Source organism: Lacerta agilis, chromosome 9, assembly GCF_009819535.1.
Source record: "Lacerta agilis isolate rLacAgi1 chromosome 9, rLacAgi1.pri, whole genome shotgun sequence".
NCBI classification, from domain to species: domain Eukaryota; kingdom Metazoa; phylum Chordata; class Lepidosauria; order Squamata; family Lacertidae; genus Lacerta; species Lacerta agilis.
This window is the reverse complement of record NC_046320.1, coordinates 69,078,540-69,194,816: the sequence shown is the minus strand read 5'-3', so window position 1 is coordinate 69,194,816 and position 116,277 is coordinate 69,078,540. Positions and strand designations below refer to the sequence as shown.

At 47.2% G+C, this 116,277-nt stretch overlaps 2 protein-coding genes across 2 annotated transcripts; one reads left to right on the top strand and one right to left on the bottom strand.

Moving 5' to 3' along the window:
* The first annotated feature begins 8,573 nt into the window (after nucleotides 1-8,573).
* Nucleotides 8,574-88,705, top strand: C9H20orf194 (chromosome 9 C20orf194 homolog). The gene is made up of 37 exons (XM_033161021.1): nucleotides 8,574-8,705; nucleotides 17,684-17,763; nucleotides 26,761-26,880; nucleotides 27,869-27,993; nucleotides 36,450-36,546; nucleotides 37,746-37,852; nucleotides 39,178-39,255; nucleotides 41,928-42,026; nucleotides 43,843-43,898; nucleotides 45,112-45,247; nucleotides 46,352-46,433; nucleotides 46,836-46,872; nucleotides 47,293-47,380; nucleotides 49,290-49,366; nucleotides 51,741-51,785; nucleotides 54,144-54,189; nucleotides 55,094-55,205; nucleotides 56,578-56,648; nucleotides 57,970-58,020; nucleotides 58,938-59,025; nucleotides 61,128-61,231; nucleotides 62,821-62,967; nucleotides 65,131-65,219; nucleotides 67,966-68,064; nucleotides 68,582-68,699; nucleotides 69,036-69,124; nucleotides 70,296-70,454; nucleotides 72,500-72,625; nucleotides 72,980-73,017; nucleotides 73,494-73,629; nucleotides 74,247-74,333; nucleotides 76,862-76,968; nucleotides 78,540-78,614; nucleotides 79,999-80,207; nucleotides 85,216-85,281; nucleotides 86,088-86,181; nucleotides 87,963-88,705. The coding sequence occupies exons 1-37, from the start codon at nucleotides 8,611-8,613 to the stop codon at nucleotides 88,073-88,075; spliced, it is 3,546 nt and encodes a 1,181-aa protein (XP_033016912.1). The 5' UTR covers nucleotides 8,574-8,610; the 3' UTR covers nucleotides 88,076-88,705.
* A 10,802-nt stretch (nucleotides 88,706-99,507) lies between these two features.
* On the bottom strand, nucleotides 99,508-108,921 carry LOC117053503 (kyphoscoliosis peptidase-like). The gene is made up of 6 exons (XM_033161305.1): nucleotides 108,271-108,921; nucleotides 107,159-107,276; nucleotides 106,340-106,457; nucleotides 104,542-104,733; nucleotides 101,527-101,717; nucleotides 99,508-100,901 (listed from the first exon to the last, which is right to left on the bottom strand). Exons 1-6 carry the CDS (start codon nucleotides 108,913-108,915, stop codon nucleotides 99,580-99,582), a joined length of 2,586 nt encoding a protein of 861 aa, XP_033017196.1. The 5' UTR covers nucleotides 108,916-108,921; the 3' UTR covers nucleotides 99,508-99,579.
* Between the last annotated feature and the right edge of the window lie 7,356 nt (nucleotides 108,922-116,277).

The window sequence follows — 116,277 nt, the reverse complement described above, 5'->3', positions numbered from 1 at the left end:
GGAAGGAAAGATATCCTTTTGTCTGCTGTTCTATTTCTAACTGCTCTGCTTTGCACAGGAAAACAGAGGTTTCTGGGCCCATTTATTAATTTTTTTTAAAGTGTTGTCTCTTGCAAAACAATGCATGCTGAATACATTATTTAAATAAGAAGGACCACCCTTCACCTTGGAACAAATAGCATTCATCCCATCTGGGACACTCCAAGGAAGGATTGGCTCCCGAAGTCTGATTGTAGCCTGATTAAAAAAAGGAAGCGACTGTTATCTGGGATTCGCTGAATAGCCCAGCTGAAGGAATTATCTTGTCATTGATAACAAAGACAAAATTAGCTGCTTAAAATGGAGACGAGATAAAGGGCTGGCATTTAAATGTAACTTGTGTGTTTGTCAGAGAGTGAGCGCTGAAACAAACAGTTCCTTAAATATGCAGTCTGGGAGATTTCATTCTCTCTCTCAAATGAGCTACAATCCCATGCAAGGTAAAGGTAAAGGGACCCCTGATCTTTAGGTCTAGTCGTGTCTGACTCTGGGGTTGCAGCGCTCATCTCACTTTACTGGCCGAGGGAGCCGGCGTAGAGCTTCCGGGTCATGTGGCCAGCATGAATAAGCCGCTTCTGGCGAACCAGAGCAGCGCACAGAAACGCCGTTTACCTTCCCGCCAGAGCGGTACCTATTTATCTACTTGCACTTTGACGTGCTTTCGAACTGCTAGGTTGGCAGGAGTAGGGAATCGAGCAATGGGAGCTCAACCCGTCGCGGGGATTCGAACCGCCGACCTTCTGATCGGAAAGCCCTAGGCTCTGTGGTTTAGACGACAGCACCACCTCTCAAATTCTCTCTCTCAAATGAGCTAAAACCCCATGCAAAGTTCATTGCAAAAGAGCTCACCGTGGAGACAATCTTATTTATTTATTTTTCAAGGTCATACAAATGTGCATTTGCCACAAGTGCATTTCATTGGCCATGGCTGCCAAGGCAATCGGCGGATCAGAGGGATTTGCAGTTAGGTGTGGTCTTGGACGGCATTTTCCAAAATCTCCCTGCATGGATGAATGCTTGAAGCAAGCCTTATATTTCCCCAAAACAATGGGGCTTAATCCGCGGTGTGCGTCAGAACGATGTCAAATAATGTAGCAAGTTTCTGTGCAAGATCGATCGGCCCCTAGTGACTCAGTGAGCTGAGGCCGGATTTGAACCCTGCTCTCCCAGTTCCTGGCCTAGTGCTCTAACCACTATGCCACACTGGCTTTCCCTCCTCTCCCTTCCAGATGGCAACAGCCAACGACACACTCCCCTCCCTCCCAGCTCAGGACTTCCAGGAATCACTGCAAAAGCTGTTTGCAGAAAACATTCAGATGGCTAGAGCAGCTGCTGCCTGGAGCTCCGAGAGACTCCAGCTCTCGCCCCAATCTCAGGAATAAACAAAGCGATCACTTCTCGGGTGGGACTTGGCAAGACAAGAACATTTCTTTCTTTGCTTTCTTTCTTCCCGACGGAGCTTGAGTCATTTTTCTCCCCAGGATTTTTCTTTTTTCTTTTTGGACTAATGATGAAAATTGGCTGCAATCGCTTCCTCTTTGATATCTGTCCACACACACACGGACAAGAGCTCTGTGCATTTGTTAGTCCAGCCACGCAGATTCCAATGCTCTGTATATACAAAGGACAGCCCTAGTTTTCTGAGCTCTGTTCACGGCTAACATTTTATTGGTCTACCTACCTACATACATACAAACTACAGGTTAAGGTCTTTGGTGGAGGGTAGGCTTGCTGTTATAGGATTGGGAAGAATAGATTTGTAGGTTTGGATGCCCTTGCTGGGTCCCCCCCCCAAGCCCGTGATTTTACAGTTTTCTGAAGCTGGCTGGCATATCTCCTCAAAGTCTCCTCTGTCCTGTCTATCTTCCCACCCAGCTGCCTACCTAACAGTTGAATTAAACCATAGAAGTATAACAATATAATGACATAGTGCATCAACAGCAGAATAAAATAAAATAAAACTGGAGAGTAAAAGCAGCTGCTAATCCCAATTTCATTTCATTGGAAGAGCTAAAACATTTACTTCTCAAAGGTCTTCAGGGGCAGGTTTGGGGGCAATTTCAATCAGGAAGGGGGAATCAGACCCCTTCTCCTGAGCCTTACTGTTCCGGGATCGGTGGATGAGAGGACAGCTCCAATTTCTTGAAGAAGAAGAAGAAAACGAAGCCCAGCATCTGCTCCTACACGTCAAGCGGCTGCTTAAAAGCACAAGAGCAGTCCAGGTTGCGATTTTTGCGGTCAGTTGGCAACCTTATATGTTGGGTTTAAAAAAAAACAAAACACAGTCCTAATTAAGCATCAGTTAGGAGTGCCAGTGTTTTTACTGGCCCTGTGGCTGACACGATAAAATATTGCAGGGCTGTAAGCATACACACCTAAAAGATACCATCTGCTGGGAAGCCTCCAAATAAGGTTGGCGTAGATGAATTTAGATTACAAACCACTGTGTCAACAACAATTTGCCCCCGCCGTTTTATTTGCAGGCGCAACTGAGATTTTTATTAAACAAAGCAAAGAATCAATTTCCTTTTTGTTTTGTTTTTCCGGTGGGGGGGGGACCAAATTGCCCAGCTCCCAAGTGCTCAAGGTCCTTTGCAGCCTTCGCTGCTTGAGGTCAGACGTTCCCCAAGGATGTGTGCTTAACCTAGATTCCGTGGCTGCATGTCGGAGGAGAACTAGGTCAGGAAGCAGCGGGAAGAACCGGTAATAAGAATCTAGCTCCTTTCTTAGGTATAAATTTTACTGCTTGTAACAGTTTAAGAGAAAACATAATGAAAATGGTATACAGATGGTATCTGACACCAGTTAAGATAGCTAAGATGAATACTAAAATGTCAGATGTGTGTTGGAAATGTAAACATGCGAAAGGTACCTTTTTTCATATGTGGTGGTCGTGTCCAGGGGTAAATGCTTTCTGGGATAAGATTTATAATGAGCTTAAAAAGGTAATGAAAATTACCTTTAGTAAGAAACCAGAGGCATTTCTCTTGAGCATGACCAATGAAGAGATACCCAGTCAGGACAGAGTATTTTTTATGTATGCCACAACAGCGGCTAGAATCTTATTGGCAAGAACCTGGAAAGGTGAAGAGATCCCAACAGTGGAAGAATGGCAGATGAAGCTGATGGACTACATGGAACTCGCAGAACTGACCGCCAGAATCCGAGACCAGAGGGAGGAGAAGGTGTCGCAGGATTGGAAAAAATTTAAAGTCTATTTAGTTAAATCTGTAAAATTGAACATTTGAGCAGAATTAAGCAGAAGATTGGCTTTAGCAGGGTTATGTTAGTTAAAACTGTTTAGAAGAAATTTTTTGTATGAATGATTTAATGGCTAAAAAGTAATTTAAGATTTATATGTTTAAGTTATGATCTATATTTGATTAAGTAAAGCTAAGTGCATCAAGAAATATGGTAAATGATAATGGAATAAGACATAAAGCTACCTATAACATATATATGATTTGGAAGACAGTGGAGGGAACAGGGGAAGTCCCCTGAATAGAGAAGAATGCAACAAGTAAACTACAAAGATAAGTGTTGGTTAAGGTTAGTATATGTCTTTTTTCTTTACGTTCATTTATATTGTTATTGTTTTTATTGTGTTTATGTATTGTGTTTTTATGGTGTTTATGTTTATGTTTATGTTATGTTTTTCTTTGTTTTAATGGAAAATAATAAAATCTTTATAAAAAAAAAACAGAATCTAGCTCCTTTCTTGCCTTGCTCCCCTTCTCTTTGGGGGGGGGGGAAGCAGCTGTTGATGGAACACCTGCTCAAGATTCTGCGATTCTAGGGTTCCCCGCTCCCCAATATTTTTACTGGTTTTGTGCCAGAAAAGTTACATGCCCTCCAACATTCCTCAGATGAAAACAGGGACATTTCTCACTCACTGATCCTCCTTGACTCCCCATTTTTGTATGTCCCCCCCCCCCAGTGCAACACCCAAGGTTGGGATGAGATGGCACAGCGTCTCCTCCTACTCATCCGCTGTCCAGCAACCACTTCGAGCTGCCCAAAAGAAGAGGTTTGCAGCCGCAGCCATGGAGAGGCCCAGGGCCGGCGTGTCCATTTAGGCGAACTAGGCAATTGCCTAGGGCGCCAAAATGGAGGGGGCGCTGGCCAGGCTTGGGCGGGACGGGCTAGCAGCAGCTTCTCCGCTGTAGCGGAGAGGTGCTGCTTGCCCCCTACACCACCACCCCAGCTCCTGCTAAAGCAGGCTTTGGCGAGGGGGAGCGGCGCCAGAATGTGGTTCGCCTAGGGCACAAGAAGCCCTAGCACCGGTCCTGGAGAGGCCACGGGGAGGCAATGGGACGCTCTCTCGCTGGTGTTGCTGTAGCTGTCTTTGCTTGAGACAAACACCGGCTCATCCTCCTCCCCGAGCTCAGTGGCAGCGGCAAGGAAAATAGGGGCATTCCGGGATCAAATCAGAAGCTGGGATAGATGTCATCATTACGGGTCTGCCCCTGGAAAATTGGGACACCTGGAGGGTATGGTTAATATCAGCCAGACACACTAAAACTAACCAGAAGCGTTTTTCCTGTTATTGGGGATAAAGGAAGGGGTACTGCCAGACTCTCCATGTGACTCTACTTTCTAGGGACAGTCCCAGATTTACAGAAGCCATTCCGGTTTCTGAATCGATCCTAGAATGTCCCGCTTTTCCTTAGGACGTCCCTATTTTCATTGGAGAAATGTTGGAGGGTATGGAGTTATATGACCCCCAAAACAAGGAGATAAGTAACTATACAACCTTCAGAAGACATCTGGAAGCAACCCTCTATAGGTAAGGGTTTAATTTAATGTTTAATGTTTTATTAACGGCCTCGGTCCAGTATATCTGAAGGAGCGTCTCCACCTCCATCAATCTACCCGGACACCAGATGTCAAAGAGAACAACTACCAGACTTTTAGAAGACATCTGAAGGCAGCCCTGTTTAGGGAAGCTTTTAATGTTTGATGAATTATTGTATTTTAATATTTTGTTGGAAGCTGCCCAGAGTGGCTGGGGAAGCCCAGCCAGATGGGTGGGGTATAAATTATTATTATTATTATTATTATTATTATTATTATTATTATTATTATTATGTTTTTATATATGTTGGAAGCTGCCCAGAGTGGCTGGGGCAACCATGTCAGATGTGTGCGGTATAAATCATAAAATGATGATGATGATGGGATAGGACATCCCTATTTTCATCGGAGAAATGTTGGAGGGTATGCCCTGCTTATAGCCCAGCGTTCTTCTGTAGCGTCTGGACCAGCTGTAAGGGATGCCTCTCTTAGGACACATTACAGTGGTCTAAAATTAAGGTTACCCATAGATAACTCACAGCAGCCAAACCATCCTCATCCAGGAAAGGATGTACGGTAGTTGATGCACCAATGAAAGCTGTTGAGATCGCCACTTACCTAGGAGTAAGCCCCCTTGAATTCATGAGGACGTTGCCGAGTAGATTTGGGCAGGCCTGCAGCCTAAAGACATTTACTGGATGACACAGAGGCCTCTTTGTGAACCGAACACTCGCTCTGCGATTGCTGGGGTGATGCCAGGGCAAAACGCCTTTGTCCCTTGGCTGGTATAATGACAAGATCTGCAAGCTCACAGATTCAGCTCCGTTGAATAATTGGACAGAAAAGCAGACATGGGTCCTTCTGCGGTTAGTAGGTCAGATGCTGGGCCCGAGGTTACGAAGCAGGGTCTTTGGTAGCTAAAGGTAATGGCTCAGCCAAGCTTGCCAGCTTAGTTAGCATCAAGGAGATGGAAGTGTCATGGTATGGCAAATCTTGCACATTGCTGCCGCTGCTGCAGAATTTATTCTTCCCTGACTTGATGGAATGGCCTCTCCAAGGTAAATGGGCGCATAAATAAACCTGTGTGTGTGTGTGAATGTGTATGAGTTCCATGATCACTGCAGATGGTGACAGCAGTCACGAAATTAAAAGACGCCTGCTTCTTGGGAGGAAAAGCAATGACAAACCTAGACAGCATCTTAAAAAGCAGAGAGATCACCTTGCCGGCAAAGGTCCATATAGTTAAAACTATGGTTTTCCCCAGTAGTGATGTATGGAAGTGAGTGCTGGACCATAAAGAAGGCTGATTGCCAAAAAATTGATAATTTTGAATTCTGGTGCTGGAGGAGACTCTTGAGAGTCCCACGGACTGCAAGAAGATCAAACCTATTCATTCTGAAGGAAATCAGCCCTGAGTGCTCACTGGAAGGACAGATCCTGAAGCTGAGGCTCCAATACTTTGGCCACCTCATGAGAAGACTCCCTGGAAAAGACCCTGATGTTGGGAAAGATGGAGGGCTCAAGGAGAAGGGGACGACAGAGGACGAGATGGTTGGACAGTGTTCTCAAACCTACCAACATGAGTCTGACCAAACTGCGGGAGGCAGTGGAGGATAGGGGTGCCTGGCGTGCTCTGGTCCATGGGGTCATGCAGAGTCGGACACGACTGAACGACTAAACAACTAAACAACAACAATGTGTAGACTGCCTGTGCATGTCAGCCAACACACACTGCTTATTGCTAGAATAACACTTACATAAACTGAAAGGAACTGTAAAATCTAACCTGGTGGTGATGGTGTTTAGTTCCAGCCCATGATAACACTACTTTCTAAATTTAACTCTGCAATGGTTCAGATTAGGATGATCTTAATAACCACCTGTGGGTCTGATGCATCCTTACAGGAGTTTATGCCTCCAATAATTTAATTTCTTAGGAATTACATGTTATACACAGAGCTCTCTATTGCCAGGTTATTTAATGCATTAGCGACAGGTTAGCTAGCAGCAATATCGTATTAGCAAAGTCATAGCTAAGAGGGATATCATGCTTTCACACTCTCTCTGTGCATTATCAATTTAGCAGAAATTATTAAAAATAGAAAACCTGTAACCCTAAAGGTGGCCTACTTCAGATTGTCGTCCTTTGGACATATTATGGGTGAGGCATATTGTCCTGAGTCAAAGCCACAAAGAGTCCCATGGCACTCTGCAAAGTAACACAAAATTATTGTGGATTAAGCCCCCCCCCCCATATATATATACACAGTAAGATAATGATGGTAGGGATGTACTGTATTTTCCGGCGTATAAGACGACTGGGCGTATAAGACGACCCCCAACTTTTCCAGTTAAAATATAGAGTTTGAGATATACTCGACTGCAGTTTCTCCACCCAGCGTATAAGACAACCCTCGACTTTTGAGAAGATTTTCCTGGATTAAAAAGTAGTCTTATACACCACAATATACAGTAATAAAAATATGACATATTCAAGTGAGTGCCATGAGGGGTGTACACTTTTATATGGGTACATAGTGGGGGGGGGCTCATTAGGAAAGTGCTTGCATAATACCTCTCCCCCTCAGAAGTAAGTCAGAACCCCAGCACATTAAGGACTGCCTCTCCCCATATGAACCACCCTAGATCCCCTGATCATGATCTGAGGCCCTTCTTCATGTGCAAAAGTACTGGAGGGTCAAGGGCAGACTTTCATAATCTTTTGTAATATGGTGTCCCGTGCGAGGCCAACATTTGGCGTCTCCAAATGGATCTTCTCAGTTATGGGTCTTCTCAGTTTTGTGCCCTTTGGGCTTGGTGCCCTGTGCAGGGGAACCGCCTCGACTGCATTAAATCCAGTGCTAGAAGAGCGGCAACATGAAAACAGGGCCTTTTCAGTGGTGGCTCCGTTTGTGGAACAATCATATCTTTACAACATATCTTCAGCTGCCTCCCCTTCAAAGCAGGCAGGATGTTTTAATGTATTCCGCCACACACACACACCCGCCAGGTTTTAATGTATGCATGCATGTTTCTGTTTCTTTGTTAAGCCTTTTTGGCGAAAAGATAAAAAAGTGAATAAAATCAATGAAAAGTGTAAGTGGTTGATGGGGCTTCCTCCTCATCTGGGGCTCGCCCTGCGGGTATAGGGTGGTATACAAATTTAATAGCTAATAATAAGATAAGATTTATTTATTGTCATTGTACAACTACACCGTTGTACAAGTGCAACGAATAATAATAATAACAATAAAGAAAGCGAGGCAGGTTTTGGGCGCCCCCTTTCCCCCGAGGGAGGCCTAGCGCCAGCCTCGCAGCCCCTGTTGCTAAGGCGAGAACCTGACGACGAGGGCCGTTGCTAAGGGAGGCCCTTCTTCCGCGTCCGCGTTAAGGAGAGTGCGCGTTGCTAGGGGGCGGGGCGAGGCAGCGCGTTGCCCGGCAACGGTTGCCGCGGGGCGGGGCCGTTCCCCGCCTCCTCCTCCTCCTCCTCCTCCTCACTCCTCCTCCCTTAGAACAGCTGGTCCTGTCGGGACGTACCATTGCGAGCGAGCGAGGAGGGGGGCGCAGCGAGAAGAGCCGGCGGGCGGGGGGCCGCGGGGGCGGGGCGGAAGGGCAACGGCTCGCCTCTTTCTCCCTCCAGCTGAGGCGCAGTTGGTGCGTTCCCCGCTCCTCCCTCCCCCCCCCCCCCGCTCGGTGCTGCAGGGAAGGCGAAGCGGAGGAGGAGGAGGAGAGCAGGCGGCGGCGGAGGGAGGCGGCGGGTGCTGGGCTGACAGGACAATGGCGCTGCTCCCCTCGGCACGGAACCCCCTGCTGCTGCCCCCGGCCCGAAGGGGGCGCCCGAAGGCCCGAGGAGGGGCCCAGCCCAGCGTCAGGTGAGGGGTGGGGGGGGCGAGGGAAGGGGGGGGAGGTGACAGTGGGGCTGCCCTGGGTGGGGTCTGGAGGAAGGAGAGGACAGGGGCAACGGGAGGCGAGGAGGGGAGAGGGGAAATGAGAGGGGTGGGGGACAGGGGGAGGGGTAGGTGGGGGGAGACGAGGGGAGGAAGGGGAGGAGAGCAGGGGGGTGGGGTGGGGCTGCCCTGGGTGGGCTGTAGAGGGAGTGGAGGAGAGGGTTGTGCAAAGGTGGGGGGGGGGTGAACATGCACCATTTTATACATGCATACAGTGCACACACACACACACACACACACACACACGTATATGTATATATATATATATATTCTTTTCCACCATAAGGTCCTAAGGCAGGTTGCCACCGCACAAAATCAAAAATCCAATGAAACAAAGCCAGAACATGTGGCCTTAAGCAACAAAGGAGGTGGCCTTGCAAAAAATCACAACTGCCTGAACAACTGTCAAAAGGGTTAGGGTCGTGTGGGGTGCAAGGGGTGGGGAATGCCATGATGCAGATATTCGGGGGGGGGGTTTGCTTTGGTGCAGGTGTGGGGTGAGGGGTGCCTGGGGGAAGGGGTGCTTTGGTACAGAATTGGGAAGCATTCTGGTGCAGAATATATGGGGGTGTCAATAAGGGTGGGGGGTCGCTGGGAGTTAGGGAATAGGGGTGTCGTTGCACAGGCAAGAGCTGAGGGTGGGAAGGGTTAGGGGGCGCTGGCAGTAGGTGCTGCTTGAGGGAGGCATGGCAGGGAGTGGAGAAGGGCTAGAGGCAGATGGTGAGGGGCCTGGTGGGGTGGGGGGTGGACATGAGCATTGGGTTGAGCTGAGGTGGGTTCTGTTGGAGGGTCTGGCTTGCTGCAGAAATACTGTATGCAGAGGGTCAATGAAGGGGAGGGGCTGTTGGGTCTAGGTGGAGGTGAGTATGGCCAACATGGGGTCACCTCAGCGCAGAAAATGGGTGGGGTGGGGCAGGGCGGGGCGGTGAGTAACAGTTGTAAGGAGCCTGGAGGCTAGAGGGCAAGATGTGTAGGGAGTGGGTTATTGGGTGGTGGGTCCAGGAAGGGTAAGGGCTTTGTTGTATATGTTTACAGAATACAGGAAATTGTGGGGTAGGAAGAATAGGGGGCACCCAGAGGCAGGAAGGGTGTGGATGCAAGACTGGGGAGCTGGCTTACTAGTTTGCATTTGGCCCTCTCTGTAAAGGCTCACTTTGGTTTTGTGGCACCCTTTTTCAGGGACTAAATAATTCAAAAATTTTAAAGTCTCCTCGCTAGCTCACCTGAGCATACCCTTGGGAGCAGATCCTGTTGATTTGCGTTCCAGGCAAGTTTAGGGTCGTAGATCAAATCCCTAGTTATTCTTCCACCCCCACCCCCACCAAAGTGTATTCAGAGGGCTAAGAGTTTGCCCAGGGCCCAACCCCTATGTGGATGAGTAGTTAGGTTGATAACAGAGGTTGCAGATAAATGTGCATTGAGATACCAGTTACTGAAAGCAGCTAGTAGGATGAGTTGTGCGAGTGTTGCAGTGTCTGGGCCAGTGAGCAGTGCCCTGTGGATGCATTTGAGCTCTCCTGGCATCTTTTTCGAGTTGTAGGTTATCAATCTAGCAGGAAAGAATCATAGAATTCATGGGTTGAGGAGAGAAGAGTCTTGGCTGGATGCGTTGGGTCCAGTACAGTTTCAAGACGGAGGGTTCAGAGTCAAAGAGTGTGATGGAAAATGGCTGGGGAAAAAAGACTTGGGAACACATAGGCTCCTGGATTATTCCCCCATCCTTCATGCAGGAGGCTGATGGAGGGAGGTGGAGAAAGCTGTGGTGGTGGGTTCAGAATGTTTGGGGTATGTCAGATCGCCGGAGGCTCTAATAAGGAGGTGGCTTGTGGTGGTGGTGGGAGTGTAGGATGGGGCAGTTTGGGAGGGTGCGTGTTTGAAGTAGTTACTTTGGGGGAAAGGATGTAGAGAGGATATACTTTAGGGGAGAGATTGTAAGGACAGGATTCAGTGAAAGCAGGCGTCCCTTGGAACTGCTGCTTCTCCTCTTGTCATTTGGATGATCATTGAGTATGTTGGGAAACAATATTACGAACTGGAATATTGAACACAATGATATTTAAATATGCTTGCAGAGAGCTGGATGAGGTCCTGTGCCACTGTAAAGGCAGGGCAATGCGTCCTTGTAAAGCAGGGCAGGCTTTAATAAAAGCCAAGGCGTTTTGGTGAGACACCCCTTTGGAGTCTTGAAATATTTTCCGGCATCTTTCTTTTGTCCCCCTCTCCTTTCATAGCAAATCCACAAAGCAAGGATGAGATCAAATTCTTAAAAGTGTGTGCGCGCATGCCTCTTAAGCCCTCCCAGACAGGCACAAAGAATAGCAGCCTTTCTCTTTGCAATATGTTTACATGGCTGCCTGCGTGAAGGTTAAATTCCTCTTTCTTGTGGGGTGGCAAATTAAATTAGTCACAAGTGTGTGCGTAGGGGGTGGGGGGGAGATGCCTAAGGGGGGTGGTGGAATCTTTTGCAGGCCTGTGTTTTACAGTTGTTTGTGTGAGAAAAGCCCCGTCTCCAAATATTCCTGTTCAGTAATTGGAAAGAATGCAAGACTTAGCTTCTGATTTTCTTCTGAGTTCTGATTATTTAAGCTATTATATATATATATTTTTAAGAAGCAAGCAAGCAAATGGCTTCTAATGAAGCTCTATTAGCTTAGCAGAGCGAATGACCTTGGGAAAGGAGCTGCTGTTTCAGAGCTGCCTTGGGGATTTGTTCTTGAGAAACAGATGTAAGTAGTGAGCAGTGTACAACATTTGCCCGCCCCTTAGAATGTCATCTGTTCACATTCTCCTCCCAGATCGCAATGGCATTCCATTCCAATTCCAATTCTAACCCCCCCCCCTACCCTCCCATTCCTTGTTTAACTTAACGGTACTTTGCAAATCAAATGGTGCTAAGAGAGAAGCAGTTGCCTCGCTGCAGAAAATGTACTTCCTGGGTTGCTAAATGAGGCTTGCGAACTGCTTAGCAAAATATAGCAGTGTTTGCACAAAGACCGGTTGTGTTTCTCTGTGTCTGTCTTCCTATGCTACAACTGGAGAAATGTCACAGGACGATATTTCTTGTGTCTCTTTCAAGCACTTCAAAATGAGCGGGCTGGAGCTAGAGGTTGGCACGCAAACTTTCAAAACCCCTGGCTGCCTGTCAAAAGGGAAAGGGAAACATTTTCCATGTTCCTCAAATAAAATTCCGTTAAACCGCTGAACGCGCAGCTCCCATAAAGCATGAAAGCTTATTTAAATTTATAAATTCCCTCTTCAAATGACAGTAACCGTGAAGAAATTTGGAGCCCAGGAGAATATTACAGTGGCGTGTCTCCTTCCTTTCCTGCATACTGGGGGTCTCTCTAGCAAGCCCCCTCTGGTCTCCATGGCTGGCGTCCTTTCCTTAATGAGATCTTCCAGGCCTCAGTAAACCAGTCCTGCTCAGTTATACTAAATACCCTTGCATTCTTTGCATGCTCACTTTGCTGCTGGGAGTGGAGTGGGGCATTGAGTTTGGGCCTGGAGGTGGGAGAAGCATGTTCAGATCTCTGCTGAAGTTCAAATGTGTGTTCTCTTTCCCTAGACCACCTGTCAGGGACTGCCAGGCTCCTCGCTAGGAGAGGGCTAGGGGAGGTCCTACTCGGGAGGAGAGCCGGGGCAAAGGTATTCCTTGTGAGGAGCGAGGGGAGAGAGATCCTCCTCTTGAGGAGGAGGGGGACAGAAGGACTACTCAAGAGGAAGGGCTGGTTGGAGGTCCTGCTCAGGAGGAGGGCAGGGAAAGAAGTCCTCCTCGGGAGGAGGAGTGGGAGAGCAGCTCTTCCCGAGAGGAGGGCTCTCTATGTTACAGGGGACCCCAGGACGGACTGCTCCTCTTCCTCTAGCCTTTTCCCTGAGCTGTCTTTAAAGGAGGGGGAGGCGCAGGGGCTTGGAGACTCTGCACACAGACCCAACACCACCAGCCAGAGAGGATCTGATGAAGAACTGACACTTCCAGCACCTGCACAGCATCAGGGGGTCAGGAGGCGCAACAGACGTCGTTTTAGGGTGCCGAGACTGTGGTGTTGGGCGGGAACTAGGAGAGGGGCACTTCCGGATTCTGCAAGTGACTGAGCAGTCATGTTTTGAACTAGATCTACACTGTAAATAAGGGTCCGTGCTCAGTCCATGGTCAACTCATACCTCTTCCACTCAACCCATATGTTGGTTCGCTCCAATGTTGAACTGAATTGACACTCTGAGCATCTTGGGTGTTCATTCTCTTTGTCAAACATAGTCCTTTTCATCTCTCTTTGCTTTCCCTTCTTGCTGGTCTCCTAGGCCAGTGTTTTTCAACCTTTCTTGGGCAAAGGCGCACTTGTTTCATGAAAAAAATCACGAGGCACACCACCATTAGAAAATGTTAAAATTTTTTAACTCTGTGCCTATATTGACTATATATAAAGTAATTTTTCAATTTTTCCCACGGCACACCAGGCAACATCTAGTGTGCCGCGGAACAGTGGTTGAAAAACACTGTCCTAGGCTGCAACCCCACCATTGACCTAGGCAGTTCACCACCATACTTCTCCCTGTTCTTTTCTAGCATTGCTTTTCCTGCAGCTTGGCATCTGATCTTAGGGATAGAAGCTGCTATGTGGAAGCCCCTTGCTATAGGAGTCCTTCATTGCTATACCTACTGCAGCAGGGGAAGGGAGACTTTTGGCTTGCAGTGTCTGCTAAACACCCCGAGATTTGGGTGCAAAAACTAAAAAAACAAATAAACAAAAATCATTTCCTGATTACCCCGGGGGATGACTCAGTGCCTGAGGATCTTCTTTGTATGCAGAAGGTCCCAGGTTCAATCCCTGATCTACTACAAATCACCCAGTGATCCAGCAGTAGTAGATCTTGCCCTATCTTCTGCCCTTCCCCTTGCTACAGAGGGAAGAAGCACCCCGGTTTCTTTTGCACCCCTAGTACGCATACCTAAAGCACCCTTGCAAATAAGTCCACAACTGTTGCTAGCTCACTTGACCTCGTATACCCATAGGTGTGGTGTTATTTCCCCCAGGCAGTCTAGATAGCGCTTTGGCCATCCGTATCAAATGTAGCACAACCTGTTGGCTGACTTTATCCTCACAAAGACTTGAGATGAAAGTGAGACACACTTCTTGCTGGCTGGCTCTGTTGATATCTCCAAAAACATCTCTCTCCGCCCTTTTGTATATATCTCTGCCATGTGAAAACAACATTGAGTGCATCTGATGAAATGGACTCTATTCCATGGAAGCTTCAGCCGCAATAAATTGGTTAGGGCAGTATTCGGTGTTAGTCATACTCAGAGTAGACGTACTGAAAGTAGCTTAAGTCAGGGGTCAGCAAACCTTTTCAGCAGCGGGCTGGTCCACTGTCCCTCGGACCTTGTGGGGGGCTGGACTATATTTTGAAAAATATAAATACCCTGCAAGCCAGTCCCATAGCTGCCTCCAGACCTGGAGGAGGAACGCACTCTGCACACGCTCAGGAGTGTGTCTCAGCGCTGCCCGCTCACTGGCATTGTTGACAAGCAGCAGCCGCTCCATCAGCCCAACCCCGAGGAGCTCCCAGGTCTGCTCTGAGTGTGACTAACTTTAGCTATCGCCCTCAGTCTTTAATCTGGTCCAAGCTTCCTTGTTTGTTACCACAGACAAGCATAGCTATTATTATTATTTTATTAAATTTGTATACCACCCTGTGCCTGCAGCTACTCCTCTGAAAGGTTGTGTGAGGATTTGTCTAGCTTAGGCATTAAAGAATAACTGAAGAACATTACAAATTGGATGGCTTAATTTTACTACAGACACGCAACTGTAAAATTCCTAGTGAGTAGATGTGACCATGGAGAATAACTTCAGGCACTGGCCCCAGTGACTTTGCGGCTTCATCTGTGGCAGGTGAACGGGTTTCCGGAATGGTTTTCTGGCTTCCATGTGCATGCAGCTTCCAGCTACAATACAGAACTAGGAAATGATGGTGAACTGTTTCCCCCCACTAACCTCCAGTGCTAAGAGATCTGTGCAATACGTTTCTCATTTGCTTAAAGCATGGAACAAGTGAGCAGAAGAGACATGCTGGATCAGACCAAAGGCCTGCATCCTGTTGTCACAATAGCTGACCAGACAACCCCCAAGGGGAGGGCTCAAGCAGAACATGAAGGCAGTAGCCCTCTCCCATTGTTGTACCCTAGCAACTGGTATTCTCAGCCATGCAGCATCCGATTTTGCAGGCAGTGTGAAGCCATCAATCATAACTAGTAGCATGCCTTATCCTCCATGACTTGGCCCCCAATATAGCTTCAAAAGGGGATTAAGGAGCCACCACAGCTTGTGGTAGCGCATTCTAACTTTGCTATGTGAAGTACTTCTGTTTGTCCTGAGTCTTCCAGCGTTTAGCTTTGTGGCATTGTTGCATTGGGCGAAAAGCCCTTCTTCTGAGCCACAGGATGATACCATATTCCAGTACTAAATGAGAGGGAGAAAAACTTATTTCTATTCATTTCCCCCACACCATCCATAATCTTACACACCTGCTTATTGTTTCTCTCCTCCCCATTTTTTAAAAATAATAATAATAATGTGCAATCTATCTTCTCCTGCACCGTCAGACATTGAGCATGCACCTTCATCCCAGGATCTAGTGCAGGGCATAGGCAGACTCGGCCCTCCAGATGTTTTGAGACTACAATTCCCATCATCCCTGTTAGCTAGGGAGGATGGGAGTTGTAGTCCCAAAACATCTGGAGGGCCGAGTTTGCCTGTGCCTGATCTAGTGACTCCTTGCCGCCACTGTGCCGTTCGGCTTGTCAACTTTGCAAATTCTTTTGTGTGCAGGATGCTGTTTCTGCATAAACAGGAAGAGGCATGTCAGTTACTCCTTAACCAGGGCAGCAGCTCATCCAGCTGACTGGCTGTGAACTTTTCAGTTAGGGAAGTTCACAGGAAAACCCCTTCCTCTAAGCCTGCATACTGTATAACGTTGTTGCTCAGAATTACAGCGTTATTTTCCCCCTATGTGTTATTGTGATAACTGTTTCACCTACTGTTTCAGGTGAAATAAATGAATGGGAAGTACTTGCTTCTGATCCAATACACTCTGCCTTGGGGCATGCTTGGTTTATGGGCTGCATCTGCTCCCCAACACACTTGCTGAGATCGTTAAAGCAATAGATGTCGACCACGGTTATATCCATACCTTTAATGAGACAGTATGGACCTTCCAGAGAAGATAACTCATTTTGAAAATTACTATACTGTACTCGTAATTGCACAAAGGGTATACTGGGCAAATTTATATCATAGTCGTGAATTCATATAGTCTAAAGGGAACATTTATAAAGGAATGGGCGGAGTAACCTTGGGGTAAAAGGAGATGGATTTGGCTGAAAGTTCCAACAAGAACCATGCCCACAGGTCTAAAATAAATTTTATATAAGATCCAGGTTCAAAGGGAATAGTAATTTGGCTCCATTGTGCTCCCGCCTTGTAGATAATGGAACAATAGCAAATTGTATACATACTGATCAAACGATCAGGCTTTGCAAATGTTAGATGACGGTTGTCGTCCAGCGACCTCACAACTACCGGTAACTTTGGTTGTCTGTAGAAAGGATTGCTGGAGGAGACTCTTGAGAGTCCCATGGACTGCAAAAAGATCAAACTTATCCATCCTTAAAGAGATCAGCCCTGAGTGCTCACTGGAAGGACAGATCCTGAAGTTGAGGCTCCAGTACTTTGGCCACCTCATGAGAAGAGAAGACTCCCTAGAAAAGACCCTGATGTTGGGAAAGATGGGGGGCACAATGAGAAGGGGACGACAGAGGATGAGATGGTTGGACAGTGTTCTCGAAGCTACCAACATGAGTCTGACCAAACTGCGGGAGGCAGTGAAAGATAGGCATGCCTGGCGTGCTCTGGTCCATGGGGTCACGAAGAGTCAGACACGACTGAACGACTGAACAACAACAGAGATGATTGCAATTCAGCAATATATAAATGGTTGAAGTAGTAATGGCTTTTGACACTTTCCCATAACACTGGTCTCCCACATCGCAAACTGTCTGTTTCAAAAACCAATAATAGGGCAAGCATGGAGGGCCCCCTCTTTGCAGTGGGGAAAGTCCAGTTGGGCATGCCCATGCAGTTCTGAACTGTGTCCGATGAATGTGAGAGATGGATGATAGCCATAACTGTATGTTGCTAGTTTTATGGGCTGCTCTTGCATTATGTTTGTTAGCTCTTTGCATTCAGAACAAAGGTCAACTCTTTGCATGTCAAGGCTTGCCTGTTTGGCCACCCTGGCGTGGCTTGAGAGTAAAATCATGCACTGGTCTGCTGACAGGGTTACTTGGTATTTATGATCAAAGAGAATGTGTTGCAATTCAGATTAGGAAGGAAACCCCTTCTGGGAGTACTCAAAGAGAAAGCCAATCCTCAGCACCTCACAGGCCAGCACAAGGCACACCCTGACTTGCAGTGGGCTCGCAGCATGAGTGCACAAATGTGTCGGTGACCTCCTGGTGGCGAAAGGGTGTTTTGTGCCCACATGATATGCAACCCCTACTTTGCCAAGTGCCCTGAACTGAGCGAAAAATACTTTTGTTTTCAGCAGGCACAAAAGGTGGAAGATAAGTTCATCCAACTGGTAGAAATGCTTTAAAGTGATGATGCAGAAATCACAGAGGAAACGGGAGTGGGCTGATAACTGGAGACAGAGCATTTTGCAAAATGATGTGGAAAGAGCAAAGGCCTGCTTCTACTAAGTGTATATGAATACTGACAGTTTCAGAACTGCTGGCACAGTACTGCTTTGCCAGATGACAGATCTCTTTCAGCAAGCCTTGGCTCCCAACAGATTGAAGTCCTTTTGAAGCATCGCCTCTAACCGTCTCCCATTTTTCTTTGCAGTTGTAGCCGCCTTCGACAAATTCAGAACATCCTGACGCAGAGCAGCAAATCCCAGCCAGATGGAATACTGTGCATTTTGGGTAAGTTCTCCCTAGTCATTAAAGTGCATCAACAGCATTATTGAAATGTGCAGGCTAAAGCCAGAAGTTGTGTTTAAGGATGCTAGAGATATTCAAAGAGCTCAAGCATTTGAGGAATGTTACTTGCCCTTAGCGGGACGTGGGTGGCGCTGTGGGTTAAACCACAGAGCCTAGGGCTTGCCGATCAGAAGGTCGGTGGTTTGTGTAAAGTATGAAGTCATATTAGGACGCGGGTGGCGCTGTGGTCTAAACCACAGAGCCCAGGGCTTGCCGATCAGAAGGTCGGCGGTTCAAATCCCCGTGACGGAGTGAGCTCCCGTTGCTCAGTCCCTGCTCCTGCCCACCTAGCAGTTCGAAAGCACGTCAAAGTGCAAGTAGATAAATAGGTACCACTCTGGCGGGAAGAGAAATGGCGTTTCCGTGCGCTGCTTTGGTTCGCCAGAAGTGGCTTAGTCATGCTGGCTACATGACCCAGAAGCTGTACGCCGGCTCCCTCGGCCAGCAAAGCGAGATGAGCGCCGCAACCCCAGAGTCGTTCGCGACTGGACCTAATGGCCAGGGGTCCCTTTCCTTTTACCTTTACTTGCCCTTAGCAGCTGGAATGTGTTGATGAGTTGAATGCGGAGCCCCTTAGAAATGAATGGAATGAAGAGGTCACACAGTTTTAAATCTCTGGCTAATGCCAAAGACCCATGTGCTTTTTAGAATTTAGTGGTCTCCTAAGAAGCACATGGAGACAAGGCAAACGTTGAGAATGGGCCGTAGCTCTGTGATGGAGCACATGCTGTACATTGGAAGGCTCTGGGTTCGATCCTTGGCATCTCTTATTGAAAAGGTAAGGCAGGGAGATGCCTGGCCTTTTGTCCCTGGGCTTGAAACTGGCTCTTCCCATTTGCAGTTGCCCCAAAAGACCTGTGTGCGGAAATGGAAAGAAGTGTGTTTGCTGCTTCAAGGAGAGCAGAGCCCCAGATAAAAGAAATCAGATGTCAGGGACTGGCTAGATGGTGAAGAATGGTGGGGGGCTCTTGCCAGAGAACCCCATGCAGGCATGGCCAAACTTGGCCCTCCAGATGTTTTGGGACTACAACTCCCATCATCCCTAGCTAACAGGACCAGTGGTCAGGGATGATGGGAATTGTAGTCCCAAAACATCTGGAGGGCCAAGTTTGGCCATGCCTGCTAGGGAAACCTCAGGAGAGGAAGGCTCAGAGCCAGGGAAGTAGTGTTGGGACATGGAAGACAGGTCAGAGGATGAAAGCGGCAGGCAGAATGCTTGAATGCTGAACAAGCAACAGACTTGAGTGAGACAAGCCTTGCAGTCTGCATACCTGGAGCAGCCTTCGTTGTTGAAATACAGATACTACAAAAAAGAGTGAATCTCTCTTGAGTACTGGAGGCTGAATAATGTGACTGGCCTGAGAGATTTGTCTCTAAACATGGAGGCAGTGCTGGAAAACTTTCAAGCAATCTCGTCATGCTTCCTGGACGGTCGTGAGTAAGGCTGAGTGTGGAGTGAGTTGGGATGTGAGACACTTTCCTGCTTCCTTTCTCCCTCCCCATCCTCTGCCCAAAACGTATCATTAGAAGTAGGCTTGTTTTACGCTGTCTTCTTCTGTGTTTCAAGTTTGTAAAATTTATGTGCGAACTTGCGTTGCGTTTAATTGTGAACATGCACCAAGGACTGGCTAGCAGATGGGTTGGAAACAGGAGGGTTAAATGAGTTGCAGCTTGGAAGAAAAAATGCATGGTTTTGTCTGAGTAGTTAAACATTCTGGGCACTGTATATTGTCCATCCATGAGTCAGGGAGAAATCTCTGTGGTAAGGGAAACAGCTAAATGCAATTAAGCAGACTAAGGCTCAATTTCGGAATGCCTCGGAGGAAAACTTTGCAGTTTGCACGGTGTGCCACTTCTAGCTGGCCCTGGCTTTCTCGGTGAAATCTAAGCCATGCAGAAGGGCGCTTGCCTGGACCCCAACCAGAAAGTTGCGGTTAGGTGGCTTAACCCAAATTTTGATAACTCTTTGAAGAGTTGCCATTTGCAGGACACCAGGAATGTGACAAGAGGCTTTGTGGAGACTGAACTATTCGTTGTTGTTCAGTTGTTCAGTTGTATCCAACTCTTCGTGACCCCATGGACCAGAGCATGCCAGGCACCCCTATCTTCCACTGCCTCCCGCAGTTTGGCCAAACTCATGCTAGTCACTTCGAGAACACTGTCCAACCATCTCATCCTCTGTCGTCCCCTTCTCCTTGTGCCCTCCATCTTTCCCAACATCAGGGTCTTTTCTAGGGAGTTTTCTCTTCTCATGAGGTGGCCCAAGTACTGGAGCCTCAGCTTCAGGATCTGTTAAACCACAGAGTCTAGGGCTTGCTGATCAGAAGGTCGGCGGTTCGAATCCCTGCCACGGGGTGAGCTCCCGTTGCTCGGTCCCAGCTCCTGCCCACCCAGCAGTTCGAAAGCACGTCAAAGTACAAGTAGATAAATAGGGACCGCTCCAGCGGGAAGGTAAACGGCGTTCACCAGAAGCGGCTTTGTCATGCTGGCCACATGACCTGGAAACTGTCTGCGGACAAACGCTGGCTCCCTCGGCCTATAGAGCGAGATGAGCGCCGCAACCCCAGAGTTGGACACGACTGGACCTGATGGTCAGGGGTCCCTTTACCTTTACCTTACTGCAGGGTAGCTTTTAGGTATTTCCATGAGGAAAGGAGGTTGCACAGCCGACCAGAATTAATTTGCAAGGCTTGCGTCCGCAGATCTGTATATTATGAACGGTGCAAATGTTGCTTAGACCAGGAGTTAATAGAGGTGTATCAGGACTTGGGAGCCTTAGCTAGGAAACACTCAGCTGTATCTCTGGAGGCAAAGACCTGAAAATAAGTGGAACTGCTGCAGTATCAAGGTTGGAAGAACCTCCTGAACGTACAGCAGAATATAAACACTCCTAACTTGTATATAAAGATTCTAACTTCTGTGCCCTGTACAACTCTGAGAGGCACCTGAGTGCCCTAGATTTCTTGCCGTGGTCTCCCTGGGCTTTTGTCTGGCCCCTGCTTATAAGTCTGGATTTACTGGCGGCCCTTGAGTCGTATCCCAGCGTAACCCCGTGTGAAAGTCGAGACAGAACAGTGACACAGGAAGCCAGGCTGTTTAGAGAGCTTGCAGCTGGTTCCAGCCACGAAAGAGGCCGCCAGATATTAACTGTGATCAGATCCTGGACAGCTTTCATCCTTTCTCGGGTAGCGCAGGCTAGATGAGGCTAATTAAATGCTTACGGCACGGCGACATATCAAATTTTCCTGTGCTTGGTCCCATCTGAAACCCTTTTGTGAGCCGTTCTCCCCAAGAATCCCCTGCTAATACCGGACTGCTGCATTTCCAGCTAGGGGGTGGGGTGGGGGGAATGCCAACCCCAAGCCTGGGAATTTCTGTCCCCTTCTGTTGCTCTGCTGTAAGCTGGGTTTCATTTTTCTCTTCTTTTGTTTCACTGGGGGAGGATCTGCTGCAGTAGGCAGCCTTAGGGAAATGTTCCAACTCGAAGCTGGAAAATGCATTTTAAATGCATTGCGGTCAGTTATCAGAATTGTAGCACAGGCAGATTTAAGGGAGTGCGACAGGTTTAGTCGCACCGGGTTCAGAGCCTCGGGAGCGCTGCAACTATGATGTAGAATGGAAGGTGAGAGGTGGGAAGGGGCCACCAAATTTTGGCGTCACACAGGGCACCGCTGAAATTTGAGACCCCAAGGTTCTGCCGCTGATTTTAGGCTCCTGGGTAACCAGGTGTTCTGAAGGTATTTCCCCTAGTCATAATCAAAAATGATTTGCTCTAGCTGACTGGGCAAATAAGCCTTACACTAGCTGGTGGCTTTCTCTCTCTCTTTTTTGGGGGGTGGGGGGGACAGGACACAGATTTGCTTACTTAGATATGTGTACAGATTTGCTAACTGATATATGTGTACGAAATAAATAAAAAAATTAAAAAATTGTCCAGTAGCACCTTAAGAGACCAACTAAGTTTGTTCTGGGGTAGAAGCTTTTGTGTGCATGTACACTTCTTCAGATACCGATATGTGTAGTTATGTGTAGGTAGACTGACGAGTAGACCTACTGCCAAGGCCACCATATTTGATGCTGATGCTTCACTATCTGTGTGTCCATGCAGGAGTGCATTGTGTGGTTTGACGGGCTTGTTTGAACGGTTTAGACTTGATTTATCAAGTATTCTTTGCCTCGGTGTTACTAACATCTGTGCAAAAGCTGCAGTGAAATTCCTGTAAATATATTCTGTAAGCATGGATGGCTTTTTAATCAGTTGGGTCACTTCCTTGGCTGCCATCCTAAAGCTGTTGGTAGCCGGAATCCGTTATTTCCTCCCCCATATGTTGTTCAGTGCATTTCTGCAAGTGAAGATACGGTACCCTCCCTCCTACAAAAACAAAGAATGAAGCTCTAACCATGGAGTGAAATGCACCCCCTTTTTCTCCAGGCCCACCCTCCGCCTCCTGGTACCCCTTTGCTTTTGATTTCCCCCAGAAATATGGAGGTTGACATTAACCTAATGTTCTGGTTTTGTGACGCCACAATGGGAAATTTCTTCCATTCATGGGGGTGTGTCTGTGTGGTTCCCCCCCCCCTAAAATCAAAGCAGTTTTGGAACTGCATGTTTGAAAGGATAGGGAGAAGGTTCTACTGCATCAGAGCTACCATTAACCCCCCAATCTGCTTACTAAATTTTGTAAAAAGCTGATCCCTTTATTCATATAAGATGCAGATTCTGCATGTTATGATGACCACGCAGGGCTGTTACAGGCCAAAACGTGAGCAAGTTACATGTAAACCAATAGGGCAAGGATATCATCGGGGGGGGGGGGGAATGAGAACAACTGAACTTGATTAAATTGTCAGTGATGCTAAACAATACAAAACAATACAGTGATGTTAAGGAATGGGGTCAGTTATCTAGAAGAAATAAATAGTGGAGTCTGTTAAAAGCTTGTGTAAAAAGAGGTATTTCAGGTGGTGGTGTAGACTGCTTTTTGTTATAAAAACATTAGTTCAAGGAAGGATAGCTATGAATGAAAAATGCAGAGAACAAAATGTTATTGGCAGTTGAAATGTGTGTGTGATTCCATTATAAAAAGGATGTTTTTCTACTTTTTTGTTGTATACTATACAACAGGATAGGATGCGGGTGGCGCTATGGTCTAAACCACAGAGCCTAGGGCTTGCCGATCAGAAGGTCAGCAGTTCAAATCCCCATGACGGGGTGAGCTCCTGTTGTTCGGTCCCACCTCCTGCCAACCTAGCTGTTCGAAAGCACATCAAAGTGCAAGTACATAAATAGGTACCGCTCTGGCAGGAAGGTAAACGGCGTTTCCGTGCGCTGTTCTGGTTCGCCAGAAGCAGCTTAGTCATGCTGGCCACATGACTTGGAAGCTGTCTGTGTTCAAATATATATTTGTGTGTGTGTGTGTAATATTTGTTGTATGCTGTATTATTATTTTTGTGTGTGTGTGTGTGTGTGTGTGTGTATACACACACATATATATGAAGTTTGATTATTTAAGAGAAAAATCAGAAATTAACCTGAAGTGGCATGTTGCGAGTGGGACTAGATTCCCTTGGGGGTCTTTCTCCTGAGCCTTTGAATCTCACCTTGCCCCCTCAGCACAGCCAGCCCCTTGCGATGATCACTCTTAACATTTTCCTTCTGCAAAGCTGGAGGTTATTTCTTGGAAAGCTGTCAGCTCTCTCCTGCCGTGACTCAGGGATTTATTCCATAATTCTCATGGGCTCATGTTTTAATCATAAATCTTGCGTTGGAAGAATTAGGTCACCAGATTAGCTTAATAGGAAGCTTCAACCAGCAGCATATCAATTAAGGAGAAATGGTATTTTCAGAGGCAGATGTGGAACGATTAAGGAAGCTCTCCCAGTGCCCTGCTGCTTTGGACAGTCTGCAGCATCCTGCTGTTCTCCCCACCGTCTGGGGAATTCAGTCAGTGATAGGATGGGTAAGTTACAGGTAAGTAGCCGTGTTGGTCTGCCATAGTCGAAGTAAAAAATAAAAAAAATCCTTCCAGTAGGACCTTAAAGACCAACCAAGTTTGTTCTTGGTATGAGCTTTTGTGTGCATGCACACTTCTTCAGATGCACACGAAAGCTCATACCAAGAACAAACTTAGTTGGTCTCTAAGGTGCTACTGGAAGGATTTTTTTTATTTTTTATTTTGAGGATGGGTAAGGTAAAGGTAAAGGTACCCCTGACCATTAGGTCCAGTCGTGGACGACTCTGGGGTTGCGGCACTCATCTCGCTTTACTGACCAAGGGAGCTGGCGTACAGCTTCTGGCTCATGTGGCCAGCATGTCTAAGCCACTTCTGGCGAAATAGAGCAGCGCACGGAAACGCCGTTTACCGTCCCGCCGGAGCGGTACCTATTTATCTACTTGCGCTTTGACGTGCTTTTGAACTGCTAGGTTGGCAGGAGCAGGGACCAAACAACGGGAGCTCACCCCGTTGCGGGGATTTGAACTGCCGACCTTCTGGTCGGCAAGCCCTAGGCTCTGTTTAAAGCATATATTTAAAGCATCAGGATCATGCAGATAACACTAACAATGGGAAACGGGAGGATGTGCCGGGATGCATATTGCACCCTGTGTACCGCAGTAGCATTTGATCTGAGAGACGACTTAATGGACACAGCTGTGTGGAGTGTGATATACACAGAATCATAGAATTGTAGAGTTGGAAGGGACCCTAAGGATCATCCAGTCCAACCCTCTGCAATGCAGGAATATGCAGCTGTCCCATACGGGGATTGAACCTACAACCTTGGCGTTATCAGCACCATGCTCTAACCAACTATCCGTGAGATGTATGTCAGGAAACAGAGTGGAAACATATCAGATATCAGCCCCTGCAATTGATGGGCACTATGAGGATCCCATATTGGCCAAACCTTGATATAAAGCCTGGACTGAGCCTGGCCTTCTGACCTTCTCTGGCTTGCAGTGTATTATCTTCTGTTTCTCAGACGCCTCCAAAAACTAGTCTTTGGAGTCCTGGTTTTGGAAAGCAGAAAGCTCAGATCTGGATTTGTGTATGGCAATTCCCAACATGACCCAGATAGGTAATGGTTTTGTGTTGCCTTAATCCACGTGAGAGTGGAAGCCCAGGGTAGGCTGCCCACAGATCTCTAGTTACTGTTACCTGTCGGTGGCCAGCCAAACGTTGCGAGGAACTTCAGAAGCAGGGCACAATGGAAGCAGCCATCCTTTGTTCTCAGTGGCTCGTATCTAGCAATTAAGGGCTGGGGAGCAGGAGAAAGGAGAGGAAGAGAGACTGGGAAAATGGGCGTCACTCTCCTGGGTATTTTGGCCAGTAGCCACTGATGGACCTGGGGTGAAAAAAGCACGCAGCCCCACTTGAGCTGGATCCACCGTCAGAGAAGGTCCAAACACACAAGGGAACCAGATCTGTGCCTCAAAGGGCAACAGCAAATGTTGAAGCAAAGGCTGAAGTATTTTGGATTTGGGGACAGATTATTCGCACACAAGGAGAGGTGGGGCATGACCTTGACGGCACCGTTCAAAAATGCTTTTATCCTCCTCTTCATTTGTTCCTGACACCATCTGTTGCTCAGGAGCTCTTTCCCCTTCCAAACTGTCCTCCGGTGCTCCCTGGTTGACCTTGCTGTCCCAATTCCCAGCTCTGCACTTGCCGTTCTTCGGCTTAGTGTATCATAAAGGGATTTTTTGGGGGGAAATGATCCTCGATTGTTCCAAACTGGGCAGTGGCCTGAGGTCAGCCGGCGTTGCCAATCCCTTTCTGAAAGGGGCGGCTCTGGGCTGGATTTGCGGCTTAGTGTGGGGGAAATAAATATGAAGTGCTTCTACCTCTTAAATTGCTTCTGTAGCATTGTGGCACAAGGCTTTTCTACTCATTGTTTTTAAAGCGGCTTGCACCTGACTGTATCTCTGTTCCAGTGTCCCCTTTCAGCTGCTCTTCATTCTCTTTTTTTGGTCCACTGTCATCCGTTACGAGCATTTTGGGCTGGTGCAAGCATTATAGATATTTGGAGGCCTAATGCCACCACAAGAACCTTGGTTATACTCAGTGGTTTTCTAGCTTCTTGTCGGTCCTTGGCTTGCCCCCTTGATTTCAGGGGTTGCTCACTGTTGACTTGCCTCTCCTTATGCAATCAGCTGATTGGCTCTGGGAGCGTGCCTTCAAAGTTCATATGGAACAAGCAGTTTAGATCCGGCTTCCTCAACCTCGGCCCTCCAGATGTTTTTGGCCTACAACTCCCATGATTCCTAGCTAGCAGGACCAGTGGTCAGGGATGATGGGGATTGTAGTCTCAAAACATCTGGAGGGCCGAGGTTGAGGAAGCCTGGTTTAGATTCTGCAGAGGGGCGGGGCGAGCCACTCCATTCATAGGAAGCACATTGAATCCAAATTGATGGTTTGTTTGGAGCAAGCGGTTTTGGAGAAAGTGAAGCCCTTGGCTGTACTAGGGAGTCCCTCATAGGGAACACTCCCTATGGGAGCAGCTCCACGTGGGACTTCCCCGTCAGTGGCTGTTAGCTGACAAGGAGCCCTGATTTTGCAAAGCAACAGTTAGGAGCTCAGTTGAGGCTCCCGATGGTTCCTTGGTTGCTGCATCCATTCATGTCCCACTCCTGATGTGACAAATTGGGACCTGTGCCAGACCTGTATAGGCCCATGAGCTAGAGATCCCCCCTGCTGCTCTTCAGGACCAATTGCAATTTCAAAAAGGACTTGATTCCCACCCACCCCAACCCCTTTGTTTTAGTTGTCAGGGTATGTTGGAAGCTGCAGCCTGCTTCCAAAGCGTAGGAGACTTAGGAAGAAGGCAGAGGCTTCAAACATTTCCCTAGTTTTAGTTGGTTATTCTGTGATTTGGAATTGGAACTGTTGGTTCTTTCCACCCTATGACCTTACTGTGCGTTCCTTACGCTTCCTTCTGCAGGGATTGACAGCCGATACAACGAGGGATGCCGGGAACTGGCCAACTACCTTCTCTTTGGCTTGTACAACCAGAGCAACAACGAATTTGAAAGATCGGGGTTTCCTGAAGAGGTCCTTGACGGTAAGGGAAAGTGGCGCTGTGCGCTATTTTAAGATGAACACTCAAGGGGGCGAATAAGGCTGGTCTCCTTTCACTTCTTTTGATATCACCTCCTCTAAGTTTCTCCTGGTGTACTGTATTTAAGGAAGAGGCTAGACAGGTGCTCCTGTTTCTTTCCTAAAACGTCTTTGTGGACGTTGATACAACCCTCCCTCTTCCACTTGGCTCCCACGGGTATTCCATTTTAGTTAATTGTTTTTATTTGTGGTGTTTTCCGTGTTGTCCCTTAACCGAAGTTCTCTGGACAACATACATTAAAAATGGTTAAAATGGAATGGAGACAATTGAACGCAGGCAGGCCTTAAAATAGGGGGGGGGGGGAAATTGTCAAGACACCAGAATCCATTCAAAAGCCCAAAGACTACCCAAGAAAGCCTGGGAGCACTAACGTCCAGGCGGACATTGGGCTATCAGTGCAAAAAACGGAATACGGCTGCTTGGCCATGAACTGTTTGGGTGACCTTGGGCAAAGAGTTCCCTTGGGTTGTTTCCTACATTACTGCCTCCTCCACCTCCTTTGTAGGTGATTGTGCCAGCCTGGATACTACGTGTGATTTTTACACATGCCAGCACATACCTTTGAACATCATAAAAGGAAAATATTGAGTGCAAAGGAGTCCTCTAACTCCCCTCCCTGCGCCATATTTCGTCATTTAGAAGGGAGAGATCACAAGGACTTAAAACAAAAAACCCAAAGTCCCCGAGTTTGTTTTCCTTTACCCTCCCCATCTCTCTTTCCTTTTGTGTCATGTATTTCCAGTTACCATATGGAGGGCAGGCACTGCATCGTTTGTTAATGATCTCACATAAATTGCTGTGGGAGCCCCATTAGCTGAAGAGCGAGTAAAAATCTATTAAATAAGTAAGGGCTTGTCTGAGCGTTGCATCAGGAGGACAAACAGGTTAGTGACTTAAAAATAACATCAGGTTGATTTCTTGTTCCTTTTAGATGTCATCCTACTAATAAAGCCGGACAGCGTCCATCTCTATTGCAACCCTGTCAACTACAACTACCTTTTGCCATATGTAGCATTCTGGAGAAACTTGCATTTCCACTGCCTGACTGAAAACGAGGTGAGTGGGCGAGTAGAAAACATAGAAAGAAAAAGCATTTGTCTGAGGCCGTCCTGAGCTGCAGCAGTTCTGGCTTCCCACAGAGGCCTTTGGCGTTGCAGAAGGTCTCCTAATTCTGTGGAATTGATACGATCCAATGAGACGCTGTTGCAGTGGTCAGAGCCCGACTCCCTGCTCTTTCGTGGAATTTAAATTAAAAATGGTTAAGAAATCAAAACGGAAGGTTTGCCTGACTTGCAGCTTGATATTGTGCGAGTTCACGTGGAGGTGCCACTGGGTTCAGAGGGGCTTACTCTCGAGTAAGTGTGCACAGGATAGCAGCCTTGATCTCTGCTTCATATCACCGTTACGTCAAGATGGTGACTTTGAAAAAGGCACAGCGGACCCCTTGCTTGTTGCTGTTCCACAGTTCTTGCCATTTGGATCATTTTGTGAGAATACAAAAAAGGGAAGAAAGAGACCAAATAATTGAGTCTTGAGTCTTGATCCTATCTGGTGCTTTTGCTGCAGTTCTCAAGCTGGTCAACAGCTGGGGCACAGGACAAATGCATCCCATACATGTCAGCAGAACAATCCTTTCTTGCCTTGGTGGCTGCATCAAAACTCCATGGAAGGTGGCTTAAAACATCCCTTTACTGTCAAAATAACCCCAGGGCAGCAGTTAAGTGAGCACTCTCAACCTGGGGCTTAAATACTTGCATTTTGGCCAACACACCAGTAAGCTTTTCAGCTGCCAGACACACCCAGCTTCTAGGGCTCTGTGTGATCTGAAGTCTGAAGTGAAGGCCACGCTTAGGAGTTGATGCAGGTGAGTTGTGCATAAGCAAGCTGATTGCTAGCTCGGCAGAGGCTCTTTTTATTAGCAAGAATATGCACACACTTAGGAACAGTCTGGCCTTTAGCACTTTTGCATCATGAGCTGACACATACGCTTCCTCTGGTATTTGCGAGACCTGCTCCACCACGTCATGGTCCTGTGGGAATGTTTAGGAGTGTGGATGAGTATATATTATTTATATATCTCAATCCCAGCTTGTATGAGCAAGCTCCAAACTTAGCAGAGTTTACATTCCCTTTTAAAACACAGCAGAAAACGTTTGCATAGGCTTGCTTAAGCCAGCTATATTCCTGGTATATTCCCCTTGTTCCCTCTTAAAAGTAAAGATACAAAACAGCACTGATTATTAGATATAAAAGTGTTTACTCACGGACATCCAAGAGTCACAGTACAGGCTTCAAGGAGGCAGACAAACTTAGATAAATGTATTTACATGCAGTGAAGCTGCTTCCATAAGGGAACAGCCTTCACCCCTGCTTCTCTCAGCTGCAGGCTGAGAGAGCATCCTGCTTCTTCAAAGGACGAGGCAAAAAGGAGAGTGATTTTTGGGATGTGGTTCCCAGGTAAGACCACACCTACTTCTGGTTCCTGTAACTCAGTCCAGGTAAACAGGAAGTTAAGCCTGGAGGACTGAGTTACCTTCATGTCCTCTCTAGGAGTGTTGTGTTTGGCTGCTCTGTGTTTACATCCCACAGGTCCTACCAAGTGGAAAGTGAGCCATGCCTCTGCAAAGGAGGGCATAGGTCACAGACAGGGCACGGCAGACTACCGAGAGAGCAAGAGGTTAGATAAAGGACATGGCGTTCAGACAGCCGTGGGCGGGAGTGTGCTCCACACCCGGTGGTCAAGCTGTGGTTGGGGCGGAGGTGTGCCTCACGCCCAGTGGTCATTCCTTCAGAAGTCCAACCTGCTCATTCGTCATTTGGGATTTGTAAAAGAACCTTTCTGGGATAAAACTCCTGCAAAATGCCTTGGGTGCACGCACAGGGCTCCCCACTCTGCATATCCCACAGGAGAGAGTAAGGAAGCCTCCTGCACACCTAGGAGCTGGTGGGTTGTGGCACCAGTTGATCTCCTCCTTGGCAATTAGATTAAGTGAAGCACCTTTCTCATAGTTCACGATGCTTTTCCCTTTGAAGCCTGGTGGTTCTGGACCGAAAACCATTTCTTGGAGCCAGGCTCATTATGTTCTAGTGCTGCACCTGATGAAACCAAACAGCTCTCCAGGTTTGTTGGAATTTAAACGCCCACAGCCTTCAGGAGAGGCAGGATGAGATCCCTCCTTCATCTGCATATATATTCCGTCGCTATCTGGATTATCCAGCCCCTGACAGCATCTCCCTTGAAACTCAACGGTTCTGTTCGTTCCTTTGTCCTGTGATCTGGCTCTGCCGCTCAGAGTGAGAACAGAACGTTATCTGCTTAGGCGTGTTGTACGTTCTGCTCATCTGAGCCAAGCGCACCTTGTCTGTCTGTTCCTGGTATGTTTCTGAGCACAATTCAAAGCGTTGGTGCTGGGCCTTAAATGGCCTCAGCCCTGTATACCTGAAGGAGCATCTCCACCCCCATCGTCCAGCCCGGACATTGAGGTCCAACTCCGAGGTTCCCTCGCTGCGAGAAGTAAAGTTACAGCAAAGCAGGCAGAGGCATAGCTGTCAACTTTTTCCTTTTTTAAAGGGAAATTCCCTTATTCCGAATAGGATTCCTCGCAAGAAAATGGAAAAGTTGACAGCTATGGGCAGAGGGCCTTCTCGGTGGTGGCACCCACCCTGTGGAATGCCCTCCCATCAGATGTCAAGGAGATGAATAACTATGTAACAACTTAGAAGACATCTGAAGACATCCCTGCATAGGGAAAGTTTTAATGTTAGATGATTTATTATGTTTTAAAAAATATTTTGTTGGAAGCCACCCAGAGTGGATGTTACAGTAACAAATGGTAAAAAAAATCATTAAAAAAAATCACAACCCTGAAAAACAATTTAAACAACACAGTTTAAAACTCAGCTGCCATCTCAGCGTTTCTTCCTTCTACCAAGCATACATTTTAATGTTCTGTAAAATAATTGGGTGGCATTCGGTGAAATTTTTACTAAGGGTAGACCCAGTGACTTGGTCATGTTCGTTAATTGCAGTGAGCGTACTCTGAGCAAAACTCAGCTGAACGGCACCCATTATTTATTGTAACCTAATAGTTGTAGTAGTAAGGTAGTGCAAGAGTTTTCTGCAGAGGGCTGTATTCTGTTGGCTGGTTCCGTCTGCTGTTCCAGGAGAGAGATGCCTAGAGTCTATCTGTGAGCTCCTCTTTCCCACTGAAGTTTCACACGTTAATGTTTTAGCTCACTTCTGTGCCATGTATTTAATACACTCTTATCACACTTGAACCATCATTGCTTCTCCCGTGGAATTCTGGGAACCGTAGTTTTTTTAAGGGTGCTACTTTGCTTCGAGGACCCTTAAATCAGCCTTTCCAAATTCAACAACGCCTCTCTGGTTGCTGGGCTTTGCTTTGCAAGCACTTTAGAGATTACTGGTGCAGTTACTGTGTTTTCTTTCTTGTATTTGGGTTTTTTCGTATGCCACAAAATAGGCACCCATGTTGGGTTGAACCAGTCGGCTTTTTGCAGTACGAATGTTTCTGCTGTGCTTCTTCTCCCCCACTCTGTAAGTGGGCCGACTGGATAATGATGTACTAACCACAATGAAAACGAGCTCTTTCATGGAGCTTTGGCACCCGCAGAATAGAGACCCAGCATATGATAGGCATATGATTTAACCGAAGAGACTCCCAGTGTTCCCCTAGAAATAGCAGGCAAGCTCTTTTTGTCTTTATCCATTTTCTTTAAAACAACACCACTAACAGCCTCAGTAAAATAATTCATTTTATACGGCAGTAGGCAATGTTCACAAGGCAGTTTCTGAGCTTTCGAGTTCCCCTGAACTCCTTGGTTGGGGGTTGGAGGGAAGAAAACAGAAAAAAACCCACACATGGTTGTGCATGAGAGAAGATTCTTGAGCCGTGCCTACAGCTTGGTCTGTTTCCCAGTCTTGAGAAAGAAGCTTCTTTCAGATTTAACTGTGACAGAATTAGTGCTCTGGACTGAGCTCATAACTGACGTGCATTTTGCATACGGCTGCCATGACTTTGAGTTGGTCTCTACTGACTTCAGGGAGAGCCAGTCCAGCACAGTGGTTAGAGTGTAGGACTAGGACCTGGGAGACCAGGGTTCTAATCCTCCCTTGGCCTTGACGCACACTGGGTGACCTTGGGCCAGTTGCTGCCTCTCAGCCTAACCTACCTCACAGGATAAAAAATAAAAAAATTCCTTCCACTAGCACCTCAGAGACCAACTAAGTTTGTTCTTGGTATGAGCTTTCGTGTGCATGCACACTTCTTCAGATACACTGAAACAGAAGTCACCAGACCCTTATATATAGTGAGGTGGTGGGGAGGGGTATTACTCAGAAGGGTGGTGGGAATGGGTGATCGGCTGATAGGTGTGGTAAACATCAGCAATCACAAGACAGAGAAACCAGTAGCAGAACACTTCAATCTCCCAGGACATTCTATACAAGATCTCAAAGTAGCTGTCTTATTACAAAAGAATTTCAGAAATAGACTGGAAAGAGAAATTGCTGAATTGCAACTTATTACCAAACTCAAAACCATGGAGAGACCTGGTCTGAATAGAGACATTGGATTCTTATCTCATTATACACGATAAAGCTATTTTTAGCCATCTCACCCCTTGCTTTTTCCTGTAAGCCCAATTGCAGTCATTAAGTCGTCAACAGGTTTTCCACACCTATCAGCCTATCACCCATTCCCACCATTCCCCACCCTCTCACTATATATAAGGGTCTGGTGACTTCTGTTTCAGTGTATCTGAAGAAGTGTGCATGCACACGAAAGCTCATACCAAGAACAAACTTAGTTGGTCTCTGAGGTGCTACTGGAAGGAATTTTTTTATTTTTTATTTTGTTGTGACTACGGCAGACCCAACACGGCTTGTTGTTGTTCAGTCGTTCAGTCGTGTCCGACTCTTCGTGACCCCATGGACCAGAGCACGCCAGGCACGCCTATCCTTCACTGCCTCCCGCAGTTTGGCCAAACTCATGTTAGTAGCTTCGAGAACACTGTCCAACCATCTCATCCTCTGTCGTCCCCTTCTCCTTGTGCCCTCCATCTTTCCCAACATCAGGGTCTTTTCTAGGGAGTCTTCTCTTCTCATGAGGTGGCCAAAGTACTGGAGCCTCAACTTCAGGATCTGTCCTTCTAGTGAGCACTCAGGGCTGATTTCTTTGAGAATGGATAGGTTTGATCTTCTTGCAGTCCATGGGACTCTCAAGAGTCTCCTCCAGCACCATAATTCAAAAGCATCAATTCTTCGGCGATCAGCCTTCTTTATGGTCCAGCTCTCACTTCCGTACATTACTACTGGGAAAACCATAGCTTTAACTATACGGACCTTTGTCGGCAAGGTGATGTCTTTGCTTTTTAAGATGTTGTCTAGGTTTGTCATTGCTTTTCTCCCAAGAAGCAGGCGTCTTCTAATTTCGTGACTGCTGTCACCATCTGCAGTGATCATGGAACCCAAGAAAGTGAAATCTCTCACTGCCTCCATTTCTTCCCCTTCTATTTGCCAGGAGGTGATGGGACCAGTGGCCATGATCTTAGTTTTTTTGATGTTGAGCTTCAGACCATATTTAGCGCTCTCCTCTTTCACCCTCATTAAAAGGTTCTTTAATTCCTCCTCACTTTCTGCCATCAGGGTAGTATCATCAGCATATCTGAGGTTGTTGATATTTTTTCCGGCAATCTTAATTCCGGTTTGGGATTCATCCAGTCCAGCCTTTCGCATGATGAATTCTGCATATAAGTTAAATAAGCAGGGAGACAATATACAGCCTTGTCGTACTCCTTTCCCAATTTTGAACCAATCAGTTGTTCCATATCCAGTTCTAACTGTAGCTTCTTGTCCCACATAGAGATTTCTCAGGAGACAAATGAGGTGATCCGGCACTCCCATTTCTTTAAGAACTTGCCATAGTTTGCTGTGGTCGACACAGTCAAATGCTTTTGCGTAGTCAATGAAGCAGAAGTAGATGTTTTTCTGGAACTCTCTAGCTTTCTCCATAATCCAGCGCATGTTTGCAATTTGGTCTCTGGTTCCTCTGCCCCTTCGAAATCCAGCTTGCACTTCTGGGAGTTCTCGGTCCACATACTGCTTAAGCCTGCCTTGTAGAATTTTAAGCATAACCTTGCTAGCGTGTGAAATGAGTGCAATTGTGCGGTAGTTGGAGCATTCTTTGGCACTGCCCTTCTTTGGGATTGGGATGTAGACTGATCTTCTCCAATCCTCTGGCCACTGCTGAGTTTTCCAAATTTGCTGGCATATTGAGTGTAGCACCTTAACAGCATCATCTTTTAAAATTTTAAATAGTTCCGCTGGAATATCATCACTTCCACTGGCCTTGTTGTTAGCGAGGCTTTCTAAGGCCCATTTGACTTCACTCTCCAGGATGTCTGGCTCAAGGTCAGCAACCACATTACCTGGGGTGTATGAGACCTCCATATCTTTCTGGTATAATTCCTCTGTGTATTCTTGCCACCTCTTCTTGATGTCTTCTGCTTCTGTTAGGTCCTTTCCACTTTTGTCCTTAATTGTGGTAATCTTTGTACGAAATGTTCCTTTCATATCTCCAATTTTCTTGAACAAATCTCTGGTTTTTCCCATTCTGTTATTTTCCTCTATTTCTTTGCATTGCTCGTTTAGAAAGGCCCTCTTGTCTCTTCTTGCTATTCTTTGGAAATCTGCATTCAATTTCCTGTATCTTTCACGATCTCCCTCGCATTTTGCTTGCCTTCTCTCCCCCGCTGTTTGTAAGGCCTCATTGGACAGCCACTTTGCTTTCTTGCATTTCTTTTTCATTGGGATGGTTTTCGTTGCTGTCTCCTGTATAATGTTACGAGCCTCCATCCACAGTTCTTCAGGCACTCTATCCACCAAATCTAAATCCTTAAACCTGTTCTTCACTTCAACTGTGTATTCATAAGGAATTTGATTTAGATTGTATCTTACTGGCCCAGTGATTTTTCCTACTTTCTTCAGTTTAAGCTGGAATTTTGCTATAAGAAGCTGATGATCTGAGCCACAGTCAGCTCCAGGTCTTGTTTTTGCTGAGTGTATAGAGCTTCTCCATCTTTGGCTGCAGAGAATATAATCAATCTGATTTCGATGTTGCCCATCTGGTGATGTCCATGTGTAGAGTCGTCTTTTGTGTTGTTGGAAAAGAGTGTTTGTGATGACCAGCTTGTTCTCTTGACAGAACTCTATTAGCCTTTGCCCTGCTTCATTTTGAACTCCAAGGCCAAACATGCCAGTTGTTCCTTTTATCTCTTGACTCCCTACTTTAGCATTCCAATCCCCTATAATGAGAAGAACATCCTTCTTTGGTGTCATTTCTATAAGGTGTTGTAAGTCTTCATAGAATTGATCAATTTCAGTTTCTTCAGCACTGGTAGTTGGTGCATAAACTTGGATTACTGTGATGTTAAAAGGTCTGCCTTGGATTCGTATCGAGATCATTCTATCATTTTTGAAATTGCATCCCAGTACAGCTTTCGCCACTCTTTTGTTGACTATGAGGGCCACTCCATTTCTTTTACGGGATTCCTGCCCACAGTAGTAGATATGATAGTCATCCGAACTGAATTCGCCCATTCCTGTCCATTTTAGTTCACTGATGCCTAGGATGTCAATGTTTATTCTTGCCATCTCATTTTTTACCACATCCAGCTTTCCAAGGTTCATGGTTCTTACATTCCAGGTTCCTATGCAATACTTTTCTTTACAGCATTGGACTTTCCTTTCGCTTCCAGGCATATCAGCAACTGTGCGTCCTTTCGGCTTTGGCCCAGCCGCTTCATCAGCTCTGGATCTACTTGTACTTGTCCTCCGCTCTTCCCCAGTAGCATGTTGGACGCCTTCCGACCTGAGGGGCTCATCTTCCAGCGTCATATCTTTTATATGCCTGTTGTCTTTGTCCATGGAGTTTTCTTGGCAGGGATACTGGAGTGGCTTGCCAGTTCCTACTCCAGGTGGATCACGTTTGGTCCAAACTCTCCACTATGACCTGTCCATCTTGACCTGTCCATAGCTTCCTGAGTACCTACCTGTAACTACCTCACAGGGTTGTTGTGGGGATTAAATGAGGAAAGGAAGAACAATACACCCTGAGCTCCTTGGAGAACAAGGTGGGATATTAATGCAATGAATAATAATATTATTTGCCGTGAGCTTGCAGGCACCATGTTCACGATGGCACGTGGGTCAGCTTTTCCTTGCACAGCGATTGCTCTTGCTTCACTTTATACAGAGTCATCCCCTGCTGGCTTCCGTGCTTGTTATCAGTGTGAACATGGTCTTTTCAGCCCAAGATAGCCGTGCTTGAAATATAGTGCGGATCGACTAAAGATGGCGACTGCTGTGAGCCGAGAGCATTACAGGCAGAATAAGAAAGGCATTGCGACATGGGCGTCGTTTTCCAAATCTTTGGGCAGCGGTTGGAGTATTGATCTGCAGAGTTTTCTTTCTCCCGGTCTGTTTCTTTTAGTACGAAGACGAAGAGGCTGCGGAGGAATTCAAAATTTCCAGCTTCGTAGACATGGTTCGTGACTGCAGTCGAATCGGCATTCCCTTCAGCTCACAAGGTAGGTTTGAAAAAGCTATGTGCACCTTGAACAGCAGTACCCGACGTGGCAACTCCACGGTTCTATTCTCCTATAATACTTTTAAATCAGGCACAGGGAAAAATAAGTAACTGGGGTCCGTTATTTATATTAAACATGGTATGTGTAGTTCAACAAACCAAGCTCTCTGTGTGCGCGCCACATGAGGAGTTCTTCCATGAAACTCCTCCTTTATGTGGGGAAAGAATAGGCACCCTTTTTAGAACAGGAAACAAACCTTCCTGTTAATTGTGTGAAGCTGGGATATAAAGCCACAGCACAGACTTGATTTTGTCTTGCTGGAAATAGCCAGCAAACATGCTGATGCAAGAAAGCTGCAACAAGCGTCTTGCTTGTAGTTCCATTAAAGAAAGAAAGAAAGAACTATGAACAGAGAGGAATGTATTTATAGTTGCATCAACTGTGGGTTTCCCAGCAACGGGCTTCTTCTGGTGACCATCCTAGCTATGGGGCTGAGCCACCGAGCCTGCACCGATGCCTCGCTCCTGTTTTTTCAAAACTAGGCATTCCACTGGTCTCAGTGAAAGGCTTTTTGGCACCCTTGAGGGAAGACAGATGCTTTTTGTAATGGTGCAGGGGAGCATTTGAGCAAATGCCTGGAAATACAGCGGTTGTGTTGGATGTTGTTCATTTTTCTTTTCAGTAGGGATTTGTACAGTCATTTTCTCTCTCGATGATTCTCATGCTGTACCAGTTGTGGGATAGGCTCCTCTTTGTCCTGCATTGGGCTTTGAGAAATACCTGTGAAGTTCATGGGAAATGTGAAGTTAAAAAAAATAATAAAGTTACAGAAAAAAAGTATTGGGAATCATCAACTTCAGAATTAAGCATCTTCTAGTTGAGTTGGCCTTAGACTGCAGACTTAAATTACTGAAGGTAATGCACACGAAAGCTCATACCAAGAACAAACTTAGTTGGTCTCTAAGGTGCCACGGGAAGGAATTTTCTATTTTGTTTTGACTATGGCAGACCAACACGACTACCCACCTGTAATTAGAGCATATGGCAGCCTAAAATCTTTACATAATAACCAACAGAACTGCATCAGCAAGGGAACCCTCTCCAGATAAGCAGAACCATTGCATTAATACATTGACAGTTGCTTAACAAAAGCTGAGGAATTGCACACCCACCCAAATAAAATTGCTTTGTCTCTTCAGGACATCTGCAGATATTCGACATGTTCATTGTTGAAAAGTGGCCGATCGTGCAGGCCTTTGCCCTGGAAGGAATTGGCGGCGATGGCTTCTTCACAATGAAATATGAGGTAAGAAGCTGGAGGGAGGTTTCCTAGCTGAATAACAAGCCCATCACAAGTCCCCCTAAGCCAGGACTTTTCTCCCTGCTGTGGTTCATTGGATATGCTGGAAAGATTGTGACTGGGGAGAGTTATTTCATCATCATTTACAGGTGGGTAGCCGTGTTGGTCTGCCATAGTCGAAACAAAATAAAAAATTCTTTCCAGTAGCACCTTAGAGACCAACTGAGTTTGTTCTTGGTATGAGCTTTCGTGTGCATGCTTCGCGCATGGTATCTGAAGAAGTGTGCATGCACACGAAAGCTCATACCAAGAACAAACTCAGTTGGTCTCTAAGGTGCTACTGGAAAGAATTTTTTATTTTGTTTCATCATCATTGTATCCTAGAGCACCCCAGACCTCTTCATTTTATTATGGAGTCCCTAGTTTCAGGCTCCACACTTCCACAGCATCTTCCTATTCCTGTTTTAGTGTATATATTATTTTGCTTTCTGTAAGCCAAAGAGAATTGCGCGGGGTAGGAATCTTGCGTTGCTATGTCTTGAGTGTTCCACCGTTCTCTGGAATGTCCGCCGAACAATTTTTGCAACATCTGTCTTGGAAGCCCCTGTGCTATGCTTTCCTTTTCCCAAACCGAGCAACTGAGAAAAATCCTAATGAAAGACTTCTGTTTCAGTGTATCTGAAGAAGTGTGCATGCACACGAAAGCTCATACCAAGAACAAACTCAGTTGGTCTCTAAGGTGCTACTGGAAAGAATTTTCTATTTTGTTTCTAATAAAAGAAATTAGCTTTTATTATTACTCTTCCAGACTGCACAGTTCCGCTTTCGTCTCTGTTGCGAGCTGCCGGGGCTGTTGTCTCCTGTGGCCCCAGGGGGAACATATCCGTGTAATAGTTACTTTGCAGAAACTGTCTGGTGCTGAGTGGCGCAACGGCGCTTCACGTTCATGGCACTATTCACCAGCCATAATGGCATATTGTGATCGTTCCCAGCTGAATGGAGTCTCTGTGGATGGGGATTGTGTCATACAGGGCAGCTTCTTTCCAAACGGAAAGGAAACCGAGCGCCTTCTCCTTAAGCACTTTTGGTGACTGCTGTGTGTTCTTAATGCCCCTTTCAATCAGCTGCTAGAGCATCCTAGCATTGTTGCCCGCTTGGCCTTGGGAAGAACTGTAACGCTTGAGCTACCTTCCCCAACCCGGTGCCCTCTAGATGTTTAGAAATATAATTCCCCATTCCCAACCCGTCTGTTGAGGAATGCTGTGTTTGAGAATAGAAGGGAGAAAAGCACAGCACGTTCATGCCCCTTTCAGAACTCTCTCTCTTTGCAGCTGATGGATGTCAGTGTGGACCTGTGGAAAACTTACAGCAAGATTGATCCTGTTTCTCTGGAGAGTTTACTTTACGAGGTAATGTGCCAGACTTTTCTTCCCCTCCACCACCACCACCCCCAAGGCAAATTTGTCAGAGAATAAGGCCATGGTTTAGTTATTTAGATATGATTGCATGGAGAGAGGGGTGCTGGTATTCTGATGGTTCACCATGCTGTGGTTTACGGTGGACGCTTGGGTTGCGAACGCGATCCGTGCGGAAGGCGCGTTCGCAACCCGCAGCATCCGTAACCTGCAGCGCTGCATCTGCGCATGCGTGGGTTGTGATTTGCTGCACTGAACCCAGAAAGTAACCCGGTACTTCTGGGTTCGGCGCATTCGTATCCAGTGATGAAAGCAAACACAACCCAAGGTATGACTGTATTCGATTTCCCTTTTAAACAAGTTTAGAACTAAAACGACTTTCAACAGAAAATGGCTTTTGTGTGAACCTTCAGAGAAGCCTGGGGCGCCCTGGGACATGCCGTGTGAACTGGCCCCACCCTACAGAGTTCCACAAAGTACTAGCCAGGCCCGTTAGGTATCAGTGTGAACTCAGTGTGAACCCGATGCTCACCTGTTACACACATGGCTGGGGAAGATCAGCGGTAGTAGGCAAGCGCTCTGTCGAGAAACTGTGTCCCCACTTGCGGATGAACTTGGTTGGTAAGATGCCAAACCTCCGTGGTTCCGAGAAATGCGGAGTCATTTCTGCATCCCATAAAATGACGTTGGGTCAGTTCAGATGTCATGAAAAACCATAGTTCTCTACCCCACCCCCAATGATCGCAGTGAGTTTGGAGCTTTGTGCTTCTCTCCTTCTGTTTCTTCACATCTGTTTTGATTAGCCTCGGTTTAGGGTTATTTCTGAACCAGTGTGCAAAACTCCCAATTTTCTAGGCGCATTTTCCAACAGGGAATTTCATCAGCGCAAGCAGTTTCTGAGCTCTGGGCACAATACTGCGCCTAAGATTTCAAGTTAAAACTGCAGAGTGGAAGGAAAGGAGGACGGTTTTCTGTCTCCCCACTTCCAGCTACACTCTGAAGACTGGAGAAGAGACCCTCTTAAGAATATTAGAAAGGTGGGCAGGGGAAGGACTAGACCATGTGAAAAAATGAACATAATATTTTAGCTGCGGTTCATTCATTTCCAGCTTTGTATTCATGTTATTCAAAAAGCGCGCCTGTACATTCTGTTGTTGCGCCCATAACTTCGGTTTAAGGTGCCATTTAGCTCCTAGCTTTGATATCTCAGTTTCTTACACTGTTCTGAACCCCACACTTTGGTTTGTTGAAACAAGCCATCTTAGTAATACATGGTAATAAATTGGCTTGTTTCAAACGAGTTTGTCATGTTCAGATACAGAGGGGGAAAGCTTCTCACCTCCTCATGACCGCATGGGAGGAAGAGTTGGGAGAGGAGGGGCATCTGAGCCTAAGGCCTCCCCCATCTCATTCCCGTTAGGATCGATCACGTTTTATTGCGATATCTGAATTGGCTCATTGTGTATGTACTCTGTGGCTCTGGCCTCATTACTCCCAGACAGCATGGGCAGAAGCCACTAGGAATGCCTTATGTGCAGACACACTTGGGAATGGATGAAATCCTGTGCAGAACCACAGAAGGAGACATCACCAGTGATCTGTCTTCTTGCTTTCAAAGGCTGATTGTGTGACTAAGCCAGGGGTCAGCACCAACCACCAGAAGGCAGGGGAGGCGCGCTTCCGGGTCGGAGGAGCACCGGAAATAGCTTGTGCGCATGTACAAGGGCCTCCTCCGACCCGGATGTGCATCAGAAATAACACTTGCGCATGCAACAAGCTATTTCTGGTGCTCCTCTGACCCAGAAGTGGGCAGCCGTGTTGCGTTGCGCCAGTAAGAGCGGGTGGCGGGGGCGGCCGGGGGCCAGATAAATGAGTCCCACGGGCCGTAGTTTAGAGACCTCTGGGCTAAAGCCTTCTACCTCTCTCCCACTTGCCACAATGACCTTTGCATAAGCTCAGAGCATTAAATTCCTGCCTGAACCCTTTCACCTTCTCATTCCGGGGTCTTGACAGTCTGGGCAGTTTTGCATGTGAAAGAGTGGCTGTTCTTAAAGAGGGTTGAAAAATGGACCTTGGCTGACACACAGTGGCTGTTGGTTGAGTTGCCTCCTCCTTTTTAAAGAACAAAAGCATTCTTTGCACAGAGCTGTGTGGGCACACATACCATTGCCATTCAAAATGTCACTGCAAAAGTCACAGGTGGGTTAGTCATAAGATACAGAGTTCTCATGCTGAAGCCCATAACGATTTTGCACAAACTCAGGTTTGGGGCAAGTACTCTTTGCTAAGAGAACCCTACCCAAGATTTAAAATTACAAAACATGCAGTGTGGAAATATAGGCTGTTAGACCTTTAAAATATCCCCATTTCAGTTCCTCCCAAAGTTCCCATCTTCCCTTACTGTAGAAAGTAGCTATTTATTTGGTAAGTTAAAAAAGGTTTACTTACAAATACTTCAAAGGTCATATTCATGTGCTTTTCCATACAGCAGTTAGAAGACGTCGGCAGTAAAGCTTATGTTCCAAATTGGTGAATGTCTCTAAATTATTTGTATAGAAACACTACCCCCTGCTCTGTTTAATTGGATTTTTGTATGCCGCAGACTCGGTCACAGATCAAATTAAGCTGCTTTAACGAACTGACGACTGATGTGTTTCTCTCCTCAGGATTTGATGACTTTCGAACATCAGTGGACCAATTTCTTTGCCAATTTTGACACTGAAATTCCTTCCATCCTGGAGCTGTCAGAGTCGCAGGCAGGAGAGGTATGTATCTCGTTACGTGAAAGGGGAAGCTCTCTTTTTCGGAAACCCATTTTTGGGGAGGAGGAGGGGCGCCTTTTTGCCATTGCCACTCTTCAACAACTGAGACAAAAAAATCCGTGCTGATCTACAGCAGGTCACCCAGAGATCTATCAATGGACCATGGGTCTAACCTTCTGCCCGCCCCCGAATTATAGCGCACACATGGTATTTAAAAAGTCTTGGTAGGGAAGGGATCTAGCTGTCATGCATCACTGGGATGGGAATCATTTGAGGGAGTTATTATGTTGGCCTTCTTCTAAATCAAGAGCCACTGTGGTGTAGTGGTTAAGAGCGGTAGACTCATAATCTGGTGAACCGGGTTCGCGTCTCCACTCCTCCACATGCAGCTGCTGGGTGACCTTGGGCTAGTCGCACTTCTCTGAAGTCTCTCAGCCCCACTCACCTCACAGAGTGTTTGTTGTGGGGGAGGAAGGGAAAGGAGAATGTTAGCCGCTTTGAGACTCCTTCGGGTAGTGAAAAGCGGGATATCAAATCCAAACTCTTCTTCTTCTTCTAAATCAGGGGTCGGCAAGGCTTACCGGGCATGGGCTGGATCACTCCCGTGGAGATCCTCCGTGGGCCTCACAGCAACAGCGCGACGCCGCAAGTCGCGTCTGTGCATGTCCGCGGCTCTGAAAATTGCTCCTGTGCATGCCCGGATGCCGGAAATTGCTTCTGCGCAGGCGCGATTTCCAGCGTCTAGGCATGCGCAGAAGTGATTTCCAGAGCTGCGGAAGAGGGCCCCTGTGCTGTGCTGCGACAGTTTAGCGCAGCGTGCAGGGACTCGCCGAGTGGGCGGCTCGGTTCGGGGACGGCTCATGGGCCCATGGGCCTTAGGTTGCCGACCTCTGTTCTAAATGTAGCATCTCACAAGTTCCATTGATAATCTATTCCCACCCACCCACCCAAGCAGTCAGTGTTGGATAAGTATGTTCTGGGCAGGGAAATGCAGTGTGTGTGTGTGTGTGTGTGTGTGTGTGAGAGAGAGAGAGAGAGAGAGAGAGAGAGAGAGAGAGAGAGGCAGGCAGAGGCCTTCTGCTGTAATCCTAACCATGCCTACTCATTGAATCTGATGGGACCTACTCCCAGGTAAGTAGGGCTAGGATTGCAGCTAAAGTTTTTAATCTCTAATTTAAAAAAAAAAAATAAACCAAAAAGCAAACTATGTGATTGGGGGGGGGGGAGTTGTTTAAAAAAATCACATTTGCTAACATAACATGGGCAAGAACAATATGACTCTCTTATGCATCCAAGGTGTCACTGGGGTCTTGTGAACACGTTAATGTTTGTCTTGGGGGGGGGGGGTTAACCAGCTGGTGTACATAAAGTCATGGCTAAAATAGCACAGCAGTTGATTGAGAGGCTAGAAATTTATTCTCACAATGAGCAAACTTTCATCCAGGATCCAAAAGAAAGTACATTTTTAGGTATAGAGAGGTGTAAAACTCTTGTACATTAATCAGTTGGATGACGGGTTATGAACCAGGCAGTAAATTGCCTAAATGTTACTCCAGCAATTGCCATAATGTTTCTACCACTAATTACGTGCATGAGATTGCCATTCTATTTTTGGTGGTGTAAATGCCATGAGCCATCATTGAATAGGAAAGGGGAGAAATAAATTTAAAGAAATTATACGCCCTATGTACAGTCTGTAATAGTTTGTAATGCAGCGCTACACATTTGAGTTGTTGCTTGGATGTGTCAGTTATTTCTTACAAGCTGCTTATTTTTTTAAAAAAGAATTTTCTAATATTCAATATCTTTTCTTCCATAGCCATTCCGAAGTTACTTCAGCCATGGGATGATTTCCAGCCATATCACAGACAACAGGTACTCTGACTGACAGGTTCTTGAGCAAATGCAATACAGTATAATGCATTTCATAAAACCCCATCATGTAAAATAGTGTTTGCATCTCTAAAACCAAAAACACTCTGCTATAACTGTGATTATGTATTTTTCCCATTAAGCTGTTGACAGTCATCTTAGTTTCGACAATAGCCAAAGCCAGAGTAACCATTAGCTTGTTGGGGAGTCCTTATTTATATGGTCTATATTTTTAGCTGGCAAACATTCCAGAGAACAACACTGATACAACCAACATACCTAGTTAAATGCGTCTGCTAATAAGCCTCTACTATAGGAACTTAGGTTTGCATACCTTACTCCCAGCAGCTCTCTAAGTTCTTAAGGAACACAAGCAGCTGCCTTTTCCCCAGTCATAAGAATCATAGCCTAGGGCTTGCCGATCAGAAGGTCGGCGGTTCGAATCCCCGCGACGGGGTGAGCTCCCATTGCTCGGTCCCAGCTCCTGCCAACCTAGCAGTTCGAAAACACGTCAAAGTGCAAGTAGATAAATAGGTACCGCTCTGGCGGGAAGGTAAACGGCGTTTCCGTGCGTTGCTCTGGTTCGCCAGAAGCGGCTTAGTCATGCTGCCCACATGACCCGGAAGCTGTACGCCGGCTCCCCCGGCCAGTAAAGCGAGGTGAGCACCGCCACCCCAGAGTCGTTCGCAACTGGACCTAACAGTCAGGGGTCCCTTTACCTTTTTAAGAATCAGAATTGTAGAGTTGGGACCCCAGGGGTCATCTAGTCCAACCCCCGGCAGTGCAGGAAAAGTCAAGTCTATCCAGCTCAGGATCTTCTGCTCTAACTGTTAGCCATTCCCCAGAATTTCAGACAAGGGGTCTCTCCCAACCCTGCCTGGAGAAACCCAGTGCAAGGCAGATATCCTATGGCCCTTCCCCAAACAGCAGGTGATATGAAAAAAGCCGAGGTTTTCCATATCATTAGCTACCTGAATCTTTTAACTGGAGATCCCCAGGTTTGAATCTGGCACCTTCTTCCATGCAAAGAAAATGCTCTACGACAAGCTACACGCTCTCCCTTGTTTGAGCTGTGTGGACTTAATAAAAAACAAAAACTGTAAACTTTGCACCAGGAAATGCTGATTCCTGCAACTGGAATAAATGGTGCAAGTGAAGCATTTCATCATTTTCCAAGTGTGAGTTGGTGGTGATGGCTGTTTTTGTGTGTGATTAGCCCCAGCAGGCAGCCGTTTGTCCTGTTTGGCACCCATTCCTCAAAAGAGAACCTGAACTCTGGCAACTTCAATTTCCCTTCCGAGGGGCACCTGCTTCGCAACACGGGCCTTGGCGGGAGCACTGCCAAGCACATGGTAAGTATCACCTGGTGAGGTTTTGATAGGCACCTTTTAAAATAGCACTGCAGTAGTGCTGCCTATCAACAGTTCTCCAACCCAAGAGCTACAGGATCTTCCAGACTGGTGGGTTCTTTCTTTACATGCGGATATATTCTGCAATGTACCATTGGCACAACAGTGAATCAGCGGAGTGTCTGTACAGGGCTGTCCACACATCCTCCCATGTCATTCGTTGTTCTGCGATGCTTCCCCAGTTTTACTGCATCGTTGCCAATGGGGGGGGCAGCTCTGGCGCTGGAGCACGACAAAAGCGGGACATTGGTGGTATGACAAGTTACAGAATTGCAGCAGGAAGTTATGGGGTGTGCAGTGATACGACCACCCAGAGACCTTTGCAGGCACGAACAGTATCGCAAGGCGGGTTGGTGTGTCCCTGAGATGCTTTTGAAGTGGCAACAGGCTCTAAATGGCATACACGGGCCTCGCATTGGAGCTTGGATACTCACCCAGTTACAGTTCAATCACTGTTCATAGCAGTTCTTGGGGGCACAGTGCATATAACCCCCACTGAGAGCCGGTGTGGTGTAGTGGTTAAGAGTGGTAGATTCATAATCTGGTGAACCGGATTCGTGTCTCCACTCCTCCACATGCAGCTGCTGGGTGACCTTGGGCTAGTCACACTTTTTTGAAGTCTCTCAGCCCCACTCACCTCACAGAGTGTTGTGTTGGAGGAAGGGAAAGGAGAATGTCAGCCACTTTGAGATTCCTTCGGGTAGTGATAAAGTGGGATATCAAATCCAAACTCTTCTTTCCTGATGTTGTTGGACTCCAGTGTGGTGTAGTGGTTAAGAGTGGTAGACTCGTAATCTGGTGAACCGGGTTCGCATCTCCGCTCCTCCACATGCAGCTGCTGGGTGTTCGCCGCTTTGAGACTCCTTCGGGTAGCGATAAAGCGGGATATCAAATCCAAACTCCTCCTCTTCTCATCATTCATGCTGGCTGGGGCTGGTGGGAGTTGTGCTTTGGATGCCGAATTGCATCAGGTTCAGGAAGGCTAGAGTATGCAGTACCCTTATTTCTTGTCACCCACTTGTGCGTTTTGTGTTTTCTGGCGACCAGGTTGTGCAGTGTGTCTCTCCAAAGGGACCTCTGGCTTGCTCCAGGACCTACTTCTTTGGAGCCACTCACACGCCTTACCTTGGTAAGTTCGGTTTCGGCTGCTCTTTCTGTGCGTGCCTCAGGGTGTCTGTCCTTGCCTGTACACACACACACACCCTGCTAGCCTTTGTAATCCCTGGGACTTGGGGTGGGTTGCAGTCCATACAAATACACACACACACTTCCAAATTAAAATTGGAAGAAATGGGTTGAAACACAAATGGAAGAAAACAGATAAAATTCAAGAGCGTAGATATTCCAAGAGAATAAGCCATCCTTCCTCTATTTGGTGCGCTCCGGATGTGTTAATTATTCTATATGATTTATGTTGCGTTTGTGATGTCCTATTGTGTTATCGTTATTTATCGTTTGCAATTCATGTGAATGGAAAGCTGCACATTAATCTAACCAATCAAAAATGACACGTCCCTTTGGCTCTTGACAGGCAACGACAATGAGATGGAAAAGAAAGCCGAACAAGTGTAAGTTGGTTTTTAGTTTTTTTTTCCATTTATGCTGCTCTCTTGCCTGTTTCAAACGCTATTGGCTCATCAGTTTAATACAGTTAGAATGTGCACCAATTTCTGTTGCACGTGATGCATCAACGAAGCCTTGATGAAGCCTTGACGGCTTTTTTCACTTTCCTAGCCAGTGGGTTTGTTCCACACCTAAAATTCTGATGCTTCTAGCTTTCAGTGTGACTGCACTCAGCTACTGCATGATTCTAAACTCTTATCACTCCTGTAAACAGTTATTTTAATCCTTCGTGAAACTTACGCATGTGGCCCTGTTACATGTAAAGTATTCAGACTTGCGTTAGGTTAGGAGCTTGTGTCTCAGTTGAAATACCCATTGAGTGTCGTGATTTGCACTGCATTTGCTTTTTCGTTTTTATTTTCTAGCAAGCTGCTCTCTCAAATCTATGCTGCTGCCATAGAGGCTGTCCTGGCTGGTATAGACTCCTATTCAAGAACATCCAATACCAGCAAGGTACTGATGCATCTTTCTATACCGGAAATCGTCCCTTCCCCCTTTCTCTAACTTCCTCCAAAGGTTTTTTTTTTTTTTTTTTTAAAGAGGTTGTTGGGCATGCTGGAGGCAGCGTGTAATGAATCAGGTCTATGTTAGGGGCTGTTTGGAGACCCATGGTGTGTTAAGAGTTAATGGGCTCCCCAATTTGAGTGGCAGACACCCCTTGGGAGGCAGGACATTCCGCTATTTAAAAGAAGGGAGCAGCCCTTAGTGTGAGAGTGTGTGAGAGGGTTGGAGAGTGGTGACTGAAGAAGGGGGTGTGGGGCCAGGTTAGGTTTAGGTTAGGTTAGGATTGTTGAAGATGTGTTTATGTTGATAAAAAGAAGAATCTACACTGTTAAGAAACTAAGCTTATGAACCTATACCGAAACCATTATGCTCTGTAATAAATAAAGATCTCTTGTTTGTTGAGCCAAGAAAATATCGTCGTTCTTTTGGTCCAGCGAGTTATATAGGCTCTTGAGGAGGGGAACTCAGGGAAAGGACAAAACTAACCCGAAAGGCGATAGTTTGTGTCTTGGAGTTCCCTCAGGAGGGGCTATCGGGCGGAAACCCTGGTATTGCCACAGAGTTGCTAAGAGGGCTTAGCCAACTGATATAGTGAGGGGATCTAATAAAGAGAGACCCCGAACTGTAGGCAAAAGAGAGGTTAACCCCTGAAGCCCAGAGCAGAGGATATAACCGGCCACGGCCGCTGGACAGGAAAACTCCCATTACTAAGAAATTCCCAGTTTGTTAATCAAAGGGAAGGACAATAACAGATGGACCTCGGAGGGACAGGTGGGGTGCGTGTTAATTTGACCCAGAACACCTGATTAAAAAAAATTAACTTAGTAACAAGGGGAGAGTCTGAAGTGGAGGTTCGTCGCACAGCGCCCCAACAACCTTGGAATAAGTTTTGAAGAAAGGAAGAAAGGATGCTTGCTTTCCCACCGCCTGGTAAGAAGTTGTCAGGGAACTGCCCTCAGCAGGGCGGGCGGGCGGGAAGTCTTGTCGATGTCCCGAGAGCCCAGACACCTCCTCAGTAGTGAGACCTCCTCGAGTGGGAAGAGCTGCACCTCCTCCAGTGCGTAGGGGCGGGCTGGAAACAGCCAGGCGAGGCAAGGGCTTGGAGATGCTGCTGAGAGCCCCAGCACGCCTCGTGAGTTTCGCTCCGAGGGGAGCACGCCACTTCCGTCACCCCAGTTGCGCAGAGGGGTCAAAGGGAGACCGGGGAGGCGGCGTTTTGGGTGCCAAAATTCTTATGCTGGGGTCGCAGCCAGAAACCGGCACTCCCGGCACTCCCGACTAGGACGGTCATGTTTTCACGTTCTCTGCGCTGTAAATAGTTCTCTGCACCATTAAACTGTTTAAAGACAGTGGAGACTCATGCCTGATTACTCGTGAGCAACTCCAACGCAGATCTGACAGAAGTGGCGGAAGAAAGAGGTGCTTTTTCTTTCTGGTGAGTGAAAGAAAAAAGGCACTCATGACCCCAGTCACCGCAGAGTGCATAAGGGGAAATTGAAAGTAGTATGGCCGCAGGGCCTGCTTCTCAAGTCCCCCTAAAGCCCAGCGGCATCATTGGGGCTAGTTATCTTTTGTTTTCCTTGCTCTCAAATAGCTGCAACATGTGACTTTTTTCATACCCCCCTTATTATCTATATTGTTTGTGGTGAGTAGCTATTAATGCATGTGCTGCTTTATACCAAAACAGGCGTCTCAATTTTATTTTTTTAAGGTGTAAGGTGGGCGCATGGACCTGTTTTAAAGGCCTTTGGGCCCTGGATCCCAAGGAATGCTCCTCTTTCCCGCTGCTTCTCACAACTTCTTGGTCAGAGATGGTTTGACGTTCGCTTTCTCTGCCTCCCCTCTTTGTCTTTTGCAGGCAAAGGAAGTAGCCGAGCAAACGTTCTTCAGTATCCTCGATGCCTTTGAACTGGCTTACTTTAAAACTCCATTGCGGTAAGCTGAATTTTCTTTTTTCTTTTTTTTTAAAAAAATGTAAATGCTTTTTTAAATATTCAAACCATACACATCAAATTTAAAATCAATACATATATACAATAAAATTGACTTGAAAAATTAGAATATTGTGGAAAGGTTCATTTCTTTCAGTAATTCAACTTAAAAGGTGAAACTAATATATGAGATAGACTCATGACATGCAAAGCGATATATGTCAAGCCTTTATTGGTTATAATTGTGATGATTATGGCATACAGCTGATGAGAACCCCAAATTAACAATTTCAACTTTGGGGTTTTCATCAGCTGTACGCCATAATCATCACAATTATAACAAACAAAGGCTTGACATATCTCGCTTTGCATGTCATGAGTCTATCTCATATATCAAACTCCAGTAGCTAATGAAAACAATTGCTTACATAAACAGACTTTTCCACAATATTCCAATTTTTCGAGTTTCATCTGTACCCAGTAGAAAGATTTCACGTCTTTTTTTAATGTATATTTGAATAAGTTTGAATATTTGAATAAGTTTACTATAGATGTTATTCCAGAATTCACAGATCACTTCACAGTTCCACCACATATGGACTGGAACTGAATTTTCTTGAGATTAATTGATTAAATTTTGAAAAAAGCAAAAGGCGTTTCTCATTGTCTGGGGGCACCAGGGCAGATGCTGCCCCTAGGTCTGGTTGTTGAAAGGCGTGGTGAGGCTGCAGACTGCGCGACTGAGAGGGTGTCTTGTCTGAGGCAACAGCTGGCTCTGCCAGCTCCACCCCCAAGCTATACCCTGGGTATAGGGCGGTATATAAATTATAATAGTAATAATAGTAATAATAATGATAATGATAATGATAAAACAAATTCAGAAGTGGCTTTGGTGATCATGCTCTTTGCTGGCCTTGGGTGGGCAAAGAGTTGGGGGGGGGGCGTGTAGCAAACTGCCCTGTGATTCTCGGATTAAGGGTGGTGAATAAACTTATTAAATAGCAACAATAAATAAGTTGTGGGAAATCTTTGCATTCACAAAAATCAGAATTGTTTGTTTATTTCATAAGGCTGGTACACTTGATTTGTACACGCTTGCAAACCATCTTGAGGAGGTTTTTTTTTTTTTTTACAAACAGAACAAAACGATAAAATTCTCAGTAAAGACAGTTAAGAACAACCATTGGAAGCACTTTGAAGCAGGTCAGCAATGAGCTAGAAATAGATTAAAGTACATATCAGCATTCTGAGCCTCGGGTAGGCTTGTCTTAACAAAACTGATTTTACGGCAGGCATGGGAAAGTGTGCAGAGAAAGCAACCCGCCTGGTGTCAATAGGCGGGGAGTTCCAAAGTGTAGGTGCTGCCACAGTATCTCTCATAGTTCTCAGAGTATCTTTTAAATCTGGGTATACATAAGATATGTATGTATTCATATTCTTCTTCTCTGACGATCACTCGTAGCCAAGTAAGATTGTGTTCCATATTCACGGTTTTAACAATGAGTCCGTAAGCGACTGCGGAGGCCAATTCTGGATCCACAAGTCCTTCCACAGTGGGGACATAGGTTTCCGGGCGGGAGTTGATCACGGTGTGGATTTGCCAAGCGTGCCTTCCTCTTAGCACTTTTTTCTCCCTTGCATCCTGAGTTCGAGTGTCTTCAAAACCCACGACACCTTTGGTAAAGGCTGTCCTCCAATTGGAGCGCTCGCGGGCCAGTGTTTCCCAATTGTCGGTGTTTATACTACATTTTTTTTAGATTTGCCTTGAGAGAGTCTTTGAACCTCTTTTGTTGACCACCAGCATTACGCTTTCCATTCTTAAGTTCGGAATAGAGTACAGTTGCTTTGGAAGACGATAATCAGTCCTCCGCACAACATGACCAGTCCAATGAAGTTGATGTTGAATAATCATTGCTTCAACACTGGCGATCTTTGCTTCTTCAAGTACACTGGCTTTAGTTCGCCTGTCTTCCCAAGTGATGTGTAAAATTTTTCAGAGACACCATTGATGGAATCTTTCGAGGAGTTTTATAAGATGAGAAGTAGCCTTTTGAAAATATTAAAACTGCTTTGAGTTTATATGGTGCTGTATTCAACAGGCGCCTGTGTCTACAAGAAGAATATGCCACACAATCCTATTATAATTATAAGTGTGCATTTCGCAGGAGTAAACATGTAGCTGGAACTTTTGGGGAAGGGTTTTGGTGGAATCTGGAGCAGAGAAGTGTGGTGCCCTTAGGAGGGCGGTTTCACAAGCCTGGCAGTGTGTAAAATGTGTTTTGCCCTTCAAGCTACACCAATGTCACTCGTTTGAGTATAAGCCTTTGTAAAAAAAAAAATTGATATTCTCTTGATTTCCCCGCTTTTCTCCTTTACAGCACCAGAATAAATTTTCAGATTCAAGCAGTGAACAACCATGGAAGGTCAGTTCCTTTATGCTTCACTTTCAGAAGGCTGCATGTCTTTTTGAACCGACAGCTTAATAGAGAACAGAGTTCGCCTTTAGTCTAACCAAGCGGAGCAGAACAAATGAAGCGCTTGGTGCCGTGATAACTGTGGTTGCCAGATGGGGATTCTTCAAACCACTTAGTCATCTAAGGTTGCAGTCTCACAATAATAGAAATAAAACAATAGAGAAATGGGAGCTTGCATAGAAATATCCTTGCTTCATGGCTTCAGTCTTGACTGAACGTTCACACCTTGAGATCATAGTCATATTATAGTGGTTTAAATGTGCCGACTACAATTTCTGGAGGACTTGGGGTGCATCACAGTGTAACATGAATGGCTGCATTCATTCAATCATATCTTGGTTGAGTCTCTTGCACACGTCTGCAGCTCCTTTGCTTTTTCTCCATAAGTTGCAGTTAATCCAGGAAGTTCCTAATTAGCCACGGTTTCCTATTTCACCTGCTTTGAAGCAAGCCAGCATGCTAAACCAAAAATCAAATGGTTTCAATATCCTGTTTTGTTCTGTAGATGATAACCATTGCGTCCCAGTTCTGGTGAAGCAGGAAACGGGTTAATTGGAGGCTTTCTTAATTGATTTGCAGCATGTCTGAAGGGAGAAGTAAAGCGTCTCTGCGCTCGAACAAAATGTTCCTACATTCCTTGGCTTAATCATTGTCTAAACTGGGCAAATATGTGTTTACCTGTAGCATTTCATCTTCAGCATTAAAACGTTTGTAAAAATATATGGGGGGGGGGACGGCAAAAAACACAAGTTCTTTTATTTATTTATTTTTCATAAAATATATATACTGCTTGATTGTAAAAGCAAACAAACCTCAAAACCAATTTACCATATTTTCACTCCATAAGACTCACTTTTTTCCTCCTAAAAAGTAAGGGGAAATATCTGTGCAAATGGTGGTCCCTGGAGCTGAATTTCCCAGAGGCCAAAACCAGATCATGCTTTTTATTTTACAAAGAGAAAAGGGGGTGTTGAAAGGACCCCGCTCAGCAGCTGATCAGCAAGAGATCGGGAGAGAGATAAGAGTCCCGGCTCCCTTTCAGCCCCGCCCTCCTTTGTTGAATGTGCTGCAGAGGGAGGCTGTTTGTTTCCCCAGCGACATGTGACTGGCTGATTAGATTATCTGTCTGGAAACTGTAGAAAAGGCTCCCTTTCCTTTAGAAGCTGCAGAAATGTGAGTTGAACCCCATAAAAACGGGGCTTTTCCTCTTTGCTTTTCCCCCTTTGGAAAAGGAGCTTTGCTTTCCCCCTTTGCAACAAAAGCTGCAAAACTTTTAGCTGATCCTCAAAAAAACAGGGCTTTTAGAGGAGGAAAACTAGAAAAAAAATCTTGTTTCCTCTAAAAATGAGGTGCGCCCTATGGTCTGGTGCACCCTATGGAGCGAAAAATATGGTACATTATGTTTGTTAATATGGAGTTGAGCAGCAGAATATTAAATTGTCTCAAAGGGCTCCATAAACAGCAAAAAGGTGCAGTTACAGGTGGGTAGCCGTAGGTCTGCCATAATAATATTATTATTATGGCAGACCCACCATATTATGGTGGGTCTGCCATAATAATAATTAAAAAAAAAATTCTTTCCAGTAGCACCTTAGAGACCAACTAAGTTTGTTCTTGGTACGAGCTTTTGTGTGCATGCACACTTCTTCAGATGCAAAAAGGTGAGCAGTGATTGAGCCAGGTGGGCCTTCCTTGGGAACACTTTCTGTGGTCGTGTAAGATTTTGAACTCGTTGCTTGATTCGCTGCTGGATAGTTCTGACTGCATATGATGCTACCCAGGTGTTTCTGGGAACACACTCGGCAGATGCTATTTCTTCTTCTGCTGCTTCTTAGTAATGTCCAGAGAGGTCTACAAGCGGTGGTTCATTTTTAAGCTCCTGCAATCATGAAATCTCTCCCAAGGGGCAGCAGTACTTATACATGGACAGAGGCTGGCTCAGGTGATCCTATGAATCCATTATTAAAAATGTTCCTCATTTGCCGGCAACTCCTGCAGCCAACTAGCTCCAAACGTATTGCTCTGCTTTCCTCTGGACCACATCAGCGAGGCCGAGAGAGAGGGGTCTTGTTGTCTGAGCCGCTCAGGACCTCCATCCACACTGCCCAGGCTCGTGCTCCACATTGGTCACTTTGGTGCTGCTAATGCAGTGGTTTCACTTCACCTCGGAAGGCACACTCCATTGTCTCTCAAGAGAGAGACGGACGCCAGCAACAAAAAATTGCCTTGTTGGTTTTCTCGATTTTTGCTGGTAGGGCAGTTTCAAGCTGCAACGGAAGTTTTCTAACAGTGTGTCTATCCTTCCAGAATTATTCCGCTGGATAACGAGGACAGCCTCTACTTAGTGAAAACAGTGAGTCGAATTTAAAGTTTGCTGCTTCCTAGATGTTCATGTCCTTTTACTAAAATGTCTTGAAGAGGTATTGGCAAGTTCAGGAGGGCTCAGGAGATTCTCTGGCCTCCTGCCTGAGCCACACTGTGCACAGGGGCTTATACCTGGCAGAGGTCCAGAGGAGGTGCTGTGTACCCCAAGGAGCCTCAAGGCTGGGAGCCAAAGGCAGCCCTCCAGGCTTCTCTCTGTGTCCCTCGGGACTCCCCCCAAGTCACATCCTTCACTGGCCTTGCTTCCATCCTTCCTGAGCAGTTCTTGCCTAGTGGGAATGTGTCTCTTAATACTTGCCTGCATGGAGGACATAGAAATAGGTGAGTCTGCAGAAACCATATAGTAACACAAGAAGAGGCTGCAGGATCAGGCCAGTGTTTCACCTGGTCCCACGTCCTGTTCTCACGGTGGCCAATGGGAAGCCCAAAAGCAAGGCCTGAGTGCAAGAGCAGTCTCACCTCCTGGGCTTCCCAGCAACTGTTACTGCTTCTGACAGTGCAGGTAGAATATAGCAATTCTGGCTAGTAGCCGCTTATGAATTTGTCTAATTTTTTGGAGCTATCCAAGTTGGTCGCCTTCACTGTCTCCAGACTAGCCTACGGTACCAAGATAAAATCAACATCCATTGCTTTTCCCACTTATGCCATTGGCCTCACCACTGACATGTGGCCCTCAGAAGGTTGTGTTTGGAAGGGAATCTGGCCCCCAGGCTGAAAAAGTTCCCCACCCAGCTATTCCGTAGAATTCCTTTAGTCACCAAAATGCGAACTCGTATTTTAGCTGGGAACCGTGATGGATAAAAATGGGAGTACTGACCCAAGCTCTTTTTTTGCTCCTCCGTCTCTTCCCCACCCGCTCCCTTGGTTTGCTGCAGGTGTCCATGGCAGTATATGACATTCCTGACTTGCTTGGCGGAAGGGGCTGTCTTGGGTCGGTGATCTTCTCAGAATCATTCCTGGCGTCACAAATTCTTGTGAAAGAAAAAGGTATTTTCTGTCGCCCAAGAAAACCTGCGGTGGGAAAAGCTCTTTCAAATGCAACGTCGAATTACGTTGCATGTGGAATGGCTTGGTTCGCGCGTAACACCAAGCCAGCTAGGACACTGTGTGGGCAAACTTTGGGCTTTCAGACTCCCCCCCCCCTATTATTTCCTCTCTTTCACAGTAAACTACGGCTTGCTGTTACACCTATAGTTTGACCGTCCTGATATAGAGGGCAAGCACAAACCATAGGTTGCCTGTTTGGGTGTAACAGCAACCTATGGTTTGCCAGAAAAGAGTGGACATAGAAGAGTGGATTAAGCAGAATGGGCATCTCATGACCCCCAAGGCTCTTCCATTCATTGGCTGATGGCTTAGCATTTCATGCAAACCAACCCAATGAGTAAATGCTAAACTCTTATCAAGCACACACTAGAAAATGGCTCAGCTTCACTGTGAAGTCTGCATATTATTTATCTGGGGAGGCATGATTCTCTCTCTCCCCCCCCCCCCCATTTGCCTTCACAAGCCTGTCCACACCAAGCTAGTTTCTTGAACTTATCATGACACGAAGCTAGAGCACATGATAAATTATTCCACCTTTAGGAACCTGCCACTTATGGGTACATGGGCCAAGAGGGAAGAGTCATAGTGGTAGGACATCTGCCTTGCATGCAAAAAGTCCCAGGTTCAATTCCCAGCATCTCCAGGTATGACTGGGGAAGACTCCTTGTTTGAAATCGTTCTGCAGTCATTGTACACCAGCCTGGCTCTCTCCAGATGTTTTGGACCACGAATCGGCCCCAGCCAGCATCACAAAACATCTGGAGGATGTTAGGTTGTTGCAGGCTGGTGCAGACAGTACTGAGCTGAATGGTCACATCCTGTTCTCCCAGTGGACCTAAGATCTCCGCCTTGGCAGCCTCTCTGATTTGCAGAGTTCGCTGGAGGCAACATCTACAAACTGTCCCCTCCCTGTTACAGTCAAACTGTGGTCGTCAAATGTAATCCATTCTGGAAGACCGTTCAACTTCCAAAACATTCGACAACTGAGGTGCGGCTTCCGATTGGTTGCAAGAGCTTCCTGCACTCAAGCGGAAACTGCGTCAGATGTTCGGGTTCCGAAAAACATTCGTAAACTTGTGTCAGGGTAGATCAACCAGCCTTGACAACTGGAGCATTTACTTCCGGGTTTTCGGTGTTCGGGAGCCAAAACGTTTGAAAACAGAGCCGTTTGAGAACCAAGGTTTGACTGTGCATGGCTCAGGAAATTAATCCCTCCAATGAAACAGCCCCATTGAGCCACAGGCATGCAGGATGTTACCTCTCCAGAAGCTCAGGAGCTACACTACTTATTCCTTTCCTTGCTTTCCTGCAGATGGCAGCATTTGCACAGAAACCAGCTACATCATTCTCACTGCAGCTATCCCGAGATCTGTTTCTTGGCTGGTAGGTATGACTTCATTCCCTTAACCCCCCCCCCCTATTTTCTTTTAATGATATCATTGCGGAACTTTTTCTTATGAATGTGCTGAAAGCAAGGAAAACTACTCTGCTGAGCTTGTTCCAAGTGCAACTGTGAAATTGTGCTTGAAATGGATTCTGTACCTGGTGATCTTACTCTATGATACTGGGAGGTGGAAAGCTGATTAAATAGGAACAAGGACCGAATCGTGTTAACTTTTCCTGCCTGAACATTCAGCCAAAGTGCTTTTGTCCAGTAGGAAATAAAAAGCAGAGGGGATTCCAAAATAGGAGGAGACTTTGTTGTTATGGTAATCTGAAATCGGAGGGTTAAGACATTAAGTTTTATTTTATTTTCTAACAAGAAAAGGGATATTTTGAATTTTTTGTTATTAGCAGCAGTTTAAGGGATAGAAGAAGTTTGCTTAGATTTGATATAAGAATAATTTGTTAAGATATAAAGTTTTGTTATTAATTATTATGGATTAAGATGATTGTTTAGATTTGAATTTTCTTTAAATGAATTCAATTTTTAGAGAGATGAAGTTATTAAAGTAGAATCTGGATTTGGAACCGAAGGAGAGAAGGCAGGGGAAGTCAATTGTAAAGATTCGGAACTAGAAATTTTTTTGTGTGTGTAAACAAGAAGAAGAATCGTGGTTATGTTTGTATTTGTTTTGTATAAATGTGGGTGGGTGATTGTATTCTTTGTTATGAAAAATACCAATAAATTCTTTATAAAAAATAATAATAATAGGAGGAGACTTTGGCATGAAGTGTGAGAATCACGCAAATGGAGAAACACTCTGTGGTGTGGCACATAGAGAGATGGGCTAGGACCCAGGAGAGATCAAGGTTCAGTCTCCACTCAGCCTTGAGAATCACAAGGTTACCTTCGCCCATTCAATGTCTTTCAGCCTAAGCCCGACACCCGAGTAAAACTGTCACATGGCACTGCGGCTGAAGACCATTTTATGCTTGCTCCATAAAGCTGAGGACATGGATGATTGCCATAGTAAGCCCATGAGGTCCAAAGGGATAGCTCAGTCGATGGAGCATGCGGCTGTTGATCTCAGGGTCGTGGGTTCGAGCCCCATGTTGGGTGAAAGATTCCAGCACGGCAGGCGGTTGGACTAGATGACTCTCGTGGTCCCTCCCAGCTCTACAGTTCTGTCGTTCTATGTTGCGCACCTCGAAACAGTTCAGGCGGCACAAGCTGCAAGAGATCCGCTGCAGTTATATTACAGGATGTCCAATTTGCGAAGGAAATGCGCTAAGCTGAAGCAATTGTTGGCTTTGTTTATAGGTTGAAGATAACGAAGTGAAACTGTCGGAGAAGGCCCAGCGAATCCTGAAGGTTTGTAATGCAACTGGGCCGGCTGATTGAGCTTGAGGTCGTGTCAGTGTGCAAGTGTGTCTGGGTCTAACGCTATGCTGGTGGAGATTCCCAAGAATATTAAGCTTTGTGTTACATTGTCCGTTTCTGTCTTGGTGCTTGTCCTCTCCCCCCCCCCCAGTTGTTTTGCAAATTTAGCTATTTAAATGTGGTTTGCATGCACACTGAGAAGGCTAAAAGCAACTTTTCTGAGCCCTTCCTCGAAAGAAATGAGGCTAAGGGGCCATCGAGGGCGCAGTCCTCTGCCATGCATCTAGTTTAGATGAGGGGACATTCAGTCCACTATTATGCACACGCAGTCCTGCTTGATGGGGACAGAAGACAGCCCTAGCTTCAGGATGTCACCACTCTCTAAAACTTGGCACTCCTCCCTCCAGGTGCCCCACACCTCCTAAGGGGAGGCCTCTCAATTATTCTGAGAACCACTGGGGCAGGGATAGGGAATCTGTGGCCCTGAAGATCCTCCCCAGTCAACGTGACTGAGGGTGATGGAAGACCAAGAGAAGACCAAGGGCCACTGGTTGCCCATTCCTCCTGTAGGGTACAATCAGAAAAGACGGAGGTTTTGCCATTGGTTTAGGGATGGCTCATAGATCAGTGGTAGAGCATGTGCTTTCCGTAGCGATTTGAAAGATCACATAGCAACCGAGAAAACAACTCCTTTTTGCCCAAGACTCTGGAGAACCCCTGCCAGTCAGACAATGATGAACTGGACGGACAAATTGTCTGAGTTGGTACCAGGCACCTTCCAGGGTTCCTAAGGGGTGTTGTGGATCTACGTTCAGCTGATAGGGTGAGAGTATCTTTCAGATATAATTGGTCCGGTTTAGAGACTCTGTTGCCATTGTTTGATCCTTAAAAACTCTCCACCTTTATAGGAAGAAGAATCTTTCCTGGGAACCTTCCTGACGGGAGGTGACGGAGCCTATATCGCTTCCAGCAATTCCCTGTGTAGACCAGAGGAAGGTAAGTGACCTGCCCTGGTGGGACATTCGAATGAACAGGCAGCGAAAGGAGAGGCCTATGCACGCGCACGCATACACACACACACACACTGACCTTGGGTTTCTCAACCTCCCTGCTTTTTTATTCTCCCCCTGTTTCGGAAAGTCTTCCGTTTTGTTGATGCCCGAGAATTTGAATCTCAAGTGAAATGTAGCAGTCCAGATTCATAGGACTTCATGTCTAGCCCTGTGCCTGGACATGTGTGCCGGTTTCAGGAGCAGCCCCTTCCTTGTTGAACAGCAAGCCTCTTTTCAAAAACAGAGCTTCAGGAGCAGCTTTCGACGTGGCAGGAGGTAATAAAATCCCATCAGTTACTGACACATCTGAAATAATTATTAGGTCCTGGTCATCCTCCTCAGCTAGTGCTTCTTCACTCCCTTTGTCTTTGTTTTTCCCCGTTAGAACAACTGTTTTATTATGAAATGGAATCCTCTCAAATAAACCCCCTTGTTGTGCTGCTAGTTGTATCTCGTCATCTCCCCGATTCAGTGTGAAACTGCTCTGTGTGTTGTAGTGGTTAAGAGTGGTGGACTTGTAATCTGGGGAACCGGGTTTGCGTCTCCTCTCCTCCACATGCAGCTGCTGGGTGACCTTGGACTAGTAACACTTCTCTGAAGTCTCTCCGCCCCACTCACCTCACAGAGTGTTTGTTGTGGGGGAGGAAGGGAAAGGAGAATGTTAGCCGCTTTGAGACTCCTTCGGGTAGTGACAAAGCGGGATATCAAATCTGAACTCTTCTTCTTCTTCTTCTCTGAGGTTCAAGGTCCACATCTAGCGTTGCCACTCGTGGCAACATTTCCTTGTGGGTGCAAATCAGCCCTATGGATCAGCAGAGCCGCTGTGCCCCTTAGCCGTAAAGACCTCCCTTAGTCCCCTTTCAGCTTGAGTCAGTCCCAGATGCCTGTCTAGACACGCCACTCTGGCGCTCTCACTTGGATTTGCACACGCAAATACACACACACACAAACATACACACACACACACACACACACACACACACACGGTGTCCCAACTGAGCTGCTCTGACAAGGCCTTTGCGCTAAGATGTTCACTTTAGGAGATCTCCTTTAGACCTCTTTATCCATAAGGCTTTTCGGTTAACCCAGCACTGTGTGGGCTGCAAGGTTTTAGCTTGCCGTGTTTGGTTTAAGCGACAAAGTGAAACTGTAAATGTGCTTTTGCCCCCAAAGGGTAGTATTTGCTCCTAAAACATTACTTCCTTAAAAGTAAATACTGACTCTGGTAAGTTCCAGTATCTGGTGGATTTAATCATTGGAGTGAATTTTTATGCATCGTTCACATAAAAAGAAAAAGTGGGAAGAGGGTGAAAAATTAATTTGTGACTACGACTCTACTCTCTCATGCAGGGGTCAGCAACCTTTTTCAGCCGTGGGCCGGTCCACCATGCCTCAGACCTTGTGGGGGGGCCGGACTATATTTTGAAGAAAAAAAACAGTGAACGAATTCCTATGACCCACAAATAACCCAGAGATGCATTTTAAATAAAAGGACGCATCATTCCACTCATGTAAAAACACGGGCCGGATTTAGAAGGCGATTGGGCTGCATCTGGCCCACGGGCCTTAGGTTGCCTACCCATGCTCTAACGGGAGAGTGACAGAGAAATGCAGAAGGAGGAGGGCACATTTTGCACGGTTGCATTTCCCTACCTCTGTCTCAGATTCAGCTTCCGTGGCGTCACTTTATAGGGATCAGTTTCCCTAAAAGGAATTTCGCCACACTTCACTGCCCTTAAAAGATGGCGTACAGACTATACATGAGCGATGCATCTGAAACACAAAAGCTGTTTGCCTATTTAAGGCGAGTCTAGTGTGGATGTGTCCAAAGGCAGCATCCGGGCCTGCTCTTGTTAGGACCGCTGCCTCTTCCCCTCAAATTCAGTTCAGCCTAAAGGTGGGCAGTACCGTGCATGATCCTTGAGTTCAGAACACAGTTCAGCAAAAAGACCCGCCTACCTCCTTATGCAGAGGAGTTTTAAGCTGGTGCATGAAGCATATCATGTATTCTTCTCCTCCCCACCCCACCCCCGCTTCCCTTTGCAGGTAAGCTCCATTTCTTCTCAGAGGGCCTTCTGTTTTGCCACCCACACTACGGAAGCATCACCATTGCCAAGTCTCACATGACATCCATCAGGTTCTACGATGGGGTGAGTGCTCTCCCATTCCAAGCCCTGTTCTTGCCGCAACTGCTCCGCAACTTTCTCCAGACTCGTGCAACGCAGGAGTCCAGAATTCTACAGGGCAGAAATGCTCCCCCCCCCCACCTACCCAAAGCTCAGGAATAATAAGGGCCAGAAGTTGGCCAGACTCTCCTCTGCCCCAGTTCACCGAGGGCAGGCAGGGGTGAAAAGAAAAACAGCCTTGAAAATTGGGGAGATTTGGGGGTGAATTGCAATAAAATGGGGAGGGGGGTAGTGGTGAGTGTTGCCACCCCACAACATCAGGTGGCGCCGGGACGGCGGCTGCCTGTGCTGTAGAAGGAAGACTGGCATGACAGTGGAATCAGCAGGGATCCTGTGCTCTTTTGCCCTCCACCCAACAGCTTAAGTGGGGAACTTTTAGACGTGCTCAAAGTATGTGTGCGTTTTCTTCTGCCTCGAGTCTTCAATTACATCACCACTCCACAATCTGCAAAAGCATTTGTTGGAAGCGTGGCTTATTATACGAGAAGGACAATGCATAATAGAGGGGTTGAACTTGAAAAGCTCCAGATTCAAAGGTTATGAGCGCGCACGCACACACACACGCCCCTTTGAATCCTTTCTCCCCCTGCCTGACTGCCCCTTTGTAGCATTGCAAGCTGTGTGGGCCCCTGACCTTCCTTCTATTGTTTGGCTTCAAGACACCCAACTCCTATAAACCTCTGGCTATTTATGGGGCCTCGGCTATCGCTTCTGAACGACTGCCAGGTATTCTGTGCGGAGCAAAAACTCCGAAAGGGAATTTGCATTGTTTCACTGAGCTGGCAAGGCATGAGGCTGGAGAGCTAAAAATAACACAAATGAGAGATGAGAGGTGGCGATAGTTGGGAACATCTGTAGCCTAGCAATAATGCAGATATACAGGAAGAGATAAGCATTTTAATCTCTAAATGAATCAGCGCCCTGGCGGCATAGTCTATAAGCTGCCTCCACCGCCCCCCCCCCTTTACACTGACCGTTTCTCTTGTTAGCCATCCGGGAAAAGTGGGGTGTTTCAGAATCGGCAGTGCCGTATTTGAAGTGTCTGCACATTGCTGCTGTGTTCCAAAAACCGACTTCCAGAGGGAACCTCCAGGATGCTAAAAACAGTTTCAGAGAACCTGCTTGCCAAAAGCAGTCATAAGCTCCCTGTCGGTTTCACTTTGGTTCAGTGTATGTTGGTTTTTCTTCTTGACCAGGTGCAGAGATAGGTCAAGGTAAAGGTAATGGGCTGGTGGCAACTAAACAGGGGGCTTAGCTCCCCATGCATCTCCCCGGGAGCTGATCAAGGATCAGGCCATTCAATCTTGCATGGAATCAAATGCTGTACTGCAATGTCCCTTTTAAACAGAGGTAGTTAGTAGCGTTGCATTCTTGTACAAACAGCTCTTTCTAACCAACTGTTTTCAAACCTTGGAAGTATATGCAAAAGGATGTCTATGGTGTCAGGTTTTTATATATGGCAGACGTCCTTCAGGGTGGGCAGGGGCTCTTGGATAGCCAGTTTCCCGCCTGCCTCCTTTCAGAAGTGGTTCTCTCCCTGTCCTGTTCCCTAGGACTCCACGAGTGTTGTTGCCGCTCTCCTTGTCGACTACAAGAGCTCCCTGCTTGCTCACCTGCCGGTCCAGCTCCACACTCCAGGCAACTCTCTGATGATCGCGCTTTTCCCAAAGTCAAAGCTTTATAAAGCTTTCTACTCACAGGTGACATCAACAAGAGATCAGTCTAGAAGTAAAAAATGCCCTTTTCGATAGGGTGGGTAAGGGGCGTCCCACCGAGGGAGTGTCGTTACGATGTTCTGCCGGCTGAGTCCCCCTTGCGGTTGGTTTCCCCGGGTCAGGAAGGCTCGGGAAGAGGGATGAAGCCATTGTTTCCTAGCACAATTCAAAGTGTTGGTGCTGACCTTGAAAGCCCTAAATGGCCTCGGCCCAGTATACCCGAAGGAGCGTCTCCACCCCCATCGCTCAGCCCGGACACTGAGGCCCAGCTCTGAGGGCCTTCTGACGGTTCCCTCGCTGCGAGAAGCCAAGTTACAGGGAAGCAGGAAGAGGGCCTTCTTGGTAGTGGCACCCGCCCTATGGAAACCCTCCCACCAGATGTCAAAGAGAAAAACAACTACCAGACTTTTAGAAGACATCTGAAGGCAGCCCTGTTTAGGGAAGTTTTTAATGTTTAATAGATTATTGTATTTTAACATTCTGTTGGAAGCCGCTCAGAGTGGCTGGGGAAACCCATCCAGATGGGCGGGGTATAAATAATATATTATTATTATTATTATTATTATTATTATTATTATTATTATTATTATTATTATTATTATTATTATAGGCTCTGCCCCTTCCTGCATCTCAGCAGGGCCCTGATCCAAGCAGGTGTTTCCATGTACATCCCTTTTCTCCCAAGTAACCTCACAGAGAGCTAGCCATGCACTTTGGCATGAAGTTCTTACCCGGCTTGCCACCTGCTGTGCTCCTGTGGCCCTGGGGGAGATGGGAGTGATCCGAGAGGCAGCCAGGAGTATGGGCAGTTGGCATGGGGACTTCCAGTTTTGGGGCTGGCATATCCAGATCCACTAGCTTGAGGGTAACCAATGTGGTGCTCTCTCTCAAGATGTTGCTGGATTCCATCTTCCATCAGCGAGTGGCCAAAGACGATGGGAGCTGTTGTGTCTGACGCCATCTGAAGGGCTTCCCCTCCAATTCCTCTTCAGGGTCACAGTGAAAATGGGGGAGAGTGGGCCACACCCTCTGCATCTTCTCCTCTGTGCAGACCTCAAGTTCGAGGTCTGGGCAGGGTTGACCCCTGGGACTTGGCTTGGTCGAAATGCCTCTGGTTTACTGTGACACAAGTGAGCGGTGAACCCTTCTTTGCCACTGCTGTTTGCCTTCTCTGTCGTTGACTGTCTTTTGGAGTCACACAAGATGCTGTGTTCACCGATGGATGAACGTGCAAGCAATGATTTGCACACGTGAAAGGGTCATTGCAAATCAAACATCACTGACAGCGTGTTAACATTGTCTTCAGGGCGATGGCTTTTCAGTGGAGGCACAAATCATAAAATTACTGAGCAGTAAACTGTGTGGCGAGAGAGTAGTGTTTGTGTGGGTTGTGTGTGTGTGTGTGTGTGTGTGTGTGTGAGAGAGAGAGAGAGAGAGAGAGAGAGAGAGAATCTGCCTTTGGCTCTGTGGAGAAGAGGCAATGTTTTGTATTAATAGAGTTCCCTATGCTGTATTGTTAAACAAAACGCATGACAAATACAGAAGAAAAATGGGTAATGAGTCAATTGAAGTAAAATCAGATTTTAAAAAATCTTGGGAGTTACTAATCCACCAAAGCCCAAAATCCAAAGGGAAGTTGGTTAATATAGTACAGATTGTGCCATTTGTTTGTGGGGGGGATAGCCCCCCCCCAAAAAAAGCATGTCTTGATGAGCATGAGCCATGCTGACACATTAACCTTCTTCTCCAGAGTAATGATTTAACTGCTGTTAATTACTGGTAGAGGAAAAGCAAAGCATAATCTCGTTAATGCTGACATGAAAAATAGCTCATTTCCCTCGTTATTAAATAAACCATTTAAAGCGCTGCAGCTCTGTTCAGTTTCCATCTCTTAGTGTTAACATTTATTACCATAGATGACATCAGGCTCCAGTTGTTCTGGGAAGCACAGTTCGGTTTTTAAATGCCTTCCGCAGAGAGGATTCCTAATTACAGATGTTAATAACTGGTAGTACCCCAGGAATCCTCTTGGTTTAGCCATCAGTGGCAGTTCACCTTCCAAAACAAATACCACCTCGTAACTCTGCTGCAACTATTAAATGCAGCATTAAACCATGTGATTTGAATGTTTTGTATTCTTCCTTGTAGGTTTGCTCTGTCTGGCAACAGCGGGGGAATTCGGGAGTAACCTTGAAGATGACCCAGGATGGCTGCCTGCCTGTAGAACAGGAGAAATTGTGAGCAGATGGCTCTTCCCCGCCCCCCTCTATAAAATGGCATGGAACAGGGGGGAGCCGCAAGAAAACAGGGCAGGGTGGAGTGCTCCTGTCCCAGGAGGCTTGCCTGCCAGCCATGCCCTTTTCTAGGATGTTCCATTCCATCCCATCTCCCCGCTCCGCTTTTCCATTTTTCACCAGTCAGCCAGAATTCAGTGAGCACATTTAGCCCCTGTTCAGCTCAGCCACCGCTTGTCCCCCCCCCCCCCCGGAGGATTTTTCATGCGTCTGCAAACCTTAGGGTTTCCTCCTGTCCCTGCTCATTCCTCCCCCTTGTGTGCAAGTGGTGCTGTTTTGGCAAGATAAGGATCCGCACTAGAGAGCAAATTCACTCATAGTGTACCTATAGAAGGTTCTGTGTGCTGTGGAGTCCCTTGATGTTTGTTTCATTTCCTGGTTTGCTTGGTGTGTGTTTTTGGGGGAGCAGTTGCTTATTCCTCTCCCATCCCCATATCCATTGCATTTATTCTCTTGTGGAATTAGCATTACCATTATATGTTAGTGGAGGTCCTCCGGCCCTTCAGCTGGTGGGCCAGGACCCCCAAGAAAGCTTCCCTGCAGCCTAAGGTGAGTTGCAAGAGTGCCAAAGCCATTTTCTTTTTTAGTGGGTTTCTTTTTAAACAGGAGCACAGGTGCAGAGAGAGAGAGAAAGACAGGTAACAATGCAATGGAGGAGAGTCACTCTGTAGTTTAATAGGAGCCCATTTATAGGTTCATCTTCTCTAAGCCTTGCATGGCAAGCTGCCCATGCCCCAATCCCCTCTTCTGTTAAAAGCTCTTAAAATTTCAGAGCTCTGCAGCCCTTTGCCATTCAGTCACCCTAAAAAGAAGGTGAGGGGATGAGTGTGTGCATTAGGAAATCTGATGTTTTCCAAAACAACATCAAACCTATGGTTACGTAAAACATACTCAGTAAACACACGAGACATAACCGGAAGGGTTGTTACAGTTCCACAGAATCCTTTCACGGAGTCGAAGACAAGGATTTCCAGAATACTGACCTTGTTTCGCCGCCCTGGGCTTCATCAGTTGTACAAGTTCATATGTGATGTAACAAGATAGTGGATCTTATAGCATATTAGTAGCTGTGAAAGGATTCTGTGGAACCCTTCATGTGGATTGTTTGGACTTTATGAACAGACACAGGTGGAATAGACACTAGTACATGTATGGACCTTATGCATGAACTGGTTAGAGAATGAACTGATCTACTGGGTCTTCTGCTTTTTCCGTTGAACTTTGTGAGTTATTTCCGTTGAAATCTATAATATGATACAGTGAATCGTATACTTTATGCAAGAGTACATCCGGTTACGTCTCGTGTGTTTATTGATAATGAAATCTGAATTACAGGTAGGTAGCTGTGTTGGTCTGCCATAGTCAAAACAAAACAAAAAATCCTTCCAGTAGCACCTTAGAGACCAACTAAGTTTGTTCTTCGTATGAGCTTTCGTGTGCATGCACACTTCTTCAGATACACTGAAACAGAAGTCCCCAGACCCTTACAGGGGAAACTCAAAAAATTAGAATATCGTGGAAAAGTCCATTTATGTAAGCAATTGTTTTCATTAGCTACTGGAGTTTAATATATGAGATAGACTCATGACATGCAAAGGGAGATACATCAAGCCTTTGCTTGTTATAATTGTGATGATTTTGGCATGTAGCTGATGAAAACCCCAAAGTTGAAATTGTGAATTTGGGGTTCTCATCAGCTGTACACTATAATCATCACAATTATAACAAATAAAGGGTTGACATATCTCGCTTTGCATGTCATGAGTCTATCTCATATATTAGTTTCACCTTTTAAGCTGAGTTACTGAAGGAAATGAACCTTACCACGATATTCTAATTTTTTGAGTTTCACCTGTATATATAGTGAGATAGTGGGGAGGGGTTTACTCAGAAGGGTGGTGGGAATGGGTGTGGAAAACCTGTTGACGGCTGTTAACGACTGCAATTGGTCTTACAGGAAAAAGACCAATTGCAGTCTTTAACAGCCGTCAACAGGTTTTCCACACCTACCAGCCAAACCCCCATTCCCACCACCCTTCTGAGTAATACCCCTCCCCACTCTATGTATATAAGGGTCTGGTGACTTCTGTTTCAGTGCATCTGAAGAAGTGTGCATGCACGCGAAAGCTCATACCAAGAACAAACTTAGTTGGTCTCTAAGGTGCTACTGGAAGGAATGAAATCTGAAGTTTGCCGTCGAAATGTGTGTCCTGGCTCCAAAATGTTTGAAGGCTAACTGTCCTGATCCACACTGTTGCAGTCATAGTGCATTAGCAGCAGATTTATACTGTGCCGTCCACATAGGAGATACGGTGAAGAAAATGACATGCTTTCAGTAGGAAGCTCCTCCTAGGCATGCACTGATTGGAAACACAGCAGGATTCCCACTCCTGCAGTTCTGCATGGACAAGCTGTGTTTAGGGAGAGTTGCATCTGTCCACCCAGTGGCATCACGAGCGCAAATCATCTTGCATGTAGAATGCAAGGCGTACCTGGAGGTGTCGTGGGTCGCAGCCTGGCCCGAGTGGTTGCTCCAGCAGAGCCACAGGTGTCTTTTGGCAAGAGGGAGGGCAGAAGTGAAAAGGAGAACAGGTTTAGTTTTGCAGCAATGCATGTTGACTAGAAGGAAACGGAGACCGCATTTTCCTGCGGCCAGATCCTTAGTTCCAAATGTGTGTCCTTGTTCCAGGCATACCAGCATGCAGAAGCTTTTCACCGTCTTGTCCTGTCCCCCCGGAGAAAGATGGAGCCAGCTGAGAATATCGGTCAGCCTCCCAGATCTGGACAGGTGAGATTTCTCAAAAGTAGCCTTTGTGCTGACCGAAGGACAAGTTATCCCATGGATATCCCAGTTGTTTGCTAGCTGGGCACATGTCTCTCCAACTCTGGGTGGGAATCGGGTCTTGTTATGGAGCAAGTTCTTAAGCCACAAATTGGCTGGTTTTGAAATTAATGGGGGAATGTGCTTCGAGAAACCAAGATAACAGGCGGGGTGTGTGGAGAAAGGGACGCATAAGCACACGGCTTATACTTGGTCTAAAGAACTAAGGTTTATTGGACCGGGATGATTCCATATAAATTGGGCCTTCACTGGATTCTCAGCTTCTTTGTGGGCTCAATGGCAGCTGTGTAGGCCTCCGGGGATTCCTCTTGAAAAGTAAGTATCTTCTCTGCACTGTCTTCTTCCTTCAAAACAAAATCGAAAATTCTTTCTAGTAGCACCTTAGAGACCAACTGAGTTTGTTCCTGGTATGAGCTTTCGTGTGCATGCACACTTCTTCAGATACACACTTCTTCCTTCAAAGGTTTTTACAGCACTTTACGGTCAGCAGCGTAAGCCGTGAGCCGGTGATGAGAGCCCATTTGCCAACGTTGCTGCAGCAGTCCAAAACACTTCCTGACAACGAGGCGGAGAATGATAAGGTAAGACAGCTAATCTGAGACTTGCGACATTTTTTTTAAGGTTCTCTATTTGCATTACAGCGTTTTTGTTTCATTTTAGTGCATTTTCCTCCAGTGTAACCCATCTTGGCAACCTGATTGCAAGGGGTTTTATGTACTTGTCTGCCATTTTTTTTTTTAAAAAAAAACTTCATTTCAAATTTGGCTTTCCTGCCGTTAAAAGAGCCTCTTGTCTTGCAAACCTAACATACACACATGAATACTTCGTCCTGCCCACAGACCCCTTTTTAGCCCCTTTAAAAACTATCAGCGCAGTAACGATGGCAATGATTTAACTAGTTCTTCTCCTGCTTTGAGGTGGCGATCACCATCCTAACCGGCCTCCCGGGATGTCGCTCAAGTGATCTCTGTTCTTTCCTGGTCACTTTTAACAAAGAATATGGAAGGTTAGTTGCGATTTACTTTGTTGCTGTTTTCCTCCTCCTCCTCTTTTTAACAAATAGTGGTGGCCGGTGGAAAAGGATGTCCTGCTAAAGTTGTTCGTAGAGGAGCAATTAGTGGTCAGAACCTTCTCCAAGTATGACCGTTCATCTCCTTAGAGGCCTCTCTGCCTTGGAGCCTGGTTCTACTGAGGTGCTTGAATGGTTTATCCCTGTCTTTGCCAACCTGACGCTGCCCAGATGTTACGAGTAGCTCCCATCAGCCCCATGGTTCCATGCGGGGGTCTTTTCCTGCCCTCCTGGGAGATGCTTGGGATGGATCCTGTGGCCTCCTGTATGCAAGGCAGAAGCTCCACCACTGAGCTGCGGCCTTTTACCGAGGGCGACTCCCAGGGTGGTTTTTCCTCCCCCCCCCCCCAGTCCTGATTTAGACAGAGCAGAGGTGGATGGGAAGTATTATTATTTATCACCACATATTCTTCAAAGGGGATGCGGATGGCGCTGTGGGTTAAACCACAGAGCCTAGGGCTTGCTGATCAGAAGGTCGGCGGTTCGAATCCCCACGACGGGTTGAGCTCCCGTTGCTCGGTCCCTGCTGCTGCCCACCTAGCAGTTCGAAAGGATGTCAAAAGTGCAAGTAGATAAATAGGTACCGCTCTGGTGGGAAGGTAAACTGCATTTCCGTGCGCTGTTCTGGTTCGCTAGAAGCGGCTTAGTCATGCTAAGTCGTCCGCAACTGCACCTGATGGTCAGGGGTCCCTTTACCTTTACCTTTATGCTAAGTCTCAAGGTGGTGTACAACACTATTAAATTGCAAGAAGAAATGGCAGGTGAAAAAAACTAGGGCAAAATAAGTTACAACGTGCTTATGATAACGTACAGTGGTACCTCGGCTTACGAACTTAACTTGTTCCGGAGGTCCGTTCTTAACCCAAAACCGTTCTTAGCCTGAGGCGCGCTTTCGCTAATGGGGCCTCCCGCTGCGCTGCCAGCGCACAATTTCCGTTCTCATCCTGGGGCACAGTTCTCAACCCGAGGTACTACTTCCGGGTTAGCGGAGTTTGTAACCCGAAGCGTTTGTAACCCGAGGTACCACTGTACTAATGATACGTGGTGCTGCGGCCGGTGTTGACAATGAAGCAAGCAGCATTGTTCTGACTTCGTTTTGCTCTTTTAGGTGGCTTGTTTATCGCCAGACCATGGACAGCCCTGAATGTTTCAGCGCAGCTCATTTCCAGCGGTTCCTGGCAAGCATCCTTGAACCCCAGCACAGCCGAAGTGCCCGTCTCTCGGCTTACAGTAGGAAGAAAGTGAGGCTGCTGGTGGTTCTGCAAGGGTAAGAGACTGCTTTTTAGATTTGCAGGGGCTTTTAGCAATCTGCCATCTTCATATTGCCGCTTTGAGATGCGTTTGACCTCAGGTCTGTAAAGTGGGAGGTGGGTTGAGCTAGACTGGGATCTTCGGGTAGATCTCTGGATGATGTGCAGTAGGTCGATAACAGTTTCTGGCTCCCAGTTGTCTTACAGTGGCAGCTACTGAAATGCAACCCCCCCCCCCCAATACAAAACCAGGATTGCTGAAAAATGAATGCTTGGAGTGGGGAACCAGGAGTGGATTTTTTCCTGTGAAAGATCCGGATCACAGATACCTTGACTCTTGAGGCGTTTCCATAGCTGTCAACTTTCCCATTTTTTTTGCGGGAAATTCCCTTATTCCAGCGCCGTTTCCCAATGCAAGAAAGAGGAAGGTTGACAGCTCTGCATTTCTCTTATTTAATTCTTAGTGTATGGCCGCCCAGCTGAGATACTCTTTCGGACCAGGCTCCAGCTGGTGGATCTTAGGATTCTAGTGTTGTTGCTTTTTAAATTTTTAAAAAATTGAAGTAGATCCCACAAGCCTGAAGCCTGCCTACCCCTGCAGAATGGTAGCAATACTCGAACAAACTATTCATAAGTATAGCCAACATCTTGTAGGCAAAGGACACCCCCCCTCACACACACACACACCAAAGAGAGGCACCTGATGGTCTTTTCTCATGTTCTCCTTGATATAAAGGGATGCTTTTAGAGTGCTCAGAAGCCTTTTGCTTTGGTACGTAGCTACATGTTCCAGAAAAATCCAAAAGAACACACATGAACGCAGGTGAACTCACACACATTATCCAAGCATAAGTTTGGAGCGAGAGAGACGGTTTTTGTAACTTTTAAATAGCTGCAAGATAGCAAGTAGAAAGGCCTTCGTCCTCTTCCTTCCTTCCTAAAAGCTCCCACGCAGCACATTTGATCGGATTGGGTGGCAGGAGCAGCCTTGGCAAGCATCGCTTTGGTCTTGGTTCAAAGAATCATGAAATCGCTCTCCAACGGAAGTGCTGCTGAGCTGAGGGGAGTTATGGACCCGGCACGGAAGCCCTTTAAAATAACCCACCAAGGCATTTCCATTAAGAAATGTTGGAAGTGAGGTCAAGTATACTTTTCCCGCCAACACAGAACAAGAAGCCTTTGAAAAAGCTGTTTGTGGAAGATCAGATCACCACCTTTGGCATTTTGAGAAAGAGACGAACACAGTGGAAACCGGGGGGGGGGGGGACAAACCAATTGGTGCACGACCTCTTGTCCTTTTTCATTGCTGTCCAATGCAAGCGCATTGACCTGGTTGATGGGCAGACAAGAACAGTGTGCGTTTTATGGCCTTGGCGAAAGGATCTCTTCCCTGCCACTTTTGTCCCTGCCCCATCCACTTAAGACAGCATTAGACCACTCTCCGAGGAGCTTCACCCAAACTGACACCATCCTCCACCTAGCCAGGAGGTGGGATTGACATTAACGGCAACAAAAGCAGTATTGTTGCCGTGTCCCTGCCCCTCTGCGTCCCCTCTCCTCTCTTTGCCTGCATCTCGAGAATGATGCTCTTAAGACCCCTGCTGCTTGGAGTCAAGGGTCTCTGTAATCCACAATCCTGCTCTCTGCCAGCTGCCTAAGGCGGCGGCAGCTGCCCCTTCTGTGTGCTCCCTGCTGCGCACCTGATGTTCAGGTGTGTATGGCAGTCACCCCCCAGCAGAACCAGGTACCCTCTAAATGTTTCGCACTGCAACTCCCATCACCTCCTAACCTGCACAGCTGGAGGTTCCTCTTCGATATTCTGGCAAATGACTGCTGCGGGGGGTGTCTTTTTGCGAATGACTCTGGGAGGGGAGAGGTGCCCTTTGCACAAATCACAAGAGAAGAGCCATCCCCGCCCCCCGCCGCCCCGGGAATTGGATAAGAAGTGCTTTCTCAGAATCGAAGCTCATTGCCACGGTCTCTTTCCACCTAGGCTGGCAGCAGCCATAGTCCTTGTGCTTCCCCGTAGCGCCACAACCCTTTGCTTTCGTTCCATCTGCAGATACACAGATGTGATTGACGTTGTGCAGGCCCTCCAGACTCACCCAGATGCTGACGTGAAGGCTGCTTTCGTCATTGGAGCCATCAGTACTTGCGTCGAGCCACTGAGTTGCTACCTGGAACACAGGTACCCCTTTGCAAGCCCCGGCATGAATGGCACGGGCGTTTCTTCCCCCGTGTACCTGCACGTTGTCATGCCAGCCGCCTTAGAAGCCACAGATTTCCGTAGCCGGGGAAGCCGCACCTTGCGAGCTTTCCTAGATGAGATCAGAAAGGTTGCAGCATGTCTTACCCAGAGAAATGTCTTGGCTGAAAGGGTCTTCCCTGGGAAGTGATCTTGAGGTAGATAACCTTATGCCTGAGGAACGGAACCAGTGATCTTCCTGAGGGTGTGGTATAGCTGCAGGGGGCTTGGGAGACTAGCAGACGGCATCTGCCTGCATCCCTAACGCTAAGACGTGTGCGCATTTGTATTTTACAGGCTTCTTTTCCCCAAGTTCCTGGACCAGTGCTCACAAGGTAAATACTCTGTATGCAAAAGTAAGATGCACATTTCCAATGAAGCCGTAAGCCTTTAAGGTGTCCTGTGGAGACTGCTGCCGTACGGGAATGGTGTCGGCCAGCCATATATCTGGCTAGCGGACGGCAAGAATTAGGATGCAGCAGGAGACCAGGCGCTGAAAACTTAGTAGCAGGTGCCAACGTAGAGAGCCGCTCAAGAACAGCTTTTAAAAGTGGGCCCTGATGGACAAGAGGGTGGCAGCCTGACAAGCAGACTCTGCCGACAAGCGAGCAGGAGAGCTGGATTGCTGCGTGACAGCAGTTCCAGGGAGGAGGGTTGAGCTGACCTTTACATACCCACAACAGAGTCTTGTCCCTTTACTGAACGCCTTGGCTTACCGCCTTTACACTTTGGTCTCCCAAGAGCACACAGTGGCTGGCGAAGACATTCCCTAAGACAGCTGACCCCGTTTGCTTTCTCCCCCACCCCCCAGGTTTGGTGAGCAACGTGGTCTTCACAAGCCATACAGCCGAGCAGAGACACCCACTCCTTGTTCAGCTCCAGAACCTCATCCGAGCCGCGAACCCTACCGTTTCGTTCATCCTGGCAGAAAACGGCGTTGTGACCAGGTAATCTAGGATGTTTCCACCTGCCCTCTGCAGCCACGTGGGCCACTTATCCCGAGAGAGGAGAGAAACACCAGTCCTTACTGGGTGTTTTGCACAGGAATGAAGCAGATGTGAGAACTCGGACGAGCATTCTCAGTGGCCTGGGCTGCCATTGTGCAGCCGAGACGCCTCTGCTGCCGGCGGCAAGCTGGCATTTTCCATATCCTCCTCCGTTGCTGCTCTCCAACCAGATGTTCCGAGGCTATGACTCACTGAGAGTTTTAAATCCTTGTTTACATTACATTAACATGGCCGCAAGCTACGATCAAGCTCCCTTTCGGAGGGTTGTGGGGAAACGGGTTTGAAATGCTTTGGATCTTGAAGGAGAAAATGGTTCTCAGGGGTCTGAAGACGATTTTTTGTTGTCTCCAGGATCAGGAAGACTAGAAGCCAAAAAGCACCTGCCGTTACATTAAAATGGCAAGCCAGAAAAGCCCCCCCCCCCAGGTTGATCTGACTCACCTGGTGGGTAGGATGCAGGTTTAAATCCTGACAGCTGCCTCTGCTTCTGGGCAAGGGCACATTAAAGGTGATTTCCCCCCCCCCTGTAAACGAAACCTCTCTCTCTCTCCTCCTAGGAATGAAGACATCGAACTAATCCTATCTGAAAACAGTTTCTCGGCTCCGCAGATGCTGACGACTCGCTACTTAACATACCCTGGCTGGCAAGTATCTCCTTTTGGTAAAAACATTTCAAGTGCAATATCCTTTAATAAACATGAGCATTTATAAAGCACTACTAGATCAAAGCACTACTAGATGCAAGAAGATCAAACCTATCCATTCTTAAAGAAATCAGCCCTGAGTGCTCACTAGAAGGACAAATCCTGAAGTTGAGGCTCCACTACTTTGGCCACCTCATGAGAAGAGAAGACTCCCTAGAAAAGACCCTGATGTTGGGAAAGATGGAGGGCACAAGGAGAAGGGGACAACAGAGGATGAGATGGTTGGACAGTGTTCTCGAAGCTACTAACATGAGTTTGGCCAAACTGCGAGAGGCAGTGAAAGACAGGAGTGCCTGGCGTGCTCTGGTCCATGGGGTCACGAAGAGTCGGACACGACTGAACGACTGAACAACAACAACTAGATTTATTTTCCCATCCGTTTAATCTGCCCAGATAAATCACTTCGGTAATGAAATGCTGCAATTAGTTTCTTGGAGAAATCCATTCAGTTGTCTAGTTGCTCTCCTGCCCCATTTTCTAATTAAAAGATGGCTGTCCGAACTGGAGAGCAATGTAGAAATTTCACCAAACAGGGGCGAAACCTCTGAAAGGCCTCCTAGTCTGTCTTTTTTCAGTGTTGCCACGTCTACACCAGTGTGGTTTTTGCTGTTTGGGCAACAAAAGGGAGTTGAACGCTTGGAAACCAGTTTGCAGTTGGGAGGCATTCATGAGCTAAGAGGGAAATAAGAAGGTTTTTTGTGAGGTGCTCCTTACAGGGACGCGGGTGGCACTGTGATCTAAACCACAGAGTCTTGGGCTTTCCGATCAGAAGGTCGGTGGTTCGAATCTCTGTGATGGGGTGAGCTCCTGTTGCTCGGTCCCTGCTCCTGCCCACCTAGCAGTTCGAAAGCACGTCAAAGTGCAAGTAGATTAATAGGTACCGCTCCGGCGGGAAGGTAAACAGTGCTTCCGTGTGCTGCTCTGCTTCGCCAGAAGCGGCTTAGTCATGCTGGCCACATGACCCAGAAAAACTGTCTGCGGACAAACGCCGGCTCCCTCGGCCTGTAAAGCGAGATGAGTGCCACAACCCCAGAGTTGTCTGTGACTGGACTTAACTGTCAGGGGTCCTTTACCTTTACCTTACAGGTACATAGTAGATGCATTGCAAGAAGCCAAATATCTTGGACATAATATTTCCCCCTCTTGATCTCCTGTTTGAATGCAGTGCCTTGTGTTTAAATACCTCTAACACTCAAATTCACCGAGAATCAGAGTCGGAAGGGACCCTGAGGGTCATCGAGTCCTTTGCAGGGATCTCAGCTAAAGCGTCCATGGCAGATGGCTATCCAGCCTCTGCCTAGAAACCTCCAACAAAGGAGAGTCCACAGCCTCCCGAGGGAGTTCACATACAGGCATCACTTGTATGTTACAATGAGAGGAATGACACACAGATTTATGCTCTTCACATTTGAACACTTTGCCATTCCACTGTTAGGTTTTTAACCTCACTTCATGAGCATACATGAACATTAGGGCTGCTGGTTCCCCACCCTTACTTTAACTGAAAATGCCAAAGATCTAATCCAGGACTTTCCACGTCTAGGTCATGTGCTCCTCCATGAAACTTTGACCCTCCCTCCAGCAAGAAACAGTGGAACCTCTACTTACGGACATAATCCGTTCTGGAGGTCCATTCGCTGGTCGAAATGGGACGCTAGAAGAGGCATCTTGTGCGCGTGCGCCTTCGGCGGTAGCACGCTTCTGCGTATGCGCAGGTGGCAGAAGCCGCTTCCGCACATGCGTGAATCGTGGCAAACCCGGTGTTTACTTCCGGGTTTGCCGCGGACGCAACTTGGAACCCCCGCGAGACGAGGCGTATGTAAGTCGAGGTTCCAGCGTACGTTCATGCTTTTGCTGGAGAAAGCAAGCGATCTAAGGAGCATGCATTGCTGTGTCATCCCAGACTAGCTGTGGCCCTTTGAATCATAGAATCGTAGCGTTGGAAGGGACCACGAAGGTCTCCAACCCTCTGCAATGCAGGGATCTTTTGCCCAACGTGGGGCTCGAACCCACGACCCTGAGATCCAGAGTCTCATGCTCTGCTGACTGAGCTACCTCCGGACGGAGCCCTAACCACAGTCTGGTTGGCCACCTTCTTCTGTCTTGAATACAATATTCTTTTCAGTGTTTGTGATTCTCAAACTTCAAGGAAGCCAAAATCCTGAATGATTTTACAATTTTGAATCCTGCTCCTTATCTAAGTTCTGGAGAGGGGTGTGTTTGTGTGTGTTTTCCCTTCCCTATAATCCTTCCTGCACCACCCTAGGCTCCTGCCTCCCCTTTACCTGCTCTCTTGCTGTTTTCTGCCTTTGCAACCTTTGCTGTCATTACTGCTGCATAGTAAAAGGAGTCTGTGGATGCCTGTTAAGAACCAGCAGAAGAGGTCTGCTTCATGACCGGACCAAATTTGAAAAATTGACGCACTGACATGATTTCTTCCTCCTCCTCCTCCTCCTCCTCCTCTTCAGGTACGAGGGCAAATTCTGTGCAGGTTCCACCTTTCCCCCGATGGTTCAGATCTGTGTGTGGTTTAACCGTCCTTTGGAGAAAACACGGTTTGTGGCCAAGTGTAAAGGTAAGAAGCAATTAAACGCAGAGATTAATTTAATGTGGCATTTTCTCTCTGAAATTGCTAGCAAATGAAATTTGTGGCCAGAATGCTGCCCCCCCCCCCCGCCGCCTTTACAGTTGATTTTAGGTGTCATGAAATAACATGGCTATTTTTAAAAAATTAGGACAGATTTTCTGCTGTACTTTATCGGAAAGAGAAAAATAACCATTTCCTTAATAACTAAACAATTTATTTAACTGAAACAAAAACATTATAGCATATGCATCCATGTTTGTTAACTGATGTGGTTAAACAATTTTTTTAAAGAAAACTCAGACTGAGTTTTAGCACACATGAAAAACTTAAAACAAATCCTTATTTCCTGATGAACAGCGTTTGGACTATAATGTAACTTAAATAGAAAACTATCTTTAGAAAAAAAAAATCCTCCAAAAGCATTTTATTTTAAAAATCCAATTTAAATTTTAAAAAAATCCAATTTAAATATAAAAAAATCTGATTTATTTTATTTTATTTTTTAAAAAAATCATTGATTTTTATCCACCCTGATTATATTCCTTATTTTTAATGACCTGGCTGTGTGTGTTGTCTTGAGTGCAAAAATATCTTGACCCAGCTGAGGGTCCTGTGCACCTTGACTTGGGGAGGGGGTCCTCTCTGCTGCCTCACCACCTGTTGCCAAGTGTCTTGGGCTGCCCTTGCCCCCTTGCCACCCCACCGACCCCCAGCATAGCCAGCAAACGCTTCACATACTTGCATCTGTTCATCGTTTCCACAAGCAGAAGCCTGAAAACCTGCAACTGCAAACCTTCCTGCTGTGTCGTGTGCTCAAAACCAATTATGTATGTCAGTGAAAGGGGTGCTTTGCTGTTTGGTTTTTCATTTGCCCAAATTCAGTTTGCCTGCTTTAGCACGCACATTTCTGCGATTAGGTGCAAACATTTCCTGAGCATTTTAAAAAAAATTGTTCCCTTAACCACGAGGGCTAGAAACCCTTTTAAGCCAAAAGTGAGATTTGAGGGAGCTTTGGTTTCCACACCACCAGGTACCAGCTTTTGGCATGAAATCTCAAGCCCCCCAGTAGTTTGTATGTATTACAACGCACATCCTTGTATCATTTTATATACCAGAATCTCTGCCTAGCAATTACATGTATTAAATCTCTGCTTTGCTCGTGTTACCTTGCTCATGTATCTGATCCTAGAAGACGCTTGCTTTAAAAGGGGATTGTTTTGAAAAAGCAAAACCTACTTGTTTCCTGTATGTTTAAAGCAGGCTTTGCCAATGTTGCCCCTGGCCTGATAGTAATTGCACTCCAAAACGTCTAGAGAGCAGTATATGGCCAAGGACTGCCTTAATGTTTGCGGCTTGCCGGGTGCTCAATAAAGGCTTACGATAAAGCTATGCCAGTGTCTTATTTCTCCCATACGCATTTTCTAGCCTCCATAGAATTAATTCTAGGGTGAAATAGGCCTTGCAAATGCTTTTCGTTTCCCTTTGCACCTACCTCCTTAGTCAAGAAAGACTTGAGTAACTTGGCTGCGTTTTCTCTGTGTCTTTCTGTTTTCAAACAGCCCTGAAGTCCTCCAACAAGTCAAGTCCTTTCTCTGGAAACGTGTACCACATTTTGGGGAAAGTCAAGTTTTCAGGTAACAGGCAAGAGTGATTGTTTTGCCATTTATCTCCTTAGGGAAATACTTTGGGTGGGATGGATCCTTTGCTGCCAACCTCCCCGCAAACTCCGCTCACAGGTGCTGCTCCTGCTGCAAAATGGGTGGGGGGCTGTGGGGGTTTCCTGCCAATTCCCCTTTCCTCCTGCAGCCTCTTGTGCTTCCCTCTCACCCAAAAAAACACGCTCCAGAGTGCATAGGGATGCTTCCAAACAGCAGAGGACGTGATGCTGGGAACTGCCAAGGGGGAGCTGGTGAAGGTCGGCTCTCCTCTTCCAGCTTCTGTATCAATGGGAGCCTCCCTTGAATTGGCATCCTTTCCTTTTACAGGAGGAGTCCTTTCATTCGCGGCCAAGCTTTTATATCTCGGCTTTTACAGCATTGTTTTGAAATTCCTTGGGCTGAAATTCCCCTGGAGGGCGGGGGAGATCTTTCTTCCTCTCTCTTTACTTATTTATTTTATTGTGCCGTGGAAGAAGTTTGTTTCATTAGCGTGTTGATGGAATTAATACTCCCCCCTCTTTTTTTGCTTTTTTCTTAGTGGGAAGAAATGTAGCATTTTGTGTAAAATATGGAGTCATATTAGGACGCGGGTGGGGCTGTGGTCTAAACCACAGAGCCTAGGGCTTGCCAATCAGAAGGTCGGTGGTTCGAATCCCCGTGACGGAGTGAGCTCCCGTTGCTCGGTCCCAGCTCCTGCCCACCTAGCAGTTCGAAAGCACGTCAAAGTGCAAGTAGATAAATAGGTACTGCTCTGGCAGGAAGGTAAACAGCGTTTCCGTGCGCTGCTCTGGTTTGCCAGAAGCGGCTTAGTCATGCTGGCCACATGACCCGGAAGCTGTCTGTGGACAAACGCCAGCTCCCTCTGCCTATAGAGCGAGATGAACGCCGTAACCCCAGAGTTGTCCGCGACTGGACCTAACGGTCAGGGGTCCCTTTACCTTTACCTTTATGAAGTCATATTACTAGTTCCAGTTACAGGTAGTTAGCCGTGTTGGTCTGCCATAGTCAAAACAAAATAAAAAATAAAAAAATTCCTTCCAGTAGCACCTTAGAGACCAACTAAGTTTGTTCTTGGTATGAGCTTTCGTGTGCATGCACACTTCTTCAGATACTGGAGAATTTACAGTATCTGAAGAGGTGTGCATGCACACGAAACTCATATTACTAGGTTTGCCTGCTAGCATTAGGAAACATTTATGTATAAAAACGTTAAAGTGAGGCAGGGAGTTCAGCAAATTGAAATTTTGCTTAGTGCCGGCTGAGACGTGGAACTCTCTAGGGAGCAATTCGCCCACCGTTCCTCTCTGCATGAAACCGGGGTGCTTAAGGAATAACACCCCCTCCTGCTCTTCTGCATCAGATTCAGATCGGACAATAGAGGTCTGCCACAACACCTCGTCCAACTCCCTAAGCCTGGTGCCTGTTCAGGAGGGGCCAACCCCTTTCCCTCCTGATTCAAGAAACGAGAGCCGAGAGCACAGCGGGCCTCAGGAGTACTTCCTGGTCTTCGTCGGCTGCTCCCTCAAGGAGGACGACATCAAGGACTGGCTGAGGCAAACTGCAAAGCAGGTGGGTGACCTTCTCCTTTTGGGAGAAAATTCCCTTTTGGGGGTCCAGCAACAGAGGCTCACATCTAATTCCCAGGGCATTTCCATCAGCACACAGCCTTTATACCATCTTTTCTCAAACTTGGGTCCCCAGGTGCTGCTGCTGGACTACAGCTCCCATCATCCCTAGCTAGCAGGACCAGGGATGATCGTGAAGAGGCATGTGTGAAGCATGGCCTGCTCCCTGGGGCACCTGGGTGGGATGTGGTAGGGATGAAGAAGAGGGGGATGGGACAGGACAACGGGGTAGGGGTGCAAAGAGACTCTGAACTCTGTTTACGAAGGGATGGAATATTTTCTTACCGGACAAAGAAATAAACAACTATATGACTTTTAGAAGACATCTGAAGGCAGCCCTGTTTTGGGAAGTTTTTAGTGACTGATGTTTTAATGTACAGTGTTACGAACTTAATTCGTTCCGGAGGTCCATTCTTAACCTGAAACCGTTCTTGACCAGAGGTACCACTTTAGCTAATGGGGCCTTCCACTGCCGCCGCCGCGGTGCGATTTCTGTTCTCATGCTGGGGCAAAGTTCTTAACTCGAGGTACTACTTCCAGGTTAGCGGAGTCTGTAACCTGAAGTGTTTGTAACCTCAGGTGTTTGTAACCCAAGGTACCAGTGTGGTGTAGTGGTTAAGAGCGGTGGACTCGTAATCTGTTGAGCCGGGTTCGCTTCCCCTCTCCTCCACATGCAGCTGGGCTAGTCACACTTCTTTGAAGTCTCTCAGCCCCACTCAGCTCACAGATTGTTTGTTGGGGGGGGGGAGGAAGGGAAAGGAGAATGTGAGCCGCTTTGAGACTCCTTCGGGTAGTGATAAAGCGGGATATCAAATCCAAACTCCTCCTCTTCTTCTTCTTCTTCTTCTTCTTCTTCTTCTTCTTCTTCTTCTTCTTTTTCTTCTTCTTCTTCTTCTTCCACTGTATTTTTAATCTTTTGTTGGAAGCCGCCCAGAGTGGCTGGGGAAACCCACCCAGATAGGCAGGGTAGAAATAAACAATTATTATTATTATTATTATTAAAATTATTTATTATTAGAGTTGTAGTCAAACAAAAACTGGGAAGCCAAGGTTGAAAAACGCTGCTACGTAGGAAATATTTGTCACGTTGGCTGCTTGTTCTCCAGCCAGCTACCTTCTGCCATCCCAGCACCTCGACATCTCTCACCCAGTCATAGTCCTTGGGAACTCTTAGTCAACCCAGGTTTCTTGCTGTATGTGCAGAGCCCTCCTTGCACCTCACTCAGAGTTGCTTTTCACTCTAGCGTCCAGCCATTAGGCTCTTGCCAGTTTTGTGGCCGGGCGTACGTGGCGCCTGCCTCACTGATTATGGACCTAGCAAGATTTTTACCCAGGCCTGAGATGCTGTGGGGACCCTGCTCACCAGTGGAGGACTGTTGTCGGCAGAGTTGCGACAGCCGAAATAGAACCAGTGTGCAGCCGAGGGCCGGTTGTTGGCTCACAAGCAGCTTGGGAGAGCCTGTTGCCTTTGTGCTCTGCTTGTGAAGAGACCATGTGATCAGCCAGTGGTCACGTGACTAGCAGGACTTTTGGTCAGTTTGGCTGGGCTTAAGTGCAACAGTCTGGAGCCAATCTGCTTTCCTTTGCATTTGAACTTAATACAGTGCATGCATTGAATCGGAAGCACTTCTCTGTTATCATTATTTATCACATTTATATACCACCTTTATTTCCCAAGGATCTCAAGGCGGTTTACATGGTTCTCCTCCTCCTCCTCACAACAACCCTGTGAGGGAGGTTAGGCTAAGAGATGGTGACTGACTCCAAGGTCACCCAGTGGGGATTTGAACCCTGCTCTCCCAGGTCATAGTCCAACACTCTAACCCAGGGGTCAGCAAACGTTTTTCAGCAGGGGACCGGTCCACTGTCCCTCAGACCTTGTGGGGGGGCAGACTATTATTTTTTTTGGGGGGGGGGGGAGAGAACAAATTCCTATGCCCCACAAATAACCCAGAGTTGCATTTTAAATACAGTGGTACCTTGGGTTACATACGCTTCAGGTTACTGACTCCGCTAACCCAGAAATAACGCTTCAGGTTGAGAACTTTGCTTCAGCATAAGAACAGAAATTGTTCTCTGGCGGCGCAGCGGCAGCGGGAGGCCCCATTAGCTAAAGTGGGGCTTCAGGTTAAGAACAGTTTCAGGTTAAGAACGGACCTCCGGAACGAATTAAGTACTTAACCAGAGGTACCACTGTAAAAGCACACATTCTACTCATGTAAAAACACCAGGCAGGCCCCACAAATGGGTTTTGACTTATGAGCAATGCAAAGAAAATTGGAAAACATTGTAATGTAGGGTTTAGGTCAGGGGTCAGCAAACTTTTTCAGCAGGGGGCCAGTCCACTGCCCCTCAGACCTTGTGGGGGGCCAGACTATATTTTGGGAAAAAATAATGAAAGAATTCCTATGCCCCACAAATAACCCAGAGATGCATTTTAAATAAAAGCACACATTCTGCTCATGTAAAAACACCAGGAAGGCCCCACAAATAACCCAGAGATGCATTTTAAATAAAAGCACACATTCTGCTCATGCAAAAACACCAGGCAGGCCCCACAAATAACCCAGAGATGCAATTTAAATAAAAGGATACACTACTCATGTAAAAACACGCTGATTCCTGGACCATCCGCGGGCCGGATTGAGAAGGCGATTGGGCCAGATCCGGCCCCTGAGCCTTAGTTTGCCTACCCATGCTCTAACCATTACGCCACACTGTTTCATAGATGCTCATGTTAGATTTCCAGGCTTGGAGCATTGAAATACCGGGAGATTTATTTGTGTAGCACCGTCTGATTGCCAGGTTCTGGTAACCATAGATTCCTCTCCAATTCCGCTTGCCGTTCTGATACACAAACCGAGGAGTGGGTGGGATCAAAGCGCAAGGGCTTCAAAGCACAATGCATTCCTCCTATTTTGTGGATTAGTTCCATGGTTGGGTTTCTTTCCCCTTCCCTCCGCCCTTACACACAGAGAGACACAGTTAAGTATCTACTCAATTTGCATATAAAAGATTTTTTTAAAAACCCTTAGAAGCTTGACATTTAAAAAATTCATAAACAGCATTTGTAACAAGATCGCAATCCAGCAGCTGTGATTCAGATAATTGATGTTTGTCAATTCCGCATATCGCATGGAAATGAATATCTGCAGCCCTAATCAAGTTAAAAGCGGGATTGCTCTGCCCTTGATGTATGTCAGGTCTTTATTTTAAAAAAATCTTTTGAGAGTTTGCTGCATTAGGGCACTCTGTGTACAATAAATTTTTTAAGCTTGTTCATAGATTGCGTTTGAACTATTCTAAGGGATTGTGGTCACATCTGCAGAATACATTTAAAGTACTCTTATAGCACTTTGAAAATCATGCCTCCCCCCCCCCCCAAAAAAGAATCCTGGGAACTGTAGTTCTTTAAGGATGCCGACTTCCCAGCACCTCCAGCAAAGCGCAGCTCCCAGGATTCTGCACGGCTGCCAAAGATCGCTTTACATAAGTGTTGTGTTTGTGACCTCGGTTCAGTCGGCCCAAATTGTCTACGCTTCTAGGGTGGCCTTGGGTTTTTATAACTGCTCAGTCCTGAAGCGCTGGGTGCCGCACCCGGCCTTGTTTTCTCCATCGGCAAAACGTGAACGAGGACACTGTGATGGCTGCTATTTGTACAGAAAGGCTTCAAACCTCTGGGCTGAGCAGTCTCGGAGAGCTATATAAATATTCACAGCGATGAGGAACTGTGTGGCTTCTTTGAAATGATGGGTTTGCGAGAAGCAGCCTCTTTCAGTCGAGATGAAAGAGCAGGCTCTCCAGACAACATGTGAAGGGGTGACCCCCATAATCCTTTGGCCAAAAAGCAAACCTGGCCAGAATTCCTCCTCACATAGGCCAGGGAGCATCACCCAGCTTGCTCTGGTCTACCTAATCTCTCCCAGTTGTCATTCCAGGTCTTCTCCTGACAGCTCTCTGGTCCAGCAGTACATGTGAAAAGGATCTAGGAGTCTTGGTAGACCACAAACTTGACATGAGTCAACAGTGTGATGCAGCAGCTAAAAAAGCCAATGCAATTCTGGGCTGCATCAATAGGAGTATAGCGTCTAGATCAAGGGAAGTAATAGTACCACTGTATTCCGCTCTGGTCAGACCTCGCCTGGAATACTGTGTCCAGTTCTGGGCATCACAGTTCAAGAAGGATACTGACAAGCTGGAAGGTGTCCAGAGGAGGGCAACCAAAATGGTCAAAGGCCTGGAAACGATGCCTTATGAGGAACGGCTTAGGGAGATGGGTATGTTTAGCCTGGAGAAGAGAAGGTTAAGGGGTGATATGATAGCCATGTTCAAATATATAAAAGGATGTCATATAGAGGAGGGAGAAAGGTTGTTTTCTGCTGCTCCAGAGAAGCGGACACGGGGCAATGGATTCAAACAACTAGAAAGAAGATTCCACCTAAACATTAGGAAGAACTTCCCGACAGTAAGAGCTGTTTGGCAGTGGAATTTGCTGCCAAGGAGTGTGGTGGAGTCTCCTTCTTTGGAGGTCTTTAAGCGGAGGCTTGACAGCCACCTGTCAGGAATGCTTTGATGGTGTTTCCTGCTTGGCAGGGGGTTGGACTGGATGGCCCTTGTGGTCTCTTCCAACTCTAGGATTCTATGATTCAGAGTATGGGCTCCAGAGAAGCTTTTGCCCTGTGTGTTTGCAGCCTTAGCAGTTTCCCTTTGGCCACGTTCTGAAGCGCACTTCCCTTGTCCTCTTCTAATGCAGTGTTCCCCGAACTTGGGTCTCCAGCTTGTTTTTGTTGGACCACAACTCCCACCACCCCTAGCTAGCAGGACCCCAGTGTTCAGGGATAATGGGAACTGCAGTCCAACAAACATCTGGATAAACCCTGCTCTGATAATGTCACACTGTCACGTTCAGAAGCAGTGAACTGGGCTTTTCTGGTGTCTTTATCCAAACACAGAAACCGCAGAGGAAGGCTCTGAAAACCCGGGGCATGCTGACCTCGCAGGAGATCAAGAACATCCATGTAAGTCAAAGCCAAATATGCCTTTCCTATTCAAGGGCAGGGGGGGGGACCTTAGCTCACTGGGCTGAGACACCTGCATTGCAGGGGGTTGGACTAGATGGCCCTTGGGTTCCCTTCCAACTCTACAATTCTTTGATTCTATGATTAATGAGGGGACGAGAGAAGACAGCCTTTTACCACCAGCCGACGCAAGGCAGCCTTATGGTCCCTCCCACTGAAGCAGTGATTCCTGTAACTGCCTATTATTATTATTATTATTATTATTATTATTATTATTATTACAGTGATATCCCAACCTTCCTCCAGGGACCTCACGGTGGCATGCACAGGCCTTCCCCCTCCCCAACTTCATCCTCACAACAGCCCTGTGAGGTAGGCTAGGCTGAGAAGCAGCGACTGGCCCAAGAACACCTAGTGGGCCTCCTGGCCAAGTGGGGATTCGAACCCTGGTCTCCCAAGCCCGAAGCCGACGTGCTAACCACTGTGCCGCATTGCCTGCTCTTTAAACACAGAGGGTGGTGTTCAGGTTTACGCTGGAATTAATGGACCTCCTTTAGTCGTGTTCCTTAATTTCAGTGGGCCTACTCCGGAAGAAACAGAGAGCCCCACATATAGAAAGCGAAGCTATTTTTAGCCCCTGCAAAAGATTTCCTTCCTTGAGCGTAGCTGCTTAGCTGTGCACATTTTTCCTTCTTCGCCGGGGACTTGCCCCGTCAGCATTCTGACAAAAGACTCCTGAAATATGACTGTGCGTTCTTGCGAGCTCAGAGAGCAGCTCTGAGTGATAGCTTTGCCTTCCCACGCAGGTGAAACGCCACTTGGATCCTCTTCCAGCTGGCTACTTCTACAACGGGACGCAGTTTGTGAATTTCTTTGGCGACAAGTTGGATTACCATCCACGTATCCTTTTTTAAAAAAAGAAACGAAAAGCTTGCGTCTGTTCACTCTGCAGCCTGTTCGGCTCTTCAGACCCTTTGGAGCCATATTGTACCAGTAAACCTTTGGACTGTGTCTAAAAGCAACTGGGCGACGGCAGGCATCTTCCTAGGGTGCCACAAAGTGGAGGCCGTTGTGCGAAAGACCCCAAATAGCCGCATTCGATCCCCTCCTCTGCGGTGCTGAGCTCTGGGTCCTTGCTTTTGGCAGACTGTTTTATTACAGAAAAGAAAGCCTAGTTTGCTTGTGACAAACTCAAATGTGCTCTGTAAGCTGAGGCGAGGGATTTGTCTCCAGGCTGAGGGCTGCTTTCCCTTGTGTGCAATCTTCCGAGGGCCACGTGCCGGTGGGAGGGAGGGCCAGAAGCAAAATTAGGCAGGGCAATGAACGCAGAGTTTTCGTTTTCTACGCTAACATAAAACACACCCCTCTCCAGCCCCCATCCAGGCCAAGCACGAGGCATTATCAGAGTCCCAAGAGTCCAGCCTGGCAGAAACAGTTTAAGGAGTGAAGCAAGGCTTCTGAGGAGTGTGTGTGGCCTGGGGAAGAGTTCTGAGGGCCGGGCAGATAGGCCTGGAGGGCCACATTCTGCTACCAGGCCAGAGCCCCACCCACCTACCCCGCTGTGGACCTTTCAGCAAGCAAGACTTGACAACTTCTGACTTGATAGCTCAGTTGGTTAGAGCGTGGTGCTGATAACGCCAAGGTTGCAGGTTTGACCCCCCTATGGGACAGCTGCCTATTCGAGAATGGCAGGGGGTTGAGCTAGATGATCCACAGGGCCCCTTCCAATTCTGTGGATTCGGTGACTTCAGATCAGATTTTAGCCAGGTCAGGAAATTGCAGCCTTTTCAATCAGGTAAGAGTATCGGTATATGGCACAAAATAGAAAATTCTTTCCAGTAGCACCTTAGAGACCAACTGAGTTTGTTCTTGGTATGAGCTTTTGTGTGCATGCACACTTCTTCAGATACCTCTCCAGTAGCACTTTAGAGACCAACTGAGTTTGTTCTTGGTATGAGCTTTCGTGTGCATGCACACGAAAGCTCATACCAAGAACAAACTCAGTTGGTCTCTAAGGTGCTACTGGAAAGAATTTTCTATTTTGTTTCGACTATGGCAGACCAACACGGCTACCCACCTGTAACTGGAAGTATACGGCACAGTACCTTATACGAGGTCACACTATTTCCTCCTCCTGCCTGGGACTGCCTCCTCCTGAGAAAGCCTGTGCGGTGCCATCCATATGCTCTTGAACTGCCTGCATGGCCAGTAATAATTCTGGATGCTGGCGAGTTTTAGTTGCACAAGCAACATGTTGGTTTCCCCCAGTCTGGCTGCATATTTCCTCCAGGGTCTCAGGGAGAGAGAGAGAGAGAGAAAGAAAAGAGAGTGTGTGTGTGTTCTTTCCCCTCCCTTCTGCAAACTGGTGTCTTTAACTGGACACAAACCAGCGACCTTCTGCAGTGGATCCAGCAAGCGACCCTGCCACTGAGCAAAAGGCGACGAAAGCAGATCCACGTGCCCTCCAGCGCTTGTGGGCTGCTTTGCAACTCTTGATCTTTTTAGCAAGGGCTGTAGGGGAAATTCCCAATGGATTGGGTCCCGTGCCAAAACAGGGAGTGGGTGGGTGGCCGGTGTCACACTTCTGGCCGTCCTTCAGGAGCTGCTGTGTATTTTTAAAGGTCCCCAACTTAAATAGTTTCTGGCAGGATTTCTTCTCCTTAATAGCCGACTCACCCCAGTAATGGATCAGTTCATGAACGACTACCTGGAGGAGGCGAACCGTGAGATTGAAGAGTTCAACCGAGAGCTGGAGGAACTGGAGTACCACGACCTCTTTGAGCAGAAGACCTAAGCGAGGCCCCCACCCGTCTGTGCCAAGGCACACAACCCTTGATGAGATTGGGGCAAAACGTCCGTGACCAAGAAACGCTTTTTGTCCTTGCTGGCTAACAGGAAAATGAAATCATCTGTTTTTCAACTATTCTTCTAATATTTAGCTTCCATTCATGTAAAGTTGGCCTTTTTTCCTTTTCTTTTTTAAGAAATGCTGATGCATTTCCACATTAGTTTTGAGTTCGCGGTCCTTGAATGCTCTGGCTTACAGTGGAAAGGAGATGTGTGGCTTGCTTCTCGATTTAAATTACAAAGCTGCATTTCCTAGTTTATGAAGCTGGCCCTGACCGTAGTTTTCTGACATCCCACAATTGCCCCTATCCAAATTGCCCCAGGGGTGTTCCCAAAGCGAGAAATGGGGGAACACGTATGCTCTTGGGGGCTTCTCTTAACTAGCATGGTGGTTTTTGGGGTGTTCCTAAAGCGAGAAATGGAGGAACACGTAAGTTCTTGAGGGCTTCTCTTAACCAGCATGGTGGTTTTTGGGGTGTTCCTAAAGCGAGAAATGGGGGAACACATAAGCTCTTGAGGGCTTCTCTTAACCAACATGGTGGTTTTTGGGGTGTTCCTAAAGCGAGAAATGGGGGAACACATAAGCTCTTGAGGGCTTCTCTTAACTAGCATGGTGGTTTTTGGGGTGTTCCTAAAGCGAGAAATGGGGGAACACATAAGTCCTTGAGGGCCTCTCTTAACTAGCATGGTGGTTTTTGGGGTGTTCCTAAAGCGAGAAATGGGGGAACACATAAGCCCTTGAGGGCTTCTCTTAACCAACATGGTGGTTTTTGGGGTGTTCCTAAAGCGAGAAATGGAGGAACACATAAGCTCTTGAGGGCTTCTCTTAACCAGCATGGTGGTTTTTGGGGTGTTCCTAAAGCGAGAAATGGGGGAACACATAAGTCCTTGAGGGCCTCTCTTAACTAGCATGGTGGTTTTTGGGGTGTTCCTAAAGCGAGAAATGGGGGAACACATAAGTCCTTGAGGGCCTCTCTTAACTAGCATGGTGGTTTTTGGGGTGTTCCTAAAGCGAGAAATGGGGGAACACATAAGCCCTTGAGGGCTTCTCTTAACCAACATGGTGGTTTTTGGGGTGTTCCTAAAGCGAGAAATGGGGGAACACAAATGCTAGAGTTAAATTTGGTGTCACACTTGCAGTTTCTGTGACTGTACCCTTGCTGTGAAACAGAACGTCTGTGCTTCCGTTGGGTACATTAGCAGCAACATGTCAGTTTGTTCCGGGCTGAAATAAGAGCCGCAGTCACTTCTTGAGTGTTAAAGAGTTCTACTTGAGTTTTAAGAGCACGCCTTTAAGAGCGTTTCCAGTAAGTCTCCAAAGATGCACATCTTTGCAGCGTTGGAAAAGTTGCAGCACATTCAGGGCCAGCTTGGATAAAATGCTTACCGCTTTTGGGCAGGATGGGTCTGTTGCCCATTAGATGCATTGGCTGTCGTGTTGGCACAGCTTCTGTGTGTGCGCTGGAGTCAGACCCCGTGTCTTGAGTCTTCTGTGGGCTCATTCCTGCATGGCTCTGGCCTGTGCACATCAGTTCTGTGTGGGCCCAGCGCATGCACGGAAGGCCTGGAGGTACAAACCCCGCAATCTGGCCGCCCAATGACGGTTTGCATGTGTGTCCGCTGCGGAGTCCAAACCACATGAAAGCAGTTGCTTGGTGGTTAATACAGTGGCTGTGGCATCCTGAGAATTGGAGGCCGAAGGGCAGGATCTCCGCCTTCTCTGCGATATGTGCGATTCAAAGACCCGTCTCCCGAAAGGCACTTCTAAAACTCAAGTAGAAAAGCGAGCGTGTCAAATCAACCTGCTTTATCCATCGGAAATAATAGGAATACGGCTGGACTCCAAAAGCTGAGCCAGCCTGGGGCTTCCTATAAAAACTTGATGCAAAATTCTTAATCTCCGGTAGATGATAAGGAGAGGGAGCCTCATTGGGTAGCGTACTCCGTATCCTCAGTTGAGCATCTTTCACTCCTGGTTGATTCCGGACGACTCATCCTTAGAAAAAGAGCCCCAGCTTAGCATTCTACGTGACGCAGCTTAGATTTTGAATGTTTTCATTATGCCTGTTGAAGTCCCGTCCCCCCCCCCGCCTAAATTACTGTTGCACTCCATGGGCCCTTGAACAGGCATGAAGCGGTTTCCGTAAAACTGAAGGCCAGCTTTTTTTCTTGTTGACTATATATTATTTTAAGCTTTCTGTGGGGTCGTAAATGCCCGTACTGCAGGTAATAGGGCACCCTCCTAAGGATTGTGAATTTATCTATGCATGACCGTTACCTTAGTTAATTCTTGGAATAATATACTGATAGTGCCTGGTAGTATAAATGGTAGCTAGCAAATTAATTTTTGGAGGGGCAGTTGGTGCGTTTGAGCTAAGCCAGCTTCGCTGGAACATGTGAAAAGGTAAGGCGTCCTCTCCAGGTGGCTCCCACAGCGAGCAGGGGGAACTCACGCCTGACCTTACTCCATACGCTTTGAAACAGAAACCAATTTCTGAATCATCCCTCCAGGAAAAAAAGAGCGATACTGAGAAGCAACTTCTCAGGAGCTAGCGCACAGGTTGGCGTGGGTGTATTGAGTGACCGTGGACCTGTGTTATCCTGTTCCTCGGGGCTACACAATCTCTGCCATCTCCCTCCCCCTTTGGAGCTGGCCTCTTCCATGGAAGCCAGCGAGAAGCCGTCATGGGCCAGGAGGGCTCCGAGAGTGTGGGTCTGTGCCCAGTCTCTGGCAGAGGCCAGGTCCAGAGCAAGATTTATTAGCAAAGAGAGATTCTGGCAAATATCGGTTGCTGGAGGTGGCACACCGTTTGCCCCTCTTGTGGCTGTTTGGCAAATTTGAAGTCTTTCTCTGGTGATACGCAAATCCTGGCTTTCCGGGGAGAGGATTGAATTCTGCTGTTGCCTTTGGCTTGCTTCCCCGCTCTTAAACTCCAGATTTCTAACATGTGCTCATTTGTGTATCCGGCCCAAATTGTACTGTTGTCGAGTGTGGCAAATATTTAAAAGCATGCCAAAGGCAAAACACCTTCGAATCAGCCACAGCTCGATCGCATAAGCCAATCAAGAATTGGGATGTCTGGAGTTTTCTGGAGGGATGAAAGGTCAAAAAGTGCTGGGCCATGATCCACTGGAAACCGTCCCTCTTGCAAGGCTCCAAATTGATGCCAGTGAGGGCTCCTAGTGGATTGTGCCAAAGCCAATGGGTGGAGAGGGTGTTAAGCAATTCCCCCCTCCCCCATCAACATAATTTAGTGCAAACCCCAAATTGCTCCTCTCTCTCTTTAGCTTAGATTGTCTAATGATCTGCAAAAGCCATATATAGAGATAACCGCGTTTGCTACGCAGCTTCTCGAAGATGAGGCAAGCGGCAGCTTGGATGCATTGCCTCACCTTCTTCGTGGATAATGATCATAGATTTTAAGTGCAATTGTTATTAAAATAGGTGAAGAGATTGTAGCTTACTTAGCTCTGCTGAACTCTGAAATTTACAAAACAGAAGCAGCAGTCTAGCCTGGGCAGATTCCAAAGAGCAGATCCTCCAGCAACTGGTTCTAACCATTGCCCTTTTCAGCCATGAGAACTGCTTTTGCAAGAGACTCACCCGGCTGCCCCGAGAATTTGCTTCAGGGCAATCCCATGCCTTGCAGCTGTAGACTTGGCAACAGCATTTTATGGGACAATGCGGCAAGCAGCATCCGGCACACACAACTTCCTATGTGCCACCGCATGCCATCCAGACCTTTTGGCTGGGGCTGGCGGAAGTTGGGATCCCACGGCACGCGGAGGCCTCAAACCAGGAAGAACTGCTGGAGATCTTCCTCCTTGGCTGCCTCTAGCGGTGTGCAGAAAATAGGCTGAGCCTCTGCATTCGAACAGCTTCCCGGTTTGGTGATATCCGCCATGTGAAATGATTTCTATAGCAGCCGCAGAAGATGCGCTGGCCTTAAAAATGGGCAGGTCCCTTTTGAGCAGGCATCAGTGAGGCACCAGGAATGCTCTTGAGAGCAATCCTCACATTAAGAAGGCCAGTGCAGTTCAGTCCCTGCTGCGCAGACAGGCTGCCTCAGCAGGCGAGGAGGACCACAGGGCAGACTGTGAGGAGGAGGAGGAGGAGGCTGCTGGGTTTGTTTCGCCCCTCTGTTTTTTTACCGGCGGCACCAAATCGGCTGTTTTGGGAGTTGGCACAGGGGCATGCCCTAGGCTCCATCCCATGACTTGCCAAAAGCTGTTGGGCAAACTTCCGAAGGGACCCTTTCTGCTGTTGGACCCCCCCTGCACTGTGGGGACCAGGCAGGAATGGCCGGTGTGTGTGTGAGTGTGGAATCTCCCACCCATCCCAGTGGGGCTGCACAGACAAGTCAGAGTTTTAGCAGAACAGAGGTATGGTAGAGAGAGAGACATATATATCTATATGTATACGCTGTACTGCATGCTAAGTAAGAACAATACCCCTGTAATAACTACCAAGGCCTTTCACCATTCTGGTACTGCGATGACTTCTATTTTGGTATTGGCGAAATTTTCTCGATTACCTCAATTTTCTTAACGTTCAACTGTGATTTTTTTTTTTAAAAAAAAGAAATTAAAAGGGGGGAGTGTTGGGGAGGGGGATAAAATAGCCAAAATATCGAAACTGTGACAATGGGATCCTGTTCAAGACATATCAGTGCCTTGCTTTACGGCACCGCCGACGACGCGGCATGAATTTTGCAAGCGGGCGCTCGCCGTTGGTTCCTGCTGTTCGCTCCCTCTTTTGAAGGGAAGGAAATAAACCATTTTGGTGAAAGGACTCTCCACCTAGCGGAGAATATTTAGCACACATGGTTAAGTTGTTCGGGTTTGTTGTGTCTTCTTTTTTTAAAAAAAAAGAAAACTCTTTGAGGACTGAAAACGATTGAAATACTTGATCCTGCTGGCATTTTGAAGGCAATTCTATTTAGGGAATTGTTTCAATGACCCGTCAGCATTTTTATAAAGGGGTGGGGGTGGGGGTGGGGGTGATGAGCTCACTTGTTTGTTTGTTTGTTTTCTACAAGGGGGGGGGTGGCTTGCATCACCGAATAAAATAATCTAGTTTTGAAATGTTTCAAGCTACTGTAAAACGCAGAGCACCGTTCTAGTTGCAACTATTCAAAGTCAGAAGTGCCATTAACACTGTTCTTGCACTGCGGCCGTTTGCGGTGGAAAAAAAAGAAAGAAAAGGAATTTTAAAAACGGCGGCAGTGCCAAGAGTCGGAGCTTTCCTTGTGTACGTGCGTTTTTTCTGGTGGAAATGCACAAATCGAGTCCTCAAGGGGTTTCTCTCTGCTTTTGCTGACCTTCCCATTAGCAGCCTGTGTGGTTTCATATCACCTGAGAATGAGTGTGGTCAGAAATCGCTGAAGTTATATTGTGGGTGGGGAGGGGAGGGGAGGGGGAAGGGGAGGGGAAGGGGTTGCAACAAACTTTGGAAAAGCGAAGGGGGTACATTTGCAATCCAGACTCTGTGCTGCTAGGGCGGGTGTTGCGGTAATACAAGGGACTGCCCCTGAAAATGGCAGTCGCCCTCCTGCAGCGGCACGAGATCTAGATTTTGCAGGGAGAAGAAGTCCGCACCAATTTCGGTGGGAGCCCTGCGTGTGATTGGGGTTTTTGCATATGCAGGATCTACTTCTCCCGTCAGCTAGGGATCCTGGGCGCGGTGCTCCTGCACAAGTCCGCCTTTCATCCTAGTGGGACTTTTGAAGGAGAACTCCCCCCTACACACACACTTTGATACTGTCCTTCTGGATCCTCTGCAGAGGCCGAAATGCGACGGTATCGGCGTGGAACGCCCGAGTCAGCAGCACAGAGCCAGATTGTGCGCTGAAAGTGTTCCCTGTGTTCTTTTTTCTCTTTTGAGATCATTTTTTTTTCTCTCACTCCTGAATTTTGCACAGCTAATAAGCTCCGGAATACCGTTTCGGGTATCCTCAAAAGGGAAAATTGTAACTAGCATAGCGAGGGAAGGTAAAAATGTAAACTGTGAGTTGTTAGAACTGCGTTGCTAAATCTAATTTTAGATGTACCTCAGAAAACTAGTAAGAAACTGCTTTGTCCTTTTACCTAGTTGTGAAAGACTCGCATAACAAATTCCTTTTTTTTTTAAACCAGGTGCCAAAATTAATTTTTCATACTAGTTTTCAACCCGTTACTATTTGCAACGTTCAGTAAAATGTTATTTTTACAAACTCTACTGTAACTTCAGTTAAACTGAAATGAGTGAATGAAGCTTTTTTGCTTATTTGTATTTATTACACTACTTGATTCAGTAAATATATAAAAGTACCTTTCCCTTTATTTTTGTATTGTTTTACACGTTTATACCTGCTGTTTGTGATTATTATTTTTTACACTTGTAACTTGGATGCGATTCTAAAAAAAAGAAGCCCAATAAATTATATCCATCAGTTCTGTCGTTTTATTTCTGTGTGGCTGTGTGAATGCTGATTGGCTCACTTGCTTGAGTTGTATTGTGCTAGTTTTCTCTGCATGCACCTTCTTGTGGGTTTGCGACTGCTTGGTTGCAGCTGGTGGCCTAGGGCCGTGTGGATTCAGTTGGCTTTTCATTCTGCCTCTTTGAACTCTTGCCCACATTTAATAATAATAACAATAATAATAATAATAATAATAATAATAATTTTATTAGATTTTCAAAGGTTTTACCAAATTTACTGCATATGCACTACATAATATATCATTCACTTACACTTTGCTTTTTGACTTCCCACCCCTCCCTCCCTGATATTTTTATTCTTATTCTTAGTTGTTGCATTATACTGTTTCTTATTAGTCTTTCACCTGAAGGTCCCAAATCAGGCTACAGCATTAAAACACAAAATTTAAAACAATGCAAAATAACTTAACAACTGTAAAAATAAGGTGGGTCCTTAAAAAAGTTTTTAAAAGGTAAAGGACCCCTGGATGGTTAAGTCCAGACAAAGATGACTATGGGGTTGTAGCGCTCATCTCGCTTTCAGGCCGAGGGAGCTGGCGTTTGTCCACAGACGGCTTTACGGGTCATGTGGCCAGCGGGACTAAACCGCTTCTGGCAAAACCAGAGCAGCGCATGGAAACGCCCGTTTCCCTTCCTGCCGGAGCGGTACCTATTTATCTACTTGCGCTGGCGTGCTTTCGAAGTGCTAGGTTGGCAGGAGCTGGGACTGAGCAACGGGAGCTCACCCCGTCGCGGGGATTTGAACCGTCGATCTTTCGATCAGCAAGCCCAAGAGGCTCGGTGGTTTAGACCACAGCGCCACCCGCTCCTCAAGGGGTCAAAAGCCAGGGTAAATGGTTCTCTCCCAGCTTGCAAGGCTGGACTAAGATCCCTTCATCCAACACTGGGGCGAAAAGGCTGCAGAGGAAGCCTTCACAGCTGCAAAACCAGTTACCAGAGTTGGTTTTCCTACCCCAAAAAACTTATGCAACAAACAGCTTCCTGCGCAGCCCGGGACGGAGAACGGCAGCGGGTGGCGGCGCTTATTGCCAATTTGGCCGCCGGGCACCCAGCAAGATCGCCAGACGCCGGGGTCAAGGTATGCCTCTCTTGGCAACCATCCACGCCAGCCCCTCAGGTAGGCCTCCGCCTGTCCCCATTGCTTGGGTTGAAGGAGGAGAGACACCTTCAGCCACATGTCCTCAGCAAGGGGACTGGGCTGCTTGCCACAATGGCTGGCGAAAGCTGTCTTATCCAGAACTCCCTTTATCTCCTGCCTGGGAGTGATGAACTGCCAAGGCCGACTTTGCAATCCTGCTACTGCAATTGGTGCTAAGTTGTGGAAGGAGATAGTGAGGTGCTGCTAAAGCAGCTGGGGTGAGAGCAGGGGGGTTGTTTTGTGGGGCGGGACGAGAGATTTTGATCTCTCTCCTCCATTGCACATTCTGTTTCCCCCTCTTTCTTTAGCAGAATCAGAATTGTAGAGTCGCAAGGAACCCACTTCTACTCCAACCCCCTGCAAGCAATGCAGGAATTGCAATTAATTAGCTACCAGTTCTTAATTGTGGTGTCCAATTCTGGGTGCCGCAGTTTAAGAAGGATATTGACAAGCTGGAACATGTGCAGAGGAGGGCAACCAAGATGATCAACGGTCTGGAAAGCAAGCCTTATGAGGAGTGGTTGAAGGAGCTGGGTATGTTTAGCCTGGGGAAAAGGAGATATGAGAGCCATCTTCAAATGTCTCAAAGGCTGTCACATGGGAGACGGAGCAAGCTTTTTTTTTTTTACCTGCTCTGGAGGGTTAGGACTCGAATCAGTGGCTTCGAGTTGCAAGAAAGGAGATTCCAACTAAACATCAGGAATAACTTTCTGACAGTAAGTGCTGTTTGACAGTGGGACGGTCTCTCCTTGGAGGTTTTGAAGCAGAGATTGGATGGCCATCTGTCATGGATGCTTTAGCTGAGATTTCTGCATTGCAGGGGGTTGGACTAGATGACCCTTGGGTCCCTTCCAACTCTACAATTCCATGTTTCTATATGATAAGCCCTCAGTTGCCAGATATGGGTGCTGACACTTTTCCCAAATGATGGGTGTCTTTGAACCTAGTTTTGGTGGGTGTTTTCTCTCCCAGTGCCTGATTTTGAAGAGGGATTGGTTGGGGTGAGGGGAAACCGTGTGTTGACTGTCAGAAAACGTATGTATTGGAGGAGGGAGAGAGCAGGATCATACCTGCTGCTGCCTCAGCTTTCTCCCTAAGCCCCATCATCCAATTCCAGTCTGCCCAGAGCATGGGTAGGCAAACTAAGGCCTGGGGGCCGAATCCGGCCCAATCACCTTCTAAATCCGGCCCATGGTCAGTCCGCTAATCAGCGTGTTTTTACATGAGTAGAATGTGTCCTTTTATTTAAAAATGCATCTCTGGGTTATTTGTGGGGCATAGGAATTCGTTCATTTCCCCCCCAAAAAATATAGTCCGGCCCCCCACAAGGTCTGAGGGACAATGGACTGGCCCCCTGCTGAAAAAGTTTGCTGTCCCCTGGCCCAGAGGCTTATGATACAGACCCACACTCAGGGTCTACGTGTGCAGACCCTTGCCAAGACTATACCACACCTGCCCCCTAAGCTTTGAGGGTCGACAGGTGCAATCCGGACCTCTCACGGCTTCAGTACGTGCTTTGCAACGAACGGCAGAGCAGACCCAGTTTCTCCAAACAGGTAAGTCAAGTTATGCAGCTTTTGAGAGGAGGGGGAGGAATAAGTCTGAGGGCTTGACAGAGAAGGGCTTACCCTTCTTGAAAAGGTGTACTAAAAACTATCTGATGGGGAAAATTCAAAGCCCCATAGGTGGCTTGATTTTATTCCTTAAGATGGCTTTGGGGACTTTCAGTCTCGGCAACTGGTCCGTAGGATGAACTGCTGCACTCATGAAACCTAACACTCCTCCCAGGGTGTTTGTGTGTGTGTATAAAATTTATAATTTTATTTATCCTTTTTCATTACAATGTTTCACATTTCATTGATTATAACCATGCATTCAATCAGTGACTTCTTCCCTTCCCTCCCTTCCGTAGTTCGATTTATTTATCCATTAAGGTGGCATATTCTAATCTCCCCATATATTCATATTTCTCCCTTCCCCCTATATCTTTTAATACTTTACAGTGCTGAATTTACACTAACCCTGCAAACGTTTTAACCTGATTAACATAGTTCTTCAGATATTCTGCAAACATTTTCCACTCTTCCTTAAATACTCGGTCTTCCTGATCTCTTACTCTCTTAGTTAAATCTGCTAATTCTACATTATTATTATTATTATTATTATTATTATTATTATTATTATTATTATGTATTGAGTTTATATACTGCCCTATACCCGGAGGTCTCAGGGCGGTTCACAGAAAATATCACAACATATATAATCAGAATAAAAACAACAACCCCCCACACCAAGAAAAGAGCCACATTTTAAAAGGGTGTAGGATGTCAATCAGATCAACCAAGGGCTTGGTTAAAAAGGAATGCTTTTGCCTGGTGCCTAAAGGTGTATAATGAAGGCGCCAGATGAACTTCCCTGGGGAGAGCATTCCACAGACGGGGGAGCCACTGCAGAGAAGGCCCTGTTCTTGTGTTGCCACCCTCTGGACCTCTCGAGGAGGAGGCACACGAAGGAGGGCCTCAGAAGATAATATCAGGGTCGGATTAGGTTCATATGGAAAGAGGTGGTCCTTTAGGTATTGCAGTCCTGAGCCATTTAAGGCAGTGTTCTCGAAGCGACTGGCATGAGTTTGGCCAAACTGCGGGAGGCAGTGGAGGATAGGGGTGCCTGGCATGCTCTAGTCCATGGGGTCACGAAGAGTCGGACACGACTGAACAACAACAACAGGTCAAAACCAGCATTTTGAATTGGGCCCGGAAACTAATTGAGCGACCTGGCTGCTGAATTCTGCACTAGCTGAAGTTTCCGAACCGTCTTCAGAGGCAGCTCTACGTATAACGCATTGCCGTAATCTAACTTTGAGGTTACCAGAGCATAGACCACAGTGGTTAGGCTATCCCTGTCCAGATAGGGGCGTAGCTGGGCCACCTGCCGAAGCTGATGGAAGGCACTCCGGGCCACTGAGGCCACCTGAGCCTCAAGCGACAGCAAAGGATCCAGGGGTACCCCCAAGCTACGAACCTGCTCCTTCAGAGGAAGTGTAACCCCATCAATAGCAGGCGACCTCCCAGCCTTCTGGTCTAGGGAACCACCCACTAACAGAGCCTCAGTCTTATCTGGATTGAGCTTCAGTTTGTTGGCTCTCATCCAGTCCATTACCAAGGAAAGACAATCAATTTCATACATGAGATATTAGAAGGTGGCTCTCATATCTCCTCTTAGTCTCCTCTTTCCCAGGCTAAACATACCCAGCTCCTAAAACCGTTTCTCATAAGGCCTGGCTTCCAGACCCTTGATCACCTTGGTTGCCCTTGTGCAGTGGCATCTTAGCCATAGAGATTAGTGGCACAGGGAACCACGGCGCCACGTTCTGGAGGGCGCCAGGGAAGAGGTCAGGGGCCACGTCAGCAGCTCGGTAGGAGCGGCAGCCTGCCCGCCACCAGGGAGAAGGCAGGAGGAGGTGATCGGCGGCGGCGAGCCAGGTGCACAGCAATCAGCTCTCCCTCCCTCTGTCCGTCCCTCTCCGGCTGCTGTGCGCTTCCTGCCCGGGAGGTGGGCACGATTCCGGGCAGCTGCCCCTCCTCTCGGCACCGCAATTGGTTGCTGGAGCGCTTCTCCAGCCTGCCGCTGCGCAGGACTGGAGGAGGGCACGGGGCGGCCGGGAAGGAGCCCGAGTGGTCCCCGTGGAAGGGATCCACACAGAACTCCCAAGGTGCCAGATAGGCTTGTGCACATGACTTGGCTGGAACATGGCCCAGGACTTCCAATCCAGCTGGAGACTTAGGGTGGGGCAGAGAGTTAAGTTTCCTGAGAGTCCAAAGACCCCTGGACCATTTTACCCCGAAACATCACTTAGAGTCGATGAACTGCCTTCGACGTCGAAAGAGAGGACGACATCCATGCTTGGGGAATCCAGGGAGAATTTGACGGCCACCTTCAGCATCGTCCCAGCGAGGCCAGTGTAGACCTCTCCCTCCCACACTTTGTTCTGGCCCAGCTGCAGCTCCCATCGTGAAGGACCAACGACGTGAGTGCTGCAGGCCTCGGGCATCTTGATCCGAAACCTCACCCAGCTTTTTTCTTGCAGGACTCCCGACCTGGGTTCTAGGAGGACACACCCCTTCCTCCACAAGCTGTAGACCCGGGGAAAGGGGAGCCACTGGGGGTTGGTGAAGCAGCGTATGATGTAATCACATACATGGGCAAATTCTTTGTTTTTGGCGTCCCTCCCGTACAAGCTGAGCCTGAATACTCCCGATTCAGGGAGCAAGACGGAGACGCTCACCTTGTTCTCCAGGTGGGTAACCAAGAGGAACCGTTCCATCGGGTATGTTTTGCTGGTTATTTTGTCCTTGCCCAAAGTGGCGGTGATTTCGGAGCCTGGCTGAGTACGAAAAGTGACAGTGCACTGTCCCTTTTTGGTATTGATGATGGGGGCGGTGTGGCTTGGGTTGTAGAGTCCTCTCCACTGGGAGCTGATCCCTGCTCCGCAATGTGCGCTGAGACCCGACGGGAAGAGCTCGTTGTGGTTGATGGGGCTGGAGCAGCGTATGAGGAAGTTAGCGGCGTTCTTGAACTTGTCTTCGTCGAACTCCTTGACAAACACCGAGAGCCTGTAGTGGCCCACAAAAGGACAAAGGATGTGGCAGCTGAGTTTCTGCTCTTCCACTTGGGACGCCAGGCACTTCCTGCTCAGAGAGGTATCCATCTCTGGATGAACCAACTCGTAGGTGGCCAAGAGAGGCCTCTGGGTCTGCAAAGCCAGCTTCAGGGCCCCCGTGGCGGCAACGATCAGGTCTTCTTCCCAGTTGCACTCCTCAATCCCAAACTCTCTTGCTTTGGGATGGAGCCCCCAGAAAGCGAAAGGGTTCTCCGGAAGACCCTCTTGCCGGTGGGGTTGCAGGCACTCGATCTGGTGGGAACACACCCAAGTGCACGGCTTCGGCGAATCGGAAGGGCGGGCAAAGATTTGCAGTTCGAAGAGCCCCTGGGTAGGGGGGAAGACTTTGAGGACCATCTTTTTGTCAGACATGGTTAACATCCCATGAGTCTTGCCTATATCCTCTTTGCTGTCGTCGTCATGGCAAAGCTTCAACAGCTGGTAAGTGAACTCTGTTGAATGGGCACTTGCTAAAGAAACAGTTGCTTCCCCTTGGTCTGTAAAAAGGAAGAGGGAGAGGCATGGTTTTTGCCTGTTTTTAACTGCAGAGCACCACACTAGAGCAGTTAACCTTGAGGTTTTCTTTTTTACTGCGGCCCCGCAATTGCTCAACTCATCCCTTGGGGTAGCTCACTCTGCCAGTTTTATGTATTTTCCCTAAACACCCCCAAAGTAGCACCCCCCCAACCTGCTGCCCTCCAGATGTTTTGGACTAGCTGGGGTGATGGGAGTCGTGGTCCAAAACATCTGGAGGGCATCAACTTGAGGAAGGTTGCCTGAAATTTTAGAGAGCTTTCGTTAGGGGCGCAAAATTTCAACATCTGTTGCTGCCTCAATATAGTTCTGTGTTTCTGTTGCAGGGCTGCATTGAAAACAGCTTCTCCCTACGAACCAGGACAACAGAATGACTCTTCTTTTCTTAATTTATGTGGCTGAGATCTCCTGGGTGACACGGACGCCGTTAGGCAATTGAATGCACATGCTTACTCCTTCTCTTTCCCTCCCACCCAACTTTCACGGCCCCGGGCACTGGCAACCCACGCTACGCCACTGATGCCATGCCACTGCTTTTCAGCGGCATTAAGTTTCTGAGTGTGCCAAGGCATCCTGCTTTGAACATACCTGTTTTAAGCCTGGAGGTATCTGGAGAGAGGAGGGCAAGCTGAAGTTTGAAAAACTCTGGTGTCTTGAAAACTCTCCCTTCGAAAACCTGCAGTGGGACGGGATGCTGAGTGAGCTGCCATTTTGGTTCATCGGGCCAGTGGCTTTCGACAAAATCTTCAGGGTCAGTTAGGAAGAAAAAATCCTCGTGCCTGCAGGAGTGGGGGAAATGGGGGGGGGGGGCCTTAGACATCACATGAAACAAACCACATTCCAGAATGGCAAACAAGGAAGGGGACAGGAAGCTAATGGTTTGTCTGTTGTTAAAAGATCAGAAGATGGTGGATTGATTGGGTAAGGAATACCCTGCTGAGTCCGGCCAAGAACCCATTTAGTCCAGCTCTCATAGTGACTGACTAGATGCCCCAAAGGAAATTCCACAAACAGGACACGAGCCCAACAGCTCCTCTCCCCAACAGCTCTGTATGAATAAGGTTTGCAGCCTAGAAGTCCCAGGATGATGATGATGATAATAATAATAATAATAATAATAATAATAATAATAATAATAATAATAATTTTTATTATTTATACCCCGCCCATTTGGCTGGGTTTCCCCAGCCACTCTGGGTGGCTTCCAACAGAATGTTAAAATACAATAATCTATTAAACATTAAAAGCTTCCCTAAACAGGGTTGCTTTCAGATGTCTCCTAAAAGTCTGGTAGTTGGTTTTCTCTTTGACATCTGGTGGGAGTGCGTTCCACAGGGCGGGCGCCACCACCGAGAAGGCCCTATGCCTGGTTCCCTGTAACTTGGCTTCTCGCAGGGAGGGAACCGCTAGAAGGCCCTTGGAGCTGGACCTCAGTGACCGGGCAGAACGATGGGGGTGGAGACGCTCCTTCAGGTATACAGGACCGAGGATCCTTTGCGGTACATGATACTCAGCCAGCATGCTACTATTTATTTATTTATATTTATATTTATTGAACTTATATACCGCCCTATACCTGGAGGTCTCAAGGCGATTCACAGAAAAGATCACAATATATAAAATCAAAATAAAAACAACAACCCAAATCACACACACACACACACACACCAAAAGAGCCACATTTTAAAAGGGCATAGGATGTAAATCAGATCAACCAAAGGCCTGGTTAAAAAGGAACAGTTTTGCCTGGCGCCTAAAGGTGTATAATGAAGGCGCCAGGTGAACTTCCCTGGAGAGAGCATTCCACAGACGGGGGAGCCACTGCAGAGAAGGCCCCGTTCTCGTGTTGCCACCCTCCGGATCTCTTGAGGCAGCAATGTCCTAATGTAAAATATTGGGGACATGCATGTTTAAAGGGAAGTGTGGCCTCAGCTTGAGAGTAAATGTGAAAATGTGGGTCGCCGGAAAGCATATCCAGAGTCGCATTTTAACTCTTCCCGTTTCAAGGCCTTGCTTCTCTCACCTTGCACATTCAAGACCACAAATCAATCTCTCTTCCCCATGCATGCATGCTTACACACACACACTCACACCCCAGAGCAAATTTGTTCCACGTAACATGATTAGATGTTGCAAATGCCACACGGGCTCTTATTATTTAGCATTGGCTGGAAAGTGACAAGTGCGTAATGCATCTAGCGGAAAATAATTTAACACAATAATTTTTGAGGCAAGTCATTATTTACTCTGCGGAGGAGGCCCAAGTAATTACATCTCAGGCAACCTAATAAACCTGCTTGGGAGCAGGAGATTAATCATTGCATCAAAGGGTGGCTCTGGTGTCTAATGAAAGCAGCGAAGGGGAAGAACCAGAGCATCCGACCCAAAGTTCTTTGCAACTGTAAGAGGCCGGCTAGTGGCCAGATCGGCTGCTCCCTGCAGATTTGTCCGTCTCTGATCACATGCTCTGAAATCTCGGGTTTCTCTCTTAAAAGGGGAATAAGTTAAGGGCCGCCTGAATTTACTGGACATATCCAGGATTCATCTGCCAAAAATAGTGTCTGGGTGGAGTTTTCAGAAATCGGTTAAAACGTCCGGGGAAATCCAGGCATATGGCAGCCCATATCGGAAGTACAGTCTTATCTTGGATATCGAACTCCTTAGCTCCCAGACAACTCTGCTCCTGAACGATCGAAACTCAGAATTGAGTGTTCCGATCTGCAAACATCCAGCGGGGCTTCTGTGGCTTCCGATTGGCTGCAGGAGTTTCCCGCAGCCAATCATCAACTCTGCTTTGGTTTCTGAACATTTTGGAAGTTGAACGGACTTCTGGAACGGATTCTGTTTGACTTCCAAGGTACGATTGTAGTGGGGTTTTTTGGGTGAGTTTCCTATTTAAAAAAACCCAAAAAACCAACCCCATTTTAAAAAAAAGATTATTGTTTTTGATATTTTGGGGGAGAAAGCTCCACAACTTTTGTGTCCAGATTTTGAAATATGGCAACCCTACTGTAAAAATATTAGCAACCTCCAAAGACAAAGCCTAAGGCAGCCTCTCCATTGCTTAGGCCAGGAGAATATGCGTTCTGGTTTTCTTACTTTAGGACAGGCTTCCTCAACCTCGGCCCTCCAGGTATTTTTGGCCTACAACTCCCATGATCCCTAGCTATCAGGACCAGTGGTCAGGGATGATGGGAATTGTAGTCTCAAAACATCTGGAGGGCCGAGGTTGAGGAAGCCTGCTTTAGGAAATTCTGAACCACAGGCTACTGGTCCGATCTGTCAGGGCTGTTCTTGCCTTCCACCCAGCAGGGCTTAGAACAGGAGTCAGCAAAGTTTTTCAGCAGGGGGCCGGTCCACTGTCCCTCAGACCTTGTGGGGGGCCGGACTATATTTTGAAAAAAAAAAGTGAACGAATTCCTATGCCCCACAAATAACCCAGAGATGCATTTTAAATAAAAGGAAACATTCTACTCATGTAAAAGCACGCTGATTTATGGACCGTCTGCGGGCCAGATTAGAAGGCGATTGGGCTGCATCCAGCCCCCGGGTCTTAGTTTGGGGACCCCTGGGTTAGAACTTAGAAACGTCGAGAGATCTCACCGAGGAATGAATAGCCTCTTCTCGACATCCACGAGGCCCGCTCCCCAGCAGACGTCCAGAAGGAACCACTGGGCTCCCAACTGCACTGCATTCCACATGTGGTCGGACTTCTTCTGCAGGCAGCTCTGGCCTCGGCTGTACCCGGCCCCTCTGCCGTATCCCGAAACTTCGGCGCAGTTCAAGCCCGCTTCTCTGTAAGGATTCACAAGAGAGCATGGAAGCTGGGCAAACTCAATGTACAGGGCTGGGAGAGACCCCTGCCTGCATCCCTGGACAGCCATTGCCAGTCTGAAGCCAGAAGCCAGACGGTCTAACTCAGTATAAGGCCATTTCATGTGTTCTTACGTTCTGCGTTTCTGTTATGTATTGAAGTTCTCACCCTAGGCCACTAGGGGTGTGTGTGTATATAGTTCATTCTGCTGCAGTTTTCACTCAGGTCCGCACATGCAAACGAAGGATTGAAAAGTGACGTTCAGGGATTGGGTAACTACAGAAAGTTGTTGCTGTTGCAGTGTAGCTGAGTTCTATATAAGCAGGCTGCTGAGCCCTTCAGCTCACTTCTGTTCCAGCCTGAGAATAAACAAGAGCTGCCTGAAAACCACTGTGTCGTCTGCTGTGTCCACCCACAACTTAACAGTTGTGCTGGCTGGCTGGCTATCATATCAGAGGCCCTGGTCAATCATAACTGGCACTTATGTTATGACGTCTGCCATTATCCCCACACTTTCCCGTGCATTTTCTTATCACTTTTCCTAGCCCCCAAAGATAAATTAAAATAAATAATCATTGGGGGTTTATTTTGGAAGAGGATTGTGCAAGTGCTCAAAAGCACTGAATTCATTTTAATTGCACAACCAGAATTTGCTGGTATACAATGAAATCATGCCTGCACAATAGTGGAAGTGGCCTGGAAGCAGGGTATGAATGGCTGAGGATAGATTTTGGACTGTTTCCCCCGTATGTGCCATCTGTTCCATTTAAATGGTTAGATTGGGGGGATGCTTTAAGCTTTAAGGAGGTGGGTCATAGAATCATGGAAGGGACCCCAAGGGTCATCTAGTCCAACCCCCTGCAATGCAGGACTCTCAGCTAAAGCATCCATGACAGGTGGCCATCCAACCTCTGCTTAAAAGCCACTAAGGAAGGAGAGTCCACCACCTCGAGGGGGAGTCCGTTCCACTGTGGAACACCAGTTCTTCCTGGTGGTTAGTCGGAATCTCCTTCCTTGTAACTTGAAGCCATGGGTTCGAGTCCTACCCTCCAGAGCAGGAGAAAAGAAGCCTGTTCCCTCTTCCACGCGACAGCCCTTGAGATGGGACATATTAATGAAACAATGTGAAAAACTGGTTTTTTGAAGTGAAATCAGAGAAAGATAAGAGGCGAAAGCTAGTCAATGTTAGAGTGAAATAGTAAATAAGAAAGTAAGATATAGTTGTTTGAATTTGAAGTAATTAATGTTTTGAACATCTAAATAAGTTTATTGAGATATGATAAGATGATATTGGAAATTGAAGAGTTAAGGTGAATGATTAAGAAATAGTTACTAAGTTACTAAAGTAAATTAGAACTGAACGCTGGAGAGAGGACAGGGGAGGTCCTTTAAAGAAGATTAAGAATAAGATAAGATATTTGAGAATTGTTGTATTTTAATATGTTGTTTTTTGTTTTTGTTTTTTCTTCTTTGTATCTGTTTTTATTGTTCTTTCTTTGTTAACTTTCTTTTTTATCTTGAAAAACCTAATAAATTCCTTATAAAAAAAAAGAGATGGGACATATTAAAAGCCGCGGCAGCACATACCTGCACATGTCACGGTATAGATGGGCATATCCAGAGCACACGCCTCTCCCAGTGTGAAGGACCTGCTCAGGGGTATGGATCTTCTCCGAGAACCCCAAGAAGCCGTTGACATCATACTCTATTGCGGAGCAAAGCCAAAACACCGCTTTACCAAGAGGTTGTTATGATAGGAAGCACCCCGCCTGTCTTGCTTGTTGGAAGAAAGGTGGGTTAGGCTTATGAAATTCATACATCACTGTTCCCCCCCCCCAAAAAAAAACCACCCCCAAGGAAAAACAATACCAACTGTGCAGCAATGGCAACAGAAAAGCACAGAATATATGGAAATTGCAAAAATGACAATGAGAGTCAGACAACAGGGGGATGAAATGTTTAGAAACGAATGGGGAAAGTTTATAGAATACTTGGACAAGGTATGTAAGACGTAGATATTGACATATAACTCAGGGCGTGTAAGAAAGGAGAAGGTATTATAAATAAATTCAGAAGGTGAATAATAAAGGAACATGGGAAGATATATAATTCTGAAGTGGGATTGGAAAACTAAGAGAAAGGTGAAGAGGAAAAATGTGTGGAAAGGAAGTTGACGTGTGAAATATAGATGTTAGATATAAGGAAGGCATAATATGAAAGAAGGGAAGTGAAATGGAATTGAAATTTGAATGATTCGTGTGATATAACTTTTTCTATTATAATTTTTATTTGCAAAATTCATTGTTTTAACTTTGGTTTGTACTTAGTCAAAATCAATAAAAATTATTTTCAAAAAACAAAACAAAAAAAACACCCCCAAGGAAGTTTGCATGAAAACAAACTCACCGATATTGTGGCACAGCCAGATCCATATGGCTCGCGCCTTCTCCAGCTGGCTATTGGCTCCTTTGGTAATCAGTGGAACAATGGTCTGGACGGACAAGGATTCCTGATTGGTTTTCAGCTAGGGAAGATAGGTTGGGATTTGGACAATCAGCAGCAATCTGTTTCCTAAGATAAGCAGCCATTCATTTGTCTACCCCTGCCATTGCCAACCCCGATGCCTTCTAGATGTTTTGGATGAGGACATCCATCAGCTCCTGCCGGCCCATGCTGGTTGTAGCCAAAATCTCTGGAGGGCACCAGGTTGGTGAAGGCTACTCTGTCCCATCCCAGTTGGAATTCTGCTCAGCGTTTGTAGAGAATGCCTGGAGAAGGAACTGGGCAGCCTGTGGTCCTTCCAGATGTTGCTGGACAACAAGTCCCATCATCCTCCCATCCACCTTCCATGTTGGCAGGGGCTGATGGAAGTCAGAGTCCAACAGCGCCTGGGGGGGACCACACATTGATCACCCGTGACCCATCCAGGTAGCAGGACCAACTCAAAGGTCCATCTAGCCTCGCATCCTTTCTCCCACTATGGCCAGCCAAATGCCCCCCAAACAGGCCTTGAAGGGGGCAGCTCCCCGCCCCACTGTCAGCTTGCGTTTGGGAGTCTGTGGCAGACTGCCTCTGGGTGTGTGCTCTTCAACCTTAGCCCTGCTGATTGGGTGGAAGAAGAAGAGAAGAAGAAGAGTTTGGATTTGATATCCCGCTTTATCACTACCCGAAGGAGTCTCAAAGCGGCTAACATTCTCCTTTCCCTTCCTCCCCCACAACAAACACTCTGTGAGGTGAGTGGGGCTGAGAGACTTCAGAGAATTGTGACTAGCCCAAGGTCACCCAGCAGCTGCATGTGGAGGAGTGGAAGCGAACCCGGTTCACCAGATTATGAGTCCACCACTCTTAACCACTACACCACACTGGCTCTCTGATGCTTTTGAATACCAGTGGAGCTCGTCTGAGTTTTGATCTGAGCTTCAAAGCTTTCGCCAGTGACCGTGCAAATGGAAGACCACCTGCGGCTCTGGCGGAAAGTAGAAATGGTAGGACTTTGGGATGTTCTTTTCTCCACCCACCTGCTCGCTCACACGAAGAACGTGGGCGTCCAGCTGTCTGAAAACCTCTGAGTCTGGGAAAAGGTCTCTCCGTCTCTTCCTCTGGGTTGTTTCAGGACTGGTTCGGGGAGACCAGCATCTTCCCTTTGAGCCTTCTGCTTCTTGTTCCTCACATCGGTCCATCATCTCTTGCACCTGGTGTGCCGTTGTGGAGCCTGATCTCCATGGGGCCATCTCGTTGCCATCGCCAGCTTTCTTGGTCCAAAACAGAAATACGTCCTTGCTGGGGAAACCTTGCTGGGTAATTTTGGTGGGCGGGATTTCTTTGCACTGCTGGCCAAAGTGTCTAAGCTGCTTCTTCCCTCCATTGACTCCTGGAAGCTTTTGGCAGGAGGTCACCAAAGGCCAGCTGCAGAGAGCTTCGGAGGGTCCTCCTCCCTTGGGGAAATTGCCGTTGCAGATGTCCGTCATTTGACTCTCTCTAGCAGTGGACGAGATGGCACCTTCCTTGGTCTGTGCCATTTTCCCTCTGCAATTTGAGGTATTTGATTTGTTTATAGCAGGACAGCCCCAGTTGGCACTGCGGTGTGTTGCTGATGGGCTGATAAAGGGCACCATGATGCCCTCGGTGTTTTGGGGAAGTCTTTGGTGCCCATCTCGCTTCATCCTTGCCAGCAGAGACTGGTGTGGAGTGGAGAGGGCCTGTTACTTCGCCCTCCCCTTTTCACAGGAGACTTTTCTTGCCTCAGAAGAGCTCCCTCAGATCTTGTCTAGAGTTGTGCTGTAATAAACACAGGTAAGAGTTTTACAGAATGCAAACTGTAAAGGCTGGAAGACTTTCAGGGGAGGACTCTTTTCACATCGTCTGCCACAGATTCACCCTCATTGTCTCAGTCCTCTTAATCTGCTCCAAGCAGATCAGGGACCAAACCTTGAGGGTATAGCATCTGATTTGCATGGTCCAAGGTTTCAGCCTCTCACAGCATCTCCAGGTAGGGCTTGCAATGGCCCCTGTATTCCCTGTCGTAGCAACAGGGGAGTTCAGTGTCGTAGCAACGGGGGGCAGGGGGGGCGGTGTGCTCCCTGTGCTACGTCTCCAGGGGTGACAAGGCATGTGGTTTGCTGGCGCCGGCGCTCCAGTGCCATACAGACGGTGCCAGGATCCTCTGCTCGTGGCTGCAGCCGCATGTAGAGGATCCTCCATTCGTGGCTGCAGCCGTGAGCAGAGGATCCCGGCACTGTCTGTATAGGGCTGGAGCGGTGCCACTGGCAACCTGCTATGTACAGAGCATGTGCAGCATCGCTACGTACGACGCATGCACCGTATGTAGCGATGCTGTGCAAGCGCGCTACGTAGCAATGCCCCGCCCCCGGGTGCACGTCATGTTTGCGCTCTGGGTGCCCGAGCGTCTTCCTACGCCACTGGCAGAGTTTTAACATTCCCCTTTAAACACACAGTGGGTAACTTGTTGCAAGCTTGTTTAAGCTTCTCAATATAGATTCCTGGTAAGATCCCTTAAGGTAAAGGGACCCCTGACCATTAGGTCCAGTTGTGTCCAACTCTGGGGTTGCGGCGCTCATCTCGCGTTACTGGCCGAGGGAGCCGGCATATAGCTTCCGGGTCATGTGGCCAGCATGACTAAGCTGCTTCTGGCGAACCAGAGCAGCGCATGGAAACGCTGTTTACCTTCCTGCTGGAGCGGTATCTATTTATCTACTTGCAGTTTGACATGCTTTCAAACTGCTAGGTGGACAGGAGCTGGGACTGAGCAACGGGAACCCTTATTTCCCTCTTAAAAGAATAAGCACACAACCATCTTATTTAAAGTCAATAAAAGAAGTTTACTCACAGCATCACCAGTTCACATTTGGATCTCTGAAGGCAGACTTAGTTACAGAAGTACCTTATATAAATGTGGAATCTATCCCATATGGAGATAGTCCCTGTTGGCTGAAAGCCAACTGAGCATCTGTAGCTAAAAAGCTGATGATCCTACAAAGGAGGAAGTCAAAGAGAGAGAGATGGCTGCATGCCTTGTCCTTTTTTGTTACCTGGACAGGTAATGTCACGCCCACCTCTAGTCACATGCAAAAGGAAGTATGTCCCAGCCCAGGAGGAAACAGGAAGTTCCGACTGGCTGGAGCAAGCATCCCCTTGCATGTCCACTCTAGGAAAACAAGGAATGTTGTACTTGACTGCTATATATATGTATTACATCCCGCATCCCCTGCATGCGAAGACAGGCTGCAGCGGTTTGAGCGGACGAGACTAATAGTGGGTCCAACAGTCAAGGAGGCGGTTTCTGCACATGCCATAGAGGGAGGTGAGGGGCAGATGGGGCCCGTCCACCTGGGAAGGGAGCCCATGCAGCAGAAGGAAAACTCTGGTCCTAAATCTCCGCTGCCTTGCAGGATATATTCAAGGGAAGAAAAGGCTCAGGAAAAACACCTACCGTATTTTTCGCTCCATAGGGCGCACCGGACCATAGGGCTCACCTCGTTTTTAGAGGAGGAAACAAGGGGGAAAAATATTTTTCTGGTTTTCCTCCTCTAAAAGCCCTGTTTTTTTGAGGATCAGCTAAAAGTTTTGCAGCTTTTTTTTGCAAAGGGAAAAGCCCTGGTTTTTTTGAGGATCAACTAAAAGTTTTGCAGCTTTTTTTGCAAAGGGAAAAACCCTGTTTTTTTAGGATCAGCTAAAAGTTTTGCAGCTTTTTTTGCAAAGGGGGAAAAGCAAAGAGGAAAAGCCCCATTTTTATGGGGTTCAACTCACATTTCTGCAGCTTCTAAAGGAAAGGGAGCCTTTTCTACAGTTTCCAGACAGATAATCTAATCAGCCAGTCACATGTTGCTGGGGAAACAAACAACCTCCCTCTGCAGCACATTCAACAATGGAGGGCGGGGCTGAAAGGGAGCCGGGACTCTTATCTCTCTCCCGATCTCTTGCTGATCAGCTGCTGAGCGGGGTCCTTTCAACACCCCCTTTTCTCTTTGTAAAATAAAAAGCATGATTCTCTTTTGGCCCCTGGGCAATTCAGCTCCAGGGACCACCATTCGCTCCATAAGACGCATAGATATTTCTCCTTACTTTTTAGGAGGAAAAAAGTGTGTCTTATGGAGCAAAAAATACGGTACACAAATCCGGAGTGGAGTCCCTAAGACTGTTGGATGGTGCCTTGTATGTCTCCTTCCAGCAGCTCCTGCAGCCAAGCTGGTGCCAAACATATTGCTCTGCTTTCCTTTGGACCCCGTCAGAAAGGTCAAGAGGGGGGGTCTTATTATCACCTGGGCAGCCCAGGACCTCCAGACCCGCTGCCCAGGTTTGTTCCCTGGGAAAGTAACTTTGGTGCTACAAACACTTCACCCCCAGAGGCACGCTCCATTGTCTCTCGAGACAGACAGATGCCAACAACCACCTATTTACGGAGAGCTTTTCGGCTTCTCTTGAAGCTATAAAAAGAACACAGAAGAATCTCTGCAGATTCTTCTGATCTGAATTAAGTGTGGGGTGTGTCTGTGTTTTAAACTTTCCTCCCCTGGGTGCTTGTTAGAGATAGGCCTGCAAAGCCAGTGAGTGGGCAGCCCACAGACGCCTATGGATTTTGCAAATGTCCCTCGTAGGAGAAAGGCAGGATATCACTATGAGAAATAAAGAAAGGAATAATACCGTGTTTCTCCTAAAATAAGACACCGTCTTATATTTTTTTTCGCTCAACAAAACACAGTATGGCTTATTTTCAGGGGATGTCTTATTTTAACCGTGTCACATCGGTACACTGCATAGCCACGCCTCTCCAGGCTGTTGTAATGGGAGGTACCACGTCACTATGGCTTATTTTCGGGGTATGGCTTATTTTTGGGGAACGGCTTATATTTCACAAATGCATAGAAATCCTGCTATGGCTTATTTTATGGCTATGTCTTATTTTAGGAGAAACAGGGTACTTAGCATTTACTGTATCTCTGAGTCGAATTTCCACCCTGCCTTCTTGCCAGATGGCCTGGAGCCAGCTTATAATGTGAAGTGCTAAAAGAGAGCCAGCAGCAAATAAAAACAGCCATTGAGAGAGCGAGAACGAGAGCCGTTAAAAACTGCAGCTGAAAAGAGCAGCAAAGGAAATTGGAAGGATCTCGGATGCCACTGAAAGCACACAGCACTTCCAACTGTTCGGAGCGCGATTTCATGACAATCCTTATAGTGACAAACCTAGACAGCATCTTAAAAAGCAAAGACATCACCTTGCCGACAAAGGTCCGTATAGTTAAAGCTATGGTTTTCCCAGTAGTAATGTACGGAAGTGAAGCTGGACCATAAAGAAGGCTGATCACCGAAGAATTGATGCTTTTGAATTATGGTGCTGGAGGAGACTCTTGAGAGTCCCGTGGACTGCAAGAAAATCAAACCTATCCATTCTCAAGGAAATCGGCCCTGAGTGCTCACTAGAAGGACAGATCTTGAAGTTGAGGCTCCAGTACTTTGGCCACCTCATGAGAAGAGAAGACTCCCTGGAAAAGACCCTGATGTTGGGAAAGATGGAGGGCACAAGGAGAAGGGGACAACAGAGGATGAGATGGTTGGACAGTGTTCTCGAAGCTACTAACATGAGTTTGGCCAAACTGCGGGAGGCAGTGAAGGATAGGCGTGCCTGGCGTGCTCTGGTCCATGGGGTCACGAAGAGTCGGACACAACTGAACGACTGAACAACAACAAAATAGTGACAGCACTGCAAGGCTGTCGCTATAAGGATTGCAAGTGACAGGCTGCATCTGAGCAGAGAGGAGCCTACAGAACTGGGGTCCTGGCTCACAGCTCCTTGTCTTGACCACCAATGTGAAAACTTCCCCAAGGAGGGCACCTCTTGCTATACAGCGATACCCCGGGTTACGTACTTAATTCGTTCCGGGTTACAGTATGTAACCCGAAAAGGACGTAACCTGAACAATTCGTTCTGCGCATGCACAGACGGGAAAAACCCGGGTGGGGACTGCGAAAAATGCTCTGCGCATGCGCAAATCACGCGCATGTCAGCTTGTGCTTCCGGGTTAGTGGAGTTCGTAACCCGAAAAGTACGCAACCCGAAGCGTACGTAACCCAAGATACCACTGTACTAATTAGCAGGGTATATCTTGCGTTTTGATTCCAGCGCCGCGCTGTCTTACGATCTTCTGAACAGCGTCCGACTGGCTAGTTGGATGCATGGACTGGTTGGACGGCAGAGGAATGGTGGAAGGAACTGGTTGGGGAACCCCCAAGGGAAGAAGGCTCAGAGCCGGGGGGTTGGTGGTGGGAAGACAATGAGTAGTCAGAGGGAGAGGGCTGGGAAGAGGAGGTGTCGGAAGCTGGAGAGGTGACAGGGCTTAGTGAGCGGGGCGAGTCTGGGCAGAGAGAAGTCCAAAATCGGAGGCAGAAGCTGAAGCAGAAGAGGAGGGAAGCCAAGAGGCAGAGGCTGGTGAAGAGTCACAGGTGTCTCTCCCTCCTGCTGCAAGAAGCTGTCTTCCTCCCTTGTCTCCCAGAACCAGAAGAGGCAAGAAAAGGGTGGAGGAAAGGTTGGCTGCAGGCAGGCACTGTCTCGGATTGCTTGGGGGGGGGGAAACCTGGAGAGGAGGCATTTTAGACGGTTGTGGGGAGGCAGAGACCTTCAGTCATGAGACAACTGATCCATGGGGCGAGATCAATGGAGCTGCTCTACTGATTAGGCCTGGCACTCCACCAGGTCTGTGCGGACCGTGTTCTTGCTAATGAAGAGTTAACTCCAACTTGTCTGGCTCGCTCCTGACAGCTGGCATGGTGGAGTGGCTGGAGTGTTGGACTGCGTCCTGGGAAACCAGGGTTCAAATCCCCACTCAGCCTTGGAGTTCATTGGGTGTACATGGCCCAGTCATCCTCTCTCAGCCTAACCTACCTCACAGGGTTGTTGTGGGGGGAGGAGACAAATAAAACGGAAAGGATGTATGTGCCACTTTGAGCCCTGGCAACACATTAGTTTAGCAGGGTGGAAATAAGGCTGTGTGGCACCCACAGCTCTGTCTTCCCAGCAGAAGGGAGCAGCCATGGGGTGACCACCGCTGCCCCTCTCAGTGACCTGTGACCCCTGAGGCTGTTGCCTTACTCTGCCTAATGATAGAGCCATCTGTGTTCTCCTCGTTTTCCAAGGCTGCTCACATACCATCCATGTAAAGCACATGGCTCCCCCTAAATAATTCTGGGAAGCATAGTTTGTTAAGGGTGCTGGGAATTGCAGCTCTGCGAGAGGTAAGCTACGGTTCTCAGGATTCTTTGCGGGAAGCCATGTGTTTTAAATGGGTGGTCTGTACACAGCCTAAATCTGTGTAATATTTCCTGTTTTACAATTTAAAATGTGCATTTTTACATCCTTAAAATATCAATGACTTCCCTTCTTCTCTTTCCATGGTTCATTTTTCATATCATAAATCCCTGCATATTTTACAGAAACTATACCATTCCGTTTTCCATTATTACATCCATCATAACTTATTTACACTGTTGAATTTATCTTAACGCTGTCGGCGTTTTCAGCTTTACACAGTTATTTCCCATATATTCAATAAACATTTTCCAATCTTCTCTAAATGTATGATCTTCTTGATCTCTTATTCTATATGATAAGTCTGCAAGCTGCACAAATTCCATCAGTTTAAGTTGCCATTCTTCTTTAGTTGGGACCTCGCTTGTTTTCAATTTTTGGACTAACGAATCACAGGCCACAGTAGTGACATACGTAAATAACCTTTTTTGACACCTGGGAATCTAACTGAACCCCTAAAAAGCAACCCACACACTGAACTTCCTCCAACCCAGAGTGTCACAAAACACAAATATGATGAACGGTCGCAGGAACATGGACAGCTACTCTGCACAGAATCAGACCAATAGTTCTAACTGGTTCAGCACTGCCCACACGGGCTGGCAGCAGCATTACAGGCAGGGGACAAATGCCGGTTCTGCCTGGAGATGCCTGGGGTTGAACCTGGGACCTTCGCTCGGCATGCAAAGCAGACCCTCTTCCACTGAGCTACATCCCCCAAACTAGAGGAAATTGCCATTCTAGAGAGTCAGAACATTGGCCCACCTGCCTCCATACTGTCCACACTGACTGGCAGCAGCTCTCCAGGCTTTCACACGGGACGATTCCCACCCCTGCCTGGAGTCGCTGGGGGTTGAAGTTGGGACCTTCTGCATACCAAGCAGATGCACTTAATCGCTGAGCTACAGCCCTACGGGAATATAGAAAGTGGCCTTATACTGCCCGTCTAGGGGATTTAGGGGAGCGCGGCCTGTTTGCCCACACTGGGCATCAAACCAAGAGGGCAGCGCAGCAATGACTTAGACCGGAAGGTGAGAGGCGCCAAATTTTGGCATCGCTGCCAAAATTTGAAAGCCCCAAGTCCTCCACTGATCTAGCTCAGTATTGTCTACTCTGATTGGCAGTGGCTGTCCAGAGTTCTCATTCTCAGATGCTGGGAATTGAACCAGATTCTGCCTGCCCTCTCTCTGAGACAAAGCCCTTCGCCGCTCGCTTTTACCTCCCGGTTCCTTCCTTGGGTGTCGCAGGGAACCGTTTGCCTGGTCCCTGGATGCCAGTCTAGTCTGATTCTTCTTGCTTCTGCCAGGGCAGCAGGAGGGAGCTTTCGGGAGCCTCTATATGTACCAAACCTCCTTCCTTCCTTCCCTCCCTGCTGGGGCCTCGGCTGTCCTGAGCTTCACCTCCCCGGTGCCAACGGGTCTAAAAATATTACAAAGCCCCGAAGAACTCAGCACAGACTTTCCACCGAGCGAGCACTCCTGATAGCGGGCGAAATCGGAGATTATTTTCAAATATTATCAGAAGCTGGCATTCAGAGGTGCGACGGCTCCCTGTGATCGTTCAGCGGACGCGGCAAGATTCAGAACAGGAGCTGAACTTTTAACATTTTGGGGGGGGGGGAGTGGGAGGTGGTGTGTCAAGGAGAGGCAGCGCGGCACAGTGGTTAGAGTGCCTGGAGGGAGCCTGGGAGACCGGGGTCCAAATC

What these genes read in the sequence shown, in the direction of transcription:
- C9H20orf194 (XM_033161021.1), top strand. Translation starts at nt 8,611, where the DNA reads ATGGCGCTGCTCCCCTCGGCACGGAACCCCCTGCTGCTGCCCCCGGCC. An exon ending in CCTGGACCAGTGCTCACAAG is followed by an intron (nt 73,018 to 73,493) that starts GTAAATACTCTG and finishes CCCACCCCCCAG; the next exon opens with GTTTGGTGAGCAACGTGGTC. An exon ending in AGGAGATCAAGAACATCCAT is followed by an intron (nt 85,282 to 86,087) that starts GTAAGTCAAAGC and finishes CTTCCCACGCAG; the next exon opens with GTGAAACGCCACTTGGATCC.
- LOC117053503 (XM_033161305.1), bottom strand. Translation starts at nt 108,915, where the DNA reads ATGAAGCGAGATGGGCACCAAAGACTTCCCCAAAACACCGAGGGCATC. An exon ending in AAGAGGCTATTCATTCCTCG is followed by an intron (nt 101,718 to 104,541) that starts GTGAGATCTCTC and finishes CCACTCCTGCAG; the next exon opens with GCACGAGGATTTTTTCTTCC. An exon ending in TACCTCCAGGCTTAAAACAG is followed by an intron (nt 100,902 to 101,526) that starts GTATGTTCAAAG and finishes TCCTTTTTACAG; the next exon opens with ACCAAGGGGAAGCAACTGTT.